At 40.6% G+C, this 144,179-nt stretch overlaps 3 protein-coding genes and 1 pseudogene across 3 annotated transcripts in view; 3 read left to right on the top strand and 1 right to left on the bottom strand.

Annotated features, from left to right (window-relative positions):
- The window catches only part of LOC122701842 (cytochrome P450 3A24-like), a 36,136-nt gene extending 889 nt beyond the window's left edge, over window positions 1–35,247 (top strand). The window contains exons 2-13 of the mRNA XM_043915226.1: window positions 3,129–3,222; window positions 5,069–5,121; window positions 7,442–7,541; window positions 11,056–11,169; window positions 11,419–11,507; window positions 14,528–14,676; window positions 18,421–18,548; window positions 21,420–21,486; window positions 25,043–25,203; window positions 27,586–27,812; window positions 32,125–32,287; window positions 35,034–35,247. Of these exons, the coding sequence (XP_043771161.1) occupies window positions 3,129–3,222; window positions 5,069–5,121; window positions 7,442–7,541; window positions 11,056–11,169; window positions 11,419–11,507; window positions 14,528–14,676; window positions 18,421–18,548; window positions 21,420–21,486; window positions 25,043–25,203; window positions 27,586–27,812; window positions 32,125–32,287; window positions 35,034–35,129 (1,441 nt within the window). The 3' untranslated portion in view covers window positions 35,130–35,247. The remainder of the gene's footprint in view (window positions 1–3,128; window positions 3,223–5,068; window positions 5,122–7,441; window positions 7,542–11,055; window positions 11,170–11,418; window positions 11,508–14,527; window positions 14,677–18,420; window positions 18,549–21,419; window positions 21,487–25,042; window positions 25,204–27,585; window positions 27,813–32,124; window positions 32,288–35,033) is intronic.
- A 14,247-nt stretch (window positions 35,248–49,494) lies between these two features.
- Window positions 49,495–98,259, top strand: LOC122701845 (cytochrome P450 3A24-like). Its single transcript, XM_043915230.1, has 13 exons — window positions 49,495–49,645; window positions 61,891–61,984; window positions 64,198–64,250; window positions 67,763–67,862; window positions 71,153–71,266; window positions 71,508–71,596; window positions 75,479–75,627; window positions 83,065–83,192; window positions 84,440–84,506; window positions 89,498–89,658; window positions 92,863–93,089; window positions 95,463–95,625; window positions 98,046–98,259. Exons 1-13 carry the CDS (start codon window positions 49,575–49,577, stop codon window positions 98,139–98,141), a joined length of 1,512 nt encoding a protein of 503 aa, XP_043771165.1. The 5' UTR covers window positions 49,495–49,574; the 3' UTR covers window positions 98,142–98,259.
- Window positions 98,260–109,453: 11,194 nt separating this feature from the next.
- LOC122701843 (cytochrome P450 3A28) lies at window positions 109,454–137,746 on the top strand. The gene is made up of 13 exons (XM_043915227.1): window positions 109,454–109,610; window positions 112,868–112,961; window positions 114,042–114,094; window positions 116,330–116,429; window positions 119,680–119,793; window positions 120,245–120,333; window positions 121,635–121,783; window positions 125,099–125,226; window positions 126,241–126,307; window positions 130,047–130,207; window positions 133,271–133,497; window positions 135,731–135,893; window positions 137,203–137,746. Exons 1-13 carry the CDS (start codon window positions 109,540–109,542, stop codon window positions 137,296–137,298), a joined length of 1,512 nt encoding a protein of 503 aa, XP_043771162.1. The 5' UTR covers window positions 109,454–109,539; the 3' UTR covers window positions 137,299–137,746.
- LOC122702349 lies at window positions 111,919–112,015 on the bottom strand (annotated as a pseudogene).
- Window positions 137,747–144,179: the final 6,433 nt, after the last annotated feature.

Raw genomic sequence — 144,179 nt, 5'->3', positions numbered from 1 at the left:
TTTGAGGAGACTTTGTAGAAATTTTGACATTATATTCATTTTTTTTCACCTTTTCTTTCAATCTCTGGATGGGTTAGAATCAGTGTACAAATTTATTTTCCCTGGGATTCGAAATCTGCTAAGCCTACAAGAGGCACAAGCCCAGAGTCCAATTTGGGTTTTAAGTGTTTTTTCTCTGTATGAGTGTGGCACAGGATGTTGAATCAAAACCAATTCCTGTCAATGTTGAGATTCTGTTATCATGCATTAGGTTGGGACAGGAGTTACTTCCAGTGAGGGATTAGAGATACCCCTACAAATCACATTTGGGTTCTGTCCATTTCATTTTCACTAAGTGTAGGAAATCATGATGACATGTACATGGGTAATATTAACCTCATTTAAATTACTTGAACAAAATACTAGGAATTTAAGGTATTGCAGCAACATATTTTCTGCCTGATATTATAAAATTAATTGGTACAATAATTAATTGCAATACCTTAATTTCATTCTATTTAGGACTAGATTTAAAAAACTGATACAAGTATTTCCAGCATGTGTTTTTTCCCTGAAGGATAAAAGAGGACTATTGTCCAGTACCTAGAAAGGTATGTAAATAAATTCACCCTCTAGAATAATGCCTGGAATATGAATCTAGTGTAGTAAAATATTCCTGTGATATATGTTTTTAAATATACATGTCCAGCAAGATGTTTTAATCTTCAGGGCAGATGAGTATACATGCCTTGGAGCCAGTGATGATATGAGAGGCATCCAGAAAGAGATCAGGATGGAGGGGAGACTATTCCTCATTCCTCAGAGCAGAACCTCCCCCCCACCCCGAGATTCTCCTTAGACCTGGTCCCACAGGAGGTCAACAGGGTTGGCATCTCATCTGCTTGAAGCCTGGGGACAAGACGCAATCTCAGTCACACTGTGTGTGGTCCGTCTGACAGTGGGGCTGGTACTAGCCAGTGTCCCCACCAGGCAAACATCCCTGTAGCCTGAGAAGGTACTGGTGCAGCCTGGAATCAGCCGCTGCAGGCATGGTCTCACTATGCTGACACGATGTAAAGACTTAAAAAATGATTGGCTTTATCTTTAGCCCCTTCCTTTTTACCGAAAAGAGCATTACTGCACCAACCAAAGTGAAGAGCTAGAAAGAAGTCAAATAATTCACTCAGTCCACCTGCTGCCTTGGTGGAACCTTAGACACTAGACCAGATCTTTCTGTGGGACCTGTGTTGCCAACATGGTCACTCAATTGCTTGGCCTCACTGTTGAGTTCATGTAGCACACTGAAGGTTCAGAAGCAGAAATTGACTTGCCCTGTTTGTGAAGAGAAAAAGGAAAGCAAGACAAACAAAAGGGGAAGCAACTGGGTGGGAATTGCCCCGGCCACCCCTTTGGTGGCAGTTGGTGCTCACACCTCCACCACTTGCTCTGGACGAAAGAGAGGTATCGCCAACTGCGCTTGGACAATGTACCTCTGTGTGTGCTTCCAGCATAGGTCCTTCCGTGACATTTTTTGGGTTTCTCTTATCACATATTGTGAGATTGCTGGATTTATACAGAAATTTGAACCTGTGCTACCTTAAAGGCTACCTTCCAAAGAAGGAGAGGCAAGATCTTCATTTAATATTCTGAAGTTTTTTATGGTCACTCATTTTTTGTGTGTCTTTTGTTCTACATGGGAAGCTAACTGAAGACTGGGAACCCCAATATCTCTTTGTTGAAAGTGCCTGTAGGGCATTTTGGACCATTTACACACAGCATGCTTTTCAACCATACCTTACTAATTTGACTCTACAGAGTTAGCCTTGAAGGCCTAGCAAGTTCACGTTTAAATCATTGATGGCAGTCTCTTCCTTCAGCCTCTCTTTTCCTGCACTCTGTCATCTCTCAGCAACACCAGAGTGAGCGGGCTTGCAAAGATCTAGAACCTGGAGTTGTGGGCTTGCACACATAATACATAAAGGATAACCTGCAGGCAGGCCTGCTATAGGGAGCACCAGGTTAACTGGTTTTTAAGATAGTTGAAGTGCAGAGGCTTTGTGATTGAGCATCTTTAGAAAAATTAGTGTATTTCAGGCACTGGGCTTAGCAGGTGGTTGGAGGACCAGATATCATGAGGTGGGGAATGGTCTGGAGATAGATCCTTTAGTCATTGATTCATTTATACAGTTTCAGGGAACAAAAGGTTCAATCACTACAACTTATGTGTCGTTCAAGTCAACCAAATTGCCTGACAACAGAGCCATGGGTGTAGCTGAAAGGTGCTCAATTTCTATGATGGCAGTGGAAGACTTGAACACAGTTTTCATTCTACAGATAAGAACACTGTGCTTGCTTTAAGGCCTGCTCTTGAAGACAGAGTTAAGAAGAATCAGATCTTAAAATGAGGTCAGATCATGGAGGGATCTCTGATGCATTGGCCACTTGATGGGAAGAACTTACACATTGGAAAAGAACCCGATGCTGGAAAAGATTGAGGGCAGGAGAAGAGGGCACAGAGGATGATATGGTTGGATAGCATCACTGACTCAATGGACATGAGTTTGAGCAAACTCTAGGAGATAGTGAAGGACAGGGAAGCCTGGCATGTTGCAGTCCATAGGGTCATAATGAGTCGGAAATGACTGGGTGACTAAACAACAAAACATCAGAGGAAAGGAAAAGGATGAGAACAATGCCAAGGTAGAGTCTAGTAACTCTGTCATTGGGTGGATGCAGTTATCCAAAATCTCATGTTTGATACAGAAAAAGAAAGTTTCTCCTTTGTATCTAGAATGAGAATCTCTAAACCATGGAAGAGTCAACTTACTAATGAATGAATTTGTATATGAATGAATTTTTTGGAGGAATTTTAGCCTAAACTTCTCAGGAGCTCTGAAATAGTAAACATTTATCAAGCATTCACTCTAGGATTGGGACCATCAGGATTTCAGCTGCTATTTATGGTCTCACTGTGGAGGAGGGAAAGAAGAAGATGAATGAAAGTAATTATTGCTTTTGGAATTGCTGGTATTATTTATCACCTACATGTTACTTCTCTAGGCTGATGGTTCCAGTTCTGAGTCAGTGAGTAGCCAGCTCCAGCACTTACTCCACAATCCCTGACCTGGATTTTCTCTTTCACTTTATAGATATGGAACTTATTCACATGGACTGTTTAAGAAGTTGGGGGTTCCTGGCCCAAGACCTCTGCCTCTTTTTGGAAACATTCTGTCCTACCGAAAGGTGCATATTGCTTGATGTCCCTTTTTTGCTTCTTATGGTTTCAAATCCCAGCTGAGTTCCATAGTAAAAATTCTCCTCCTCAGTAGGCAGTTGTCAGCTTTCATATTTCCCAGAAATGGCATCGTAGGCCCCCCCTACATATGCCCTCTTTATGCCAGGCCTCTATTGTCAGCTGTTAAGAGCCTCAGGTTTGCCTCCTCAGACAGTCAAGCTCTCTTGGCTGAGTCAGCACAGGACTTGAAGTTCCATCTTGTAAGCTTTGTGAAGAGGATCTCTATGCCAGGTGCAGATTCCCAGCAAGGCACAGCCCTGCTAATTGTCGGGAGAAAAGCATGAAGGGATGCCTTGTCGTGGCTCATTAAGCAGCACATAGTAGAGTCAGATGTGTCCTGTTGGTTGCATAAGCTCTGGGTACCCTTTTTTCTCTTTTCTCCTGAATTGCTTGGATGCTTCAGTTCTAATGTATCAGGTAATTTGCACATACTTGGATTCTCTCAAGAACTGCTAATGCCTACAGTTTTTTTCCATGTTCTACCTCACCTCTTGCTACGCATGACATCTTTTGGGATATAAAAAAATGGGCCAAAAGCTTTCTGTTTTTCTTCTGTGCCTTCAAAGCAGGCACCTCATGGGTGAGTTTGAGCAGGGAATGACTGTAACTGAGGCAAGTCTGTCTATTTACTTCAGATATTTTACCAGTAAATAAGTTGTGGAGTGTCTTTTTTTTTTTTTAATAAGGCAGAATCACATATACAAAAATCACTAGAAAGGATATGATTTGACAAAATTATTAGACGTTTAATTTAACTGAAAGGAATGTACCAGGTGGCAGATGGACTGTGAATTCTGATATTCATTCAGCTCTGGTGCCTCCCCCAGGGCCCTGCCCCTGAACTGAAGGTCGTGAGCTGCGTTCCGATGAGCAGGGGCAGAGCCCCGCGTGCAGGCTGCTGTCTGGCTCAGATTTCCTGTCCCGCAGACATGAGGCTTGTTTCTCAGATCCTGATTCTCCCAACTGAGGTCTTCACTGTCTCATTACTGCCTCAGAACTTCCTGAACTTTTTCCCATCTGAAGAAGCAGTAATTTCCTCTCCACCTTTCCCAGATGAACTCCTTAGTAGATGCACCCCAACCCACATTTCTGAGACCTTCATTTACTTATTAAAGCATTAAATATCATGATAGAAACTTAGGGACAGGCTTTTTTTTTTAAGTTATAAAAGTAAAAATTCAGGCCAGGTGTTTAAAACACACTGTTCTTTGTATATTTGTAGCATTGCCCCATCTTTTCTGTGTTGAGCTGGAAAGTTAGAAGGCATGTTCACTTTGTCATTCATTCAATCACTCATTCACTTTCTCATGGAACATACACCCCTTAGACTTCTTTAAATCTGTGAGATTAGAAGACATTACTGGTGCTTTAACTTCCTTATTCTGCTAAAATTCTAGAAAGAGCTCATGAGGTAAATGAAAAGGCTGCTAAACTAGGAGATGAAAGTGTGTGTAGGAAACCCTTACTTCCCTCATCTCCAGTTTTCTCACATGTCCACGGTGGATTAGAGATTAAGAGATTTTAGACAACCCATGCACAAGCAAAAAACCTTCAGGATGACAAGGAGCAATTAGTATTCACTGATGGGGTAAGTGTTTAGTATCTATAATATTCAAAGAAAATTCAAGAGTGATTTTAAATTTTCTGTTACAAATATCTCCTCTATTTTCTCTCCTTTCCCTTAAGACATTTGTGAATAAAAACTTCCCTCCAACTGCCAGTGAAAAATAGTTTTATGAATTAGAGCTAAGTTCATACAGTATATTAATAATGTAATTTTGTTTTTCCTTATAGGGTATTTGTGAATTTGATGAAGAATGTTTTAAAAAGTACGGGAAAATGTGGGGGTGAGTATTCTGAAAACTTCCATCGGACACACTTGTTACAATAGTCCTCCCCTCCCTCTGGTGGCGTGGAGGGCAGTCTCAGTCCAGAGCTTCTTGGAATGAAGTCATGTGTTGTAAAGCTTGCAGGCTTGCTCTACCAGAGATCCTAGAGGCCACAGGTATCCAGGTCCGCAGTCTGAATCAGGCCTGGAGAGTCACAGGTCGTCACTTTTCTCCAGACTTTGAGGCCCAGGGACTCCTAGCATTACTTTCTGTCCAGGATCTCACTCTTCCTTCCCTTTTCCATTTTTCTCTCCTTAGGTTACCTTTAATTGCATAAAATGCATTATCCAAGAACATTCTAATATGTGCTCATAAATGTATCTTATGACCCTTTCCCACATGAGTCTCTTTTAATTTAAACCCAATATCCTTTATTTAAATTCTGGATTTAATATGTCCTTTTGGAAAAAGAGATGAGGGTTATAGGTTAACATAATGGGAAATCATATATGCTCAGTTTTTACTTTCTCTGCATGTATGGAGTTTGTTTGTTTGTTTTTTAATTTTCAGGTAAGATTTTCCAACAGAATTGTACTCAATGATTGTTTTCTCTACCGGTTTTCTCTGACTTTGAGGAGATGTAGGATATATATATCTAGCCCAGAGTGTGTCGGGTGGACTTTAGGAGCTGTTGGAGGTTTGGTGAGCAGAGGAAGGGGTGTCTTGTGGGGCTTCTTTGCCAAAAGCAAGTGGCAGAGGCTCTACCTGTCCGGACCTCTTCATCTTCTCTCATCAGGCCCTCAGAAACCATGGGACCCTGTGAGTTGCCATGGCCCCAGACGTCAACCTGGTTGAGTGGAAAGAATCCATAGCACTGGGACACTCCTGGCCCAGCTCCAACTGCCCCTCCAACATTTAGTACTTGTGAGCTCTGGATGGAGTCCCTTTTTCATCGTGGATCCCAGTTCTCTTTTTAGAAAGTGGTTCTCATGCTTGGATGTATGAGGAGCACCTGGGAGAGCTTGTTATAAATACAGATTTTGACCCCACTCATCAGTGCACAGAATCACTCTGATCTGAGGTGGATTCAAAAATCTGATTGAACTGTTAGTGAGAGAAATTATTAAGCCTGGAGTGACATCATTAATATAAAGGGTCACCCCAAACCACTATCTCTTCTCCACCCAAGTGTTGTTGCAAAACCATGATGGGAAGAAGGGAATCGTCTGAGTAATAAGGTGGAGGAGCAGATTAAGTGCCTCCTCAATCCCTCCTGTCACTGCTTCAGCACTAAATGCTCTTGAAACCCTCTTACACCATCTGAGTTTTAGAACAGCTTTTGGAAATGGGCAGAAGTAAGTGCAGTGTTTCTCTGTGATTTTTATATGCAATCACAAAACGATCTGAAGTTCTTCTGTGGAGTTAAAGGAAGAATAGGGAACATGTAGAAAATCTTTCGTTCTAGCCATTGCAAGTGGTTGACAGGGAAACCAAAATGTCAGAAGACAGTAAATAACTCAGAGTAAATCTCATGTCAGTGGGCGAGTCCCATGAAGGGACATCCTGACAGTTAGGAGATCAGGTCAAACAGTGACGTCTCACATCTGAGGAGTCAGCCTTGTGTGATAGGTGGGTCAAACGTGGGCCTGCCATGCTGCTGACAGATGTTACCTACATGGAGCCTGAGGCCCACGGGACCCATGAAATGAAAAGAAAATATTTAAAAGCTGAATTATACATGCTTCTCTGATTTTTTTCATTCTCTTTTTCCTTTTGCTCAAATTATCCTGAACTTGATGCTACCAAGGATATCTCACTATTTAAAATTTTTCCTTAAAAAATATAAACTAATAAGCAAATTTTAGAAAATAGGAAAAAAGAGAAAATCTTTCATAATCCCACTGTCACTTGTGGAGCTTTCTAAATCTTCTTCCATTTGCAGATATATTGTTACATATTTATGATAGATGTGTCTACAGTTTTCATCTAATATTATATACATTTTCATGCTTTGGGTATATTTTCAAAAATGACTGAGTAGATGGTCTCCCCTTAATTATTTTTTAATTTTCAGATAATTTGCTTTCTTCATTTATTTTCTAACCTAACTTCCTTCTTGATAAATAAATATATTAAACCTATAAAAATTATGGAAAATGATATAAGAAATACCCATATACCTACCACCTAGAAGTAGTAGTGTTTTCATGGTATTTTTAATGATGACCTTAGAAGGATGGATTACATAATGTTAAGATAAACATCTGGACTTCCAGGTATGGCTCCAGCTGCAGAAAATGGCTCCTTAAGTTTAATCAGCTCTGTTTTCCCTACACAGGATTTTTGAAGGTAAACATCCTCTGTTGGTTATCACAGATCCAGACGTGATCAAAACAGTACTAGTGAAAGAATGTTATTCTGTCTTCACAAACCGGAGGGTAGGCATCCATTTTTTAAATTTGCAATTTGCTTATTAGATATGCATTTTGAAGTATGTTATAAATTCACAGGATGTTGTCAAAAGAGAAAAACGCAGAGAGGCTGGATGTCATGTACCTTTCGTCCTGATTCCTCCAACAGCAATACATTGATTAATTAGAATACAATTTCAAAGCAGAGAACTGACATTCATACTATCCACAGAGCTTATTGTGATTTCTTCAGTTTCATGCTCACTCGTTTTGTACGTTTTGCTCTATGAAAATGAGTCCTAGATGTAGATTTGTATAGCTACCACGGCAATCAATGGATAGAACTGTCCCATCCCTACAAGGCTCCTTCTTACTATTCTTTTATATTTGCAGCAAGTAGCTTGTTTTTTCCTCTTATCAGGATCTTCAGCATAGCAAATACTGCTCTTTAAACTTTGATGAGTGACTTAGCAGTTTTCCCTTTTATGGATTTTGCCTTTGTTGTCAAGTCCAAAATATCTTGACCTAGCCTTAGGCCTTGCAGATTTTCTCCTATTTTGTCCCTAAGCATTAAATCACTTTATGTTTTACCTTTAAGTCTATAACCCCTTTTGTGTTAGTTTCTGTGTAACATGTAAGGTTAAGTTTTTTTTTGTTTTTTTTTTTTTTTACATCTAAATGTCTGAATTGCTCCAGCACCATTTGTGGAAAGACTATCCATCTAAAATAATCTATTTATTTAGTATTTACTCACTTTACTTTTTGCTGCCCTGGGTCTTCATCGCTGTGCTCAGACCTGAGCCTGGCAGTGTGCAGGTGTGTGGCTGCAGAGGTTAGCTGTGGACGGGTGGGTCAGTGCAGTCGAGGGACAGTAGTCGGGACTGGCGTTCGGGTCTTATAGCATCAGCGGTGGCTCTAGCTGGGCAGCTCTAGTGGGGTTGGAGGCAGTAGGGTAGGACTCACACAACTGCCTTAACACCATGAATGTTGAATTAAAGGTGGCTGATTGATCAGTTGATTGGGAGAAAGCCTGCACACACTGGTCAGTTTCAGTGGCGTCAGAAGCCGCACATGGCTCTTCCTTTCCCTTTCCTGCTCCTTCCCTCACCTCACCCCTGCCTGCCATCTCTTCCTGATATTCCAGTCCTAAACCCGGAGGTGGGCCACGTGTGGGCAGCCTCACACATCAGGGTAGGGCCAGAGAAGGAGGACAGTGGCTCCGAATCAGAGACCAAGTAGGGAGGGGAGGGTGTCCACAGGGATGGTAGCCAGGCACTGGTAAAGTGAAAATGAAAGTCACTCAGTCGTGTCCGACTCTGCGAACCCATGGGCTATAGAATCCATAGAATTCTTCAGGCCAGAGTACTAGAGTGGGTAGCTTTTCCCTTCTACAGGAAATCTTCCCAACTCAGGGATTGAACCCAGGTCTCCTGCATTGCAGGCAGATTATTTACCAGCTGAGCCACAAGGGAAGCCCAAGAATCCTAGAGTGGGTAGCCTTTCCCTTCTCCAGGGGATCTTCCTGACCCAGAAATCGAACCAAGGTCTACTGCATTGCAGGCAGATTCTTTACCAACTGAGCTATCAGGGAAACCCCTTTCACTTTCACTGGTAAGAGAACCCAAAATACTCACTTGTAGCGGTAGCTCATAGGGTGAGAGGGCATCATGAGTGGAAGGGGATGGATTGTAGACTTGCTCCATAAAGGAGGATTGATCAAGTAATAATATAGAAAGGATGATGGAAGCCAGCATTCTCACCATTGGAGAAGAAGTCGCAGGTTCAGAGACTGAGAAACTAGACTAAACGCTGTGGAGTCATCGACTGAATTATTAGTCTAAATCCATGCTTTTGTATGTAGATAGATGATAACAGGCCGGATGACATAGACAGATGAGAGATAGATAGATGCAGATATAGACAGATAGGGGTGTGTGTGTGTGTGTGTGTGTGTGTGTGTGTGTGTAGCTACAAAAGCACATAATACCTACTGCTTTCTACTGATGTAGTATAGACACCTGAGCAGCTGCAGAGGTCTGGGATGGGGTTTTGCACATGCCCAGCCAAGGAGATCGGGGCTGGCAGCTGGTGTGGATCCTGGGTCTCAGGGCATCACTGGCTGGTGCAGCTCTATTGAGGGTGGAGGGGAAAGACAGGGCTCAGGCAATTGGAGTCTGCTAATGTAGAACCCTGGGGAGTGATCAGCACCAAAATTTTCAGAGGTTTTTCAATGACTATGCTGGCAGTTGGTTTCATCATAGCAAAGTTTCTGGGGTTTTCTGCTGAGCAGGATACAGAGACCCATAGTCACTCCTGCTGTGTGGTTGACACTGGTAGTCCCTGCCCTTCTTCTTTGCTCCTAGTTGTCTCTAGATGTCTCAGCTCTGCTCGTCTCTGGGTGGGGTAAAAGCAAAGCAGGTCATTTGTGCAATGTTCTGAAAGGCTGGAGAAACTGGTCACTGATCCTGTTGTCTCTTTTAGTCTTTTTTTTTTTTTCCAGCAAGGGAAAATGTCTCAGACTGGGGAATTTCCTCTTGATGCTGAGCAGTGCTGGCCTAGGGGAAGGGATGATGCAAACAAAATGTAGCTCTTCTCCTTACTCTTTCTGCAAGTTACTTTCAAGTGTGCTCTGTTATATTGCTGACACTTTTTTGACCTACTTTCATTTACTGTGAGCTGTCTAATTGTGAGACAACAAAGTCTGGAGTCTCCTACTCTGATGATGAGTCTATCTTGGAGATGTCACTTTGGTATTTCATCATTAAAGTGATATTAGCTGTAGGTCTTTTTGTAGATGTTCTTTATCAAGTTGAGGAAATTTTTTTTGTCTTCCTGTTTTGTGAGTTTTATCATGAATGAGTGTTGGAGCAATCTATTTTAAAATGAAATATAAATTTAAACGATTGAGGAAAATTTCAAACCGGCTGGCTTCATACACATGTCCCAAGCTGAAAAATAGAGTTGTCTTATTACCTCTTCTATTCCTGGGGGAAAATGTAGGGGAAAATGTTTTCCATGTCATTGCACATTTTTTTTTCAGAATATAAAGTAGATCCATAAACTTTTGCGTAGTTAGTACTACTTAAAAAGCCCCCACCATGTCAGCACATTCCTTTTTCCAGTTGATCAGGCTGTAAATATATGTAAAGACCAAAGTAATCTGAGGCAAAATGCAGTCTGCCAAGGCTATCTGGCTGACTGTCACCAATCCCTTCTCTCCATAGCCCGGGAAGATGAACTCGATCTTATTCCCTTCTATCCCCTGGAAGAACCCTTTCTGTACTACATGGTCATTTGCGTTTAAAAGGAGATTGGAATATGAAGGCTGGAAACACATCAAGTGGCTGGATGTCTCTTCCACATTCACAGGAACCTAGACATTCAGGATAAATGTTTATTGTGCATCTAGCATAGGGCCTGGTACTAAGTAGACAGTCACTAAATATTTGTTGAATACATTGTTCCCAAATTATTAACAAATTTTCCACAACTGTTGAGACTTCAAACACTTAGGTAGGGTAAAATTTGCTTTCAACTCTAGATTTTTGGTCCATTGGGAATTATGAAAAATGCTGTTTCTGTGGCTGAGGATGAACAATGGAAGAGAATACGGACATTGCTGTCTCCAACCTTCACCAGTGGGAAGCTCAAGGAGGTAAGAAAAGAAGAGGGTTTTCCATGAGCAACTTAAAGAATAAGGTAGAAAATAAATTCATATCCCTGTCCAAGGAGTGGTGTGCCAAATTTGAGTTTCCTAAAATAGTTTTTATCTTCACATCCTAGAAGAGACATCGTCAGATTCAGAGTAAAATGTCACTGATGGCTCCATGCCCCTGAAAACCAGGTCCTTCTAAAACTTGAGTCTCCACATTTAACTTCCCGCGCTGTTGTGTTTTGTGTCTAGATGTTCCCTATCATTAGGCAGTATGGAGATGTGTTGGTGAGGAACCTGAGGAAGGAAGCAGAGAAAGGCACGTCCGTCGACTTAAAAGAGTAAGTAGGGGTGAAGCTGCTGGTCCTTGGAGCTCCACTGAGCCCCTCTGTTGCCTGCCTTGGAGCCAAATTCCCACTGCTGAGTTACTCTAGTGACCGAATAGAAGTAGGTGTGTGGTTTACAACTCCGACTGGCCACCCAAGAATGAGTGGTGGCTCATGAAAATATCAGAAGGTATCTTCTGGGTACATGAGCCAGGGTTAACTTATCTGCTTAACTGTCACCTTGGATATTCTGGGAAATAAAAATACACAGTGTGGCCTTAAATCAGGGAGCATGATGACTCCATCTCCAGAAAAACATCTGTCCTGTTTTTCAAGATTGCTTTGGCTATTTATGGTCTTGTATGTTTCTATATAAATTTGAGGACTGTTTGTTCTAGTTCTGTGTAAAGTACCACAAGTCTTTCAATAGGAATCATGCTAGATCTATAGATTGCTTTGGGTAATATGGGCATTTAAGCAATATTAATTGTTCCTATCCATGTACATGGAATATCTTTCCATTTGTTTTTATCACCTTCAATTTCCTCCGTTGTTTTATAGTTTTCATAGTATAGGTCTTTCACCTCCCTGATTAAGTTTATTCCTCAGTGTCTTATTCTTTTTGATGTGATTTTAAACAGGATTGTTTTATTATTTTCTCTTTCTGATAGTTCTTTATTACTGTATAGAAAAGCAACAGATTTCTGCATATTAATCATGTACCTGCCACTTTACTGAATTCATTTATTCTAGATTTTTGGTGGAACTTCAGGGTTGCCTATATAAAGTATTATTTCATCTGCAAATAGTGATAGTTTTACATGTTTCCTTCCAATTAGGATGACCTTTATTTCTTTTTCTTGTCTGATTCCTGTGGCTAGGACGTCCCATAGTTTATTGAATAGAAGGAGCACGAGTGGGCATCCTTGTCTTATTCCTGATTTTAGGGAGCACTGGCACAAAAGAGACACATATCAATTGAATAAAATTGATAGCTCAAAAATAAACTCATATACTTAGAATCAATTAATATATGATAAAGAAAGCAAGAATATGCGATGTAGAAAAGACAGTCTCTTCAATAAGTGTACTGGGAAAACTGAATAACTACATGTAAAAGAATGAAAATAGAATATTTTCTCATACCCTATAGAAAAACAAACTCAAAATGGATTAAAGATCTAAATGTAAGTCTGGAGACCATAAAAACATACAAGAAACAATAGGCAGAATGCTCTTTGACATAAATCATAACAATATGTTTTTGGATTTAACTCAAGGCAAAGAAAACAAGAGCAAAAATAAGCAAATGACCTAATTTTTTACTTTTATCTAATTGAACTTAAAAGTCTTTTATGCAGTAAAGTAAAATATTGATATGATGAAAAGACAGCCTACTAAATGGATGGGAGAAATAAGTTTCAAATGATGTGATGATAAGAGGTTAGTGTCCAAAATATATAAATGTCTCATACAACTCAAAATCTAAATAACAAGCAACCCAACGAAAATCGGGCAGAGGATCTTAATAGACATTTTTTCAAGGGAAGATATACAGTTTAAAAGATGTTCAACATTGCAAATCATCAGAGAAATGCAAATCAAAATCCCAAAATCAGCCAACACCTGTAAGTTTGGGTGAGGATATGGAGAAAAGGAAACCCTGGTACAAGGTTGGTTGTAGCCACTGTGGGAAACCGTATGGAGGTTTCTCCACAATCTTAAAGGGAACTATTGTCTGTGTTCCATCATGTCCCACTCTCTGTGACCCCACAGACTGTAGCCCACCAGGCTCCTCTGTCCATGGGACTTCCCAGGCAAGAATACTAGAGTGGGTAGCCATTCCCTTCTGCAGGGGATCTTCCTGACTCAGGGATTGAACCCAAATCTCCTGCATTGCAGGCAGTTTCTTTACCACTGAGCCACCCAGGAAGCTAAGAACTGTCATATGATCTAGCAATTCCACCCTGGGTATACATCTCGTGAAAATGAATACACTAATTTGAAAAGGTACATGCACCCCAATGTTTATATCAGCTTTATTTACAATAGCCAAGATACAGAAGCAACATAAGTATCTGTCAGCAGCTGAATGCTTAAAGAAGATGTGGCACATGTGTGTATACACACCGCCCCCCCCCCAAGAAATATTACTGAGCCATAAAAAAGAATGAAACTGTGCCATTTACAACATTTATGGACCTAGAGGGTATTATGCTTAATGAAATAAGTTAGACAAAGAATGACAAATGTTGCATGTTATCATTTATATGTGGAATTTAAAAATGAAGTGAATAAATATCAATATAACAAAACAGAAACAGAGTCACAGATATAGAAAACAAACTGGTGGTTACCAGTGGAAAGTAGGAAGGGGAGTGCAAGATAGGGTAGACGATTAAAAGGTCCAAATTATAATGTATAACATAATTGTGCTACAGGGATAGATTGTACATAACAAGGAATGTATTCAGTATTTAATAATAACTTTAAATGAAGTATTTAAAATCACTCTTGTACACCTGAAACTAATGTGATATTGTATATCAACTCTGCTTTTGCACTAAAAAGGAATCATCTCTGAGCACAGGTTCTGTGGTGAGGTGAGACCCAGATCAATGTCCCCTTTCTTGACTCCCCAGGAAGAGTGAATTTGCTCCCTTTGCTGTGCTCAGACACAGTCCTTATACACCTTTTATTGCCCATACTCAAGCACACTACTGTGCTTTGTCAGATTATGGGTTCTATCCTTCTATGACTGAGCTCCTTGAGTTTGATTGGAGGGGGGGTGTCCTAACTTGCCTTAGTGTCCCCATCCCCCCAGCTCAGGGGCGGTTACATCATCCACACCTCATACACACCTCAGGAGTGAGTGAGAGCAGCAGACAGTCTTTCATGATCCAGCAGGTGGTTCTGAGAGAGTGTGGCTCTTGACCTGTCTTGCCTGGGCATCTGATTTTCTTTTTGACTGTGTTGGATATGGGTAGTCAACTGGTCCCGATTGTAATTGTCTGTGTTTATCTTTCTCTACTCAGGGTCTTTGGGGCCTACAGCATGGATGTGATTACTAGCACATCATTTGGAGTGAATATTGATTCCCTTGGCAACCCACAAGATCCCTTTGTGGAGAATGCCAAGAAGCTCTTAAGATTTGATATCCTTGATCCACTTCTTTTCTCAGTAGGTAAGTGTCCTACTACATTCCTTTTTCTGTATTTCTCCCTCCGTCCCTTCTTCCCTCTTGTTCTTTCTTCCTCCCTTCCTCCTTCCCTCCCTTCCTTCCTTCTTTTTCATAGGTTTATTGAGATATAATTCAATACCATCAATTCACCAATTTAAAATATACAATACAATGGTTTTTACAACCTAAGTGTCCATGGATGGATAAAGATAGAGGGAAAATATATATACACACACAACAGAATACTATTTAGCCATGAAAAGAAAGGAAATCCTGCCATTTGCAGCAATGTGTCTGGACCTCAATGGAGGGTATTATGCTTAGTGAGATAAGTCAGACAGAGAAAGACAAACACTTACATGCTGAATCAAAGGAAGAAATCCAAACTCATAGAAAAATGATGTCAGATTTTTGGTTACCAAAGATAGGGTTTGGGAGATGGAATTGGATGATGGTGGTCAAAAGGTACAAATTTCAGTTATTACTTAAATCAATAGTCCTGGTATAATTTGCTTGAGATGGTTGGATGGCATCACCGACTCAATGGACATGAGTTTCAGTAAACTCCGGGAGTTGGTGATGGACAGGGAGGCCTGGCGTGCTGCAGTTCATGGGGTTGCAAAGAGTCTGACACGGCTGAGCAACTGAACTGAATTGAACTGATCCTATTGTCTCAGCACCACTTATTGAAAAGACTGTTTTGTCTCTGTTGAATGGTCTTAGAAAGATTTTCAGTGTTCAGTTGACCATATGCATGTGGCCTTATTTCTGTATTCAAAACTCTATTCCATGAATCTGTATGTCCATCCTTAGGCCAGAACCACTTTGCCTTGACTAATGTAGCTTTATGGTAAATCTTAAAATCAGGAAATGTGAGTCTTTATAGCTTTATTATTTTTTTCAGGAATGTTTTGTCTCCTATGAGCCCCTTGCAATTTCATATGAGTTTAATCTAAGATAGTTTCTTCAAAGAGGTTAGCTAGAGTTCTGAAAGGAAATGCCTTATGTCAGTCAATTTGCCATCTTGACAATGTAAATGTTCTGATTCATGAACATGGCATGTTTTTCATTTACTTACATCTTCTTTAATTTAGTTCAACAAGGTTTTGTGGTTTTCAGGGTGTAAATTTTACATATTTTACTTCTACTTATTCTATTCTTTTTGATGTTATTATAAATGGAGTTGTTTTTTCAATGTGACTTTCAGATTATTTTTTGCAATGTACAGAAATACAATTGATTTTGTACTTTGATCTTGTATCTTGAAACCTGGCTGAACTTGTTTATTAATTCTAATAGGTTTTTAGTGACTTCCTTAGGATTCCCTGTGTACAAGATCATGTTATCTGAGAGAGTTTTATTCTTCATTTCCTATATGGATATACTTTCTTTAATTTTCTTGACTAATTCTTCTGGTTAGAACGTCAGGTACAGTTTTGAGTAGAAGTGATGAAGAAGGCTTGCTTGTCTTATTCTTTTTTTTTTTTTCATTTATTTTTATTAGTTGGAGGCTAATTACTTTACAATATTGTAGTGGTTTTTGTCTTATTCTTAATGTTAGAGAAAACCATCCAGTTTTTCACTATTAAGTATTAGTGTTAACTGTGGGTTTTTCATAGATTCCTTTTATGAGGTTGATGAAAGACCCTTCTTTTCCTGTTTGCTGAGAGTTTTTTTAATCACAAGTGTGTATTGGATTTTTGTCACATGCTTCTTATGCACGTATTAGATAATTGTGTGGTCCTAGTTTTTTACTCTGTTGAAATGGCATATTATACAACCTTGCATTCCTGGGATAAAGTGCACTTATATATGGTGTATACATCTTTGTATATATTCGTAGGTTCAGTTTGCTAGTATTTTCTTGAGGATTTGTGTATCCATTATCATAAGATACATTGGTCTGTTGTTTTCTTTTCCTCTACTATCTTACTCTCTTTCTCACACCAGGTTAATACTGATCCTGAAGAATGACTTTCAAAGTATTCTGTCATCTTCTATTTGTTGGATGAGTTAGTGAAAAGTTGATATTAATTTTTTAATTATTTGAGTAGTATTCAGCATTGAAACCATCTGCACCTGAGCTTTTCATTGTCAAATTGTGGGTAGTTTCTTGATTATCAGATCAAACTTTGTATTTCTTATAGATCTATTCACATTGTCTTTTTCTTTTTGAGTAGTTTCTGTTTAATATTTTTTCCAATTATTTAAATAATGTTAATTGGAGGATAATTACTTTACAGTATTGTGAGGTTTTTGTCATCCATCAACATGAATCGGCCACAGGTATACATGTGTCCACCCCATACTGACTCCCCCTCCCACATCTCTCTGCACCCTATCTTTTTGGGTTATCCCAGAGCACCAGCTTTGGGTGCCCTGCTTCATGCATCGACTTGCACTGGTCATCTATTTTACATATGATAATGTACATGTTTCAGTGCTATTCTCTCAAATCATCCCACCCCCATCTTCTCCCACTTAGTTTGAAACTCTCTCCTTTACATCTGTCTCCTTTGCAGCCCTGCATGTAGAATTGTCGGTACCTTCTTTCTAAATTCCATATATATGCATTAATATACAGTATTTTTCTTTATCTTTCTGACTTATTTCACTTTGTGTAATAGGCTCCAGGATCATCCACCTCATTATAACTGACTCAAATGCATTTCTTTTTATAGTTAGTAATATTCCATTGTGTATATGTACCATAATTTCCTTATCCATTCATCTGCTGACGGACATCTAGGTTGCTTCCATGTCCTAGCTATTGTAAATAGTACTGCCATGAACATTGGGGTACATGTGTCTCTTTCAGTTCTGGTTTGCTCGGGGTGTATGCCCAGCAGTGGGATTGCTGGGTGGTATGGCAATTCTATTTTCAGGTTTTTTAAAATTTATTTTTATTAGTTGGAGGCTAATTACTTTACAATATTGTAGTGGTTTTTGCCATACATTGACATGAATCAGCCATGGATTTACATGTGCTCCCCATCCCCATCCCCCCTCCCCCCTCCCTCCCCATCCCATCTTGTATGGAAATACAAAATCTTCATTACTTTCTTCTTTCGTCTAGATTTAGGTTGAGTTTGCTCTTCTTTTTTCAGTGAGTTAGGGTGGAAAGTTAGGTTCATGACTTTGAGATCTTTGTTCTTTTTAAAAGTAGACATTTATAGCCTTAAAGTTTTCCATGAGCAATGTTTTTCCTATGTTCCATTCATTTTAGTAAGTAATAGTTTCATTTTTCATTTCAAAGAAATTCCTGGTTTCATTTTTGATATAGTATACAGCTCCTTGGTTATTTAAGAGTATATTGTTTAATTTCCATTATTTGTGAATTTCCCAATTTCTGTTATTGATTTTTCATTTAATTCAATTATGGCTGAGAGGCACACACTGTTTTATTTCTATCTTGAATTGTTGTTTGAATGAAAAGGTTAATTAGAGTAGCAGACTATAGTGTGGTGTATCCGAAGAGACTCTAATCAAATAGATAAAAAGCCAACAAGTTAAGGAATATAATTCTGTTTCCTTGATCGTTCCAAAAGGCAGAGGGACCACTGGTTTCACGACTGTAGTGAAGGCCCCATAAGTGGACTTGGCCTTGCTCAGTCACTGGCTTGGAAGTCTGAGCAAAGGTCACAGCGGGAGTGATTCTGATATCTTTCTCTGACAGATAGTGCAAATTATACTTAATGCGTAAATTTTGATTTTTTACTCTGCTTTTCTTTTATGTTTTCTCTTCAGCACTCTTTCCATTCCTTATCCCAGTCTTTGAAGTATTAAATATCAGCATGTTTCCAAAAAGCGCTGTGAATTTTTTCACAACATCCGTAAAAAAGATAAAAGAAAGTCGCCTCAAAGATATTCAAAAGGTAAAATCTGGTGATGGTTACGCGAGGGGGTTCACTTTTTGAAAATTTATTTACCTCCACACATATGATTTGTGCACTTCTCTGCAGTTTTTAAAAGATAGGTAGAGAAGTATAGATTTTAGAACTGGGGAGTTATTAATATACCATTGTGGAGTGATGAGGAAGGTGGAGGTTGGGGAAAAAATAAGAAAATGAGCCAGAGAGTGCTGTTTAAATTTAATAGTAGGAATGCATATTAGTATGTCATTGCATATGTATTGTTGAGATAAATGCTTTACCACTTCCATTCAATAAACTGTTAAAGGATAAAAATTAGTTTAAAAATGATTTTACTGATATTATAATTTCCCCACATGTTATACTGGTAAAGAATCACTTTGTTTCCAAGACTCCTATTTTATAGGTTGTGCAATGGAAAGCCCCATCTGTCAGCTGGTGGAGTGTATTCTCTGTTAAATTTGAGCCCTCTGCTAGTCTGGCATGGGCAGGGATCTTCTCTGGGCCATGAGGCTGCAAGCTAGTTAACCCACCTTCACCTCCATGAGGCCTGAGACGCAAGCTTGTCTGCAGGTCAGGGGAACAGAGGGTTTTGTACCCAGGATGTCACTGAAAAGGGTCAAGGCCTTGAAGATGCTTCTGTAACAGCTGCCAATGTACTTTGCACATGTGAGAGGATTAATTTGTGTGGTAATTCATTAGGAATTAAAATTGGTACCTCACTGTGGTTTTGATTTGCATTTCTCTGATAATGAGTGATGTTGAGCATCTTTTCATGTGTTTGTTAGCCATCTGTATGTCTTCTTTGGAGAAGTGTCTGTTTACTTCTTTGGCCCATTTTTTGATTGGGTCATTTATTTTTTTGGAATTGAGCTTCAGGAGTTGCTTGTATATTTTTGAGATTAATCCTTTGTCTGTTGCTTCGTTTGCTATTATTTTCTCCCATTCTGAAGGCTGTCTTTTCACCTTGCTTATAGTTTCCTTTGTTGTGCAGAAGCTTTTAAGTTTAATTAGGTCCCATTGGTTTATTTTTGCTTTTATTTCCAATATCTGGGAGGTGGGTCATAGAGGATCCTGCTGTGATTTATGTCAGAGAGTGTTTTGCCTATGTTCTCCTCTAGGAGTTTTATAGTTTCTGGTCTTACATTTAGATCTTTAATCCATTTTGAGTTTATTTTTGTGTATGGTGTTAGAAAGTGTTCTAGTTTCATTCTTTTACAAGTGGTTGACCAGTTTTCCCAGCACCACTTGTTAAAGAGTTTGTCTTTTTTCCATTGTATATCCTTGCCTCCCTTGTCAAAGATACGGTGTCCATAGGTACGTGGACTTATCTCTGGGCTTTCTATTCTGTTCCATTGATCTATATTTCTGTCTTTGTGCCAGTACCACACTGTCTTGATGACTGTGGCTTTGTAGTAGAGGCTGAAGTCAGGCAGGTTGATTCCTCCAGTTCCATTCTTCTTTCTCAAGATTACTTTGGCTATTCGAGGTTTTTTGTATTTCCATACAAATTGTGAAATTATTTGTTCTAGTTCTCTGAAAAATACCATTGGTAGCTTGATAGGGATTGCATTAAATCTATAGATTGCTTTGGGTATTATAGTCATTTTGACAACATTGATTCTTCCAATCCATGAACACGGTATATTTCTCCATCTATTTGTGTCCTCTTTGATTTCTTTCATCAGTGTTTTTTAGTTTTCTATATATAGGTCTTTCATTTCTTTAGGTAGATATATTCCTAAGTATTTTATTCTTTTTGTTGCAATGGTGAATGGTATTGTTTCCTTAATTTATCTTTGTTTTCTCATTGTTAGTGTATAGGAATGCAAGGGATTTCTGTGTTAATTTTATATCCTGCAACATTACTGTATTCATTGATTAGCTCTAACAATTTCCTGGTAGAGTCTTTAGGGTTTTCTATGTAGAGGATCATGTTGTCTGCAAACAGTGAGAGTTTTACTTCTTCTTTTCCTATCTGGATTCCTTTCATTTCTTTTTCTGTTCTGATTGCTGTGGCCAACACTTCCAAAACTATGTTGAATAGTAGTGGTGAGAGTGGGCACCCTTGTCTTGTTCCCGACTTTAAGGGAAATGCTTTCAATTTTTCACCATTGAGGATAATGTTTGCTGTGGATTTGTCATATATAGCTTTTATTATGTTGAGGTATGTTCCTTCTATTCCTGCTTTCTGGAGGGTTTTTATCATAAATGGATGTTGAATTTTGTCAAAGGCTTTTTCTGCATCTACTGAAATAGTCATAGCATTGACTATCAAGGGTGAAACAGATCACCAGCCCAGGTGTGATGCATGAGACAAGTGCTCAGGGCTGGTGCACTGGGAAGACCCGGAGGGATGGGATGGGGAGGGAGGTGGGAGGGGGGGGATCGGGATGGGGAACACGTGTAGATCCATGGCTGATTCATGTCAGTGTATGGCAAAAACCACTACAATATTGTAAAGTGATTAGCCTCCAACTAATAAAAATAAATGGAAAAAAAAAAAAAGGGAATTAAAATTGGAAGGAAAAAAGGATCCAAGTCATGGACTTTCTCCAGAACAAACAGGTGTGACAGAAGAGACAGCTGGCAACTCTTGGGCAAGGAAGCTGTTTCAAACGCCAGAGAAACCAAAAATCAGAGAGAGTGAGGACCAAAAAAGTGTTGACATGATGGCGGTTTTCTCTCTGAGAAACATCATGTTCTCCAAGGTCTACAGGAGAATATTAGTTCACTGAGGAATCAGGCAATACTAGTCAGACTTCTGCTACTTAAGGGGCGATAGTCTCAGGAAAGAGGTTAAATACTGCACTCCTGATTTGTCTGTGACTTCACAAGTAACTTTCTTTCATAGAAATTTCTTTCTGCTTACAGCCACGAGTGGATTTTCTTCAGCTGATGATTAACTCCCAGAATTCCAAGGAAACAGACAATCATAAAGGTAACCAAGGAGAGCTGGGGAGACACAGAGGTAGGGGGAAGTTCTGAAAATGTGCAGGAATATTTCCAGGCAGATGGGAATTTAGGCCAAATTGAAGAAAGACACTTGTGCAGAAAGAAAGAGTAGACTGTGGTACTTTCTAGAAGTTTGCAGGCATAACTTTGTTCAGCGCTCGAAGGGCAAGTATAACAAGGATGTCATGCCCAGAAGTCAGTTATGATGTGGATCACTACAGCTGAACCTCTGGGGAGCTTGGTTCCAACATCAGTTCTCAGGCTCCTCCAGACCCACCAAGTCAGAACCTCTGCCTGGAAATTTGCATCAAGGCTTCATCCTTTCATTCTTCAGGGGGCACATTGCCCCAGTGTTGGTGACCTTAAGTTGGAACACTTTTAAACTTGTGTTCACCGGCTTATTCTACTGTAAAGTGTATTTGTTTTTCCCTTTGTTATTAATAGGTAATTTCTTGGAGAAGCCTTTGAGACTGTAAATATTCTGTTCCTCTTCAAATTGTCACCCACTGGTTTTATCATTCATGGATGGTTTTTGACCGAAACCATTGTTACTATGATGATTAAAACATGCCTTTCAAAACCCATCATTCTTCTATACTTATCAGCTGATGTTCTTTCACAGGGAGAGCTCTCCATTCTCCCCCATCATTTATTTATTTATGTCAGTATATCTCATGTACAGCTAACTTACTCTCTCACATCACTCTTCATTTTGATTTTCAAATTCTCTCAGGTTTCTCCCCTGGAGCCCTTTCAAGTAGGCTCCTATATACATATTACTTTTTCTCCTGAAAAATTTTTTCAATAGGCCATTTTTTAGCATAAATTAAAAAATCTTAATTGAGTGAAGAATACAGAGTTTCCCGATATACATTCTGCCCCCACCTACATATAGCCTTCCTCAATATCTGAAGTCCATACTGGAGTGATACACTTGTTATAATCAATGAACCTACACTGATACATTATTATCACCCAAAGACAATAGCTCACACCTGGGTCCAATCTTGGTATTGTATATTCTATGGGTTTCGATAAATGTATAATGATGTGTGTCTACCACTGTCATATACAGAGTATCCTGTATCCTTTTCATTTATCATTTTCTAAGAACTTCCTCACTTCCTAATGCAAGGCATTCCAGCTTTCTCTCCTATTTCCCCTGGAATAAGCCATTTCTCTAAGAAGTTCAGGTTCCATTTAGTGAGAAATGGTATTTAGAATCCAAAATTTGGGTTCTAGGAATATTCATTGCTACTAGGGTTTCTTTGCTTCTAGATCCTCAGTGGACAACTTTCAGAAGATCAACTACTTTTAACCCAGTTGTAAAAATAAAAAAGATTTCTATATCTACCTCAAATCACTGATATAAATATGCTCTCTCTCTCTCAAACAAAAAGACCCTGATTTGTTTTAATTCCATGACATGAATACTCCTAGATGATTAATCTGAAGCTACCAATGGATTGTTAACCTCTCAATATTTGTGATAATTTGTGATAACCTCACAAAATTATTAATTTTATAAAACTGGTTCTTTTTTTTCATTTATTTTTATTAGTTGGAGGCTAATTACTTCACAACATTGCAGTGGGTTTTGTCATACATTGACATGAATCAGCCATGGAGTTACATGTATTCCCCATCCCGATCCCCCCTCCCGCCTCCCTCTCCACCCGATTCCTCTGGGTCTTCCCAGTGCACCAGGCCCTAGCGCTTGTCTCATGCATCCCACCTGGGCTGGTGATCTGTATAAAACTGGTTCTTGAAAGCAGGGATAAATTGACTCCAGCCCATTCTCATTATGTCTATTCCTGTGTGTACACCTACTTATGTCTATCTATCTATTATTATCATTTATCATTTTTCCAAGTACATTATTCAATACAATGTTCCATGATGAAGGAAATATTCTATATCTGCTCTGTTCAATATAGTAATCACTAGACATAAGTTTCTGTTGAGGACTTGACATGAGACTGAGTCAGTGAGTATGAAGTTGCTCAGTCGTGTCTGAGTCTTTGTGACCCGTGGACTGTAGCCTACCAGTTTCTTCCATCCATTGGATTTTCCAGGCAAGAATACTAGATTGGGTTGCCATTTCCTTCTCCAGGAGATCCTCCTGACCCAGGGATTGAACCTGGGTCTCCTGTATTATAGGCAGACACTTTACCATCTGAGCCACCAGGGATGTCCTGTGACGTATGACTAGTGCTACTGAAACCTGAATGATAAGTTGTATTTAATTTTAATCAATTAAAATTTGAAGAGTCATATATTAGATAGCACAACTCTAAACTTTGAGTATTTTGTGGTTTATGCTAACTGGGAATGAATTTGATGGTTGAATTTATCCACGATAACATCACACATATCATCATTGGGGAACTAGAACTTTCTAGATCTTTATTACACTCATTTTATATTGCTTTTATTTTTAGTCAGTTGGTTGGGTCAGGTACCACGTTGAGTTGAGTGCTCTAAGTAACAAAGATCCTACTTCAGTCCCATCAAATAGCTGAGAGCCTGAGCATGCTTGGTCTCTTGGGAGAAAATAAAAATGGAGACCAGTGTATAATCACAGGGCTGTTTGGTAAGAATAAAGAAGAGCAGAAAGTGGGGGTGTAAACTGAGAGGATGACTTTCAGGCTGGAGTTGAATTAGCATTGCTAATTCTACTCCCTGGACCTAATTTTTCTGTATTTCACACTGGCCTATGTCCTTATATGCACACATTCTTTCTTCTGCTATTTTAATGCCAATGATTAGACTAGGATCATCACAACTCTTCAAGTTTTTTATTGATTTCTGTAGCTTCTATACATATCTCGATCATCCCCTTGAAGGCTTGTGCCCCAGGTCTTGTATCACCTGATGCCTCTCAAGGGCATAATCCATGCTTCTCAGGCTACATTGTGCACACACATCTCCACATCTCATGAAACTTCACATGTTGTTTCCATAGTTCTGAATTTGTATTAGGCTTCTAGATCCTGCTCATGCTGCTGGTCCATGGACCATTCTTTGAGTAACAAGAGTTTAGCTGTAGCCCAGTATTGTACTCTTGTGTTCCTGGAAATGTTTTGATAAAATATAATTCAATTTCCCCTATCATATAGCCTTAGTATCATAAATCTCTTAAATCAAGCTACACCTTAACTAGAATAATTTAAAATATTCTAGAAGAGAATGCTACTCCATTTTACTTGGAGCTAAAGTTCTTTTACAGTTCTCTAAGGGACAGGCTGATAACACTGGAAATGTTAGAAGTGCTACCCAGCTGTGTTGGTGGGGGCATGGAATTGCCAGGAACAGAGAGCCAAGAATAGTATACCCTGGGAAAAACTCAATTAAGACAGTTCTTGGCTTTTTCTGGGCTCTGTGAGGCAGACACAGAGTAGAAATCACTCTCAGTTTGAGTCTAAATTACTTTTACCTGATTTCCCCTAGGGGTTTGGGAGTTTCACTGGAATGTCTCATCATCTAAACTATGATTTTTACATTGCTATGCTTTACCTAAAATGTCTTGACTTTCTTTTCAGCTCTCTGTGACCAAGAACTCGTGGCCCAAAGTATTATCTTTATTTTTGGTGGCTATGAGACCACTAGCAGTACTCTTTCCTTCATTATATATGAATTGGCCACTCACCCTGATGTCCAGCAGAAGCTGCAGGAGGAAATTGATGCAACTTTCCCCAATAAGGTGAGTGATGATACCCGGAGAGAGAGGGGCAAGGTGAAAGCTTAGCATGATTGTCTTCTCTCCACTACTTAGGAGGTTTTTGCCCAAAGCATAAGCATCAAATCATTTACGTCCATTCCCAGGTGGTGCAGTAGAAAAGAATCCAAACTAACAGTAAACACTTATCTCTCTGGTGTCTGCGTTTGTTGTTGTTTTGTCGCTAAGTCATTTTGGACTCTTTGTGACTCCATGGAATATAGCACGCCGGGCCTCCCTGTTCCTCACTATCTCGCAGAGTTTGCCCAAGTTCATGGTGTCTGCATATTTATCTATTGATATTGTTTGGACTTGCTGTGGTCTGGGTGTTGGCTGATCTAGGCTGGCCTTAGATAAGCGGTTGGACTGACTCAACTCCACACGTTTTGCTCCTCACGTGTCTCACTCTCCACATGTCTGCTTCTCAAGGCAGTGGTAGATGTCATGAGCAAGAGGCCTAATCCAGTGTGTGACTTTCAAAACTCTGCTAGCATTACACTTAGCGAGTATTCCACAGGTTCAAAGTGAGCCACCTGACCAACCTGAGTCAGAATGGGAGGGCATCGCAGAGTTAATGGCAAAGGGAATGGACAGAGGAAATGGTGGAGAATTGGGACCATTAATTCAGTCTACTGCCCTGAGTAAACTATAGCCTAGGTGGAGCCTGGTGTACAAGAAAGGATATACAGTAGGAAACAGAGGACATGAGTATGAGACCTGACTGGTTTTGGACCAGTCTTATGACCTTTCAAATCCTAGGTCCTTCAAATACTTTGTAGGGCCTGCATAAATTAGAGATGATATTTCTTCTCTGATAAACCCCATATTGGGATTCTTTTGATTACAAGAAAATTGAAAGATCACTAACAGACCGAGGCTAGCTAAGGCATTGCATTCTCTCCTTTTCATAAGAATACTTATAATACTAGTACTATTGGCTGATATGTGCTTCTTACTTTGTATGTCTGGTCTAAATACTTTCTATTTATAAATGCATTTAATTTTGAAGAAATTCTTTATTAGTCAGGAGAGGCTAGCTTATACCTCAGTAACAGACAAGCCCTGGGATCTCAGGGGCTTTCATAGCAAAGTTTTCCATCACCCACGTGGACACGCTGAACATGGATTGTTAGTGGAGGATGGAGTGGACAGCTCTGCTTCATAGAGTCACCCAGGAAAACTGGCTCAGAGCCTTCACCGTCTTATAATTGCCTTATCTGAAACATGAGGCCTTCTTGTCATCTGTGAATAAGGAACTCAAGAGCTGCTTACTGGGTTTTCAACTGATTTGTCTCTGAACTGACATAATCGCCTAAGTTCACAGCCTGTTGGCAAGGGTGATTTGGCCATAACCTCAAGTGGGCTGGGAAACATGGGGCCTACATGGATGCTGGGTGAGCAGTGAGTGTCTCTGCCACACAACCCTCTGGAGGGTCAGCTCCCTCTGTCTCCATGTGACACGTGAGAAACCTGAGCGACAGGGAGATGGAACACTTCCAGACACTAGTTGTGTACGTGGTGGTGATCAAGTCAAGCTGTGATCCACGGTGTTGGCTCCTGAGCCACTCTTACCCTCCACAATGTTGCTCCTTAACTACAACCCCACGTGACAGCCATGTATCACCCCCCAGTGGTCTCAGATCTCAGCCAAAACTGGAGTTCTTTGTGGTGTGCGGAGACCTGGCCCCTGGGGCTGCAATGGCTTGTTTAGACCTTCAGACCTTAGGGTCACACCTGTAGGGATAATAAGAGACTCTTCTAGCAGCAGAGGTTGGGGTTCTGATCCTCTTGTAACTTCCCTGCATCTAAAATTGTGTTCCCAATCTTACTCTTCATTTGCATATTTGGTTTAGAAAGGAACTTGTTTCTCCCCAAATTATTTATAGAGTTTTCATATATTGTTTCCAGACTATACATGTATAATGAAGAGAATGAGCAGTCAGGAGTCTTCAACTAAGGATAGGGGATTTGCTCTTTTACACGTTCTTGCATTGGTACAGATGTGTAGCCTCACTTTTAAAAGGAAACATTGACTTTGGACTTTCACTTAAGAGTAAGGGTCCTAGTCTGTTGGTCATGTTTGTTCTCATGAGAGAGAAAATACACTCCCTGATAACCTGTGGTGTTTCACACTGTTTAGACGATTGTCCCAATTTTCTTCTGTTATCACGACTACTTGATCACCACCAGGTACATCTCAATGGGCATTGAGGTCAAAGGACATGATAGTAATGTCTATAAATGCTAAGGTCCTTTACCAATTTAAATTATTTCCTGGAGCTCCTAACATTCCAATAGGTCTACATAGATGGAGTTGAAGGTTGATCTGATATCTTAATTTATCAAAATCTCTTTCTTTCTTCCCAGGCGCCTCCGACCTACGAAGTCCTGGCACAGATGGAGTATCTTGACATGGTGGTGAATGAGACTCTCAGAATGTTCCCAATTGCTGTTAGGATTGATAGGTTCTGTAAGAAGGATGTGGAAATCCATGGGGTGTCCATTCCCAAAGGGACAACAATGACAGTGCCGATCTCCGTGCTTCACAGAGACCCAGAGTTCTGGCCAGAGCCTGAGGAGTTCTGTCCTGAAAGGTACAAGACCCCAGGGAAGGGGACCCTCTCTGATCCAGTTGCTCAGAGCGTATTCTGACAACCCTTATTATGGGTGACAAATATGTGACTGTACAATCATTTTATTTTACATCTTTTATTGTTAAATGTCTTTACTTTTTCCAAGAATGATATTATTTGATTAAAAATTTTACCAACCATAAACTAAAAAAAAAAAAAAAACAGAAAATTTTAGTTGTGTGCATTCCTAAAAACTTAAGCTTATTTGTTGTTTAGTCACTAAGTCGTTTCCAACTCTTTGTGACCTCATGAACTGTAGCCCACCAGTCTCCTCTGTCCGTGGGATTTTCCAGGCAAGAAGACTGGAGTGGGTTGCTATTTGCTTCTCCAGGGGATGTTCCTGACCCAGGGATCGAACCCATGTCTTCTGCGTTGGCAGGTGGATACTTTACCACTGAGCCATCAGGGAAGTCCAATACCTTAAGATAGGCCTCATTAATAGTGCAATGTAAGTCTTGTGGACATTTCTCTATGCATATACAGATTGTTAAAACTTAGAATGTCATTATATATAGTTTATTTTTCAATTACTTACTATATTTAACAGTAAAGTATAAATGGAATTCTGTGTTATATATATATATATAATTTGTATATATATAATATATATTTAATTGTTGCACCTGCTATAATTTACTTAACAGCTATATTATTTTAGGTGTATTGGTTTCTATTTCTTTTAAATCTTCCTGTCTGTTCTTTAGCTCTTTGAATTCATCACTAATGTTCCCACATTTCCATTTCTTTAAACATTGACTGCTGTTTCCTCTATTATTATTGTGGGGCTGTAGTCATCCCAAGTGGTTCCAGGAGCCTTGGTGAGGATGGAGGAGACATAGGTGGCCTCTTCCATCTGTGGCTGTAGACCTAGGCCAGCTCCCTTTTGCCTCCATGTTTTTTGACCTTCCAAAGAGAAGTCCTCTGCTGTCTAGTCATCTAGACACCTGCCTTGGAGAGGTTAAGCATTGTCTTCTGGGAATTCAGAGTCAGGGTCTGGTTTGGGCACATTGGACTCTGGAGAGAGTTGATGCTCTCCCATTTATTTTATGGTGAGCAAAGTTTGGATTGAACATTTTAGGCACTATCTCGGATCTAGCATTTTATGAGCCCCTGACTATAAGCTCTGTGATGGCAGGGACTGTGTCTTGTTCACCCTGGTGTCTCTAGCACTAGCATAACCTGTACCCATAGCATTGCTGAAAGAAGAGTCAGAGTCCACCAAGTCCTCTGTTCTGGACCAGGGAAACTCACTGTCTGCCTCAAGCTCAGCAACTTCCCCTCCTGCAGCGTCAGAAACCTAAAACCAGAGACCACTCACTCTACTTCCCTTTGATTCACTCAGCCGTCAAGCAGAGACCTAGTGCTCACATGTGTGTGTCAGGGTCTGGTCGAGGGAGTGAGAAATCCAAATGTTAAAGCAGATTATAAAGAGTTTTTGACACATGCACAGTATAGTTTATAAGCACAAGTTTTATGAATCATGTTTAATGTATTCTTCCAAAATATTCTTCCAGAATATTTTTTATAATACAGACTCTTTAAAATATATACAAATAGCTGTGAAAAGAAAGGAAGTGAAAATCAAAGGAGAAAAAGAAAGATATACCCATTTGAATGCAGAGCTCCAAGAATAGCAAGGAGCAAAGAAAGCCTTCCTCAGCAATTGATGCAAGGAAATAGAGGAAACAATAGAATGGGAAAGACTAGAGATTTCTTCAAGAAAATTAGAGATACCAAAGGAACATTTCATGCAAAGATGGGCCCAATAAAGGACAGAAATGGTAGGGACCTAACAGAAACAGAAGATATTAAGAAAGGGGGCAAGAATACACAGAAGAACTGTACAAAAATGATCTTCCCGACCCAGATAATCACAATGGTGTGATCACTCACCTAGAGCCAGACATCCTGGGATGTGAAGTCAAGTGGGCCTTAGGAAGCATCACTATGAAGAAAGCTAGTGGAGGTGATGGAATTCCAGTTGAACTATTTCAAATCCTGAAAGATGACGCTGTGAAAGTGCTGCACTCAGTATGCCAGCAAATTTGGAAAACTCAGCAGTGGCCACAGGACTGGAAAAGGTCAGTTTTCATTCCAATCTCAAAGAAAGGCAATGCCAAAGACTGCTCAAACTATCGCACAATTGCACTCATCTCACACGCTAGTAAAGTAATGCTCAAAATTCTCCAAGCCAGGCTTCAGCAATACGTGAACTGTGAACTTCCAGATGTTCAAGCTGGTTTTAGAAAAGGCAGAGGAACCAGAGTTCAAATTGCCAACATCCGCTGGATCATCGAAAAAGCAAGAGAGTTCCAGAAAAACATCTATTTCTGCTTTATTGACTATGCCAAAGCCTTTGATTGTGTGGATCACCGCAAACTGTGGAAAATTCTGAAAGAGATGGGCATACCAGACCACCTGACCTGCCTCTTGAGAAACCTGTATGCAGCTCAGGAAGCAACAGTTAGAACTGGACATGGACCAACAGACTGGTTCCAAATAGGAAAAGGAGTACATCAAGGCTGTATATTGTCACCCTGCTTATTTAACTTATATGCAGAGTACATCATGAGAAACACTGGGCTGGAGGAAGCACAAGCTGGAATCAAGATTGCCAGGAGAAATATCAATAACCTCAGATATGCAGATGACACCACCCTTATGGCAGAAAGTGAAGAGGAACTAAAGAGCCTCTTGATGAAAGTGAAAGAGGAGAGTGAAAAAGTTGGCTTAAAGCTCAACATTCAGAAAACTAAGATCATGGTATCTGGTCCCATCAGTTCATGGGAAATAGATGGGGAAACAGTGGAAACAGTGGCTGACTTTATTTTTCTGGGCTGCAAAATCACTGCAGATGGTGATTGCAGCCATGAAATTAGGTTGGATGCATGAGACAAGTGCTCGGGCCTGGTGCGCTGGGGAGACCCAGAGGGATTGGGTGGAGAGGGAGGTGGGAGGGGGGATCGGGATGGGAAACACATGTAAATCCATGGCTGATTCATGTCAATGTATGACAAAAACCACTACAATACTGTAAAGTAATTAGCCTCCAACTAATAAAAATAAATGGAAAAAAAAAAAAGAGAGATGCTTACTCCTTGGAAGGAAAGTTATGGCCAACCTAGATAGTATATTAAAAAGCAGAGACATTACTTTCCAACAAAGGTCCATCTAGTCAAGGCTATGGTTTTTCCAGTGGTCATGTATGGATGTGAAAGCTGGACTACAAAGAAAGCTGAGTGCTGAAGAATTGATGCTTTTGAACTGTGGTGTTGGAGAAGACTCTTGAGAGTCCCTTGGACTGCAAGGAGATCCAACCAGTCCATCCTAAAGGAGATCAGTCCTGGGTGTTCATTGGAAGGAAGATGCTGAAGCTGAAACTCCAATACTTTGGCCACCTGATGCCAAGAGCTGATTCATTGGAAAAGGCCCTGATGCTGGGAAAGATTGGGGGCAGGAGGAGAAGGGGACGACAGAGGATGAGATGGTTAGATGGCATCACTGACTTGGTGGACATGGGTTTCGGTGGACTCCAGGAGTTGGTGATGGAAAGGGAGGCCTGGCGTGCTGCGGTTCATGGGATTGCAAAGAGTCAGACATGACTGAGTGACTGAACTGAACTGAACTGAAAATATATACAACCACAATGCCATTATCACTTCTCCAAATCCAAATTTGAGGAGTCAAATTTGAATTAAGCAGAGGTCTAGCCATCAAGGACTTGATCAGTTTGTGGAACAGACAAGGAAATCAGTGATTGAACCAGATTGAGTTGAGTCATATGCCCTCATAAATCTACTGACCTCAGCATCCTCTGTGTGAGGGAGAGACATACCCACACAAGAGCAAGGAAGGGGAAAACAATAGAAAACTAACAATTTAAATATTCAGAGACGTTCCCTGCTTCCTAGTCTCTGAGCACATGACCAATATAAGCGTTCGTGGAGGCAGAAACTCACTCTTCCTGCAGTCAGTCTCATTTCCTAACATCTCACCACCCTGAATATTAATCTCATATTTAAAGATACATTTTCTTTAAACAGTCTTCATCTCATCAGCTCACCAGAACTGAAAGCTCCTGTGGTGTCCGGGGAATGGGAAGGCCCTGGGGCTTACCTTTCATACAGCAAAATCAACACAGCAGGATTCAGTCACCTGACCACAGGAGTCTCCCTTATGCTACTGGTTGAGGGTTTAAGTTAAAATCTCACACCTGGAGCTTCTGTGATTTTTCTGTTTCATTCACTTGTTTCATCTACTGTTGTGGATCCAGGTTCAGTAAGAAGAACAAGGACAGCATAAATCCTTATGTATACCTGCCTTTTGGAATTGGACCCCGAAATTGCATTGGCATGAGGTTTGCCATCATGAATATGAAACTTGCTGTTGTCAGAATCCTGCAGAATTTCTCCTTCAAACCTTGTAAAGAAACACAGGTTCGCAGTTCATTATTTGCATAAATAATGTTTTATTGAGAATTTTTTAACTGAGGTGTATCTCTCTGTGTCTATAAGGTTGTGATCTATTCAAATAATAATTTAATTTACTAGAAAGAGAATCTGTCTGAATCCACCTGTGAGCTTTAACTGTCTTTCATCCCTGGAGGGCTAAGTCTGTGGCTTCATAAAGACCCAACTGTAAAGGTCATCTAGAGTCAAGGCAGTTAACACAACACGACTGTACAAAGTCAGTGAATTTGAGCAACTTTTATTTATTTATTTATTTTAAGAATATTTATTTGTTAGGCTGCATCAGGTTTTAGCTGTGGCATGTGGGATTTTCTCTGAGTCATGGAGGATCTTTCTTTGCAGCACGTAAAAAGATGTGGCTCACAGGTTTAGTTGCTTCCCAGAATGTGGGATCTTAGTTACCCAACTGGGGATTGAACCCTCGTCCCCTGTGTTGCAAGACATTCTTAACCACTGGACCACCATGGAAGTCCCAGACATTCTGATACGTTAACTTCAAGTCTTTTAAAAATATATACAGTAAAAAACTACTACACATACAAAAGGCATCCCTTTTACATCCCCCTCAGTTCTTGTCCCCTTCTTCCTAGAGACAATATCACCTTGAATGTGATGGTATCTCCCATGCATTGCTTTATATTGCATATGTGTTCATAAACATGGAAAATAAAAGCTGAATTTGAGCAACTTTTAAAATTTGGTTTCATATCCACTGGAAGGAAGGAAAATGTTGTACAAAGTCGTGAGAGCAGTGATGACCATGTCATGACTTTTCAGTGATGCCCTTCTCCATGGGAACTTACAGAAGTTCTCCTGACAGTGATTCTCAGCCACTATTTGTACAAAGAAATTACTGGGGAGCAAAATCCCGATGCTGAGGTCATCTCAGACTCTCTAAAATAATTCCCCCAGAGTGTGGCGTTGAGAGCACCCCCACTGATCCTCCTGTGCAGCCACAGTGGTCCCTGAGTGAAAGCATTTCTACCGGATGGGAAGGCTTCCCACAGCCCCTCACCTGCCAGGGATCCTGCTGCCATCCAGCTGGGCCCCCTTTACATTCTAACAATGACTGTGTGTCCTTCCTGTCCACCCTCCAGTCCGTTCTCCCCCTTCGAGTTCCAGTTCAGTCCCGAGCCCCTCCATGCAGCCTGCCCGTCCAGGCCAGCGCCCACTCTCCCCTCTGCTGTGTTTACAAGCACCACAGGCTGGCCTCATGGGGCCTACCACCTAACAATACTTTGTCCCTGAACCAGCCAGTTTGGTTCCTTTGTTTCCTTTGCAACTAAGAAGGTCTTTAACTCTGTCCCCTCATTTTATTCCTTCCATAAATGCCCAGTGGTGCCTTGATGTCATCGGGCAAATGTTTAAGAAGTGACTTGCAGTTGATTAGAACTCTTGGACACAAATACAGGAGAGTTTGAACTTTAAAAATTTAACAGATGTCATTTATGTGCTTCCTTGTTTTATGTGTGTCTACCTGCAGGGAAAATGCATACCATTTGAAAGTTTAAAATAACAATTTGTTACAGTTAACAAATTGAAATCTCTCTCTGAGGAGCACACAGAACAGTTGGCATTGATTCATCTCAAGCATATCCCTAAAATAAGGCTTATTTCTAGGAGTCATACATTTAATAAGCCGCTGCTCCCTTTGAGTAGCTTTCTCAGGGAAGAGGAGGATAAAGATGTTTCCATTTTACTTGTGGGTGTCCTGTAAGTGTGTACACGCAGGGGACTCAGCCCTGAGAGAAAGGGGCCTCGGGCACCCCTGGGAAGGGCAGATGCCCCTGCAAGCTCCACCCAGTACCCCATGGGCTGGGGCTTCTCCCTCCACAACTCCTTGCTTGTCCTTCAGTCAACTGAGGTCAGGTCACTCTGTTGGTTCCCGCAACACAGAAGGAGTGACTGGGTGAGAAATGGGCTAAAAATCTCAGACAAAACACTGTAGGTCATCAAAAGTTCACCATTTTCACTGCACTTGGGAGCCAGGGCATGTTTAAAAAACAGGCATAATGCTTCATAGGCATAGTGCTCAATCGATATTTTGTGCAATGAATGATGAATGAATGCTTTCTCTATCCAGTCTTGACATAACTTACAAAGTACAGAGAATCAAAGATAAAGAGGGGAATTGGATGAAAATGATCAAAAGGTATAAATGTCTGGTTATAGATAATAAATACTAGCACTATCATGTAAAACATGATTATTACAGTTGACATTTTTATATAGTAGAAGACAGTAGATCCTAAAAGTGTTCATAAGAGGGAAACAATATTTTTTCCTTTTCTATCTCTTATGAGTTGATGGATGTTAACTAAACTTATTGTGGTAGTAATTTCACATATATGTAAGTCAAATGTTTTTGCCATTAATCATTTATATCTCAGTAAAAGAGGAATTAAAACAATTTAAAAAAGTGAATAGTGAGTACTAGAAATGACTTTATGCCCATATATTTTATAGTGTAAGTTAAATAGACCAATTTTCTGAAAGTCATAAATTGTTAAAGTTTAATCAAGGAAACATTGACAGCCTGTCCGTACCTATAGCTGTTAAACACATTGAATTGGTAGTTAAAAAAAATCAAAGATACACGATGCTAAAAGTAGTTTGTATATTGTTGCAAAGCATTATTGTCCGTAATGTATCTTGCCTATTTTGCTTCTGTTGTTGGCGGTGCTTCATTCATTGGTTCTCTTAACTATTGCAGATCCCCTTGAAAATAAACAGTCAAGGACTTTTAAGACCGGAAAAACCCATCGTTCTGAAGGTTGTGCTCAGAGATGAGACCATAAGTGGAGCTTGACTTCCCCTAAGAACCTGGGCTTTGTTCTTCAAGGAGCTGTGTCCCAGAATTTCAGAGGACGTGATTTACTTTGTGATAAAACTCAGAAATAAAGATGGGCTTCACCGATTGCACTTGCTGGATGACTAGGGTATCTGCACATTCGTTTAGCTTTCTCAGTGTCTGTGTGGTGTTATATGTTGTGTAACATGAACAAGGCAACTAATGAGGGCCAGATACGTACACTCAGCTTATCTGACTCTCAAAGGACCATCTCCACCCACCCCCAGTTAGTACCATCTACTCCTCCAGAGCACTGATCAAGAAAGAAAATGTCTCAACAGTTTTATCAGCAAATTATCAGAAACAAGAATTATCGTGGTGACTAAAGTTCTGACATTTTTAATATATCACAGGTTTTATTTTATATATTTCAAATCTAATATTCTATTGAGGAACTCTGTAAGCATCTCTTTACAAAAGTGTTAGGATACCATTCTGCACTTTAGGGGGAATGTGTACAACTGAGTCAGGGAGAGCCAGTGACTAAACACTTGGCTGTCGCAATCCCTGGTGGGTGGGGCCTTTTTCAAAACTGCTGTTTGTTATGTTACATAGGTAAGAATCATTCCACAGTGTTTTGTCCATTTCTTAGAATGTATGAAAGTGAAAGTTGCTTCGTCATGTCCAACTCTTTGTGACCCCATGGATTGTACAGTTCGTGGAATTCTCCAGGCCAGAATATTGGAGTGTGTAGCCTTTCCCTTCTCTAGGGGATCTTCCCAACGCAGGGATCAAATCCAGCTCTTCTGCACTGCAGGCAGATTCTTTACCAGCTGAGCCACAAGGGAAGCCCAAGAATACTGGAATGGGTAGTCTGTCCCTTCTTGAGAGGATCTTCCCAACCCAGTGATTGAACCAGGGTCTCCTTCATTGCAGGTGAATTCTTTACCAACTGAGCTATCTTTCATGGTTTAAATCTACTTTTTTTGAGCACATATTTTATATAACAACAGATGCACATAATTATGTTATTAGTTTTGATGAAAAGTTTTCATCTCATCTCCCCTGATATTTCTTGAAGGCAGGAAACAGGTTTTCTTGAAGTGTCTTTGTTTTCCACCCTCAATTGCCAACTGTCTTAACATAATGAATGTGGAATAAAAGATGGTTGATTGATCAGTTGACTGGGGAGAAAGGCTACAGTCACTGGCCAGTTTCAGTTGATATCAGAAGCTGCACACAGCCTTTCCTTTCCCTTTTCTGCTCCTTCCATCCATAGCCCCTTCCTTGCTAGTGTTTTCCTGGATAGTCCAGTTCTAAAGCCGATGGGGGAGCACAGAAGGTGGACAGCCTTACCCTTCAGGGTGTGGGCAGAGAAGGGGGACTCAGTGGCTCCAAGGTGGAGATTGAGGGGGGACGGTGTCCACAGGAACAGCAGTAGGCATGGGTGTGGGTGTCCAGGCAAGGAGCAAATAGTGTCTTCCCAGAAGAATGGCCTGGCCAGGGCATCCAGAGCCTAAAAAGGGTGTGGAGAACCATGGAGGGTGAGGAGGATATCAGGGGTGGAAAGAGGCTGAGTGGCAATAGCTACACAAACGGAGATTGATTAAGTAAACATATTATGGATAATGGAAGACAGGTTTACCCTGTTAGAGACGGCAGTCCCTGGTCCAGGAAAGGGGAAACCAGAAGAAACCCTGTGGAGTCAGAGATTGGAACTGCATGGATCAGTGAATATCCTTGCTTTTCTTTGTAGACAGATGATAGCTAGTTAGTTGGATGATGCACTATATCAGATAGCTGATATAGATAGATAGATAGATGACAGCTATACATAGGTAACATGCATCTGTGTGGTGGGTGGGGAAGGTAGGGTTGGAGGTCCTGCTCAGGGCCCTGAGCTCAGACAGCTGGGCAGACCCACCCCCCAGCCCCAATTAGAATCCAGGATGTAATGTCCTGAACATTTACAACTCAGTGGCTCCTCACACGGCAGGTGGAAAAGGAGGCATCTAAACATAGTTAAAAGGAAAAGGTAAAGATTCAGTCAGCAAACTCCCAGCCTTTTATTTATTTTTCAACTACAACTTGAACTCATGTCTCCTTTTGCTAACAAACAACACAGTTCATAACTTGTGCTTACTCTATAATGCTGGCCCCTTTTGGCTACTACTTAAACTCATATGAGCTCCTGTGAGTGAACATTTCTAAGGGTTTGCTGAGGATCAGGTGTGTGATGGGCAAGGTCACATGTTCTCTACCCCCAGTGACAACTGGGACCCTGACCTGCAGGTTCAGGCCCCAAGCCCCTCAGGTCACGGATCAGGGTCTGGTCTGACCTGGGCTCCTATAGGAAGGGAAAGACATAATTATTAACCCTCATTCTACAGATCAGGCAACTGAGGCTGAGCAGGTTTAAATAACCCACCTAGGGCCCGCACATCAGTCACATTCTATGGATGCCTTCTAGGCAGCTGTGTACACAGTAGAGAGAACAGGTGTCTTGGGAGCCCAGAGAAGCCTCCGGGACCTGGTGGACAAGGTTCCCAACCACACCCTTTGCTTGCCCTCTCTGCCTCTGGTTGAATTCTTACAGATTATTAACTAACATTGGTAGCACAAAGTCAAAATCCCAGAAATTTTACTACATCACAACCACTGGGATGGCTATTTTTTTTTTTTTTTTTAATATTTATTTATTTATTTATTTGACTGCATGAGGTCTTAGTTACAGAGACTTAGTTACAGCACATGGGATCTTGTTCCCTGACCAGGGTATGAACCCGGGCCCCCTGCATTGGAAGCAGAGAGTCTTAGCCACTGAACCACCAGGGAAGTCCCCTGGGATGGCTATTTTTTAAAAAGGGAAAACGAAAGTGTTGGTGAGGATGTAGAGGAAATGTGGAAACCTCAGCAGGTGCTGGTGAGGATGTAACAAAGCAGCCACTGTGTGGAACAGTTTGGCAGTTCCTCAGTCGTTGAGCATAGAATTACCAGCAATTGCACTCCTGGGTAGATGCCTAAGCGAACTGAACACAAATTCTCAAAGACATACACCTGCGTGTTCATAACACCACTCTCCACAATAGCTGAAGGGCAGACACAAGGCAGACCAGTGGATGAATGGATAAACAGATCGTGATGTAGCCATACAATAGTTGCTTCTTCAGTTATCACAGATGTGAAATACTAATACAAGGCATAAGAGAGATTAACTTTAAAATGCATAAATGAAAGAATTCGGACACAAGAGACCACACATTACCTGATTCCATTTACATGAAACATTTGGAAGAGGCAAAGCCGTGAAGACAGAATGTCCATGAGTGGTGGCCAGGGGCTGGGAGAGGAGAGAGTTGGGAGGAGCTGCCCATGGGCTCAGGAGTGCCCTCTGGTGGAAGGGGAGTGTGCTGCAACTAGAGGAGGTGGTGGCACCGCACTGTGAATGTGCTAAATGGCCCCGAATGGTTGATGTCATGGCGTGTCAGTGTGACCTCGGTAAATGTTTTTAATCTCAGGACTGTACCCTAACGAATTCAAGACAGGTCACTGTAATACCAGAAAGCCATGTGGCTTTTCCCAGACATCCTGCACATCCTTCAGGTCCCTGCTGAGCTATCCGGGGTGGAACCTTGGTCCTAGAATTACAGGATCCCTAACTTGGCCTGTGATCTGATCACTTCCTTATTAGCAGTAATAAAAATTGGTTGATTTAGACACTGCCTGCAACCGAGAAATGACAGACTCAGCAATGATAATTTTGATAAGATGAACCATTCTCACAGCCTGCATGCCCTCTCTCCTTAGGCAAATTCTGCTCTGTCCGTGGTACTGCATCCATGTCACCTCCTCTAGGAAGCCCACCCCTCCCTACAGAGGCTCTGGATCCCACCTAACTCTGCCTTTCCCAGCCTCCCGATGCCTTTGGAGGTGTCTGTGTGCATTGAGCACACTACCTAGGTGAGCGCCCTTTGTGACAGTCTTGTTCATACTTTGTCCCCATGTTGTGTCGTAGTACCAGGCACAGCAAAGACCAGCTCAGACTGATACACAGGGCATATGACCATGGAGGTAACTGTGTGACCAATCAGAACAGGGCATCTTGTGTTGAATTCAAGGTGTGGGCTGGAATTGGCTGGGCAGGGCCCCTGGAAAAAATCACTGGGCTTGGCAGGCATGTGCTGACATGTCTACTTAGAAAACTCTTGGAACTGCATTCACTAATGAGTAGCATTTGTTTATTTTCTGGGGAGGTGGTTTATTTTTTCTATCTGATTATCATAGGAGCCTATGTTCTAACTAAAGGTGAAGAACTCAGCTTTTGAACCTAGTTGATCTCAGTTGAATGAACCCACTGAATGAACCCATGTTGGTCAGTTCTCAAAGGGTAAAAAAATATTTAATTTATTCAGTGATTTTTTTCAGTTGTTCACCTGGGATCTACAAACTGGGTTTCTGAAAAAAAACCAAGTAATGACATTCTTTTTGTTTCCAGCATAAAATTAATTGATGGCATTTTAGATACTTAAAGAGTGTTACAAATTTTGAAAAGGCTGTATGTGCATGTGGTAAAATGGCATAGCCAGATAATGCTTTTATACTATGAAGAATGATGTTTTATTAGGTGGTTTTGGTAGATACTTTTATCACATTAAGGAAATAACTTGCTATTAGGAGTGCATTCTTGTATCATAAATGATATATTGAATATTAATAAATGTGTTTTCTGAAGCTATTGGGCTGATAAGACCTTTCTCTTTTAATCAATTAACCTGATAGCTAATACTAATATTTATTCTTTGTTAATCACCCAAGAGTTTCAGGGTAAAATCCAACTCAGTTCAGTTGCTCAGTCATGTCCAACTCTTTGCAACCCCATGGACTGCAGCACACCAGGCTTCCCTGTCCATTACCAACTCCTGGAGCTCACTCAAACTCATGTCCATCGCGTCAGTGATGCCATCCAACCATCTCGTCCTCTGTTGTCCTCTCCTCCTCCAGCCTTCAATCTTTCCCAGCATCAGGGTCTTTTTTTTCCCAATGAGTTGGTTCTTCACATCAGGTGGTCAAAGTATTAGAGTTTCAGCTTCAGCATCAGTCCTTCCAATGAATATTCAGGACTGATTCCCTTTAGGATTGACTGGTTGGATCTCCTTGCTGTCCAAGGGACTCTCAAGAGTCTTTTCCAACATCACAGTTCAAAAGTATCAATTCTTCAGTGCTCAGCTTTCTTTATAGTCCAGCTCTCACATCCATACATGACTACTGGAAAAAACATAGCTTTGAATTAATGGACCTTTTTTGGTAAAGTAATATCTCTGCTTTTTAATATGCTGTCTAGGTTGGTCATAGCTTTTTTTTCCAAGGAGCAAATGTTTTTTAATTTCATGGCTGCAGTCACCATATGCAGTGATTTTGGAGCCCAAAGTCTCTCACTGTTTCCATTGTTTCCCTATCTATTTGCCATGAAGTGATGGGACTGAATGTCATGATCTTAGTTTCTGAATGTTGAGTTTTAATCCAGCTTTTTCACTCTCCTCTTTCACTTTCATCAAGAGGCTCTTTAGTTCTTCACTTTCTGCCATAAGGGTGGTGTCATCTGCGTATCGGAGGTTATTGATATTTCTCCCAGCAATCTTGATGCCAGTTTGTGCTTCATCCAGCCCGGCATTTTGCATGATTACTCTGCAATATGTTAAATAAGCAGGGTGACAATATACAGCCTTGATGTACTCCTTTCCCAATTTGGAACCAGTCTGTAGTTCAATGTCCAGTTCTAACTGTTGCTTCTTGACTTGCATACACATTTCTCAGAAGGCAGGTCAGGTGGTCTGGTATTCCCATCCCTTGAAAATCCAACTTGGTCATGGTGTATCATTGTTGCTGGATTTGACTGGCTTTATTTTGCTCAGGATTTTTGTGTTGAAGCCCATGAGTGAGACTGAAATGCAGTCTTTCCTTCTTGTCCCATTTTTAACCTATTTGAGTCAAGTTCATACTGTCCTCATAGAGTGAGCTGGCCATGATTGCATTGATTTTATGTGACAACACAGAATCTTAGCTTCACCTCTGCTATGGAGTCCTCTCAGTTGGCTGCCAATGGCTCTGCCTCCTAGTACTTATGCCCCATTTAACCCCCTCCCACTGGTGAGGCTGGGATAGGTGACTCGCTTCTAATGAGTAGAATATTAATTGGGTGCCCCCTCACTCCCTCACTCTGGGGGAAGTGACTGCCATGTGGTGAGCTGCTCTGTGGAGAGACCCTGGTGGCAGAGATCTGAGGGGCTTCTGGGCCACAGCCAGTGAAGAACTGAATCCTCAAGCTTGTGAGGATCTGAACCCTGGCAGACCACCTGGAGGACCTGAAAGTGGGTCCTTCCCCAGGTGAGACTTTGGATGAGAGGCAGCCCAGCCTGACAGCAAGACTGTCACCTCATGAGAAAGCTTGAGCCAGAGGCTCCCAGGTAAGCCACACCTGGACTCCCAGCCCAAGGAGCTGTGACACAGTAAATGCTTGTTGTTTCAAGGGGTTATACTTGGGAATAATCTGCTCGACGGCATAGAGAACTAGTGTACCTGCCCTGGTCTCTGTTCCTGCCACAACTACACGGACCATCTTTGCTCAGATTCCAACTGAATTTGTGCAGGGAAGCCTGACTGTGCCTCTCAACCTAACAATTCTTCTGTAATACAGAAGTTTTAGAGAATTACTTCCCTGTGTGAAGAACATTTTCACAAAGGGAAAGGGAAACCAGTGAATACGCTCTTCCCTCTTCAATCCCTTGGATGGGCTACATCTTCTGAGTGGTCATATGACCTCTCAGAAGATGGTCAGTTGATCAAAGAGTTGGTTGCTTTTGATACCAAGTGTTGACCAGATTGGTAATGAATCTGATATAGATGCTTCTTCCATGCTATATTCCTATTTTCCTTCACTCTTTTTCCCCTGGATCAAATTCCCCAGAAGATAGTGGCACCAAAGCCTGTATTTCAAGCTCTCCTTTCTTGGGAAAGCAGGCTAAGACATATGTGTTTCTTGAAGATTACCATAAAACTCTCTGAATGTGATGTTTCCTTGCAAGAAGATTTGACTTTCACTTACTTTTTAAAGGAATTTTGAGACTGTTTAGCTTTCTATTTCTTCTTTGGCTAGTTTTGGTCAATTATGTTCCCTAGGATCTAGGCTATTGCTTTTAATATTTCAACTAATGTTTTTCACAATTCTTAGCAACAATTAAAGTAATAGACGCAATTTTCTTGTATTTGACTTTATCCCATGAATTTCAGATATTCAGGTGCACCCAGGCTTGTGTAGTTTTTAACATTCCCCCTGCCCGTGAATTACAATGGATATCATGGTCTGAGAGTTAGTATGTTTCCACGTGAGAACTGTGATCATGCAGAAGTGGGACCCTCCCCACTACCTACATGTTCAGGACAAGGGTCACTGGGGAAGATGGTGCCCTGGCTGACTCCCAGAGGAAGTCTAGGAATTCACGATGGGAAATGGATTGAACCCATTTCAGATGGAAGAACGGTTGTATAGACACAAGAAGACCAGTTGTGGGGGCGGGGGGGGAGCTTCGGAACAGCATATCATGCCATTTTCTTAAAACATCATGTTTGCACAGGAAGTGGACTAAGACAAGCCTGAAGAAGTCAGCAGTGGCCAGATGCACACAGGTCTTTTTTACACCATTTATTTATTAATTTATTTTTAAATTATTTTAAGAAATTGAGTTCTTATTAACATGCAATGTTACATTAGCTTCAGGCACGCAATAGAATGATTCTATATTTTAATACATTGCAATTTGATTATTTTAATAAGGCCAGCAAGCATCTGTCACTGTATAAATTCGTGACAATATTATTGACTATATTCTCTGTATGAGCATTATATCCCAGTGACTTATATATTTTCTGGAAGTTTGTACCTCTTCATTCCCTTCATCCATTTTGTTTGTCCCTCAACCCACTTCCCCTGTGGCAACCACCTGTTTGTTCTCTGTATCTGTGAGTCTTTTTCTGTATTTTTTTTTGTATTTTTGTAATACAGTCTTTTTCTGTATTCTACTTTGTTTTTTAGATTCCATATATAAGTGAAATCATACAGTATTTGTTTCTTTTTTTTTTTCCTTCTGACTTATTTCACTTAGTGTAATACCCCAGGTCAATACTAAAAAACCAAACAGCTTGATTAAAAAGTGGGCAGAAAACCTGAATAGACATTTTAAAGACGACATACAGATGGCAACAGGCACATGAAAATGAGCTCAGCATTACTCATCATCAGGAAATGCAAGTCAAACCCATAATGAGATACCACCTCATACCTGTCCAAATGACAAATTATAAAGAAGACAAGAAGCAACAAATGTGGGCAGTGATGTGGAGAAAAGGGAACTTTCCTGCACTGTTGCTGGGAATGTAACTTGGTGCAGTCACAGTAGAAGACAGCATGGAGATGCCTCAAAAAACCAAAAGAGAACTGCCATAAAATCCAGCAGTTCTACCTCTGGCCATTTATCTCAAGAAAGGGCTACTTTGAGGCCCTTTGCTCATTGCAGCACTGTTTGAAATAGTCAAGATATGAAAGTGACCTAAACATCCAACATGGGTCTTCAATAGCTGCCCCATGGCATTTGGGTTTAATTCAGTGGATGATGGAAGTGGTTGGAGAGATTTGAGTAATAGAGGAATGATGCATGACTCATGTTTTACCAGGCTCTGTCAGGTGGCAGAGTAGGGACTTTCCTGGGTGAGGCCAGTCTAGGGTCACATAAAACTCCTTAGGAGGTTACTGTGCTGATTAGGAGAGACGGCCAACCCTTTGCTCCTCTTTTGCAGCTAACCTGTGATGCTGATCTTTTCTTTCATTTTACACCTCCTGTGTCATTAATTCCCCTCCTTGTGGTCTTCTGAAACTTGCCTGCCTCCTCTAATTCCTCTTTCACTCCTTGGTTTCATTGATCTTTTACTTCCTGCTTTCTTGGAAACCCAGATGATTCTGACTGTGACACATCAGGACTATTTACAACATCCCTTATCTGCTGACACCATAAGTCATGAATACATTTAGTCATCTGCTCTCTCTTTTGTGGCCACAAACAGCTCTAGCATTTATAACAACAGCAGAAGCATGATGGAGATATTTATCCCATAAGAGGTTGACACAACCTGCCAAGTTATTTCCAGAGGCCTCTCAGAATCCAGGCAAGCATGTCACTTGGCACAATATAGAATTACGAGATCTAGCTCCACACCCTACATGTATTGTTTAATGCTTGGACAAGATTCTTCCCTACCCTGAGCTTCTGTTTTTACATCTGTAAAGTGGGAATCAAATAACCCCAGCACTGCGTATCTCACATAGTTTTCAGGGTAATCAATTGAGAGATGTGAAAGAACTTTCTAAGGTGTACAGTGTGGTAGAGATGTTAGTGATTCATTTATCAAGTAAGAGAAACTCAGGAATGGAGTAGAAAGTGAACAGCCATGATGAGGTCTTTCTCTTCTCTTTGCTGTGAAGTCCATGGAAGCGCTTCTGTTTAAGGGCACATGTGTGTGTGTGTTTCTTCATGGTGGGATGTCTGTGGGTCAGAAAGAACATCCCACTAAACTCACCCAGCCCCTACTGACTGGCTTGCTAGGGGCCCTCACCTTGTCTGTGTTGGGGCAGAGCTCTGGTTACAGACCCATGATCTGTGAAATTGGAATCTAGCACACACATCATTCCAGAGCATCAGGGCCTCCCCATACTTTGAGCAATTATCTCAGCCAGTGGAAGTCAGGACAGGCGTCCCAGAAGAGGAGTCACCTCTAAAAGGACAGGAATAGCAGACTGACGGGGCCTCTTGCATCACTGAGTCCCTGACACCCTGCTCACCTCTCCTGATATCTGAGCCTAATGCCCAATTCCATGAGTGTTCTTTGATTTCCATCTCTGGCTGATTGCTAAGGTCTGAAAAGATAAGCCATGTATCATTGATGAGGACAGTGTGTTTCTAAAACATGTATACTTAGTTTACCTTGGCAGTACTATAATTGTCTATTTCTACCTTCAACCTGAGTAATATCTGGATCTTAGTCACATCTGCACTTGGAATAGAGCTTTGACCATGCCGAGTAATATCTAAAACATGTATACTTAGTTTACCTTGGCAGTACTATAATTGTCTATTTCTACCTTCAACCTGAGTAATATCTGGATCTTAGTCACATCTGCACTTGGAATAGAGCTTTGACCATGCCGAGGCCGTCAGTACACAAATGACCAGAGGAGAGACTTGAGATGTGGGGTGCTCTTCAGGTACACGTCTTCCTTCACGGTCTTCGTATGTGAGACTTTTCAAGTCAGGTGTGTCTGCTGTGGAACGAAGGGAACTAAGATCATGCCTTCTGTTATTTCCCTTTGTAGAGCAAGGCCGTTAGCCTTTGCTAGGACATGGCTCTGGCTACATATTTTTCTCAGGATTTGACTAGACTATTGCCATTAGACAGATTCCAACCAGCTGGACCAGGCCCTGAGGTGAATTGAGAAGGTGATGGCATATAATAAGGCTTAGTGAGAAAACCATGATATTGGCATATGTGTTTTGGAGGAAACTGAAAGTATATAGTTTCCATAAGGAATTTGTTTCCAAGAAGAATAAGAAAGACTGTGGGTTTAGCTGAGTGAATTAAGTTGTCAGTAGTTATCAGATGACAAGGTAATCTCTTCCTGGGGGGATGTATTTTGTGTTCCTCTTAGCGGAGGAGTATAGATAGATGACAAGCACCTGTCATGACAAGCGCCTGTCCTTGTTTCTCCTGAGGTGAGATGAAGTCCTTGATTCTGGAGACCCATGGTGGGGAGCCCCTGGGCAGGGTTAGACATGGAGATAGGAACCGAACTTCTAACCAAATTGCTGCTTCAGCCTTGGGTCTCACTATTTCACAGTGACCCTCATCATGAAACTGCAAACTTTGAATATTGGCATTTCAGAGCAGAACACTTGCCATCTCTCTTCATATTAGTTATAACATGTTTTGATCAATAGCTGTTGGGAAGCCATTTGCAGTCACTGAATTTCACTTTCTATATATGGACATGGGGGATTTTAGCATGACCCTCCTTAAAGGTACCCCGTGTGTGTATGTGCTTAGTTGCTCAATCGTGCCCCACTCTTTGCAACACCATGGGCAGGAGTCCATCAGGCTCCTCTGGCCATGGGATTCTCCAGGCAGGAATACTGACGTGGGTAGCCATTCCCTTCTCTAGGGGATCTTCCTGACCCAGGGATCAAACCTGGGTCTCCTGCATTGCTGGCAGATTGTTTACAGTTGAACCACCAGGGAAGCCCCAAAGGTACCCAGAGAAGGCACCGAAAGGGGGCAGAGATGTATCAGAATCCCTCGGACTTTCTGTCTGACTTGCTTCCCTGATCGCTCAGTTGGTAAAGAATCTGCCTGCAATGCAGCAGATCCTGGTTTGATTACTGGGTCAGGAAGATACCCTGGAGAAGGGGTAGACTACCCACCCCACTATTCTTGGGCTTCCCTTCTGGCTCAGCTGGTAAAGAATTCACCTGCAATGCAGGAGACCAGGGTTCGATCCCTGGGTTGGGAAGATCCCCTGGAGAAGGGAAAGGCTACCCATCCCAGTATTCTGGCCTGGAGAATTCCAAGGACTGTGTATAAGTCCATGGGGTCGCAAAGATGACTGAGCGACTTTCACTTTCACTTCACTTTCCCTGGGGATGGGGATCATCTTCCAGCTTCCCAGGTCTGTCCTTTGTTGGTACTCAAGCTTCCATCCATTTCTCTCCTTTGCTGCCTCTCTCTAGGGCTCCATTTCCCCAAAGACTCCAAAGGTATGCCCCATACTGAGCTTGGTTGTATGTCTCACTTCCTCCACTGAGAGGCTGCCCCCAAGGGACAGAACTGTAGAGCTTCTAGCCTACAGCATAGTACTGGCACCTGACGATCACCCATTTGAATTGAAGCAATGGACAGATAAATAGATGTGTTCAAGCATTATAATTCTCAGTGGAAGCTGTGGATTTTAACAGGGGCCTCCTGGAGGAAGCCTGAAACCAAAGATGAAAAACTAGGATGACAGAAATTTCATGTTCCATGACAAGCTCCCAAGGAAGTAAAATAGGGCAGGAGGCATAGTTGGGACTTACTGCACTTTACTAATAAAACTTCCACCCACTCGGGCCAGTAGAGGACAGCCCTGGGGACTCTCAGGCCAGAGTGAGGGGAAAAGTTACCAAGAGATGAGTATCACTTTCTGCAGAAGGAGTGAAAGTGAGACAGGATAAAGGGAGAAGGAAGTGCACAAACACAGCTTACATACCTTGCGTTTCTATTAAGTTTCAAGAACCTTTGAAGTTTTGTTTTTCACATAATCCATGGTTACCTAGGCCAAGCAGATGCAGGACTTGGTTCAGAGTGCTGATAACGAGCCACTGTAATTTCTCGATGCTCAGCCCTCATACTGCTCCCATCAGGACTTCAGCAAGGTTACGTGGATGCCTGGGCTTCTCAGGTGGCCCTAGAGGTAAAGAACAAGCTTGTCAATGCAGGAGACATAAGAGACGCTGGTTTGATGCCTGGGTTGGGAAGAGCCCCTGGAGAAGGGCATGGCAACCCACTCCAGTATCCTTGCCTGGAGAATCCCATGGACAGAGGAGCCTGGCGGGCTACAGCCTGTGGGTCAGAGAGTCAGATATGATTGAAGCAACTTAAGTGCAGCAGAGGGAGGCCTCCAGCAGGTGATACCAACTGCTACTCTAGGCCTCTGTATCAGCTCCTTGTTACCCAATAAAATTTCCCTGTACTCTGCATGCTAAGTTTTTCAGTAGTGTCCAACTCTTTGTAACCCTGTGGACTGTAGCCCTCCAGGCTCCTCAGCCATGGGATTCTCCAGGAAAGAATACTGGAGTTGGTTGCCATTTCCTCCTCCAGGGGATCTTCCCATCCCAGGGATCAAATCTGTGTCTCTTAGGTCTCCTGCATTGGCAAGTGGGTTCTTTACCACTAGCAACACTTTGGAAGCCCCCAAATGCCCTACCTGTCCACAAGTGGGGACCCATGTGCTCTGACCCTCCACCCTCCACATTACCCAGAGATAACATGCCCTCATATGATCTTTTTGGAGTTCTGTTTCTGTATGTGCCACATCACTGTGGCTAATGATGTTGGGGTCCTCTTGGCCATTGGACTGCTTTTTGCTCTCACTCTCTTTACACCCTTTGATCTTGGATTGTGGCCTTTCCAGAGAGAGGGGACCATTCTTTGATCTAGAATCTAACTTGCAGGAGCTTTTGAGGTGGGTCCAGAATCAGCTGAATTGATACCATTGGTGCAGCCATCACCCTCTCCTCCATGTCCTGCCTCTCCTTCTGGGGCCCTCTTGCCAACAGGATCCTGGTGGATCCTCCTGAAAGTACAGAGACAGTGACCAAAGCCCAGCCAGGCCCTCTAGGTGTGTTAACAATTCAGAAAGATGGCGTGGTCACCAAAGAGCCACAGGGAGAGGGCACGTAGGTGCTTGGTGTCCTTACTTCTACCAACTCAATTCCATCTACATTTCTGAATGCCCACTCTGCAGGAAGCACTCTGCTAGGTACCTGGGACATGACCCTGGCTAGTACCCAGTATGTGCCCAAGTCTCCATCTACTAAAGGGACTAGGTATAGAAACCAAACATGGTGCAGGAGATAGAAATGTTTTCAGGGGACAGAAATCCCCAGAGGAGGAAAAGGTTATATATGCTCAAGGAGGTTGGTTAGGGAAGAGTCTAACACAGATGTTCTGCCTGAGCTTCGTTTTGAAGGATAATTAAGAGCCTAAAAGGGACACAGGGCATTTCCAGGCAGGAAAAACGTCATATGAGTAACAATCAGCACAGCTATCTTGTTTGACCCCATGGAGGAGGAGATGGCACCCAACTCCAATATTCTTGCCTGGGAATTCCCATGGACAGAGGAGCCTGGTGGACTGCAGTCCATGGGGTCCCAAAAGAGTTGGACACAACTTAGCAAATAAACCACCACCATCTTGTTTGAAGGGCTTCAAATATTTTGGACTACAGGCAGCCACAGAGACAGGGAGGTTTAGAGGAGAGTTAAATCCAGTGGCTTTGTCTGAGTTTCTGTAACCTTTGGGCTTACTGATAACACTGATTGAGTTCTTTATTGATTTCCTACAGAATATGAACTCAAGGGAGGTCAAACTGAAGTGCGTGTGATGCTCGGCCAACTACCAAGGCAGAGGGGGCTCCTGCAGGTGGAGCCCAGGTGGCCCTTCTATTGGTTGCAGCTCCAGCTCCACCTCCTTTCTCAGCACATAAATCTCCCAACCAGACTGAATCTCTGCCTAATGTGAACAGAAGCTCCGCGCTCAGAGGCAGGCAGAGGGCAGCACATACAGCTGAGAGGAAACTCAGAGGAAGGAATCGCCAAGAAAGTGGCCATGGAGCTAACCCCAAGCTTTTCCATGGAAACCTGGGTTCTCCTGGCTACCGGCCTGGTGCTCCTCTATGTGTGAGTAACTGTTAGGCTCATCTCCTCTGTAACCTGGGTTTTAGGGTGCTAAGCAGAAAAGGGGTTTCCCTTAGTTTGTTTGTTTTTTTTTTAATTGAAGTATAGTTGATTTGCAGTGGTGTTAGTTTCAGGTGTCTAGCACAGTAATTCAGTTTTATATACATATTGATATATTCTTTTTCAGATTCTTTTCCCTTATAGGTTATTATAAAATATTGAGTATAGTTTCCTGTGCTACTGTATAGTAACCTATAAGGGTTACTACTACTGTATAGCACAGGAATAGTTACCTATTTTATTTTATTGTTTTTTCTTATTTATTTATTTGTTTTACTTTACAACATTGTATCAGTTTTGCCATACATTGACTTGAATCCACCATGGGTGTACATGTGTTCCCCATCCTGAACCCCACTCCCAACTCCCTCCCCATCCCATCCCTCTGGGTCATCCTAGTGCACCAGCCCCAAGCATCCTGTATCATGCATCAAACCTGGACTGGTGATTACTTTCACATATGATAATTTACATGTCTCAATGCCATTCTCCCATATCATCCCACCCTTGCCCTCTCCCAGAGTCCAAAAGACTATTCAATACATCTGTGTCTCTCTTGCTGTCTCACATACAGGGTTATCATTACCACCTTTCTAAATTCCATATATATGTGTTAGTATACTATATTGGTGTTTTTCTTTCTGGCTTACTTCACTCTGTATAATAGGCTCCAGTTTCATCCACCTCATTAGAACTGATTCAAATATATTCTTTTTAATGGCTGAATAATATTCCATTGTGTATATGTACCACAGCTTCCTTATCCATTCATCTGCTGATAGACATCTATGTTGCTTCCATGTCCTGGCTATTATAAACAGTGCTGCGATGAACATTGGAGTACATGTTTTTCTTTCAATTCTGGTTTCCTCTGTGTGTATGCCCAGCAGTGGGATTGCTGGGTCATATGGCAGTTCTATTTCCAGTTTTTTAAGGAATCTCCACACTGTTCTCCATAGTGGCTGTACTAGTTTGCATTCCCACCAACAGTGTAAGAGGGTTCCCTTTTCTCCACACCCTCTCCAGCATTTATTGCTTGTAGACTTTTGGATAGCAGCCATCCTGACTGGAGTGTAATGGTACCTCATTGTGATTTTGATTTGCATTTCTCTGATAATGAGTGATGTTGAGCATCTTTTCATGTGTTTGTTAGCCATCTGTATGTCTTCTTTGGAGAAATGTCTGTTTAGTTCTTTGACTCACTTTTTGATTGGGTCTTTTATTTTTCTGGAATTGAGCTGCAGGAGTTGCTTGTATATTTTTGAGATTAATCCTTTGTCCTTGCTCCATTTGCTATTATTTTCTCCCATTCTGAAGGCTGTCTTTTCACCTCACTTATAGTTCCCTTTGTTGTGCAGAAGCTTTTAATTTTAATTAGGTCCCATTTGTTTATTTTTGCTTTCATTTCCAATATTCTGGGAGGTGGGTCATAGAGGCTCCTGCTGTGGTTTATGTCGGAGAGTGTTTTGCCTATGTTTTCCTCTAGGAGTTTTATAGTTTCTGGTCTTACATTTAGATCTTTAATCCATTTTGAGTTTAGTTTTGTGTATGGTATTAGAAAGTGTTCTAGTTTCATTCTTTTACAAGTGGTTGACCAGTTTTCCCAGAACCACTTGTTAAAGAGATTGTCTTTTCTCCATTGTATATTCTTGCCTCCTTTGTCAAAGATAAGGTGTCCATAGGTGCGTGGATTTATCTCTGGGCTTTCTATTTTGTTCCACTGATCTATATTTCTGTCTTTGTGCCAGTACCACACTGTCTTGATGACTGTGGCTTTGTAGTAGAGACTGAAGTCAGGCAGGTTGATTCCTCCAGTTCCATTCTTCTTTCTCGAGATTGCTTTGGCTATTCGAGGTTTTTTGTTTTTTGGGGTTTTTTTTTTTTTTTGTAATTTTATTTTTATTTATTTATTTATTTATTTGGTCATGCATTGATATGAAATCTATGGCGGATTCATATCAATGCGAGGTTTTTTGTATTTCCATACAAATTGTGAACTTATTTGTTCTAGTTCTCTGAAAAATACCGTTGGTAGCTTGATAGGAATTGTATCGGATATAGATTGCTTTGGGTAGTATACTCATTGTCACTATATTGATTCTTCCGACCCATGAGCACAGTATATTTTTCCATCTATTTGTGTCCTCTCTGATTTCTTTCATCAGTGTTTTATAGTTTTCTATATATAGGTCTTTTGTTTCTTTAGGTAGATATATTCCTAAGTATTTTATTCTTTTCATTGCAATGGTGAATGGAATTGTTTCCTTAATTTCTCTTTCTGTTTTCTCATTGTTAGTGTATAGGAATGCAGGGATTTCTGTGTTAATTTTATATTCTGCAACTTTACTATATTCATTGATTAGCTCTAGTAATTTTCTGGAAGAGTCTTTAGGGTTTTCTATGTACAGGATCATGTCATCTGCAAACAGTGAGAGTTTTACTTCTTCTTTTCCTATCTGGATTCCCTTTATTTCTTTTTCTGCTCTGATTGCTGAGCAACACTTCCAAAACTATGTTGAATAGTAGTGGTGAGAGTGGGCACACTTGTCTTGTTCCTGACTTTAGGGGAAATGCTTTCAATTTTTCACCATTGAGGATAATGTTTGCTGAGGGTTTGTCATATATAGCTCTTATTATGTTGAGGTATGGTCCTTCTATTCCTGCTTTCTGGAGGGTTTTTATCACAAATGGATGTTGAATTTTGTCAAAGGCTTTCTCTGCATCTATTGAGATAATCATATGGTTTTTATCTTTCAATTTGATAATGTGGTGTTTTACATTAGTTGATTTGTGGATATTGAAGAATCCTTGCATCCCTGGGATAAAGCCCACTTGGTCATGATGTATGATCTTTTAAATATGTTGTTGGATTCTATTTGCTAGAATTTTGTTAAGGATTTTTGCATCTATGTTCATCAGTGATATTGGCCTATAGTTTTCTTTTTTGTGGCATCTTTGTCAGGTTTTGGTATTAAGGTGATGGTGGCCTCATAGAATGAGTTTGGAAGTTTGCCTTCCTCTGCAATTTTCTGGAAGAGTTTGAATAGGATAGGTGTTAGTTCTTCTCTAAATTTTTGGTGGAATTCAGCTGTGACACTCTCTGGTCCTGGGCTTTTGTTTGTTGAAAGATTTCTGATTACAGTTTCAATTTCCTTGCTTGTGATGGGTCTGTTGAGATTTTCTATTTCTTCCTGGTTCAATTTTGGAAAGTTGTACTTTTCTAAGAATTTGTCCATTTCTTCAAAGTTGTCCATTTTATTTGCATATTGATGCTGATAATAGTCTCTTATGATCCTTTGTATTTCTGTGTTGTCTGTTGTGAACTCTCCATTTTCATTTTTAATTTTGTTGATTTGATTTTTCTCCCTTTGTTTCTTGATGAGTTTGGCTAATGGTTTGTCAATTTTATTTACCTTCTCAAAGAACGAGCTTTTGGTTTTGTTAATTTTTGCTATGGTCTCTTTTGCTTCTTTTGCATTTATTTCTGCCCTAATTTTTAAGATTTCTTCCTTTCTGTGTGAACCCTGGGGTTCATACTTTCTTCCTTTTCAAGTTGCTTTAGGTGTGGAGTTAGGTTATTTATTTGGCTTTTTTCTTGTTTCTGAGGTATGCCTGTATTGCCATGAACCTTCCCCTTAGCACTGCTTTTACAGTGTCCCATAGGTTTTGGGTTGTTGTGTTTTCATTTTCATTCATTCCTATGCATATTTTGATTTCTTTTTTGATTTCTTCTGTGATTTGTTGGTTGTTCATCAGCGTGTTGTTCAGCCTCTGTATGTTGGAATTTTTAATAGTTTTTCTCCTGTAATTGACATCTAATCTTACTGCATTGTGGTCAGAAAAGATGCTTGGAATGATTTCAATTTTTTTTTAATTTACCAAGGCTAGATTTATGGCCCAGGATGTGGTCTATCCTGGAGAAGGTTCCATGTGCACTTGAGAAAAAGGTGAAATTCATTGTTTTGGGGTGAAATGTCCTATAGATATCAATTAGGTCTAACTGGTCTATTGTATCATTTAAAGTTTGTGTTTCCTTGTTAATTTTCTGTTTAGTTTTTCTATCCATAGGTGTGAGTGGAGTATTAAAGTCTCCCACTATTATTGTGTCATTGTTAATTTCCCCTTTCATACTTGTTAGCATTTGTCTTACATATTGTGGTGCTCCTATGTTGGGTGCATGTATGTTTATGATTGTTATATCTTCTTCTTGGATTGATCCTTTGATCATTATGTAGTGTCCATCTTTATCTCTTTTCACAGCTTTTGTTTTAAAGTCTATTTTATTTGATATGAGTATTGCTACTCCTGCTTTCTTTTGGTCTCTATTTGCATGGAATATCTTTTTCCAGCCCTTCACTTTCAGTGTGTATGTGTCCCTTGTTTTGAGGTGGGTCTCTTGTAGACAGCATATACAGGGGTCTTGTTTTTGTATCCACTCAGACAGACTTTGTCTTTTGGTTGGGGCATTCAACCCATTTACATTTAAGGTAATTATTGATAAGTATGACCCTGTTGCCATTTACTTTGTTGTTTTGGGTTTGAGTTTATACATCCTTTCTGTGTTTCCTGTCTAGAGAAGATCCTTTAGCATTTCTTGGAGAGCTGGGTTGGTGGTGCTGAATTCTCTCGGCTTTTGCTTGTCTGTAAAGCTTTTTATTTCTCCTTCTTATTTGAATGAGATCCTTGCTGGGTACAGTAATCTGGGCTTTAGTTATTTTCTTTCATCACTTTAAGTATGTCCTGCCATTCCCTTCTGGCCTGAAGAGTTTCTATTGAAAGATCAGCTGTCATCCTTATGGGAATCCCCTTGTGTGATATTTGTTGTTTTTCCCTTGCTGCTTTTAATATTTGTTCTTTGTGTTTGACCTTTGTTAATTTGATTACTATGTGTCTTGGGGTGTTTTGCCTTGGATTTATCCTGTTTGGGACTCTCTGGGTTTCTTGGACTTGGGTGATTATTTCCTTCCCCATTTTAGGGAAGTTTTCAACTATTATCTCCTCAAGTATTTTCTCATGGCCTTTCTTTTTGTCTTCTTCTTCTGGGACTCCTATGATTCGAATTTTGGGGTGTTTAACATTGTCCCAGAGGTCTCTGAGGTTGTCCTCATGTCTTTTAATTCTTTTTTCTATTTTCCTCTCTGTTTCATTTATTTCTACCATTCTATCTTCTACCTCACTTATCTTGTCTTATGCCTCCTTTTTTCTGCTGTTAGTTCCCTGCGGAGTGTTTTTTTATCTCATTTATTGCATTATTCATTATATATTGACTCCTTTTTATTTCTTCAAGGTCTTTGTTAAACCTTTCTTGCATCTTCTTGATCCTTGTCTCCAGGCTATTTATCTGTAACTCCAATTTGCTTTCAAGATTTCGGATCATTTTTACTATCATTATTTGGAATTATTTATCAGGTAGATTCCCTATCTCTTCCTCTTTTGTTTGGTTTGGTGGGCATTTATCATGTTCCTTTACCTGCTGGGTATTTCTCTGCCTTTTCATCTTGTTATATTGCTGTGTTTGAGGTGGCCTTTCTGTATTCTTGCAGTTTGTGGTTCCTCTTTATTGTGGAGGTTCCTCACTGTGGGTGGGGTTGGACAGGTGGTTTGTCAAGGTTTTCTGGTTAGGGAAGCTTGTGTTGGTGTTCTGGTGGGTGGAGCTGGATTTCTTCTCTCTGAAGTGCAATGAAGTGTCCAGTAATAAGTTTTGAGAGGTCAGTGGGTTTGGTGTGGCTTTGGTCATCCTGTATATTGAGGCTCAGGGTTATGTTCCTGCATTGCTGGAGAATTTATGTAGTATGTCTTGCTCTGGAGTTGTTGGCCCTTGGGTGGTGCTAGGTTTCAGTGTAGGTATGGAGGTGTTTGATGAGCTCCTATTGTTTAATGTTCCCTGGATTTATGAGTTCTCTGATATTCTCAGGATTTGGACTTAAGCCTCCTGCCTCTGGTTTTCAGTCTTATTCTTACAGTAGCCTCAAGACTTCTCCATCTATACAGCACCGATGATAAAACATCTAGGTTAATAATGAAGTTTCTCCACAGTAAGGGACACCTGGAGAGGTACACAGAATTACATGGAGAAGAGAAGAGGGAAGAGGGAGTTAGGTGACCAGGAGGAGCAGAGGGGGTATCAAAAGGGGAGAGAGCAAGCTAGCCAATAATCACTTCCCTATGTGCTCGCCACAGTCTGGACCCCTCAGAGATGTTCACAGAGTTACACAGAGAAGAGAAGAGAAGAGGGAGGAAGGAGACAGAGGTGGCCAGGAGGATAAAAGGGGGAATCAAAAGGAGAGAGACAGATCCAGCCAGGAATCAGTTCCCTAAGTGTTCTCCACAGCCCGGAACGCACAAAGAGATTCAACGAGTTGGGTAGAGAAGAAAAGGGGGCGGGGGGAGACAGAGGCGACCTGGTGGAGAAAAAGGAGAGTCAAAAGAGGGAAAGGGCAATCAGGCCAGTGATCCTGCTCCCAAGTAAAAACGGGTACTGAAGATTGGGTTCTTAAAGGTACAAAGTTGATAACAAATACCAAAAAGCAAAGATTAAAAATCTTCAGTAGAGGTTAAAGTCCCAAAAATACAATATTAAAAAAAAAGAAAAAAAAAATCAAACCAACAAATAAACAAAACAACAACAACAGCAAAAAAAAAAAAAAAAAGTTACAGAAATTATAAAATATGTATATATGAAGTTTGTTTTAAAAATAGGGTCTTTTATTTGCAAGGTAATAGTAGGTTATAAAAATGAAAATTAAAGGAGTAATGGGGACTTAAAAAATAAAACAAAATAAAAAGTAAAAAAAATTCTTTTTTTAATTTAAAAAAATGATAATACTAAAAATATATCTGAGACTTTCTCTGGAGCTGTTGCAGACAGTGTGGGGTCAGTTCGTTTTCAGATAGTTCCTTGGTCCGGCTTGTAGTTCTCAAGGTCTGTAGGCCCCTTCCTATGTAGTCGGTGCTAACTCCAGGGTTTTAATCTATTGCACCTGTCACTTCCAAAGCCGTTCCCTCTGTTTATTTTAGCTTCTGTTTGCTGGTCTCTTCAGTGTCTAATTTCTGCCCTGCCACAAGGGGCACAGTGGTGTTAGCTTTTTTTTTTTCTTTTATTTTTTCTTTTCTTTTTTTTCTTTTGTTAGTTGGAGGCTAATTACTTCACAACATTTCAGTGGGTTTTGTCATACATTGATATGAATCAGCCATAGATTTACACGTATTCCCCATCCCGATCCCCGATCCCACCTCCCTCTCCACCCGATTCCTCTGGGTCTTCCCAGTGCACCAGGCCCAAGAACTTGTCTCATGCATCCAACCTGGACTGGTGATCTGTTTCACCGTAGATAATATACATGCCATTCTTTCAAAACATCCCACCCTCACCTTCTCCCACAGAGTCCAAAAGTCTGTTCTGTACTTCTGTGTCTCTTTTTCTGTTTTGCATATAGGGTTATCGTTACCATCTTTCTAAATTCCATATATATGTGTTAGTATGCTGTAATGTTCTTTATCTTTCTGGCTTACTTCACTCTGTATAATGGGCTCCAGTTTCATCCATCTCATTAGAACTGATTCAAATGAATTATTTTTAATGGCTGAGTAATATTCCATGGTGTATATGTACCACAGCTTCTTTATCCATTCATCTGCTGATGGGCATCTAGGTTGCTTCCATGTCCTGGCTATTATAAACAGTGCTTCGATGAACATTGGGGTGCACATGTCTCTTTCAGATCTGGTTTCCTCAGTGTGTATGCCCAGGAGTGGGATTGCTGGGTCATATGGCAGTTCTGCTTCCAGTTTTTTAAGAAATCTCCACACTGTTTTCCATAGTGGCTGTACTAGTTTGCATTCCCACCAACAGTGTAAGAGGGTTCCCTTTTCTCCACACCCTCTCCAGCATTTATTGCTTGTAGACTTTTGGATAGCAGCCATCCTGACTGGTGTGTAAAGGTACCTCATTGTGGTTTTGATTTGCATTTCTCTGATAATGAGTGATGTTGAGCATCTTTCATGTGTTTGTTAGCCATCTGTATGTCTTCTTTGGAGAAATGTCTGTTTAGTTCTTTGGCCCATTTTTTGAACAATACGCAATTTAAAACTTATAAATTATTTCTGGAATCTTCCACTTAATATTTTTACACCAATACGTTAACCACATAGACCATGGGTAACAAATCATAGACTGCAAAACTGTACCTGGTTGTGTGTGTGTGTCGGGTTACTGTATGGGTTTTTTTTTTCTTTTTTTCTTTTCTTTTTTATTTTTCATTTATTTTTATTAGTTGGAGGCTAATTACTTTACAATATTGTAGTGGTTCTTGTCATACATTGACTTGAATTAGCCATGGAGTTACATGTATTCCCCATCCCAATCCCCGCTCCCACCTCCCTCTCTACCCACTCCCTCTGGGTCTTCCCAGTGCACCAGGCCCGAGCACTTGTCTCATGCATCCAACCTGGGCTGGTGATCTGTTTCACCCTAGATAATATATATGTTTTGATGCTGTTCTCTTGAAACATCCCACCCTCGCCTTCTCCCACAGAGTCCAAAAGTCTGTTCTGTACTTCTGTGTCTCTTTTTCTGTTTTGCATATAGGGTTATCGTTACCATCTTCCTAAATTCCATATATATGCGTTAGTATGCTGTAATGGTCTTTATCTTTCTGGCTTACTTCACTCTGTATAATGGGCTCCAGTTTCATCCATCTCATTAGAACTGATTCAAATGAATTATTTTTAATGGCTGAGTAATATTCCATTGTGTATATGTACCACAGCTTCCTTATCCATTTGTCTGCTGATGGGCATCTAGGTTGCTTCCATGTCCTGTATATACTGTATAGTTTTTAAAGATGTCTCCATTGGGTGGAACTAGGTTAAGAGTAAATGAGATCTTTCTGTACTATTTCTTATAAATTCTTATGAATGTACTATGATCTCAAAATAAAAATTATTAAAGAAAGAATTCCCTGGTGGTACAAAGGTTAGGACTTTTCACTCTCACTGCCAAGAGCCCAAGTTTGATCCCTTGGTCTGGGACCAAAGATAATGCATGTCCTGCATACTGTTTAGCACAGTAAAAAAAAAAAAATGGTAGAGAGTAAATAAAAGCATCTGCACATGAGGCATGGTTATATGTTTTCTAAGAACACGTACAGAAAATAGACACTGAGTATATTAAGCTGATCACTTACTGATAGGAAAGATGATAAGAATGGGGTGAAAATGAGTATAAAGGATATATTTTGTTAACAGGTGGAAAAGCTTTAAATTTTAAAAAATGCTCTTAATTCAGTTGGTTCACACTTGGCTTGTACATCCTTGCTAAGTTGCTTTAGTCATGTCTGACTGTTGGCAACACTGTGGACTGTAGCCCACCAGGCCCCTCTGTCCGTGGGATTCTCCAGACAAGAGTGCTGGAGTGGGTTGCCATTTCCTCCTCCAGGGACCTTCCTATCCCAGGGATCAAACCAGTATCTCCCATGTCTTCTTCATTGGTAGGCAGATTCTTTGCAACTGAGCTGCCTGGGAAGCCCAGATATCCTCATAGGTATCATATAATTGACTCGGGTAGGTAGGAAAAATATAGTTCCATTTTTAGCTCCAGGTGTTAAGCATTTACACAACCACTGATGTAATTCCAGTCATTGTGTCACTATAGTAACCATTAAGTTTACATTTCCCATGTTTGGGGCAGTTATGCTAACTGGCTCATTTTAATTGTTTAGATAATTGATTTGTAAAGACCTATTGCCACCCTTATGACACCACCTTTATGGCAGAAAGCAAAGAAGAACTAAAGAGCCTCTTGATGAAAGTGAAAGAGGAGAGTGAAAAAGCTGGCTTAAAACTCACCATTCAGAATACAAAGATCATGGCATCTCGTCCCATCACTTCATGGCAAATAGATGGGGAAACAATGGAAACAGTGAGAGACTTTATTTCTTTGGCTCCAAAATCACTGCAGACGGTGACTGCAGCCTTGAAATTAAAAGACACTTGCTCCTTGGAAGAAAAGCTATGGCCAACCTAGACAGCATATTAAAAAGCAGAGACATTACTTTACCAACAAAGGTCCATCTAGTCAAAGCTATGGTTTTTCCAGTATAATGTATGGATGTGAGAGTTGTTCTATAAAGAAAGCTGAGCACCGAAGATTGATGCTTTTGTTTTTTTTTAATACAAATTTATTTATTTTAATTGGAGGCTAATTACTTTACAATATTGTAGTGGTTTTTGCCATACATTGACATGAATCTGCCACGGGTGTACATGTGTTCCCCATCCTGAACCCCCCTCCCAACTCCCTCCCCATCTCATCCCTCTGGGTCATCCCAGTGCACCAGCCCCGAGCACCCTGTATCATGCATCGAACCTGGACTGGTGATTTGTTTCACATATGATAATATACATGTTTCAATGCCATTCTCCCAAATCATCCCACCCTCACCCTCTCCCACGGAGTCCAAAAGACTGTTCTATACATCTGTGTCTCTTTTGCTGTCTCGCATACAGGGTTATCATTACCATCTTTCTAAATTCCATATATATGCGTTAGTATACTGTATTGGTGTTTTTCTTTCTGGCTTACTTCACTCTGTATAATAAGCTCCAGTTTCATCCACCTCATTAGAACTGATTCAAATATATTCTTTTTAATGGCTGAGTAATACTCCATTGTGTACATGTACCATAGCTTTCTTATCCATTCGTCTGCTGATGGACATCTAGGTTGCTTCCATGTCCTGGCTATTATAAACAATGCTGCGATGAACATTGGGGTACACATGTCTCTTTCAATTCTGGTTTCCTCTGTGTGTATGCCCAGCAGTGGGATTGCTGGGTCATATGGCAGTTCTATTCCCAGTTTTTTAAGGAATCTCCACACTGTTCTCCATAGTGGCTGTACTAGTTTGCATTCCCACCAACAGTGTAAGAGGGTTCCCTTTTCTCCATACTCTCTCTAGCATTTACTGCTGAATTGATGCTTTTGAACTGTGTTGTTGGAGAAGACTTTTGAGAGTCCCTTGGACTTCACAGAGATCCAACCAAATAATCCTAAAGGAAATCAGTCCTGAGTATTCATTGGAAGGACTGATGCTGAAGCTGAAACTCCAATACTTTGGCCACCTGATGCAAAGAACCAACTCATTGGAAATGACCCTGATACTGGGAAAGATTGAAGGCAAGAGAAGAAGGGGACAACAGAGGATGAGATGGTTGGATGACATTACTAACTCAATGCACATGAGTTTGAGTAAACTCCTGGAGTTGGTGATGGACAAGGAGGCCTGGTGTGCTGCAGTCCATGGGGTTGCAAAGAGTCAGACAGAACTGAGTGGCTGAACTGAACTGAATTGCCATTAAATAATAAAGCAAGTTACACTTAATAAACTAATATTATTTTAATTAAAATAAAAAGCTATGCTTGTTTTAATGCCTGCTTGTGAAGACAGAGTTAAGAAGAATCAGATCTTAAAATGAGGTCAGGCCTTGGTGGGAGCTCCAATGCAAGGAACTGACTCCTTGGAAAAGACCCTGATGCTGGGAAAGATTGAGGGCAGGAGGAGAAGGGGGTGACAGAGGATGAGATGGTTGGATGGCATCACTGACTCAATGGACATGAATTTGAGCAAATTCCAGGGAAGTCTGGCGTGCTGCAGTCCATGGGGTCACAAAGAGTCAGACATGACTGAGTGACTGAACAACAGCAGCATAAAGGGAAGGAAAAGAATAAGTATAAGAACAATGCCATGTTATGCTCTAGTAACTTTGTCATTGGGTGGATGCAGTTATCCAAAATCTCATGTTTGAGACAGAAAAAAAAATTTCCCCTTGTGTACTTAGAATGAGAATCTCTGAATCATGGAAGAGTCAACTTACTAAATACATATGAGTGAATTTTTTTGGAGGAATTAGAACCTAAACCTCCCAGGAGCTCTCAAATTGTAAATATTTACCAAGCATCCACTCTAGAACTGGGACCATCAAGACTTCAGCTGCTATTTGTGGTCTCACTATGGAGGAGGGAAAGGAGATGATGAGGGAAAGTAATTATTGCTTTTGGAATTGCTGTTATTATTTATCACCTACATATTACCTCTCTAGGCTTATGGTTCCAGTTTCGAGTTAGTGACTGGCCAGCTCCAGCACTTATTCCACAATCCCTGACCTGGATTTTCTCTCTCAATTCATAGATATGGAACTTATTCCTATGGGTTTTTTAAGAAGTTGGGAGTTCCTGGGCCAAGACCTCTACCTTATTTTGGAAACGTTCTGTCCTACCGAAAGGTGAGTGTTGCTTGATGTCCCTTTTTTGCTTCTTATGTTTGCAAATCCCAGCTGAGTTCCATAGTAAAAATTCTCCTCCTTAGGAGGCAGTTGAAAGTTTTCTTACTTCCCAGAAATGGCATCATAGACCCCACCGCACATGACCTCTTTATCCCAGGCCTCTATTGTCAGCTGTCAGGAGCCTCAGGTTTGCCTCCTCAGACAGTCGAGCTGTCTTGGCTGAGTCACCACAAGACTTGAAGTTCCATCTTGTAAGCTTTGTGAAGAGGATCTTCTTTCTGCCAGGTGCAGGCTCCCAGCAAGGGAAAGTCCTACTAGTTGTCAGGAGAAAAGCATGAAGGGATGCCTGGTCATGGCTCATTATGCTGTGTACACTAGTGTCAGATGTGCCTTGTTGGTAGCATAAGCTCTGGGTACCTTTTGTCCCTTTCCTCCTGAATTGGTTGGACACTTTAGTTTTTAACCTATCGGGTAATTTGCACATACTTGGATTCTCTCAACAACTGCTAATGCCTGCAGTTTTTCTTTTTCCATTTTCTGCTCTACCTCTTGCTACACATGACATCTTTTGGGATTTGAGAGATGGAACAAAAGCTTTCTGTTTTTCTTCTGTCCCTTCAAAGCAGGTACCTCATGGGTGAGTTTGAGCAGGGAATGAGTGTAACTGAGACAAGTTGGTGGTTGTCTATTTGCTTCAGATATTTACTGACCAAACAAGTTGTGGAGTTTTAAAAAATAAGGCAGAATCACATATGCAAATTCACTAGGAAGGATATGATTTGACAAAATTATTAAAAATTTAATTTACTGTTTAATTTAACTGGGGGGGGATGTACCAGATGGCAAATGGATTGTGAATTCTGGCTGAACCTTAATATTCATCACACTCTGATGATTCCTCCAGGGCCGGGTCCCTCAACTGAAGGTCGTGAGCTATGTCCAGATGTCCATGGGCAGAGCCCTGTGTGCCGGCTGCTCTCTGACTTAGATTTCCTTTCCGGCAGACATGAGGATTGTTTCTTAGATCCCAATTCTCCCAACTGAGATCATCATTATCTCATCGCTGCCTAATAACTTCCTGAACATTTTTCCATCTGAAGAAGCAGTAATTTCCTATCGACCTTTCCCAAATGAACTCCTTAGTAGATGCACCTAAAAAACCCACTTTTCTGAGATCTTCATGTGCTTTGTTGTTTGTTGTTCAGTTGCTCATTCATGTCCGACTCTTTGTGACCCCATGGACTGCAGCACACCAGGGTTCCCTGTCCTTCACCATCTCCTGGAGCTTGCTCAAACTGATGTATTGAGTTGGTGATGCCATCCAACCATCTCATCCTCTGTCTCCCACTTCACCAGTATCAGGGTCTTTTCCAATGAATCAGCTTGTTGCATCAGGTGGCCAAAGTATTGGAGCTTCAACTTCAGCATCAGTCCTTTCAATGAATATTCAGGGTTGATTTCCTTTAGGATTGACTGGTTTGACCTCCTTGCAGTCCAAGGGACACTCAAGAGTCCTCTCCAACACCACAGTTTGAATATCTCAGTAAAAACTTAGCAAAAGGCTTTTTTTTCTTTTTTTAAGTTATAGAAGTAAAAATTCAGGCCAGGCATTTAAACCGCATTGTCCTTTGTGTAGCTGTAGCATCTTCCCATTTTTTCTGTGTTGAGCTGGAAAACTAGAAGGCAAGTCCACTTTGTCATTCATTCACCCACTCATTCACTCACTTTCTCATTCAGCACACACTCCTTAGACTTATTTAAATATGTGAAATTAAAAGACATCTCTGGTGCTTTAACTTCCTTATTCTGCTAGAATTCTCATGAGATAAATGAAAAGGCTGCTTAACTAGGAAATGAAAGGGTGTGTAGCAAACTTTTACTTACCTCAGCTTCAGTTTTCTCACATGTCCATGGGGGATTAGAGATTAAAAGATTTTGGACAACACATTCACAAGGAAAAGCCTTCAGGAAGACAAGGAGTAATTAGTATTCACTGACAGGAGTAAGTGTTTAGTATCTATAATATTCAAAGAAAATTCAAGAGTGATTTTAAATTGTCAGTTTCAAATATCTCCTCTATTTTCTCTCCTTTCCCTTAAGACATTTTTTAATAAGAACTTCCCTCTAACTACCAGTGAAAAATGATAGTTTTGTGAATTAGAGGTAGGGTTCAATACAGTATATTAATAACGTAATTTTATTTTTCCTTGCAGGGTATTTGTGAGTTTGATGAAGAATGTTTTAAAAAGTATGGGAAAATTTGGGGGTGAGTATTCTGGAAACTTCCATTGGATACACTTATTATAACTAGCCACTCTCCCTCCCCACTTGGTATGGAGGGCCCTCAGTCCAGAGCTTCTTGGAATGAAGTCATTTGTTGTAAAGCTTTGGAGACTTATTTGACCAGAGATCCTAGAGGCCACCAGGTATGCAGGTCCATAGTCTGAATCAGGCCTGGAGAGTCACAGGTCATCACTTTTCTCCAGACTTTGACACCCAGGAACTCCTCGCATCACTTTCTGTCAGTGTCTCACTCTTTTCCCACTTTTCCATTTTATCTCTCCTTAGGTTGCCTTAAATTGTTGCATAAAATGCATTATTCCAAAACATTCTAATATGTGCCTATAAATGCATTTTATGACCCTTTCCCACATGATTCTCTCTCTTTTTTAAATATATATATTTTATTGAAGTAGAGTTGACTTACAATGTTTCAAGTGAACACACGGTAATTTGATTATACAGATACACATATACTATTTTTGAAATTATTTTCCATCGTAGGTTATTATAAGATATTGACTATAGTTCCCTATTCTATACCATAAACCTTTGTTGCTTGTTGCATATCTATTTTTTAATTAGAAATATAGCATTCTATTCATACTGTCAAACAGGTAGAATTGAAATGTCATACTTTTTTTTTTTTTAATTTTTTTATTAGTTGGAGGCTAATTACTTCACAACATTTCAGTGGGTTTTGTCATACACTGATATGAATCAGCCATAGATTTACACTTATTCCCCATCCCGATCCCCCCTCCCACCTCCCTCTCCACCCGATTCCTCTGGGTCTTCCCAGTGCACCAGGCCCGAGCACTTGTTAGTTAGGCAAAAATTCATAAGTTTTCTAAAATATATATTATACATATTTATATATAGTATACAAAAGCTTTTCTACTACACTTGATAAAGGTTCAAGAAAGAACATAAAAAAAAAAGGAAGAGATGGAGAAATTGGAGAACATAAAGTAAATGAAATGGGAGCACTGAATATGAAATAGAAAAAGTGAAATAAACTAGCTAAAAGTAAAAGATCATCATATCGTTGTTTTTAAACATGACTGCTTATTAGAAACATATGTGGAGCTCTGGAGGAAAAAAGGCAATACCTGAGCACTTGTATTTTTCAAAAAGTTTCAAGATAATTCTGAGATGTGTCTGGATTTTAACAAGTGATTACAGGTTTTTCTATTAGATCCTAGCTTTGGTGATATAGAGTTCTATTATTTTTCTGTTGACCAGTCATGATATAGTGTTATTAAGTGAGTAATAGTATCATAATCACAATAGTAAAAGGTGTTTATCAGTTTTCACAATCAATAGTCAGACAAAAATAAAAGATAATTACAATTGCAAGCCATAATGGGAACATGATTAACTTAACAATATAAAACAATTACATACAATTTGCAGGGGAGTCAAGCAGAGTAATGCAGTAAGTGGAAGTACATACATGCATATGTTTTCATCCACCTGGCCAGTCTATGTCTTTTGGTTGGTGCATTTAATCCATTTACATTTAAGGTAATCCATTACATTTAAGGTAATGATTGATATGAATGATTCTATTACCGTTTTTTTTAACTGTTTTGGGTTTATTTTCTGTAGGTCTTTTCCTTCTCTTGCGTTTCCTGCCTAGAGAAGTTCCTTTAGCATTTGTTGTGAAGCTGGTTTGGTGGTGCTGAATTCTCTTAACTTTTGCTTGACTGGAAAGCTTTTGATTTGTCCATCAAATCTGAAGGAGAGTCTTTCTGGGTAGAGTATTCTTGGTTGTAGTTTCTTCCCTTTCATCACTTTAAATATATCGTGCCATTCCCTTTGGCTTGTAGAGTTTCTGTTGAGAAATCTGCTGATAGTTTGATGAGAGCTTGTTTGTGTGTTAGTTGTCATTTTCCCCTTGTTCTTTTAATGTTTTATCTCTGTCTTTAATTTTTGTCAGTTTGATTCCTGTGTGTCTTGGTGTGTTCCTCCTTGGGTTTATCCTGCTCGGGACTCTCTGTGCTTCCTGGACTTGGTTGACTATTTCCTTTCTCATGTTAGGGAAGCTTTCAGCTGTTTTTTCTTCAAATATTTTCTCAGGCCCTTTCTTTCTCTCTTCTCTTTCTGAGCCCCCTATAATATGAATGTTGGTATGTTTAAAGTTGTCCCAGAGGTATCTTAGGCTGTCTTCATTTCTTTTCATTCTTTTTTCTATGTTCTGTTCTGCAGCAGAGATTTCCACCATTCTGTCCTCCAGGTCATTTATCTGTTCTTCTGCCTCAGTCATTCTGCTATTAATTCCTTCTAGTGTGTTATTCCAGTGTTCTTGCCTGGAGAATCTCAGGGACAGGGGAGCCTGGTGGGCTGCTGTCTATGGGGTCGCACAGAGTCGGACACGACTGAAGCGACTTAGCAGCAGCAGCAGCAGCAGTGTGTTATTCATCTCTGTTTGTTTGTTCTTCAGTTCTTCCAGATCTTTAATAAGCATTTCTTGCATCTTCGAAATCTTTGCCTCCATTCTTTTCCCAAGATCCTGGATCATTTTCAGTATCATTGTTCTGAATTCTTTTTCTAGAAGGTTGTCTATCTCCATTTAGTTGTTTTTCTGGGGTTTTATCTTGTCCCTTCATCTGGAACATAACTTTCTGCTCTTTCATCATGATTAACTTTCTTTCTTTCTTTCTTTTTGAAGAAAGGGAGAATCACTTTTTATTTTCTCCTGGTAGAGTCTCAGGGAACAATAATTGAAATAGACAAGCACAGACAACTGGCTATCTGTTGGGGCAGCACTAGTACAAGAATTCATGGCATCAGTCAGTCCAACAGCTTCAGCAGCTCAACACAGACCCGGACAGACATTGTGCACACAGCAGCTGTGAGCCTGCTCTCAGTCTTCATGACACGATGTTAGAGGCTCTGGCTCTGTCCTGAGTAGCAACACGGATGGACTTCTGCAGTTCCAGAGATTATTTAGCATTTTGGCTTCCCTTGTAGCATCCTTGGTGGTGGTTCCTTAGGCAAGTTCAGTAGCATAGATATCCTGGACTCCCAGTTAAATTGAAAAAAAAAATCTTTCATAATCCCACTGTCACTTGTGGAGCATTCCAAATCTCCCTCCATTTGCAGATATTTTGTTACCTATTTATAATCAATGTATCAATAGTTTTCATCTAATATTATATGCATTTTCATGCTTTGGGTATATCTTCGAAAATGACTGAGTAGATAGACTCTCCTTAATTATTTTTTAATTTTCAGATAATTTACTTCAACTATTTACTAAGATAACTTCCTTTTTGATAATGAAATATTTAAACCTATACATACTATGGAGAATGGTATAGGAAATACCCATGTCCCTACCACCCACAATTAATAATGTTTTCAGGGTAGTTTTAACTATGACCTTAAGAGGATAGATTAAGTAATGTTAGGATGGACATCTGGACTTCCAGGTGTGGTTTCACCTGCAGAAATGGCTCATTAAGTTTAATCAATTCTGTTTTCCCTACACAGGATTTTTGAAGGTAAACAGCCCGTGTTGGTTATCACAGATCCAGACGTGATCAAAACAGTACTAGTGAAAGAATGTTATTCTGTCTTCACAAACCGGAGGGTAGGCATCCATTTTCTTTAACTTGAAAATTTATTTGTTTATTAGATATGCATTTTGAAATATATTATAAATTTACAGGGTGTTGTCAAAAGAGAAAAATATGGAGAGGCTGCATGTCATGTACCTTTCATCCTGATTCCTCCAACGGCAATATATTGATTAATTAGAATACAATTTCAAAGCAGAAAATTGACATTTATACTATTCATGGAGCTTATTCTGATTTCATCAGTTTCATATTCACTCGTTTGTGTATGTTTTGTTCTATGAAAATGTGTCCTAGATGTAGATTTGTGTAGTTACCACTACAATCAATGGATAGAACTGTTCCATCCCTCCAAGGCTCCCTTTTACTATTCTTTTATAGTCATGGCTTGTAGCTTGCTTTTTCCTCTTATCAAGGTCTTTAGCAAACATTGTTCTTTAAATTTTGATGAATATTTATCAATTTTCTCTTTTATGGATTTTGCCTTTGTTGTCAAGTCCAAAATATCCTGACCTACCCCTAGGCCCTGAAGATTTTCTCCTATTTTTTCCTAAACATTAAATCATTTTATGTTTTACATTTAAGCCTATGATCCATTTTAGGTTGGGTTTTTTTTTGTTTTATTTTGTTTTATGTTAGGTTTTGTGTAATGTATGAGGTTGTCTCTCTCTCTCTCTTTTTTTTTTTTTTTTACATCTAAATGTCTGATTTGCTCCAGCACCTTTTATGGAAAGACTATCCATCTAAAATAATTTATTTATTTAGTATTTACTCACTTTACTTTTTGCTGCCCTGGGTCTTCATCACTGTGCTCAGACCTGAGCCTGGCAGTGTGCAGGTGTGCGGCTGCAGAGGTTAGCTGTGGACAGGTGGGTCAGTGCAGCCGAAGGACAGTAGTCAGGACTGGCTTTAGGCATCTGAGCATCTGCAGGGGCCTCTGATGGTGTTTTGCACATGTGCATCGAAAAAGATTGGCTGCTGGTGTGGATCCTGGGTCTTATAGCATCAGCGGTGGCTCTAGCTGGGCAGCTCTAGTGGGGTTGGAGGCAGTAGGGTAGGACTCACACAACTGCCTTAACACCATGAATGTTGAATTAAAGGTGGCTGATTGATCAGTTGATTGGGAGAAAGCCTGCACACACTGGTCAGTTTCAGTGGGGTCAGAAGCTGCACATGGCTCTTCCTTTCCCTTTCCTGCCCCTTCCCTCCCCTCTCCTTCCCCTGCCTGCCATCTCTTCCTGGACATTCCAGTCCTAAACCCAAAGGTGGGCCACAGAAAGTGGGCAGCCTCACACGTCAGGGTGGGGCCAGAGAAGGAGGATAGTGGCTCCAAGTCAGAGACTGAGTAGGGAGGGGAGGGTGTCCACAGGGATGGTAGCCAGGCATGGGTGAGGGAACCCAAAATACTCACTTGTGGGGGTAGCCTGTAGGGTGAGGGGGCATCATGAGTGGAAAGGGATGGATCATGGATTGGGTCTATAAAGGAGGATTGATCATGTAATACAGAAAGGATGATGGGAACCAGCATTCTCACTGTTGAAGAAGAAGTCATAGGTTCAGAGACTGAGAAACTAGACTAAACCCTGTGAAGTCACTGACTGAATTATCCACGTAAATTCATGCTTTTCTTTCTAGATAGATGACAGGCCAGATGACATAGACAGATGAGAGATAGATAGATGCAGATATAGACAGATAGGAGGGTGTGTGTGTGTGTGTGTGTGTGTGTGTAGCTACAAAAGCACATAATACCTACTGCTTTCTACTGATGTAGTATAGACACCTGAGCAGCTGCAGGGGTCTGGGATGGGGTTTTGCACATGCCCAGCCAAGAAGATCGGGGCTGGCAGCCGGTGTGGATCCTGGGTCTCAGGGCATCACTGGCTGGTGCAGCTCTATGGAGGGTGGAGGGGAAAGACAGGGCTCAGGCAATTGGAGTCTGCTAATGTAGAACCCTGGGGAGTGATCAGCACCAAAATTTTCAGAGGTTTTTCAATGACTATGCTGGCAGTTGGTTTCATCATAGCAAAGTTTCTGGGGTTTTCTGCTGAGCAGGATACAGAGACCCATAGTCACTCCTGCTGCGTGGTTGACACTGGTAGTCCCTGCCCTTCTTTGCTCCTAGTTGTCTCTAGATGTCTCAGCTCTGCTCGTCTCTGGGTGGGGTGAAAGCAAAGCAGGTCATTTGTGCAATGTTCTGAAAGGCTGGAGAAACAGGTCACTGATCCTGTTGTCTCTTTTAGTCTTTTTTTATTTTATTTTTTCCAGCAAGGGAAAATGTCTCAGGCTGGGGAATTTCCTCTTGATGCTGAGCAGTGCTGGCCTAGGGGAAGGGATGATGCAAACAAAATGTAGCTATTCTCCTTACTCTTTCTGCAAGTTACTTTCAAGTGTGCTCTGTTATATTGCTGACACTTTTTTGACCTACTTTCATTTACTGTGAGCTGTCTAATTGTGAGACAACAAAGGCTGGAGTTTCCTACTCTGCCATCTTGGTGACGTCACCTTAGTATTTCATCATTAAAGTGATGTTAGCTGTAGGTTTTTTTGTAGATGCTCTTTATCAAGCTAAAGAAATTTGTTTTTCTTGTTTGTGAGTTTTGTCATGAATGAGTGTAGGAAGTATCCATTTTAAAACATATAAATTTGAAAGATTGAGGAAATTTTAAAACCTGTTGGCTTCATAAGCCTGCCCCAAGCTGAGAAACAGAGTTATCTTCTTTACCCTTCTATTCTGGGGGTGGGGATGGGGCGGAAATGTAGGGGAAAATGTTTTCCGTATCACTGCATAATTTTTTCAGAATAGCAAGTAGATTCCTAATCTTTTGTGTAGATAGTACTAAAAAGGCCCCACCATGTCAGCACATTCCTTTTTCCAGTTGGTCAGTCTCTAAATATATATAAATACAGAAGTAATCTGAGGCAAAATGCAGTCTGCCAAGGCTATCTGGCTGGCTGTCACCAATCCATTTCTTCTCTGCATAGCCCAGGAAGATGAACTCGATCTTATTCCCTTCTATCCCCTGGAAGAACCCTTTCTGTACTACATGGTCATTTGCATTTAAAGGAGATTGGAATATGAAGGCTGGAAACACATCAAGTGGCCAAATGTCTACCACCTTCACAGGAACCTAGACACTCAGGATAAATGTTTATTGTGCATCTAGCATAGGGCCTGGTACTAAGTAGACAGTCACTAAATATTTGTTGAATACATTTTTCCCAAACTATTAACAAATTTTCCACAACTGTTGAGACTCCCAAAACTTAGGTAGGGTAAAACATGTTTTGCTTTCAACTCTAGATTTTTGGCCCACTGGGAATTATGAAAAATGCTGTTTCTGTGGCTGAGGATGAACAATGGAAGAGAATACGGACATTGCTGTCTCCAACCTTCACCAGTGGGAAGCTCAAGGAGGTAAGAAAAGAAGAGGGTTTTCCATGAGCAACTTAAAGAATAAGGTAGAAAATAAATTCATATCCCTGTCCAAGGAGTGGTGTGCCAAATTTGAGTTTCCTAAAGTGTTTTTTATCTTCACATCCTAGAAGAGACATCGTCAGATTCAGAGTAAAATGTTACTGATGGCTCCATGCCCCTGAAAACCAGGTCGTTTGAGTCTCCACATTTAACTTCCCGCACTGTTGTGTTTTGTGTCTAGATGTTCCCTATCATTAGACGATATGGAGATGTGTTGGTGAGGAACCTGAGTAAGGAAGCAGAGAAAGGCACGTCCGTCGACATAAAAAAGTAAGTAGGGGTGAAGCTGCTGGTCCTCTGAGCTCCACTGAGACCCTTGTGTTGCCTGCCTTGGAGCCAAATTCCTACTGCTGAGTTACTCTAGTGACCAAATAGAAGGAGGTGTATGGTGTTACAACTCCAACTGCCTGGCCACCCGAGAATGAGTGGTGGCTCATGAAACTATCAGAAGGTATCTTCTGTGTACATGTTCAGTTCAGTTCAGTTCAGTCACTCAGTCGTGTCCGACTCTTTGCGACCCCATGAATAGCAGCACGCCAGGCCTCCCTGTCCATCACCAACTCCCGGAGTTTACTCAGACCTATGTCCATCGAGTCGGTGATGCCATCCAACCATCTCATCCTCTGTCGTCATCTCATCCTCTGTCATCCCCTTCTCCTCCTGCCCCCAATCCCTCCCAGCATCAGGGTCTTCTCCAATGAGTCAACTCTTCGCATGAGGTGGCCAAAGTACTGGAGTTTCAGCTTCAGCATCAGTCCTTCCAATGAACACCCAGGACTGATCTCCTTTAGGATGGACTGGTTGGATCTCCTTGCAGTCCAAGGGACTTGCAAGAGTCTTTTCCAACACCACAGTTCAAAAGCAACAATTTTTCGGCACTCAGCTTTCTTCACAGCCCAACTCTCACATCCATACATGACCACTGGAAAAACCATAGCCTTGACTAGACGGACCTTTGTTGGCAAAGTAATGTCTCTGCTTTTTAATATGCTATCTAGGTTGGTCATAACTTTCCTTCCAAGGAGTAAGTGTCTTTTAATTTCATGGCTGCAATCTGTATACATGAGCCAGGGTTAACTTATCTGCTTAACTGTCACCTTGGATATTCTGGGAGACAAAAATACACAATTTGGTCTTAAGTCAGGGAGCATGATGCCTCCATCTTTGTTCCTTTTTTTCAAGATTGCTTTGGCTATTTATGATCTTGTATGGTTCCATATAAACTAGAACTTATTTGTTCTAGTTCTGTGAAAAGTAACACAGGTGTTTTGATAGGGATTGCATTAGATCTATAGATTGTTTGGGTAATATGGACATTTTAGCAACATTAATTATTCCTTTCCATGTATATGTGATATCTTTCCATTTCTTTGTATCATCTTCAATTTCCTTCATTGTTTTATAGTTTTCATAGTATAGGTCTTTCACTTCCCTGATTAAGTTTATTCCTAGGCATTTTACTATTTTTGATGTGATTTTAAACAGGATTGTTTTATTATTTTCTCTTTCTGATAGTCCTTTATTATTGTATAGAAAAGCAACAGATTTCTGCATATTAATCATGGGCCTACCACTTTACTGAATTCATTTATTTTAGTGTTTTGTAGAACTTTAGGGTTGCCCATGTAAAGTATTATTTCATCTGCAAATAGTGATAGTTTTACATGTTCCCTTCCAATTTGGATGCCTTTTATTTCTTTTTCTCGTCTGATTTGTGTGGCTAGGACTTCCAATACTACATTGAATAGAAGGGGTGAGAGTGGCATCCTTGTCTTATTCCTGATTTTAGAGAGTATGGGCACAAAAGGGCACAAAAAATATCAATTGAATAAAATTAAGAAACCCAAAATAAACCCATACACTTGTAGTCAATTAATCTATGATAAAGGAGACAAGAATAAACAATGGACTAAAGACAGTCTTTTCAATAAGTGTGTTGGGAAAACTGAACAGCTACATGCAAAAGAATGAAATTGGAACATTTTCTCACACCCTATTCAAAAACAAACTCAAAATTGGATTAAAGACCTGATTGTAAGACTGGAAACCATAAAAACATAGAAGAAACAATAGGCAGAATGCTCTTTGACATAAATCATAGCTGTATGTTTTTGGATTTGACTCTTAAGGCAAAGAAAACAAGAGCAAAAATAAACAAAAATAAATAAATAAATAAACAAATGGTGCCCAATTAAACTTAAAAATCTTTTGCACAGCAAAGTAAATTATTAATAAGATGAAAAGACAACCTGGTGAGTGGATGAGAGAAAATATTTGCAAATGATACAATGATAAGAGGTTAATATCATCTTGTATATTTTTGAATATATAAATGCCTCATATATATGTTTCAAGAATATATAAATACATATATAAATGTCTCATACAAAAATATATAAATGTCTCATACAAAAATATATCTATATATATTTATAATATATAATATATAAATGTCTCAAAGAAAATATATAAAAATATTTTCATATAAATGTCTAATAAAAATATATAAATGTCTCATACAACTCAAAATCTGAAAAACAAACAACCTAATGAAGAATGGGCATAAGATCCTAATAGACATTTCTTTCATGGAAGGTATACAGTTGAAAAGATGCTCAACACTGCAAATCATCAGAGAAATGCAAATCAAAATCACAAAATCACCCAACACCTGTAGCAATTATTATCATCAGAAAGTTCACAAATAGCAAATGTTGGTGAGGATGTGGAGAAAAGGGAACCCTGGTATAAGGTTGGTGGACATGTAAATTGATGTAGCCACTGTGGGAAACCATATGGAGGTTTCTCCAAAAACTAAAAAGAGAACTATTATGTGTGTGCTCAGTTGCTCAGTCCTGTCCAACTCTTTGCAACCCCATGAGCTGTAGCCCACCAGGCTCCTCTGTCCATGGGATTTCCCAGGCAATAATATTAGAGTGGGTAGCCATTCACTTCTCCAGGGGATCTTCCTGACCCAGGGATCACACCCAAATCTCCTGCATTGCAGGTAGATTCTTCACTACTGAGAGACCTTGGAAGCCCGAGCACTTTCATATGATACAGCAATTCCACCCTGGGTATATATCCAGTGAATATAAATATACTAATTTGAAAATATACATGTTTACATCAGCATTATTTACAATAGCTAAAATATGGAAGCAACCTAAGTATCCACCAACAGATGAATGGATGAAGATGTGGCATATGTGTGCATGTATACATGTGCACACATACACCCAAGAAATATTACTGAGCCATAAAAAAGAATGAAATTCTACTGTTTACAATACCATACATAGACCTAGAGGGTATTATGCTAAGTGAAGTAAGTTAGACAGAGAATGACAAGTATTCCATGTTATCATGTATATGGGGAATCTAAAAATAAAATGAGTAAATATCAATATACAAAACCAAAACAGACTCACAGATGTAGAAAACAAACTGATGGTCATCCGTGGGGAGTAGGAAGGGGAGTGCAAGATAGGATAGAGGATTAAAAGGTACAAATTGCAACGTATAACATAATTCTGCTACAAAGATAGATTGTACATAGCAGGAATGTATTCAATATTTAATAATAATTTTAAATGGGGTATAATCTATACAAATTTAAAATCGCTCTTCTACACCTGAAACTAATGTGATATTGTATATCAACTCTGGTTTTGCCCTAAAGGAGAATCAGCTCTGAGCACAGGTTCTGTGGTGAGGTGAGACCCAGATCAATGTCCCCGTTCTTGACTCCCCAGGAAGAGTGAATTTACTCCCTTTGCTGTGCTCAGACACAGTCTGTATACACCTTTTATTGCCCATAGTCAAAGCACACTACTGTACTTTGTCAGATTATGGGTTCTATCCTGTGACTGAGCTCCTTGAGTTTGGTGGTGGGGGTGTCTCGCTTGCTTTAGTGTCCCCATCCCCCCAGCGCAGGAGCAGTTGCATCATCCACACCTCATACACACCTCAGGAGTGAGTGAGAGCAGCAGACAGTCTTCCATGATCCAGCAGGTGGTTCTGAGAGAGTGTGGCTCTTGACCTGTCTTGCCTGGGCATCTGATTTTATATGATTTTCTTGTTGACTGTGTTGGATATGGATAGTCAGCTGGTCCCAATTTTAACTGTCTGTGTCTGTCTTTCTCTACTCAGCGTCTTCGGGGCCTACAGCATGGATGTGATTACTAGCACATCATTTGGAGTGAATATTGATTCCCTTGGCAACCCACAAGATCCCTTTGTGGAGAATGTCCAGAAGCTCTTAAGATTTAGTATCCTCAACCCATTTCTTCTCTCAATAGGTAAGTGTCCTACTACATTCCTTTTTCTGTATTCCTCCCTCCCTCTCTCCTTCCTTCCTCATTCTTTCTTTCTCTCTTCCTTCCTTCTTTTTCACAGGTTTATTGAGATATAATTCACATACCATCAATTTACCCACTTAAAATGTACAATTCAATGGTTTTTACAACTAAGTGTCCATCGATGAATAAATGGATAGGGAAAATGTGGTGTGTACACACACACACACACACCAGAATATGATTCGGCCATGAAAAGGAAGGAAATCCTGCCATTTGCAGCAATGTGGCTGGACCTCAATGGAGGGCATTATGCCCAGTGAGATAAGTCAGACAGAGAAAGGCAAATACTTACATGATGAATCAAAAGAAGAAATCCAAACTCATCAAAAAATGATGTCAGATTTTTGGTTTCCAGAGACAGAGTTTGGGAGACAGAAGAATTGGGTGTTGGTAGTCAAAAGGTATAAATTTCAGCTATTACTTAAATCAGTACTCCTGGTGTGATATGCTTATAGCTATCCAGTTGTCTCAGCACCACTTGTTGAAAAGCCTATTTTGTCCCCATTGAATGGTCTTGGAAACATTTTCAGTGTTCAGTTGACCACAGGCATGTGGGTTTATTTCTGGACTCAAACTTCTATTCCATGAATCTGTATGTTCATCCTTAGGCCAGTACCATATTGCCTTGATTAATGTAGATTTATGGTAAGTTTTAAAATCAAGAAAGGTGAGTCTTATAACTTTATTATTTTTTTCAGGAATGCTTTATCTTCTACGAGCCCCTTGCAATTTCATATGAATTTAAGCTAAGATAGTCAGTTTCTTCAAAGAGGCCAGCTAGGGTTCTGATAGAGAATGTCTTGTATCTGTTGATGTGCCATCTTGACAATGTAAACGTTCTGATTCATGAATTCACTTACTTACATCTTCTTTAATTTAGTTCAACTAGGTTTTGTGGTTTTCAGAGTATAAATTTTACATGTCTTTTATTTTATTCCTACTTATTCTATTCTTCTTGATGTTATTGTAAGTGGAATTGTTTTCTTAATGTCACTTTCATATTATTTATTGCAATGTATAGAAATACAATTGATTTTGTGTTTTGATCTTGTATCTTGAAACCCCGCTGAACTTCTTTATTTTTCTAATAGGCTTTTAGTGGCTTCCTTAGGATTCCCTGTATACAAGATCATGTTATCTGATGAGTTTTAGTCTTCATTTCCTAAATGGATATATTTTGTTTAATTTTCTTGACTAATTACTTCTTGTTAGATTGTCAGGTACAGTTTTGAGTAGAGATGGTGGAAAAATACTTCCTTGTCTTATTCTTAATCTTAGAGAAAAGCATCCAGTTTTTCACTATTAAATATTAGTGTTACCTATGTTTTTTTCATAGATTCCTTTCATCAGGCTGATGAAAGTCCCTTCTATTCCTGTTTGCTGAGAGCTTTTATCACAAGCGGGTATTGGATTTTGTCACATGCTTCTTATGCACCTATCAGATCATCATGTAGTCATTGTTTATTATTCTGTTGAAATGGCATATTATACAACTTGCATTCCTGGAATAAAGTGCACTTATATATGATGTATGCATCTTTTTATATGTTAGTAGATTCAGTGTGCTAGTATTTTGTTGAGGATTTGTGTATCCATGGTCATAAGATATATTGGTCTATAGTTTTCTTTTCCTGTTATATCTTAGTCTGTTTCTCACTCTGGGTTAATACTGGCCCTGCAGAATGACTTTCAAAGTGTTCTATCATTTTCTATTTGCTGGATGAGTTAGTGAAAATTTGGTATTAATTCTGCAATTATTTCAGTAGTATTCAGCATTAAAGCCATCAGAACCTAAGCTTTTCATTGTCAAATTGTGGGTTGTTTCTTGATTACCAAATCAAACTTTATATTTCTTATAGGTCTATTCACATTGTCTCTTTCTTTTTAAGTAGTTTCTTTTTAATAATTTTTCCAATTAATTAATTTATTTTTAACTGGAGGATAAATCCTTTACAATATTGTGATGATTTTTGCCATACATCAACATGAATCAGCCACAGTTATACATGTGTCCCCTCCATCCTGAACCCCCTCCCACCTCCCTCCCCCTCTGTCCCTCTGGGTTATTCCTGAGTACTGGCTTTGGGTTCCCTGCTTCATGCATTGAACTTGCACTGGTCATGTTTCAATGTACATGTTTCAATGCTATTCTCTCAAATCATCCCACCCTCACCTTTCCCCACTGAGTCCAAAAGTCTTCACTTTAGATCTGTGTCTCTTTGCTGTACTGCAGGTAGGATCATCGGCACCGTCTTTCTAAATTCAATGTATATGTGTTAATATACAGTATTTGTCTTTTCTTTCTGACTTACTTCACCTTGTATAATAGGCTCTAGGTTCATCCATCTCACTGGAACTGACTCAAATGCATTCCTTTTTTTTATAACTGAGTAATATTCCATTGTGTATATGTACTGCTACTTGCTTATCTGTTCATCTGCCAATGGACATCTAGGTTCCTTCCATGTCCTAGCTATTGTAAATAGTGCAGCAGTACATTGGGTACATGTGTCTCTTTCAATTCTGGGTTCCTTGGGGTGTATGCCCAGCAGTGGGATTGTTGGCTCATGCGGCAGTTTTATTCCCAGGTTTTTAAGGAATCTCCACACTTTTCTCCATAGTGGCTGTACCAGTTTGCATTTTCACCAACACTGTAAGAGGTTTCCCTTTTCTCCACACCCTCTTAAGCATTTATTGTTTGTAGACATTTTGATGATGGCCATTCTGACTAGTGTGAGATAATACACTAGTGTGAGCATGATTTTGATTTGCATTTCTCTAATAATGTGTGAAATTGAACATCTTTTCATGTGTTTATTAGCCATCTGTGTGTCTTCTTTGGTTAAAAGTCTGTTCAGGTCTATTGTGCACTTTTTGATTGGGTGTTTATTTTTCTGGTATTGAACTGCATGAGCTGCTTGTATATTTTGGAAATTAATTCTTTGTCAGTTGCTTTGTTTGCTATTATTTTCTCCCATTCTAAGGGCTGTCTTTTCACCATGCTTGTTTCCTTCATTGTGCAAAAGCTTTTAAGTTTAATTAGATCTCATTCATTTATTTTAGTTTTTATTTCCATTACTCTGGGAGGTGGATCATAGAGGATCTTGATGTGATTTATGTCAGAGTGTGTTCTGCCTGAGTTTTCTTCTAGGAGTTTTATAGTTTCTGGTATAGGCCTTTAATCCATCTTATTTTTGTGTATGGTGTTAGAAAGTGTTCTAGTTTCATCCTTTTACATGTAGTTTACCAGTTTTCCCAGGACCACATGTTGAAGAGACTGACTTTTCTCCATTGTATATTTTTGTCTCCTTTGTCAAAGATAATGTGTCTATAGGTGCATGGATTTATCTCTGGACATTCTATTTTCTTCAGTTCAGTTCAGTTGCTCAGTCGTGTCTCTTTGCGACCCCATGAATAGCAGCACTCCAGGCCTCCCTGTCCATCACCAACTCTCAGAGTTTACTCAAACTCATGTCCATTGAGTCGGTGATGCCATCCAACCATCTCATCCTCTGTTGTCCCCTTCTCCTCCTGTCCTCAATCTTTCCCAACATCAGGGTCTTTTCAAATGAGTCAACTCTTCTCATCAGGTGGCCAAAGTATTGGAGTTTCAGCTTCAACATTAGTCCTTCCAATGAACACCCAGGACTGATCTCCTTTAGGATGGACTGGTTGGATCTCCCTGCAGTCCAAGGGACTCTCAAGAGTCTTCTCCAACACCACAGTTTAAAAGCATCAATTCTTCTGCACTCAGCTTTCTTTACAGTCCAACTCTCGCATCCATACATGACCACTAGAAAAACCATAGCCTTGACTAGACGGACCTTTGTTGACAAAGTAATGTCTCTGCTTTTTAATATACTATCTAGGTTGGTCATAACTTTCCTTCCAAGGAGTAAGCGTCTTTTAATTTCATGGCTTCAATCACCATCTGCAGTGATTTTGGAGCCCAGAAAAATAAAGTCAGCCAGTGTTTCCACTGTTTCCCCATCTATTTCCCATGAAGTGATGGGACCAGATGCCATGATCTTAGTTTTCTGAATGTTGAGCTTTAAACCAACCTTTTCACTCTCCTCTTTCACTTTCATCAAGAGGCTCTTTAGTTCCTCTCCACTTTCTGCCATAAGGGTGGTGACATCTGCATATCTGAGGTTATTGATATTTCTCCCGGCAATCTTGATTCCAGCTTGTGCTTCCTCCAGCCCAGCGTTTCTCATGATGTACTCTGCATATAAGTTAAATAAGCAGGGTTACAATATACAGCCTTGATGTACTCCTTTTCCTATTTGGAACCAGTCTGTTGTTCCATGTCCAGTTGTGACTGTTGCTTCCTGACCTGCATACAGGTTTCTCAAGAGGCAGGTCAGGTGGTCTGGTATTCTGGTATTTTGTTCAGTTCATCTATATTTCTGTCTTTGTGCCAGTACCATACTGTCTTGATGACTGTAGCTTTGTAGTATAGTCTGAAGTCAGGAAGGTTGATTCCTCCAGTTCCATTCTTCTTTCTTAAGATTGATTTGAAAGCATTTCCTCTAAAATCAGGAACAAGACAAGGGTTCCCCCTCTAACTACTACTATTTAACATAATTTTGAAAGTGATAGCAACAGCAATCAGAGAAAAAGAGATAAAAGGAATCCAGACTGGAAAATAAAAAATACAGCTCTCACTGTTGGCAGATGACATGATCCTCTACATAGAAAACCCTAAAGATGCCATCAGAAAATTACTAGAGCTAATCAATGAATATAGTAAAGTTGCAGGATATAAAATTAATACACAAAAATCCCTTGTATTCCTATTACTCAGCTATTAAAAAGAATGTATTTGAATCAGTTCTAATGAGGTGGATGAAACTGGAGCCTATTATACAGAACGAAGTAAGTCAGAAATAAAAACACCAATACAGTATATTAATGCATATATATAGAATTTAGAAAGATGGTGACAATGACCCTATATGCAAGACAGCAAAATGGACACAGATGTAAAGAAGAGACTTTTGGACTCTGTGGGAGGAGGTGAGGGTAGGATGATTTGAGAGAATAGCATTGAAACATGTATATTATCATATGTGAAATAGATCGCCAGTCCAGCTTTGGTGCATGAGACAGGGTGCTCAGGGCTGGTCCACTGGGATGATCCTGAGGGATGGGGTAGGAGGGAGGGGTTCAGGATGGGGAACACATGTACACCCATGGCAGATTCATGTCAATGTATGGCAAAAACACTACAATATTGTAAAGTAATTAGCCTCTAATTAAAATAAATTAATTAATTTTTTTAAAGATATAACCACCTGGAATATTTTCACATTTCCACCTTTATTATAGCTAAACAATAATAAAATGTAAACACAGTGAAGTACTTTGTAAATGTTAATTTTCATAGTTTGCCATAGTTTGCCAAATAACAATGCTCTACCTTTAATGTTCCTACCATTTCATTTTACTTGTTCTAACAGTACAGAGAATGATGAATTTAACTAAGAATGATTTCAGATTAACTTCTCTGACATAAAGCACTCAACTTTTATAATATATGTAGAGCAAGTATAATAAACACTGAAATATGTAATTGCTTTTTTAGGAAATATTTGTTTCCAAGCTAGATTTCAGAGTAATGTGAAAGACTAAATTATATCATTTTTAATGGCTGTCAGGTAAAACTCTCAGGATCAGTAGTAGATTAAGAAATAGAAGCACAATTGTAGAAAAAAGAAAAATAAAAACTCTAAAAGCACTGTACCTTAGGCTCTACCATTATTCCATAAACTACAAGAAGACAATACCATTATTACTGAAGTAATATTATCAGTCATGCTTTATAATATTCCTGTATACAGCTAGTTGTACTCTGTTATAACATTTGTAAGTGTAGACTTTAATCCCAGGTATTTGTTTTTATAATCAACACATAAATGCATATATGTTCATGTTTGGAAAAAAAAGAAATCCCTTGCATTTCTATACACTAACAATGAAAGATCAGAAAGAGAAATTAAAGAAACAATTCAATTCACCATTTCAATGAAAGTAATAAAATACTTAGGAATAAATTTACCAGAAGAAACAAAAGAGGTATATACAGAAAACTATAAAACACTGATGAAAGAAATCAGAGATAACACGAATAGGTGGCAAAATATATCACGTTTTTTGTTTGGAAGAGTCAATATAATAAAAATGAGTATACTACCCAAAGCAATCTATAGATTCAACACAATCCCTATCAAAGTACCAACAGTATTTTTCACAGAACTAGAACAAATAATTTCACAATTTGTATGGAAACACAAAAGGCCCCAAATGGCCAAAGCAATCTTGAGAAAGAAGTGTGGAATTGGAGGAATCAACCTTCCTGTTTAATCATTTTTAATAGAGAAATTCAAATTGTCTGTTTCTTTTTTAGTTAGTTTCTTCACTTCATGTATTTTAAGGAATTTGTCCACTTCCTCTAAGTTATCTAATTTATTGGTGAACTTTGTTCCTTGTATTCCATTATGCTCTTTCTCACTTTAACGTGAATAGTAATCTCTCCTCTGTCATTGTGATGCTAGATATTTGAGCTTTTTTTCTCTCACTTTTTTATTTTTTGGTCAATCTAGCTTAAAATTTCTTTTCAAAGAATCAGCTTTTGGTTTCATCGAATATCTGTATTGTTTTTATTCCCTATTTCATTAGTTTCTGCTCTTGTCTTTATTACTTTCTTCTTTGTTCTAGCTTTAGCTTTAGTTTGTTCTTCTTCTTTTAGTGAGTTAGGGTGGAAAGTTAGGTTCATGACTTGAGATTTTTGTTCTTTTTAAAAGTAGACATTTATAGCCTTATAACTTTTCCATGAGCACTATTTTTCCTACATCCCATTCATTTTGGTAAGTAATGACTTCGTTTTTATTTATCTCAAAGTAATTTCTGGTTGTATTTTTTATATAGTATACAACTCATTGGTTATTTAGGAGTGTATTGTTTAATTTCCATGTATTGTTTAATTTCCATGTATTTGTGAGTTTCCCAATTTTTGTTATTGATTTTTAATTTAATTCCATTGTGGTTGAAAGACATAGACTGTTTTATTTATATCTTTAATTGTTTTTTGCACAAAATGCTTAATTAGAGTAGCAGATTATAGTGTGGTTTATCCAAAGAGACTCTAATCCAGTGATAAAAGACTATGAAGTTTAGGAATGTAATTCTGTTTCCTTGATCATTCCAAAAGTGGACTTGGCCTTGCTCAGTCATTGGCTTGGAAGTCTGAGCAAAGGTCATAGAAGGAGTGATTCTGGTATCTGACCCTGGTATCTTCCTGATTGATAGAGCAAATTATACTTGTTGTGTAATTTTTGAATTTTCACTGTGCTTTTCCTTCTCTTCTCTGTACAGTACTCTTTCCATTCCTTATCCCAATCCTTGAAGTATTAAATATCACCATATTTCCAAAAAGTATTGTGAATTTTTTCACAAAATCAATAAAAAGGATAAAAGAAAGTCGCCTCAAAGATAATCAAAAGGTAAAATCTGGTGGTGGTTACATGAGGGTGTTCACATTTTGAAAATTTGTTAACCTGTATATATATGATTTGTGTACTTCTCTGCATTTTTTAAAAGTTAGGTAGAGAAATATAGATTTTAGAACTGGGGAGTTATTAATATATCATTTTGGAGGGATGAGAAAGGTGGAAGTTGGGGAAGAAATAAAAAATGAGCCAGAGAGTGCTGTTTAAGTTTAATAGTAGGCATGCATATTAGTATGCATTGCATAAATATTATTGAGATAAAAGTGTTACCACTTCCATTCAATAAATTGTTAAAGGATAACAATTACTGTTTGAGAATGATTTTACCAATATTATAATTTCCCCACATGTTATACTGGTAAAGAATCACTCTGATTCCAAGACTCCTATTTTATAGATTGTGTTATGAATGGAAAGCCCCATCAAGCAGCTGGTGGAGTGAATTCTGTGTTAAATTGGAGCCCTCTCCTAGTCTGGCGTGGGCAGGCATCCTCTGGGCCATGAGGCTGCAAGCTCATTAACACAGGTTTGCCTCCATGAAGCCTGGAGGCCAGCACAAGGATGTCTGCAGGTCAGGGGGATGAGGGTTTTGTACCCAGGATGTCACTGAAGATTGTATAGAGTTTTTTTTTCCTTCTTTTTTTTTTTTTTAATTAGTTGGAGGCTAATTACTTCACAACATTTCAGTGGGTTTTGTCATACATTGATATGAATCAGCCATAGATTTACACGTATTCCCCATCCCGATCCCCCCTCCCACCTCCCTCTCCACCCGATTCCTCTGGGTCTTGAGAGGGCCAAGGCTTTGAAGATGCTTCCAAAAACACTGACAATGAACTTTGCAAATGTGAGGGGATTAATTTGTGTGATCATTCATTAAGAATTAAAATTGGAAGGAAAAAAAGGATCAAAATCATGGGCTTTTCCTGAGAAAACAGGTGTGACAGGAGAGACCAGAGGCAACTCTTTGGCAAAAATGCTATTTCAAAAGCCAGAGAAACCAAAGACCAGGGGGAGTGAGGACTAGAAAGCAGTTGGATTGATGGCTGGGTTTCTCTCTGGGAAATATCACACTCTCCAAGGTCTGTAGGTGAATGTTAGTTCATTATCTCAGGTAATACTAGCCAGAATTCTAATTTTTAAGGGGCCATATTCTCAGGAAAGAGGTTAAATACCACACTCTTGATTTGTCTATGACTTACAAGTAACTTTCTAACATAGAAATTTCTTTCTGCTTACAGCCACGTGTGGACTTTCTTCAGCTGATGATTAATTCCCAAAATTCCAAAGAAACAGACAATCATAAAGGTAACCAAGGAGAGCTTCAGAGGGGCCACAGTGGGGAGACACAGAGGTAGGGGGCAGTTCTGAAAATGTGCAGGAAGTTTTCTAGGCAGATGGGAATTTCTGCCAAATTGAAGAAAGACACTCTTGCAGAAAGAAAGAGTAGCTGTGGTACTTCCTAGAAGTTTGCAGGCACAACTTTGTTCAGAGCTTGAAGGGCAAGTGTAACAGGATGTCATGCCCAGAAGTCAGTTATGAAATGGATCACAACAGCTGAACTTCTGGGGAGCTTGGTTCCAATATCAATTCTCAGGCTCCTCCAGACCCACCAAGTCAGAACCTCTGTCTGAATATTTGCATCAAGGCTTCATCCCTGCATTCATCAGGGGGCACATTGCCCCAGTGTTGGTGACCTTAACTTGGAACACTTTTAAACTTGTGTTTACCAGCTTATTCTACTGTGAAGTGTAATTTTCCCCCTCTGTTATTAACACATAACTTCTGGGAGAAGCCTTTGAGACTGTAAATATTCTGTTCCTCTTCAAATTGTCACCCAATGGTTTTATCATTCATGGATGGTTTTTGACTGAAACCATTGTTACTATGATGGTTACAACATGATGTCTTTCTAAACCCTTCATTCTTCTGTATTTATGAGCTGATGTTCTTTCATAGGGAGAGCTCTCCATTCTCCCCCAGTCATTTATTTATTTATATCAGTATATCTCATGTATAACTAACTTACTCTCTCACATCACTCTTCAATTTAATTTTCAAATTCTCTCAGGTTTGTCCACTGGAACCCTTTCAAATATATGTATTACTTTTTTCTCCTGAAACATTTTTTCAATAGGCTATTTTTAGCAGAAATTAAAAAGCAAAATTGAATGGATAATAAAGAGTTTCCCAATATACATTCTGCCCCCCACCTACATATAGCCTTCCTCAATATCAGAAGCCCATACTGGAGTGATACACTTGTTATAATCAATGAGCCTAAACTGATATATTATTATCACCCAAAGACAATAGCTCACACCTGGGTCCAATCTTGGCATTGTACATTCTATGGCTTTTGATCAATGTTTAATGGTGTGTGTCCACCACTGTCATATACAGAGTATCCTGTATCCTTTTATCATTGTCCAAGAACTTCCTCACTTCCTAATGCAGGACATTTCAGCTTTCTCTTCTATTTTCCCTGGAATAAGCCATTTCTCTAAGAAGTTCAGGTTCTATTTAGTGAGAAATGGTATTTAGAATCCAAACTCTGGGTTCTAGGAATGCTCATTGCTACCAGGGTTTTTTTGTTTTGTTTTTTGTTTTTATGCTTCCAGATCCTCTCAGTCGACAACTTTCAGAACACCAACTATTTTTACACAGTGATGTAAAAATTAAAAAAAAAAAAAAAGATTTCTGTATCTACTCCAAAACACTGATGCAAACCAGCTCTCTCTCACACACAAAAAGACCCTGGTGTTTTAATTCCATTACATGCATACTCCTAAATGGTTAATTTGAACCCATCAAGGGATTGATAACCATCTCACAAAAGTCTGGAATTTTATAAAATTGGTTCTTGAAAGCAGGTATAAACCTACTTCAGCACACTCTAAGTATATCTATAACTGTGTGGACACCTACTTCTATCATTCTATCTATCTATTATCATCTATCATTTTTTAAGTACATGATTCAATACAACTGTCTGTGATGAAGGAAGTAATCTGTATCTGTTCAGTTCAATATAGTGATCACTAGAAGTAAGTGTCTACTGAGGACATGACATGTGGCCAGTGCCCCTAGAACCTGAATGCTAAATTGCATTTAATTTTAATCAACTAAAATTTGAATAGTCACATATCAGACAGCACAGCTCTAGACTTTGAGTATTATGGGGTTTATCTTAACTGGGGAAAGAATTTGATGGCTGAATTTATCCACAGTATCATCACAGATATCATCATTGGAGAATTACAACCTTGTAGACCTTTATTACATTCATTTTATATTACTTTTATTATTAATTTCTTGGTTGGAGCAGGTACCACATAGAGTTGAGTGCTCTAAGTAACAAATGTCCTACTACACCCATCAAATAGCTGAGAGCCTGAGCATACTTGGTCTCTTCAGAGAAAATGAAATTGGAGACCAGTGCATAATCACAGGGCTGTTTGGTAAGCATAAAGAAGAGCAGAGAGGGGGGTGTATACTTAGAGGATGACCGTCAGACTAGGATGAATCAGCATTGCTAATTCTACTCTCTGGATCTTATTTTTCTAATTTTCACATTGGGCTCTATCCTTCCATGGATGCATTCTTACTTTTGCTATTTTAATGCAAATAATTAGACTAGGATCATCACAACTCTTCAAGTTTTTTGTTGATTTCTGTAGCTTCTATACATATCTCAAACATCCCCTTGAAGACATGTGCCACAGGTCTTGTATTACCTGATGCCTCTCAAGGGCATAATCTATGATTCTCAGGCTACATTGTGCACATACATCTCCACATCTCATGAAAGTTCAGATGTTGTATCCATTCTAGGATGTATTCCAGTTCTAGAATGGGATTTGAGAATCTGAATTTGTATTAGGCTTCCAGATCCTGCTTATGCTGCTGGTCCATGGACTACACTTTGAGTTGCAAGAGTTTATCTGTAGTACATATTGTACTCTTATGTTCCTGTAAACAAGTTTTGATAAAATATAATTTAATTTCCCCTACCATATGGTCTGACTGGAAAAGGGAATGGCAAACCACTTCAGTATTCTTGCCTTGAGAACTCCATGAACAGTATGAAAGAGCAAAAAGATATGACACTAAAATAGAGGAAAACAATAGAATGGGAAAGGCTAGATTCTCTTCAAGAAAATTAGGGATACCAGGGAATATTTCATGCAAAGATGGGCACAAAAAAGAGCAGAAGTGGCATGGGCCTAAGAGCAAAAAAGAAGATAATAAGAAGATGTGGCAAGAATACACAGAACTATACAAAAAAATATTTTCTAGACCCAGATAGCCATGATGGTGAGATCACTCACCTAGAACCAGACATCCTGGTGTGTGATGTCACGTGGGCCTTAGGAAGCATCACTATGAACAAAGCTATTAGAACTGATGGAATTCCAGTTGAGCTATTTCAAATCCTCAAAGATTATGCTATTAAAGTGTTGCACTCAATGTGCCAGCAAATTTGGAAAACTCAGCAGTGGCACAGGACTGGAAAAAGTCAGTTTTCACTCCAATCCCAAAGAAAGGCAATGCCAAAGACTGCTCAAACTACTGCACAATTGCACCCATCTCATATGCTAGCAAAGTAATGCTCAAAATTCTCCAAGTGAGGCTTCAACCGTGCATGAACCATGAACTTCCAGATGTTCAAGCTGGATTTAGAAAAGGCAGAGGAACCAGATCAAATAGCTATCATCCATTGGATCATAGGAAAAGCTAGAGAGTTCTAGAAAAACATCTACTTCTGCTTTATTGACTACACCAAAGCCTTTGACTGTGTGGATCACAACAAACTGTGGAAAATTCTTAAAGAGATGGGAATACCAGACCACCTGACCTGTCTCCTGAGAAATCTGTCTGCAGGTCAAGAAGCAACAGTTAGAACTGGACATGGAACAACGGACTGGTTCCAAATTGGGAAAGGAACATGTCACGGCTGTATTTTGTCACCCTACTTATTTAACTTTTATGCAGAGTACATCATGTGAAGTGCTAGGCTGGATGAAGCATAAGCTGAAATCAGGATTGCTGGGAGGAATCTCAGTAACCTCAGATATGCAGATGACACTACCCTTATGGCAGAAAGTGAAGAGGAACTAAAGAACTTCTTGAAAAAAGTGAAAGAGGAGAGTGAAAAAGCTGGCTTAAAACTCAGCATTCAAAAAATGAAGATCATGGCATTTGGTCCCATCACTTCATGACAAATAGATGGTGAAACAATGGAAACAGTGAGAGACTATTTTCTTTGGCTCCAGAATTACTGCAGATGGTGACTGCAGCCATGAAATTAAAAGACGCTTGCACCTTGGAAGAAAAGCTATGACCAACCTAGACAGCATATTAAAAAGCAGAGACATTACTTTGCCAACAAAGGTCCATCTAGTCAAAGCTATGGTTTTTCCAGTAGTCATGTATGGATGTGAGAGTTGGACTATAAAGAAATCTGAGCACCAAAGAATTGATGCTTTTGAACTGTGGTGTTGGAGAAGACTCTTGAGAGACCCTTAGACTGCAGTGAGATCAAACCAGTCCATCCTAAAGGGAATCAGTCCTGAATATTCATTGGAAGGACTGATGCTGAAGCTGAAGTTCCAATACGTTTACCACCTGATGCAAAGAACTAACTCTTTAGAAAAGACCCTGATGAAGGCAGGAGGAGAAGGGGATGACAGAGGATGAGTGGTTGGATGGATCACTGACTCGATGGACATGAGTTTGAGCAAGCTCCTGGAGTCAGTGATGGACAGGGAGGCCTGGCATGCTGCAGTCCATGGGATTGCAAAGAGTCGGACATGATTGAGCGATTGAACTCAACTGACCATGTAGCTTTATTATTGTATCCTTAAAAAAAAATCAAGCTGTGCCTTAACTAAAATAATTTAAAATATTCTAGGAGGAAAAGCTACTCCATTTTACTTGGAGCTAAAGTTCTTTTACAGTTCTCTAAAGGACACAATGATAACACTGTAGATGTTAGACAGAAGAGCTGTCTCTTGAAATTACCCAGCTTTGTTGGTGGGGGGTGGCATTGTCAGGAACAGAGGGCCAAGAATAGTATAGACTTGGAAAAAACTGGATCAAGACAGTTCTTGGCTTTTTCTTGGCTCTCTGAGGAAGACACAGGGTGGAAATCACTCTCAATTTGATTCTGAATTACTTTTACATGATTTCCCCTAGGGGTTTGAGAGTTTCACTGAAATATCTCATCATTTAAACTATGGTTTTTACAATGCCATGCTTTACCTAAAATGTCTTTACTTTTTTTTTTTTTTTTTTAGCTCTCTCTGACCAAGAACTCTTGGCCCAAAGTATTATCTTTATTTTTGCTGGCTATGAGACCACTAGCAGTACTCTTTCCTTCCTTCTATATATTTTGGCCACTCACCCTGATGTCCAGCAGAAGCTGCAGGAGGAAATTGATGCAACTTTCCCCAATAAGGTGAGTGATGATACCCAGAGGGAGAGGGGGAAGGTGAAGCGTTAGCATGATGGTCTTCTCATCACTTCTTAGGAGATTTCTGCCAAAAGCATAAGCATTAAATCATTTGCCTCCTTTCCCAGGTGGTGCAGTGGGAAAAAATCCAATCCTTCTTCCAATGCAGGAGATGCAGGTTCGATACCTGGGTTGAGAAGATACCCTGGAGTCAGAAATGGCAACCCACTCCAGTATTCTTGCCTTGGAAATCCCATGGACAGAGGAGCCTGGTGGGCTACAGTTCATGGGATTGTAAAGAGTCAGAGAAGACTAAGTTATTGAGCACAGCACATTTAGGAAGGATCTAAAGGATACAAAGCAAAGGGAGAAAACATAAGTAGTTCATGCTACTCACAGCAATATAAGTACTTTGAAAAAAGTGCTGGTCCTGTGATGTCAGTTATCAGAATAATGCCAAGTAAAATTCACAGAACTTCAGTAGCATCTAGCAGTAACAATTTATTTCTCTGGTGTCTGCATTTGTTGTTCAGGCACTACATTTTGTTGGACTCTTTGCGACCCCATGGGAAGCAGCACGCCAGGCTTCCCTGTCCCTCACTATCTCCCGGAGTTTGCCCAAGTTCATGGTGTCTGCATAGTTATCTGTTGATATTGGCTGGACTTGCTGTGGTCTGGGCTGTGGTCTGTGGTGGATCTAGGCTGGCTTTCACTAAGTGGTTGTGTTGCAGGAAGGGGGACCCCTTCAAGGGCCTGAAACTGGGCTCTTGTCGAACACTCAGAAATGAATCGCCCGAGGAGACACATGTGCTAACAAAGCAAGAGATTTTGTTGGGAAAGGGCACCTGGGTGGAGAGCAGGAGGGTAAGGTAACCCAGGAGAACTGCTCTGTCTCATGGCTTGCAGTCTCGGGTTTTATGGTGATGGGATTAGTTCCCAGGTTGTCATTAGCCAATCTTCTGACTCAGAGTCCTTCCTGGTGGTACATTCCTTATTCAGCCAAGATGGATGCTAGAGAGAAGGATTCTGGGAGGTGGTTGGACATGTGGTGTCTCCTTTTGACCTTTCCTGAACTCTTCCGGTTGGTGGTGGCTGATTAGTTCCGTGTTCCTTACCAGGACCTTCTGTTGTAAAACAACTCATGCAAATGGTTACTATGGCACCTGGCCAGGGTGTGTGGTTTCAGTCATTGTGCTTCCCCTAACAGTTGGACTGACTCAGCTCCACACATGCTCCTCACATGTCTCAATCTCTACATGTTTGCTTCTCAGGGCAGCAGTAGATGTCATGAGCAAGAGGCCTAATCCCTAATCCCTTCAACCTTCAAAACTCTGCTAGCATCACGCATAGCCAATATTCCACTGGCTCAACGTGAGCCACCTGACCAACCTGAGTCAGAATGGGAGGGCATCGCAGAGTTAATGGCAAAGGGAATGAACAGAGGAAATGGTGGAGAATTGGGACCATTAATTCAATCTACTGCCCTGTGTAAACTTTAGACTAGGTGGAGCCTGGTGTACAAGAAAGGATATACGGTAGTAAACAGGACACGAGCATGAGACCTGACTGGTTTTGGACCAGTCTTACGACCTTTCAGAATCCTAGCTCCTTCGAATACTTTGTAGGGCCTGCATAAATTAGAGATGATGTTTCTTCTCTGGTAAACCCCATATTGGGATTCTTTTGATTACAAGAAGATCAAAAGGCCACTAACAGACCAAGGCTAGCTAAGGCATTGCATTCTCTCCTTTTTATAAGAATACTAATAATACTAGTACTATTGGCTGATATGTGCTTCTTACTTTATATGTCTGTTGTAAATACTTTCTATTTATAAATATGTTTAATTTTCAAGAAATTCTTTATTAGTCAGGAGAGGCTAGCTTATACCTCAGTAACAGACAAGCCCTGGGATCTCAGGGGCTTTCATAGCAAAGTTTTCCATCACCCACGTGGACATGCTGAACATGGATTGTTAGTGGAGGATGGAGTGGACAGCTCTGCTTCATAGAGTCACCCAGGAAAACTGACTCAGAGCCTTCACCATCTTATAATTGCCTTATCTGAAACATGAGGCCTTCTTGTCATCTGTGAATAAGGAACTCAAGAGCTGCTTACTGGGTTTTCAACTGATTTGTCTCTGAACTGACATAATCGCCTAAGTTCACAGCCTGTTGGCAAGGGTGATTTGGCCATAACCTCAAGTGGGCTGGGAAACATGGGGCCTACATGGATGCTGGGTGAGCAGTGAGTGTCTCTGCCACACAACCCTCTGGAGGGTCAGCTCCCTCTGTCTCCATGTGACACGTGAGAAACCTGAGCGACAGGGAGATGGAACACTTCCAGACACTAGTTGTGTACGTGGTGGTGATCAAGTCAAGCTGTGATCCACGGTGTTGGCTCCTGAGCCACTCTTACCCTCCACAATGTTGCTCCTTGACTACAACCCCACGTGACAGCCATGTATCACCCCCCAGTGGTCTCAGATCTCAGCCAAAACTGGAGTTCTTTGTGGTGTGCGGAGACCTGGCCCCTGGGGCTGCAACGGCTTGTTTAGACCTTCAGACCTTAGGGTCACACCTGTAGGAATAATAAGAGGCCCTTCTAGCAGCAGATGGTGGGGTTCTGATCCTTTTGTAACTTCCTTGTGTCTGAAATTGTGTTCTCATTCATACTCTTCATTTGCGGATTTGGTTCAGAAAGGAACTCGTTTCTCCCCAATTATTTATAGAGTTTTCATATATTGTTTCCAGACTGTATGTGTATAATGAAGAGAATGAGCAATCAGGAGTCTTCAACTAAGAACCTTCATGTTGAACAGGGGATTTGCTCTTTTATACATTCTTTCCTTGGTACAGATGTGTGGCCTCACTTTCAAAAAGAAACAGTGACTGTGGCCTATTTCACTTAAGAGCAAGGGTCCTAGTCTTGGTCATGTTTGTTCTCATGAGAGAGAAGATACACTCCATGATAACCTGTGGTGTTTCACAAACTAGAGAATTGTTCCAATGTTCTTCCATTGTCATGACTACTGCCCATCTCAATGGGTGTTGAGAGGTCAAATGACATGTAAAATGTCTATAAATGCTAATGTTCTTTACCAATTTAAATTATTCCCTGGAGTTCCTAACATTTCACTAGGCCTACATAGATGGAGATGAAGGTTAACCTGATATCTTAATTTATCAAAGTCTTTCTCTTTCTTCCCAGGCGCCTCCAACCTACGATGTCCTGGCACAGATGGAGTATCTTGACATGGTGGTGAATGAGATTCTCAGAATGTTCCCAATTGCTGTTAGAATTGATAGGTTCTGTAAGAAGGATGTGGAAATCCATGGGGTGTCCATTCCCAAAGGGACAACAGTGGCAGTGCCAATCTCTGTGCTTCACAGAGACCCACAGCTCTGGCCAGAGCCTGAGGAGTTCCATCCTGAAAGGTACAAGACTCCAGGGAAGGGGACCCCCTCTGATCCAGTTGCTCAGAGCGTATTCTGGCGACTCTCATTATGGGTAACAAATGTGTGACTATATAATCACTTTATTTTACACCTTTTTATTGTTAAATGTCTTTTCTTATTCTAAGAATATTATTTGATTAAGTAATAATTAAAATTAAAATAAATAATAATTAAAATTTAAAATTTTACCAACTGTGAACTAGAAAAAAAAATTTTGGCTCTGTACATTCTCAATACCTTAAGCTTTGCTGTTGTTTAAACACTAAGTTGTGTCCGACTCTTTGCAACCTCATGGACTGTGTCCCACCAGTCTCCTCTGTCTGTGGGATTTTCCAGGCAAGAATACTGGAGTGGGTTACCATTTCCTTCTCTAGGAGATATTCCTGACCCAGGGATTGAACCCATATCTTGTGCATTGGCAAATGGATTTTTTTTTACCTCTAAGCCATCATGGAAGCCCAGTAACTTAAGATGGGCCTCATTAATAGTGGAATGTAAATCCTGTGGACATTTTTCTATGCATATACCCATTGTCAGAATGGCATTATATATAGTCTGATTTTCAATTGCTTACTTTATTTAACAGTAAACTATAAACAACATTCTGTGTTTTTTAAATATATTTATATGTCTTGCATCTGCTATAATTCACTTAACAGCTATATTATTTTAGGTGTGTTGGTTTTTATTCCTTAAAGTCTGTTGGTCTGTTCTCCTTAGTTCTTTGAATTCATCACTAACATTCCCATATTTCCATTGTTTTAAACATTGGCTGCTGTTTCCTCTATTATTATTGTGGGACTGTAGGCTGAGGACCTAGAGGTCTCATACCTGATGGTTCCAGCAGCCTCAGTGAGGATGGAGACACAGGTGCCCTCGTTCAGCCTGTGGCTGCAGACCTGAGTCAGCTCCCTTCTGCCTCAGTGTTTGGTGACCTTTCAGAGAGAAGTTCTCTGGTCTCTAGATGTCTAGACTTCCTCCTTGGAGGGGTTAATATTGTCTTCTGGGAATTCAGAGTCAGGGTCTGGTTTGGGCACAGATTGGACTCTGGAGAGAGTTGATGCTCTCCCATTTATTTTACGATGAGCAAGATTTGGATTGAACATTTTAGTGCACTAGCTGGATCTAGCCCTTTATGAGCCCCTGACTATAAGCTCCCTGACAGCAGGGACTGTGTCTTGTTCACCCTGGTGTCCCTAGCCCTAGCATAACCTGTACATGTAACATTGTTGAAAGAAGAGTCAGAGTCCACCAAGTCCTCCGTCCTGGACCAGCGAACCTCAGTGTCTCTCTCAAGCTCAGGAGCTCCCCCTCCTGCAACCTCGGGAACCTGAAACCAGAGACCACGCACTGTACTTCCCTTTGATTCATTCAGCCGTCAAGCAGAGATGTAGTGCTCACCTGTGGGTGGCAGGGACTGGGCCAGGGAATGAGAAATCCAAATGTTAAAGCCCATTATTAAGAGTTTTGGACATATACACTGTATATTCTATAGGCACATGTCTATGAATCATGTTTAATGTATCTGTTTGTGCCCATTCCCTGATCAACAGCCATCAACCAGGTCTGCACCACTCACATGATGCCCTTCGACTAATTCTCCATGCATCTGAAATCACATTGTCTGTAAATATTCCAGAATAGTCTCCAAAATGGGACTCTAAAATACACAGAACCACAATGCCATTATTACTTACCCCAAATCCACATATTTTCTTAATATATTCAAGTATTGAGGAGTCAAATTTGAATTGAGCAGAGGTCTAACCATCAAGGACTTTATAGATTTGTGGAAATGATAGACATAGAAATCAGTGATTGAACCAGAGTAGAATTGAGTCATAAGCCCACATAAATCTATTGACTTCAACATCCTCCGTATGTGGGAGGAAGAGACACACATACACAAGAGAAGGGGAAGGGAAAACAATTGAAAACTAGCAATTAAAATATTCAGAGACATTTCTCCTGCTTCCTTCGTCTCTGAACACATGACCAATGTCAGTGTTTACAGAGGCAAGAACCCACTCTTCAGTCAGTCTCATTTCCTGTCTTTCAGAGCCTGAGCATGTCACCAACTTGAATGTAAATTTCATATTTAAAGATGCATTTTCTTTAATCATCCTTCATCTCATCTGCTCACCAGGACTGAAAGCTCCTGTGGGGTCTGGGGAATAGGAAGGCCCTGGGGCTTACCTTTCTGACAGCAAAATCACCACAGCAGGATTCAGTCATCTGCCCACAGGAGTCTCCCTTATGCTACTGGTTGAGGGTTTAAGTTGAAACCTCAGACCTGGAATTCCTGTGACTTTTCTGTTTCATTCACTTTTCCATCTACTGTTGTGGATCCAGGTTCAGTAAGAAGAACAAGGACAGCATAAATCCTTACATCTACCTGCCTTTTGGAGCTGGACCCCGAAATTGCATTGGCATGAGGTTTGCCATCATGAACATGAAACTTGCTGTCGTCAGAGTCCTGCAGAACTTCTCCTTCAAACCTTGTAAAGAAACACAGGTCAGCAGTTCGTTCTGCATAGTGTTTTACTGAGAATTTTTTTGAGTGAGATGTATCTCTCTGTGTCTATAAGATTGTGATCTTTTCAGATAACAATTTAGTTTACTAGACAGAGAATCTGTTTGAAGCCATCTGTGACCTTTAATTGTCAACCATCCCTGGAGGGATAAGTCTGTGGCTTCATAAAGACCCAACTGTAAAGGTCATCTACAGTCAGTGCAATTAGCATGACATGACTGTACAAAGTCAGTGAACTTGAGCAACTTTTAAAATTTGGTTTCATATCCACTGGAAGGAAGGAAAATGTTGTACAAAGTCTTGAGAGCAGTGATGACCTTGTCATGGCTTTTCAGTGATGCCCTTCTCCATGGGAACTTACAGAAGCTCTCCTGACAGTGATTCTCAGCCACTATTTGTACAAAGAAATTACTGGGGAGCAATATCCCGATGCCGAGGTCATCTCAGCCTCTCTAAAATAATTCCCCCAGAGTGTGGCATTGAGAGCACCCCCACTGATCCTCTGTGCAGCCACAGTGGTCCCTGAGTGAAAGCATTTCTGCCAGATGGGAAGGCTTCCCACAGCCCCTCAGCTTCCAGGGATCCTGCTGCCATCCAGCTGGGCCCCCTTTACATTCTAACAATGACTGTGTGTCCTTCCTGTCCACCCTCCAGTCCGTTCTCCCCCTTCGAGTTCCAGTTCAGTCCCGAGCCCCTCCATGCAGCCTGCCCGTCCAGGCCAGCGCCCACTCTCCCCTCTGCTGTGTTTACAAGCACCACAGGCTGGCCTCATGGGGCCTACCACCTAACAATACTTTGTCCCTGAACCAGCCAGTTTGGTTCTTTTGTTTCCTTTGTACCTAACAAGGTCTTTTACTCTGTCCCCTCATTTTATTCCATAAACGCCCAATGGTGCCTTGACATCATCAGGCAAATGTTTAAGGAGTGACTTGCAGTTGATTAGAGCTCTTGGACACAAATTTGGAACAGTTTCAACTTTAAAAATTTAACAAATATCATTTGTGTACTTGCTTGTTTTATGTGTCTCTGTGTGTGTCTATCTGTAGGAAAAATGCATACCATTTGAAAGTTTAAAATAACAATTTGTTGCAGTTATAGAAAGACCTGAAATCTCTCCACTGAGGAGCACACAGAACAGCTGCCATTGATTCTTGTCAAGCTCGGCCCTTTAATAAGTCTTATTTCTAGGAGCCACACATTTAATAAGCAGCAGCTCCCCTTGAGTAGCTTTCTTGGGGGAAGAGGAGGACAGAGATGTTTCCATCTTACTTTCAGGCATCTGTGTGGTCATCCTGTAAGGGCAAGCACACAGGGGACTCAGCTCTGAGAGAAAGGGGGCCTCGGGCACACCTGGGAAAGGCAGATGCCCCCTGTAAGCTCCACCCAGTCCCCCACAGACTGGAGCTTCTCCCTCCACAGATACTTACTTGTCCTTCAGTCAACTGAGGTTAGGTTCCCCCAACTCCCCACTCTGTTGGTTCCCCCAACACAGAGGGAGTGACTGGATGAGAAAGGGGCTAAAAATCTCAGACAAAACACTGTAGATCATCAGAAGTTCACCATTTGTACTACGCTTGGGAACCAAGGGACCTTTAAAAAAAAACAGGTATAATGCTTCATAGGCATAGTGCTCAGTCAATATTTTTGTGCAAAATGAATGATGGATGAATGCTTGCTTTCCCTATCCAGTCTTGACATAACTTACAGAGTAAGTACAGAGAATCAGAGATAAAGAGGGGAATCTGGATGCATGTGGTCAAAAGGTACAAACTTCTGGTTATGATAAATAAGTACAAGGATATCACATAAAATGTGATGGTTATAGATTTTAGACACTTTTAATATAATTAAAATAAAATTATAAAATTTTAGACCTAAATTTTAACATAAAATTATAGACATTTTTATGTAGTAGAAGAGAACAGATCCTAAAAGTGCTCATGAGAGGGAAACAGTATTTTTTATTTTTCTATCTCTATGAGTTCATGGATGTTAACTAAACTTATTGTGGCTGTAATTTCATGATATATGTAAGTCAAATATTTATACCATAAATCATTTATATCTCAATAAGTTGGAATTAAAAAAACATTAAGTGAATAATAAGGGAGTACTAGAAGTGACTTTGTACCCATATATTTTATAACATGTTAAACAGACCAATTTTCTGAAAGTCATAATCTATTAAAATTGAATCAAGGAAATATTGGCAGCCTGCCCCTCCCTATAGCTATTGAACACATTGAATTGGTAGGTTAAAAAAAAATCAAAAATACACAATGCTAAAAGTAGCTGGTATATTGTTGTAAAGCATTGTTGTCTGAAATGTATCTTGTCTACTTTGCTTCTCTTGTTGGCGGTGCTTCATTCATTGGTTCTCTTATGCTTGCTTAACTTTGCAGATCCCCTTGAAAATAACCAGTCAAGGACTTTTAAGACCAGAAAAACCTGTTGTTCTGAAGGTTGTGTCCAGAGATGGAACCATAAGTGGAGCTTGACTTTCCCTAAAGACCTGGGCTTTATTCTTCAAGGAGCTGTGTCCCAGAATTTCAGGGGGTTTGATTTACTTTGTAGTAAAACTCAGAAATAAAGATGGGCTTCATCTGTTGTACCTGCTGGATGACTAGGGTATCTGCACATTTGTTTAGCTTTCTCAGTGTCTGTGTTTTTATATATTGTGTAACATGAAAGAGGTGACTAATGAGGGCTGGATACGTACACTCAGCTTATCTGACTCTCAAAGGACCATCTCCACCCACCTGCAGTTAGTAACATCTACTCCAGAGCACTGATCAAGAAAGAAAATGTCTCAACAGTTTTATCAGCAAATTAATGAAAACAAGAATTATTGTGGTGGCTGAAGTTCTGACATTTATTTATATATCACAGGTTTTATTTTGTATATCCCAAATCAAATATTCTATTGAGCAGCTCTATAACAACTCTTTACAAAAGTGTTATATGATACTTTTAATACATCCTGCACTTTAGGGGGAATGTGTACAACTGAGTCAGGGAGAGTCACAATCCGTGGTTGAATGGGGACTTTTTCAAAACTGCTGTTTCTTATGTTACATGGGTAAGAATTAATCCACAGTGATTTTGCCCATTTCTTAGAGAGTATATTCACAGTTTAAATCTATGTTTTTTGAGCACATATTTTATATAACAACAGACACACATATACTATTAGCTTTGATTAAAAAATTTCATCCCATCTCCCCTGATATTTCTAGAAGGCAGGAAACAGGTTTTCTTGAAGCATCTTTGTATTCCACCCTCAACTCCCAACTGTCTTAACACAATGAACATGGAATAAAAGATGGTTGGTTGGTCAGTTGATTGGGGGAAAAGGCTACAAGCACTGGTCACTTTCAGTTGATACCAGAAGCTGCACACAGTCCTTCCTTTCCCATTTCTGCCCCTCCCATCCACAACCCATTCATTGCTAGTGTTTTCCTCAATAGTCCAGTCCTAAAGTCATTGAGGGAGCACAGACGATGGGCAGCCTTACATTCAGGGTGTGGGCAGAGAAGGGGGGCTTAGTGGCTCCAAGTTGTAGACTGCATAGAGAGGGGAAAGTATCCACAGAAACAGCAGCCTGGCATGAGTGTGGGAACATAGGCTAGGAGAAAGGAGTGTCCACCCTGAAGAGTGGTCTGGCCAGGGCAGCCAGAGCCTAAATAGGGTGTGGAGGTCTGAGGAGGACGAGGAGGGCACCATGAGTAGAAAGGGGTTTGAGTGGCAATAGCTACATAAAGGGGGATTGATCAAGTAAATAAATATATTATGGATAATGCTACTGTAGAAGAGCAGAGAAATAGCTCCAGAAGGAATGAAGAGGCTGAGCCAAAGCAGAAATAACACCCAGTTGGGTATCTGTTTGGTGGTGGAAGTAAAGTCCAATGCTGTAAAGAACAATATTGCATAGGAACTTGGAATGTTAGATCCATGAATCAAGGTAAATTGAAAGTGGTCAAACAGGAGATGGCAAGAGTGAACATCAACATTTTAGGAGTCAGTGAACTAAAATGGACAGGAATGGGTAAATTTAATTCAGATGACCATTGTATCTACTACTGTGGGCAAGAAGCCCTTAGAAGAAACAGAATAGCCCCCATAGTCAACAGAAGAGTCTGAAATGCAGTACTTTGGTAAAATCTCAAAAATGGTGGAATGATTTCAGTTCATTTCCAAGGCAAACCATTCAGTATCACAGTAATCCAAGTCTCTGACCCAACCACTAATGCCAAAGAATCTGAAGTTGAAGATTTCTATGAAGACCCAGAAGACCTTCTAGAACTAACTCCAAAACACCAGTTTCATCATAGGTGACTGGAATGCAAAATTAGAAGGTCAGGAGATACCTGGAGTAACAGGCAAGTTTGGCCTTGGAGTACAAAATGAAGCAGGACAAAGTTTAGCAAAGTTTTACCAAAAGAACCCGCTGGTCATAGCAAACACCCTCTTCCGACAACACGAGAGCTGACTCTACACATGGACATCACCAGATGGTCAATATTGAAATCAGATTGACTGTATTCTTTGCAGCCAACGATGGAGAAGCTCTATACAGTCAGCAAAAACAAGACTAGAAGCTGATTGTGGCTCAGATCGTGAACTCCTTATTGCCAAATTCAGACTTAAATTGAAGAATGTAGGGAAACCACTAGGCCATTCAGGTATGACCTAAATCAAATCCTTTTTGATTATACAATGGAAGTGACAAGTAGATTCAAGGGATTAGATCTGATAGAGTGCCTGAATAACTATGGACCAAGGTTTGTAACATTGTACAGGAGGCAGTGATCAAAACCATCCCAAGAAAAAGAAATGCAAAAAGACAAAATGGTTGTCTAAGGAGGCTTTACAAATAGCTAAGAAACAAAAGAAGCAAAAGGCAAAGGAGAAAAAGAAAGATACACCTAATACCCATCTGAATGCAGATTTCCAGAGAATAGCAAGGAGAGATAAGAAATTATTTTTAAGTGAACAATGTAAAGAAATAGGGGGTAAAAATAGAATGGGAAAGACGAGAGGTCTCTTCAGGAAAATTAGAGATACCAAGGGAACATTTCATGCAAAGAAAAGCAAAATAAAGGACAGAAACGGTATGGACCTAAAAGAAACAGAAGATATTAAGAAGAGGTGGGAAGGAAACACAGAAGAACTATACAAAAAAGATCTTCATGACCCAGATAACCATGATGGTGTGATCACTCACCTAAGCCAGACATCCTGGAGTGTGAAGTCGCAAGTGGGCCTTAGGAAACATCACTACAAACAAAGCTAGTGGAGGTGATGGAATTCCAGTTGAGCTATTTCAAATCCCAAAAGATGATGCTGTGAAAGTGCTGCACTCAATATGCCAGCAAATTTGGAAAACTCAGCGGTGGTCACAAGACTGGAAAATGTCAGTTTCATTCCAATCCAAAAGAAGGGCCATGCCAAAGAAAGTTCAAACTGCCACACAATTGCACTCATTTCACACGCTAGCAAAATAATGTCCAAAGTTCTTCAAGCTAGGCTTCAACAGTATGTGAACTGAGAACTTCCAGATACACAAGCTGGATTTAGAAAAGGCGAAGGAATCAGAGATCAAATTGCCAACATCCATTGGATCATAGAAAAAGCTTGAGAATCCCAGAAAAACATCTACTTCAGCTTCATTGACTACACTAAAGCCTTTGACTGTGTAGATCATAAGGAACTGTGGAAAATTCTTCAAGAGATGGAAATACCAGACCATCTTACCTGCTCCCTGAGAAATCTGTATGCAGGTCAAGAAGCAACAGTTAGAACCATACATGGAACAACGGGCTGGTTCAAAATTGGGAACGGAGTATGTCAGGGCTGTGTACTGTCATCCTGCTTATTTAACTTATATGCAGAGTACTTCATATGCAATGCCAGGCTGGAAGAAACACAAGCTGAAATCAAGATTGTGGGGAGAAATATCAATAACCTCAGATGACACCACCCTTATGGCAGAAAGCAAAGAGGAACTGAAGAGCCTCTTGATGAAGGTGAAAGAGGAGAGTGAAAAAGCTGGCTTCAAACTCAACATTCAAAAAGCCAAGATCATGACATCTGTCCCATCACTTCATGGCAAATAGATAGGGAAACAATGGAAAGGGTGAAAGACTTTATGTTCTTTTTTTTTTCTTTTTTCCATTTATTTTTATTAGTTGGAGGCTAATTACTTTACAATATTGTAGTGGTTTTTGTCATACATTGACATGAATCAGCCATGGATTTACATGTATTCCCCATCCCGATCCCTGCTCCCACCTCCCTCTCCACCCGATTCCTCTGGGTCTTCTCAGTGCACCAGGCCCTAGCACTTGTATCATGCATTTTCTTTGGCTCCAGAATCGCTGCACATAGTGACTGCAGCCATGAAATTAAAAGACGTTTTCTCCTTGGAAGAAAAGCTACAACAAACCTAGACAACATTTTAAAAAACAGAGGCATTGCTTTGCCAACAAAGGTCCATCTAGTCAAAGCTATGGTTTTCCCAGTAGTCGTGTATGGATGTGAGAGCCGAAGAATAAAAAAGACTGAGTGCCGAAGAATAAAAAAAACTGATGGCTTTGCACTGTGGTGCCAGAGAAGACTCTTGAGAGTCCCTTGCACAGCAAGAAGATCAAACAAGTCCATCCTAAAGGAAATCAACCCTGAATATTTAGTGGAAGGACTGATGCTGAAGTTGAAGCTCCAATACTTTGGCCACCTGATGCCAAGAGCCCATTCACTGGCAAAGACCTGATGCTGGGAAAGATTGAAGGCAAGAGGAGAAGAGGATGACAGAGGATGAGATGGTTGGATGGTATCACCAACTCAATGGACGTGAGTTTGAGCAAACTCCCAAAGATGGTAAAGGACATGGAAGTCTGGTATGCTGCAGTCCATGTGGTCACAAAGAGTCAGATACAACTGAGCTACTGAACAGCAGCAGTGGATAATGGAAGACAGATTTCTCCCTGTTAGAGAAGGGAGTCCCTGGTCCAGGAAAGGGGAACCAGCAGAAACCCCGTGGAGTCAGAGATTGGAACTGCATGTATCAGTGTACATCCTTGCTTTTCTTTGTAGACAAATGGTAGCTAGTTAGTTGGGTGATGCACTACAGATAGATAGGTGATATAGAGAGATGACAGATAGATATAGATAGATGACATGTGTCTGTGTGGTGGGTGGGGAATCTGCAGCTGGAGTCCTGTTCAGGGCCCTGAGCTCATACAACCGGACAGACCCCCCGCCCCCAACCCCAATTAGTATCCAGGAAATAATATCCCGAACACTTACGACTCAGTGCCTCTTCATGCAGCAGGGGGAAAGGAGACATTTAAACATAATAAGAATGAAAACGGTAAAGATTCAGAGTCAGCAAACTCCCAGCCTTTTTTAAAATTTATTTTTCACCTACAACTTGAACTCATGTTTCCTTTTGCTAACAAACAACACAGTTCATAACTTGTGCTTACTCTATAATGCTTGTCTTTTTTGGCTACTACTTGAAACTCGTATGAGCTCATGTGAGTGAACATTTCTAGAGGGTTTGCTAAGGATCAGGTGTGTGATGGGCAAGATCACATGTTCTAGTCCCCCAGTGACACCAGGACTCTGACCTACAGGTTCAAGCCTCAAGCCCCTCAGGTCACGGATCAAGGTCTGGTCTGATCTGGGCTCCTATAGAAAGCGAAAGACATAGTTATCAACCCTCATTCTACAGATCAGGCAACTGAGGCTGAGCAGATTTAAATAATTCACCTACGGCCTGCACATCAGTCACATTCTGTGGATGCCTTCTAGGCAGCTGTGTACACAGTAGAGAGAATAGGTGTCCCAGGAGCCCAGAGAAGCCTCTGGGACCTGGTGGACAAGGTTCCCAGCCACACTGTTCACTTGCCCTCTCTCCCTCTGGCAAATTCTCACAGATTATTAATTAACATTGTTACAAAAAGTCAAAATCCCAGAAATTTTACTATATCACAACCACTAAGATGCTCATCTTAAAAAGGGGAAAACGAAAGTGTTGGTGACAATGTAGAGGAAATGTGGAAACCTCATCTATTGTCGGTGGGGATGTAAAGGTGCAGCAAATCTGTGGAACAGTTTGGCAGCTCCTCGGGTATTTAAGCATAGAATTATGGACTGTGTTGTTTGTTAGTTGTATGACTGCAAAACTGCACTCCTGAGCAGATGCCTAAGAGAACTGAACACAATTTCTCAAACAAATACATACACCTGCATGTTCATAACACCACTCTCCACAATAGCTAAAGGGTAGAAACAAGGCAAACCAGTGGATGAATGGATAAACAGATCGTGATGTAGCCATACAATAGTTGCTTCTTCAGTTATCAAAGACATGAAATACTAATACATGGTACAAGAGAGATTAATTTTAAAAGCACACAAATGAAATAATTTGGACACAAGAGACCACACATTGCATGATTCCATTTATATGAAACATTTGGAAGGGGCACATCCATGAAGACAGAATGTCCATGAGTGGTGGCCAGGGGCTGGGAGAGGAGAGAGTGGGGAGGAGCTGCCCATGGGCTCAGGAGTGCCCTCTGGTGGAAGGGAAGTGTGCTGGAACTAGAGGAGGTGGAGGCACCGCACTGTGAATGTGCTAAACGGCCCCGAATGGTTGATGTCATGGCGTGTCAGTGTGACCTCGGTAAATGTTTTTAATCTCAGGACTTTATCCTAAGAAATACAACACAGGTCACTGTAATACCAGAAAGCCCTGTGGCTTTTCCCAGACATCCTGCACATCCTTCAGGTCCCTGCTGAGCTATCCGGGGTGGAACCTTGCCCCTAGAATTACAGGATCCCTAACTTGGCCTGTGATCTGATTAGCAGTAATACGAATTGGTTGATTTAGACATTGTGCTTTGCAACCAAGAAATGACAAACACACTCGGCAATGGTAGTGATGATAAGCTGGACCATTCTCACAGCCTGGATGTCCTCTCTGCTTCTCCTCTTAGGCAAGCTCTGCTCTGTCCCTGGGACGGCAAGCAGTGTCACCTCCTCTGGGAAGCCCACCCCTCCCTACAGTGGCTCCACATCCCACTCATCTCCGCCTTTCCCATCCTCCTGATGCCTTCGGAGGTGTCTGCGTGCATGGAGCACCCCACCTAGGTAAGCTCCCTTTGTAGTAGTTATACACCTGTTTAACCCCCTCTCACTGGTGAGGCTGGGACAGGTGACTTGCTTCTAATAAGTGGAATATGGCCAAAGAGACAGGATGCCACTCCTGGGATTAGGTTATAAAAAGACTGTGACTTCCATCTTGGGCACCCCCTCTCACTCCCTCACTCTGGAGAAAGTGGCTGCCATGTTTTGAGCTGCCCTGTGGAGAGACCCCAGTGGCAGAGATCTGAGGGGGCTGCTGGGCCACAGTCAGCGAGGAACTGAGTCCTTGAACTGAGGATCTGAATCCTGATAGACCACCTGGAGGACCTGAAAGTGGGGCCTTCCCTGGTTGAGACTGTGGATGAGACACATCCCAGGCTGACAGCAGGACTGTAACCTCATGAGAAAGCTTGAGCTAGAGGTTCCAAAGGTAGCTACACCTGGCCTCCCAACCCAAGGAGCTGTGACATAGTAAATGCTCACTGTCTCAAGGGGTTATATTTGGGGATAATCTGCTAGACAGCATAGACAGTTAGTGCACCTGCTCTGGTCTCTGTTCTTGCAACAACTGCAGGGACCATCTTTGCATGAATTCCAACTGAGTTTGTGCAGTGAAGCCTGACTGTGCCTCTCAACCTAGCAATTCATCTGTAATACAGAAGTTTTAGAGAATTACTTCCCTGTGGGAGGAATATTTCCCAAAGGGAAAGGGAAACCAGTAGATACCCTCTTCCCCCTTCCTTCCCTTGAATGGGCTACTCTGTAGGTAGTGGTCATATGGCCTGTCAGAAGATGGTCTGTTGATCAAAAAGTTGATTGTCTTTGATACCAAGTGTTGGCCAGGTTGGTTAATGAATTATATAGACTCTCCTTCCATGCTTTTTCTTATTTTCCTTCACCCTCCACCCCTGGATCAAATTTCTCATAAGATAGTAGCACAAAATTCTGTATCTCAGGCTCCCCTTTTATGGGAAAGCAAGTTAAAGCACATGTGTTCCTTGAAAGCTACTGTAAAACTCTCTGGATGTGAAGCTTCCTTGTGGGAAGATCTTGACTTCCACCTAATTTTATTTTATGATTTTTTTTTTTTTGGCTATTTAACTTTCTATTGTTCTCAGATAGATTTTGGTCAGTTATGTTTTCCTAGGAACTAGCCTGTTGCTTGTGATATTTGAACTAATGTTTTTCACAGTTCTTGAAATTGACAGAAAGTGAAAGTCGCTAAGTCGTGTCCATCTCTTTGCGACCCCATGGACTCTACAGTCCTTGAAATTATCCAGGCCAGAATACTGGAGATGGTAGCCATTCCCTTCTTCAGGGGATCTTCCCAACCCAGGACTGAACCGGGGTCTCCTGCATCTCAGGCAGATTTTTTTACCAGCTTAGCGGCCAGGGAAGCGCACAGTTCTCAGCAACAATTAAATTAATAGATATGAATAGATTACCATGGAGTGTGGCATGTTCTTCAGGCACATGTCTCTTCCATAACAATCTTAGTATATGAGAATTTTAAGTTAGGTGTTCCCTGCTGTGGAATGAAGGGGCACAAATGTGCCCTGTGTGATTTCCCCTTGCAGATCAAGGTCATTTGCATTGATTAGAACGTTGCTATTGTTGTTCAGTCGCTCAGTCATGCCTGACTCATGGACTGCAGCACGCCAGGCTTCCCTACCCCTCCCTGTCTTCCAAAGTCAGCTCAAACTCATGTCCATTGAGTCGATGATGCCATCCAACCATCTCATCCTCTGCCGCCTCCTTCTCCTTTTGCCTTCAATCTTTCCCAGCATCAGGATCTTTTCCAGTGAGTTGGCTCTTTGTATCAGATGGCCAAAGTATTGGTGCTTCAGCTTCAGCATCAGACCTTCCAATGAATATTCAGGGTTGATTTCCTTTGAGGTTAGCTGGTTTGATCTCCTTGCTGTCCAAGGAATTAGAACATGACACTGCCTAAATTTCAGTCCTCAACGATGACTAGCCTGTCACCACTGGGATAGACTCCAACTAGCTGGACCAGGCCCTGAGGTAAACAGAGCAGCATATGGTCCTATTTGGTTAGTGAGAAAAGTCATTGTAACTGAGAATGTGTTTTGGGGAAGATGAAGGCATATAGATTCCAGAATGATTTTGTTCCCAGAAGAATAAGAAAGGCTTTTAGTTTAATAGAGTCAATTAATTTGTCAATACTTACCAGATGATACCCCAATATGCCATGTTGAACGTATTTTGTGTACCTCTCAGCCGAGAACATGAAGAGGTTGATCCTCATAACCTGCACCTGTCCTGTCCATGCTGCAATGAGATGGAGTCCTTGGTTCTCAAGACCCATTAGGGAACACCTGGGCAGGGGTAGTCATGGAGGTAGGACCCAGAATTTTAACCAGTTTCTGTTGCAGCCTGGGGTCTCACTATTACACACAGTGACCCTCATCATGAAACAGCAAACCTTGAATATTGGCATTTTAGAGCAGCAGTAAACTTGCCAATCTTTCTCTACATTAGTTTCTTTACAACATAGTTTGATTGGAAGTTTTGTGGAAACCACTTGCAGTCACCGGGCCTCAGTTTTTACATGTGTAAACTGGAGATTATGTCTTGACCCTGTTTAGCAGGCCCAAAAAAGACACCAGAAGAAGGAAGTAATGTATCAGAATTCCTGGGACTTTTGATCCTGCTTTTCCTGGGGATCATCTTCCAGCTTCCCATGTCTATCCTTTGTTGGTACTAAGCTTGTATCCATTTCTCTCCTTTGCTACCTGTCTGTAGGGCTCCATTATCCCAGAGATTCCAAAGGTATGCCCCATACTGAGGTTGCTTGTATGTCTCACGTCCTCCTCTGAGGGGCTTCCCCCAAGGGAGGGGACTATAAAGGTTTCTCGCCCACAGCCCAGCACAATACCTGCATCTGACATTCACACACTTGGCCTTGCCTCAGTGAATGGATGAATAGATATATTCAGGTATTGTATTTCCATTAGTAGCTACGGATTTCAACAGGGGCCTCCGGGAAAAAGTATGAACCAAAAGCTGATAAGCTATGATGGTAGAAACACCATGCTACATGACAAGATCCCATGGAGATCCAAAGGGCAGGTGCCATAGTTGGGACTTACTGCAATTTACCAGTGAGACATCCACCCAATCAGGCCAGTGTTGGGCATCCCTGGGGACTTTCAGGTCAGAGGGATGTAAAGTACTGGTGACAGTTGAGTATCACTTTCTCCAAAAGGACTGAAAATGAGAAAAGATGAAGGGAGAAGGAAATGTACAAACACAGGTGAAATGTTCTTTGTCTCTATTGAGTTTTAAGAACGTTTTAAGTTTTGTTTTTCATATAATTCAGAGCTTCTCAGGCCAAAGGGATATAGGATTTGATCAGAGTGAAGACAATGGACCAGAGTATATTTTAGACCCCCAGTCCTATTGTTTCTCCCATTAGAATGGGTGGGGTCACAGATGCCACTGACATCAATTCTAGCCCTCCTCTTTACTAACTCTTTGCTTCCCATTAATAATTTTCAACCTAGTCAATGAAAGGTAAGCAACTGCTCTGACAGTTGCACTTTGCCCTGTAGAAAACCATCATGTCATCTTTATGGACTCCTGTGCATCTATATGCCACATCCCTGGTGGATAAGGAGGTTGGAGGTCCACTTGGTCATTGGCTGCTTTCTCCACTTCACTCTCCTCATACCCATTGATCTTGGACTTGTGGCCTTTCCAGAGAGAAGGGGTCATTCTTTGGTCAGGAATCTGTAACTGCTGTACACTGAAGACCCTGAATCGATGCCATTGGTACAGCCATCATCACATGGTCCATGTCCTGCCTCTCTTTCTGGGGTCCTCTTGTCAACAGCATCCTGATGGATCCACCTGAATGTTCAGGGATGGAGGCCATGGCCGGCCAGCTCCTCTTGTTGGGTTACTGATCCTGGGAGATGATGTGGTCACCAAATAGCCACAGGGAACGGATACACAGAGGCCCAGGGTCCTTACTACACCAACTCAAGTCCACCAATCTTTCTGACTCTCACTCTGCAGAAAGCACTCTGCCACCAACCAGGGACACAGGGTGACTTTTACTCAGGCTGTAACCAAGGTCTCAATACGTTAAGGGGAGTAGATGTGGAAATCAACAGTGGTTCTGGAGAATATTAGAACCGTAATAGAATTGTGTGCAGGGGATACAGTTGCCCAGAAGAGGAAGTGGTTATTCCTGTTTAAGGAGGTTGGTTAGCAGAGTCTCAAAACCATGTTCTTTCTGAGTTGGAATTTGAAGGATGACTCGGTGCCTCATAGGGAAACAAGGGTATCAAGGTTGAGGAAGGTGTTTGAGTAAAGACATGTAGACCTAGCTTGTTTGAATGATCTCAAGTATTAAAATTGAGGCAGTTACAGAGATAGAATTTAGAGGATATTTATTGCTAGTGGTTTTATTTGAACTTTATTTGAGTTTTCCTAACCTTTGAACTTACTGATAACGCTGATTGAGTTGTTATTGAATTCCCAGAGAACATGAACACAAGGGAGGTCAAGGGGTAATGTCCATGATGTTTTCCCAACTATCAAGGCTGCAGGCGGAGCCCAGGTATCCCTTCACTGGCTGCAGCTCCAGCTCCACCCACTCCCCAGCACATAAACATTTCATTGCTTCATTGGATCATCACAGAGCGTGAAAGGAAGCAAGTGAAGAGGAGCACATAGAGCTGAAAAGAAACTCAGAGGAGGGAATCCCAGAGGAGAGTGGCCATGGAGCTGATCCCAAGCTTTTCCATGGAAACCTGGGTTCTCCTGGCTACCAGCCTGGTGCTCCTCTATGTGTGAGTAACTGTAAAGTCTGATCTCTGTAACCTTGGACTTGCGTGGTCATGAGGTCCCACTTTCCCTTTATGTTTTGAGGATTCGTTTATGGAGCGCAAGTAACTTAAGCTATGGATGCTATAGACACCAATGGGGTTATTATGGATCTTAACTCAGTTCTGTTGAAGGAGCAAACAACCAACCCTCGCCCCCAGCCCTGGCAGTTACAGTTACAGTCTTTTCTGTAACTACAAAGACTCAGCCACAGCAGAGCAACTAAGCATTCACACAGAGAGTTTAGTGATTCTATTTGTTCCCAGGGATGATAGACTACTAATTTTCATGGACCCAGACTGATCAACCAGAATCTGCCAGGGGAAGATTTAAAGAAGCTAGTCCCTGTGCAGTGGGGTACTCTCCCCTTCTCTAGTTCTGGGGATCCTGGAGACACAAAGTAACTTGGGATTTGTCTCCTTATCTTCACCTTCTTGGTCCAGTATCTGCTATAAGAAGAGTGTTGAAAGAATGGCCCCTGTGTCACACAAGGGGTTCTTGCTCCCTTCCTTCCCTCCCCAGATGGCATTTCCACAAGGCACCTGGTCACCCAGAGCTGGAGACTGATCACCCTTCGGATCAGCTCTTCCCCTTTTTCTATGCCCTCCCCATGGCACTCCTGCCAAGACTCAATTCCCTCAACCTGTACTATGCAGAACTACCTACCCCTAAGTGAGAGATCTTTAGTGGAGAGGAGACTTGGCAGAAACCCTGAAATTATATTCATTTCTTTCAGCTATTCCTCCCCTCTCTGAGAGCTTTAACATCAGCATAAATTTGAGAGTTTATGTAACACATTGAAAGTGTGGAAGGAAAATTGATTTGCTCTTGTTGTGATGGCAAAGGAAGGAACTGGGGTGGAAATAATTCATCACCCCCATTTTGAGAGTAAGTGTCCATACCTCCACCACCTGCCCTGGAGGACGGATCCAAACATCCAGGTGGGCTTGTCCAAGGTGCATCTGCTGCATCTTCAAGCACAGTTTCCTTCAGGCAATTTTTGGATTTACTTATCACATTTATTTATTACCACATTATCCTATAAGATTTGGTGGATTTAAATAGAATATTTGGAACTTGTAAGACCTTAAATGGTAAACTCCATAGAAGAAATTAAACATTCTGGAACATTTTCCGTTTATTTATTCTGTGTTGCACAATACCTCTTTTTTCACTGCAGGAAAGTACCTGAAGTTTGGAAGGCCCACTTGTAGCTAAAAGTGCTTGGAGGGGAATGTTGGACCATTTATACACAGCACGCTTTTCAGTCATACCTTTCTAACTTGCCTCTACAGAGTTAGCCTGGGAGGCCTAGCAAACTTGAACATTAAAACCATTTTCAGCAACTTTTCCCCTCAACCGCCTCTTCTCCTCCACTCTGTCAGTTCTCAGAAACACCAGATTGAGGAGACCTGCAAGATTTCACAACCTTGGTTGTGAGATTCCACACAGGACATGTGAAGATGAGTTTCAGGTATACCAGTCATAGAAAGCAGCAGGCTTTATGGCTTTTTGAGAGCTGATGCACAGAGGAAGTAAACAAACTAATTTGTGATTGAGCATCTCAAAGCAAAACCCCCCCCCAGAAAAAGAGTGTGCCTTGCACTAAGTTTACAGGTGAATGTCACAGGTTGGAAAATCAGCTACCATCTGAGTAAGAATGGAAGGAAGAAATGCATCCTTTGCTCACTGTTTCATTTATCCAGTCTATTCAGGGACCGTAAAGTCTATCACCCTTGTCTGTAGGGCATGTCCACCAAACTGCCTGACAACAGAGACTTGAGTGTAGCTGAAAGTTGCTTATATTTCCATGATGCCAATGGAAATCTTGATAAATTTGTCCTTTTTCTTTTTAACAAGAGAGTAGGATTTATTGATGGGTATGAGTAAGGAGGGGACAGCACCAAGGCTCTGATGCGTGCAGGGCCTGTTGTTTATCCAGAGGGCCAGGATTAGGGATGTGTTTGACCTCACAGCCACCCTGGATGAACTGCTTTTCTGCCACAATATTTTCAGATTCATCTGTAGTAAACTTAGGAAAAAACCCACTTCTTGGAGATATGGATCTTCCGATGACCAGTGAACTTGAATTTGGCCCTGCAGAGGGCCTCAGTCACATGTTCCTTGTTCTGCAGCTTGGTGTGGGTGGACACCATGACTCAGCCAATGTGGACTTTGGCCACTGTGCCCTGGGTCTTTCCAAAGACACGATGCATACCTGTCTGGAGCTTAGACTGGGGCCAGCATGTCAGTCATGAAATGCCCACTGGAAAAGTCTGGCTCCAAGGTCCCTTAGGGCAACCAGGCTGGTACACTACCAAGGACGCTGCTGTTTACAGCCATTGCACAAGGCACAGTTTGTATTTTACAGAAATAAGAACACTGTTATTCTCTAAGACTTGATTATGAAGATAGATTTAAGAAGAATTAAATCCTAAAGTCTGGTCAGGACATAGAAGGAAAGAAAAGCACAAAAATCTCCATGCAGATTTTAAGAACGATGTCACAATGGGCTCGCAGTAAGTGTTATGTTGTGGATTAATTTAAGCAAAATCTCATTATTGAAATGCATAAATTTCCACTTTCTACCTAGAATGAGTATCTCCAAATCATCTAAAAGTCAACTTACTAAATAAATATGAGTGAATTGCAGAATTGCAGCCTGAACCCCTTAGGACCACTCAAATTAGAAACATTTATCAAGTATTCACTCTAGGATTAGAACCATGAAGACTTCAACTGCTTTTAGCTAATCACCATTACCATTTCCCACTCCAGTACTCTTGCCTGGAAAATCCCATGGATGGAGGAGCCTGGTAGGCTGCAGTCCACGGGGTCACTAAGAGTCAGACACGACTGAGCGACTTCACTTTCACTTCTCACTTTCATGCACTGGAGAAGGAAATGGCAACCCACTCCAGTGTTCTTGCCTGGAGAATCCCAGGGACGGGGGAGCCTGGTGGGCTGCCGTCTATGGGGTCGCAGAGTCGGACACGACTGAAGTGACTTAGCAGCAGCAGCAGCATTACCTCTTATGGGTTGCATAATTGTGGTGGGCAAGGATAAGATGAGTGAAGGTAACATCACTTTTGGAGTTGCTGATATTATTATCACGTACATGTTATCTCCCTAGTTTGACGATTCCAGTTCTCAGTCAGTGACTGACCAGCTCCAGGACTTATCCCACAGTTCCTGTGATCTGGCTTTCTACTTCACTTTATAGATATGGGACTTACTCATATGGACTTTTTAAGAAGCTGGGGATTCCTGGACCAAGACCTGTGCCCTATTTTGGAAGTACTCTGGACTACCACAAGGTACGTGTTGCTTAAATTCCCTCTTTTGATTCTCGTGGTTGCAAACCTCAGCTGAGTTCCATAGTAACACTGTCCCTCCTTAGAAGGAAGTTCTGAGGCTTTACACTTTCCCGAAGTGATATCATGTGCCCCACCTAGCACATGGCCAATTTTACCACACACCTCTCTTTTTAGCTGTTAGGATCCTCAGATTTTGTCTCAGTCAGATAGACAAATTCTTCAGCTGATTCAGCAGAGCTCTGTCGCACACTACTCTCTGCCTCAGATTTCCTTTCCTACAGACAAGAGGCTTGTTTCTCAGATACTGATTCTCTAAACAGAGGCCTTCATTGTCTCATTACTGCCTAAGAACTCTTGAACTTTTCTCCTTCTAAAAAAAGCAATGATTTATTTTCTATCTTTCCCAATGACTCCTTAGTAGATGTACTACATGCCCAGTGTTCATCACGGCAGAAACTTAATGACAGGAAGGTTGTTTTTTTGTTTTTGTTTTAGTCGCAGAAGGGAAAATTCAGGGCAGGTTGTTTAGGTGGTGTTGTCATCTTTGTAATTGTGACCTCTCCCCATCTTTTCTCTGTTAGCTGGAAAACTAGAAGGTGAGTCCACTTGTCATTTGTTCATTCACTCACTTATTTTCTCACTCAACACACATGCCTTAGAATTATTTAAATGTGCTGGACGAAAAAGGTTATTGGTGTCTTTAACTTGTAATTCTTCTAGAACTCTAGAGAGGGCTCATGAGATAAATGAAAAGTATGCTTAACTAGGAGATGCAAGTGTATACAGGCCGCTTTAACTTTCCCTCAGCTTCAGTTTTCTCAGCAAAGACAAGGAGGTACTTAGTATTCACAGGCAAGTTAAGCAATTAGTATCTATAGTAGTTAGAGAAGATGCAAGAGTTATTTTGATTTCTGTTTCCAATATCCACTCTATTTCCTCTGAAATGTCTCTGAATAAGAACTTCCCTCCAATTACCCATGAAAATAGTAAGCCTGATTAAATGTTTCAAACATTCTTATCCCCAAAGAGGTAGGTTTCAATACATTTAGATTAATAATCAAATTTTGTTTCTTTTTGCAGGGTATTCAAGAATTTGACAATCAGTGTTTTAAAAAGTATGGGAAAATGTGGGGGTGAGTTTTCTGGAAGCTTCCATTGAATAACCTTGTTATAATGAGGCACCCCCTGTGGTGTGGAGGACAGGCTCAGTCCAGAGCCTCTTGGGATGAAGTCATTTAGTTTAAAGCTTTTGGAGGTTTGTTCTACCAAGAATCCCAGATGTCACCAGGTCCATAGGCTGAATCAGGTCTGGAGAATCACAGGTCATCACTTTTCTCCAGACTTTGAGGCCCAGGGACTCCTAGCATCACTTTCTGTCTAGTATTTCACTCTTCTCCCCTTTTCAATTTTCCTTTCTAATGTTACCTTTAATTGCATAATATGCATTTTTCCAGAACATTCTAATATATGTCCATAAAGGCATTTTATAACCCTTTTCCATAGGATTCACTTTTAATTGACAGACAAAATCTTTTATTTAAATTTTGGATTTAAGATATTCTCTTGGCAAAAGAGCTGGAGGTCATAGGTAATAAGAATGGGAAACCGTTTCTGCTCATCTTTTTCCTTTCTGTATGAGTCTGGAGGATATTTTTGGTTTTGCTTTTAATTTTCAGCCAAGACTTTCCAATAGAATTGCATTCAGTAATTGTTTTATCTAGTATTTTTCTCTGACTTTGAAGAGATATGGGGTTTACCTAAGCCAGACTGTGTCACATGGGTGCTTTAGGATCTGTTGGAGGTTTGGTGGGAGCAATAGGAGAGGTGTCATTGGTGCTTCTTTGCCAAAAGCAAGTTGGAGGAGGCCCTCCCTCTCCGGACCTCTTCATCTTCTCTGATCGGGTCCTCAGAAACCATAGGGCCCTACTGAGTTGCCATGACCCCGAAAGGTAATGTGATTGAATGGGAAGAATACATAGCACTGGATCTCCACTGGCCCAGCTCCAACTGCCCCTCCCACATTTACTACTTGTGAACTCTGGGTGGAGTCACTTTTTCATAGTAGATCCCAGTTCTCTCTTTAGAAAATTGTTCTCATGCTTGGATTTAAACGAGGACCACCTGGGAGAGCTTGTTATACAGACTTTGACCCCCCTCATCAGTACACCAAATCAGTATGATGTGGGATGGGGCCCAGGAATCTGAACTGTAACTGGTAGTGAAAGAAATACTAAGGCTGGAGTGACGTCATGAATATAAAGGGTCACCCAAAACACTAGCCCTTCTCCACCCAGGTGTTGTTTAAAAAGCATGATGGGAAGAAGGGAATCATCCAAGGTCAGTCAGGTGGAAGAGCAGATTAAGTGCCTCCTCAATCCCTCCTGTCACTCCTTCAGCACTGAATGCTCTTGACACCCACTTAGACCCTCTGGGTTTTAGAATGGTTTTTGGAAATGGGCAGAAAAAAGTGCAGTGGTTCTCAGCAATTTTTACATGTGATCACAAAACCATTTGAAATTCATCTGTGAAGTCAAAGGAGGAATAGGAGACTTGCAGAAAATTTTCCAATTTGTTCTAGCCATTGCAAATGATTGATAGTGAGGGGGAAATGCCAGAAGATAGTGTAAATAACTCAGAGTAAATCTCATGCCAGTGGCCCATTCCCATGAACAGGCATCCTGACAGTCAGGAGATCAGGCCAAATTGGGATGTGTCGTATCTGAGGAGTCAGCTTTGTGTGGTAGGTGGGTCAAACGTGGGCCTGTCGAGCTGCTGGTGGATGTCACCTACATGGAGCCCGAGGCCCACGGGACCCATGCAGAAGAATAAATATAAGTAATGAAAAGAAATTTTTTTCTTTTTTTTTAATTAATTAAAAATTAATAATTTCCTTTAAACTATAACATAAGCAAATTTTAGAGAATAGAAAAATCTTTTACAATTCTATTATCATTTGTGGAGCATTCCAAATCTTTCTGTTTGCAGACAATTGTCACATATTTATGGTCAGTGTGTCTACAAGTTTCATGTGCCTTTTTCATGCTTTTGACATATCTTCAAAAATTAGTGGGTAGACTCTCCCTAATTAATTATTTTTTCATTCTTAGACAGTTTTCTTGGCTTATTTACTAAGCTAACTTCCTCACTGATACTGAAATATTTTAAACCTAGAAAAGTTATGAGAATAGTATAGGAAATACCCACGTACATAACACTTAGACCAAACAAATGTTCTAACGTTATTTCTAACCACAATTTCTAGGAGTAAGGATTACCTATATATCAGAATGATAGTCTGGACTTACAGTGTGGCTCCAGCTGGGGAATCCGTATCAGTAAATTTAATTAGATCTCCTTTCCTAACACAGGTTTTATGAAGGTCGACAACCTATGTTGGCTGTCACAGATCCAGATATAATCAAAACAGTACTAGTGAAAGAATGTTACTCTGTCTTCACAAACCGGAGGGTAAGCATCCGTTTCTTTGAGTTTAAATTATATTTGCTTATTAAATACTTATTCTGTAATAATTTTAAGTATACAAGATGCTGTCAAGGGAGAAAATACAGGAAGGTGCTATGTTCTATACCCTTCATCCTGTTTCCCTCAATGGTTAGTACTTGCATAATTATAGTACATCAGAGTAGGAAGTTGACACTGATACTATCCACAGTGCTTATGCAGATTTCATCAGTTTTATGTGAATTCATTTGATGTGAGCGAGGGTGTCTGTGTGTGTGTTGCTCTATGGAAATTTATCATAGAGGTAGATTTGTATAACCACCACCACAATAAATGTACAGAAACCTTCCATCCCCATAAGCTCCCTCTGTGTGTATGTGGGTGCTCAGTTCTGTCTGACTCTGTGACCCATGGGCTGTAGGCCATGGAATAGAATCTTCCTGGCAAAAGTACTAGAGTGAGTTGACATTTCCTCCTCCAGGGGTTCTTCCTGACCCAGCGATTGAACCCTTGTCTCATGTCTCCTGCATTGGCAGGCAGATTCTTTACCACTGTGCCACTTGAGAATCTCGAGTCTCCCTCTTTAACTATTCATTTATAGCCACAGTGAGTGGCTTGTCTTGTCCTCTTATCAGGGTTTTAGTAGGGTAAAAATTTTTACTTTCATGAGGTCAATTTATTCTTTTATTTATTTATTCTGTTTTTCTCTTTGTTTGAATGTGCTGTTGTAACTGTTGCATTTTTTAGTTCATTTATCATTATACTCTAAAGTTTCAAATTTTCTACATTTTAAATTTAATATCTCTTTGGTGAACATCTTATTTCATTTTTGTACTTGGAAAATTTGAGTATATTGTTATCCTTTGGGCTTCCCAGGTGGCGCTAGTGATAAAGAACCTACCTGCCAATACAGGAGACATAAGAGGCAGGGGTTCAATCCCTGGCTTGGGAAGACCCCCTGGAGGAGAGCCTGGAAACCCACTCCAGTATTCTTGCCTAGAGAATCCCATGGACAGAGGAGCCTGGTGGGCTATAGTCTATAGGGTCTCAAAGAGTCAGACACGACTGAAGTGACTTAGCACACGTAGCACACATGTTGTGTTTCCTATGGCTCTGAATTTCTTTAGAACAATTATTTTAAATTCCTTTTCAGGCAGTTTGTAGATGTTCATTTCTTTGGGATGACTTACTGGACAGTTATTATCTTTCTTTGGTCGTATCGTGTTTCCTTGATTCTTGGTGATCCCTTATATTTCACTGGTGTCTATGTCTTTGGAGAAGCAGTTACTCTTTCTAGGCTTAATCAACTAAGTTTGATAAGGAAGAACTTTACTTGTGATGGAACACACTGAAGCGTGCTGAAGCCATCAGTCTAGTGGCATTGGGTGCCAAGTGTCGGGGGTGGGGTGGGGTGGGTCCAATTCCAAGCGAAAATGATTGGCTCTGGCAGCTGGGTCCAGAACACCACCAACGACATGATGTTTGACACCAATAACTGTGGAGAGTCCGAGCTGGCTCTAGGGATGGTTGAGGTCTTCAGCAGGACACCCAAGTCCAGTGTTAAGGGACCAGGGCAAGCAGAGTGGTAGCCAGAATTGCGGGGCATGCTCATCTTGTGGGCTGATTACAAGCACGCGCCCAACATGAGGACTGCGGTCAGTGGCTGGGGCTGGGTCAAGTGGGGCACAGAAGCAGCTTTGAGTTCTGGGCTGTCAGTGTGCACTCGTGTGGCCGCAGGGACGAGCTACACACACGTGTGGGATTGCCGGCCAGTGACAGGAGTCAAGACTGGCTCCAGGCACCTGAGCAGCTACTCACTTGTTGGTGTGGGTCCTGGATCTCAGGACGTCACTGTCTGGAGCAGCTCTGTTGGGGGCAGAGGGACGAGACAGGACTCAGGCAATTGGAGTCTGCTAATGTAGAACCTCGGGGAGTGATCAGCAGCAGAATTTTCAGGGGTCTTCAGTGACTGTGCTGACAGTTGGTTTCCTCATAGTAAAGGTTCTGGGGGTGTTTTGCAGAGCAGGATACAGAGAACCCCAGTCACTCCTGCTGTGTGGTTGACATTGACAGCCTCTACCCTTCTTTCTTTGCTCCTAGTTGTCTCTGGATGTCTCAGCTTTGCTAGTCTCTGGGTGGGGTGAATCCAAAGCAGGTCATTTGTGCAGTGTTCTGAAAGGCTAGGGAAACTAATAACTCACCCTGCGGTCCTCCTTCCAGTAAGGAGAACTGTTTCAGGCTGGAGAGGCTCCTCTGGGCACTGAGCAGTCTGGCCCGGAGGACAGGATGACTCAGGCAAAATGAAGCTATTTTCTTTACCAGTTTGTGGGTTATCCTCAAGTTTTTTCACTGCTATGTTGCTGAAGCTTCGGGACTCCTGAGGTCTCTTAGACCTGTTTTCATTTATTTTGCACTAATTGTTATTTGTGGGGTGAGAGAAACTGGAGTCTCCTCTGCCATCTTGGTGATATCACTCCAGATTTCATCATTAATGTGCTTTTAGCTATAGGATTTTCTTTTTGTAGATGCTCTTTATCATGTTGTGTAAGTTTTCTTCTCTACCTAGTTTGTGACTTTCTATCATGAATGGGTGTAGGAGGTGTCAATTTTAAAACAGAATATTTGGAATATGGAAAAATGTCTCAAGCAATGTCCCAAGCTGAGAAACAGAATTATATCTTTCCTTTATCTTCTATTCCTGGGGGGAAAACAGAAGAAAAAAGTATTTTCATACAATTGTAACATTTCTTCAGAATAGCAAATAGATTTCTTATTTTTTATGTATTCCACTTTTATTTTTAAAAAGTCCTATATCAAGAAATGTTTTGAATCCACATGCTGTAGACATGTAAAGAAAGAGCTGGTCTGAGAAAACATACGTTTGTCAAAGCTATCAGCTCTCTGTCACTAGTTAGTTCCCTTGTACTCTGCACAGACAGGAGGATGAACTAGGTCTTATTCCTGCCTATTCCCTTGGGAAAACCCTTTCTATACTACATGGGTCATTTGCACTTAATAGGATACTGAAATATGAAATTTGGAAACCACATCAAGTGGCTGGATGTCTCTCCTCCACACTCACAGAAATCTAGATATTTTGGATAAATATTTACTAAGCATCTAGCATAGGGTCTGCTACTAAGTAGACAGTCACTAAATATTAGTTGAATAATTGGTCCTTATTTAAGAAATCTTCCACAACTGTTGAGACTTCTAAAACTTATACAGGGTAAATATGTTTTGCTTTTGACTCTAGGTTTTTGGTCCAATGGGAATTATGAAAAATGCCATCTCTCTGGCTTGGGATGAACAATGGAAGAGAATACGGACGTTGCTGTCTCCAGCCTTCACCAGCGGAAAGCTCAAGGAGGTAAGAAAAGAAGAGGACTTTCAACTAGAAACTTAGGTGGTGCACTGGGAAGACCCAGAGGGATGGGATGGAGAGGGAAGCGGGAGGGGGGATCGGGATGGGGAACACATGTAAATCCATGGCTAATTCATGTCAATGTATGGCAAAAACCACTACAATATTGTAAAGTAATTAGCCTCCAACTAAGAAAAATAAATGGAAAAAAAATTTAAAAAAGAAACTTATGGAACGACTCTAAGGACAAGTAGAAACCGAGATCATAGTCTCTTTTCAAAGAGGAGTCTGCTGAGTTTGAGTTTCCTAATGTTTGTCTTTTATCTTTACATCCTAGAGAGACATTTTTAAGATTTTTATAAAATGTCAGTTACTACTCCATGCTTAGGAAAGCCAGGTCCTTCTAGGACTTGAGTCTCCACATTTAACTTCATGAGATGATATATTTTATGTCTAGATGTTCCCCATCATTGGCCAGTATGGAGATGTGTTGGTGAGGAACCTGAGGAAGGAAGCAGAGAAAGGCAATCCGGTCAACATGAAAGAGTAAGTAGGGGTGAGGCTGCTGGTCCTCTGAGCTCCACTGAGAACTTCTTGCTGCCTACCATGGAGTCAAATTCCAGCTGCGTGTTGATCTAGTGAACAGACAGAAGTAGGTCGTGTTACAAACCTAACGGGCCGCTCCAGAATGAGCGGTGTTTCATCAAAGAAAATCGGGCAGCCAGGAGAGAAAGTGTCTTTTGTGTACATGAGCCATAAAGAGCTTATCTTCTTAACTTGACTTTATGGATATTCCAGAAGACTAAAATAAATAGTTTTGAAAAGAGAACATTATCGTGCCAAAGTATTGAGTGTAGAGGGTGTGGAACAGTGGCAGAGGAAAGCTCTTGGTATATATTGTCAGGTAGTGCATTGGGCAGTAAATTTACAATATTGAACTTGAAACAACTTAAATCTCTTCACACTTTTCCAACAGAAAATACTAAATATTAATTCTTAATCACTATTTGTTCTTCTTTCATCCTCAAACGAGAGAAGGCCCTGTACAGGCTATGGGTGGAGTAACCATAGTTTTTGTTGTCTAAATTGAGATTTTTTTAAAAACTATGCTATAATAACAGATATAAAGGAAGACTGTCCCAGGGAAGCTGAGGACATACAATCAGTTAGCCATGGGATTCCCTAAGTCAATCTGAAAGGACTTTTGTTAAACTCAGAACATTTTTAGCTCTTATAGTTCACAGAAATGACTCTTCCCTCAGGGCAACCACAGACCACTGGAGTTGAGGAAGACAGGTTTTTCAGGAGCCTTAACAGGAGTGTAAGACAAGGAGGGATGATGTTCCTGGCAACTCAGAACAGGGCACTGCTGTTATGTAATGTGCTAAAGGGGAATCAGCTCTGAGTACCGGTTTTACGGTGAAGCAAGACCCAGGTCAATGTCCCCTCTCTTGACTCCCCAGGAAACGTTGATTATTCCACAATTTGTCTTACTCAAACACAGTCCTTACACACTCATTATTGTCCATAGTCAAAACAGATTACTGTATTTACTGTCTGATTGTGTCTTTCTCTCTATGACAAGATCCCTGAATTCAGGGGGTAGGGGCCTTAGTGTCCCCATCTCCCTAACATAGGGCCAGCTGCATCACTCATATGTTATATACACCTCAGGAGTGAGTGATAGTAGCAGAGACTCTTCTATGATCCAGCAGGTGGTTCAGAGAGAGTGTGGCTCTTTTCCTGTCTGCCTGGGCATCAGATTTCACATGCATTTCCTGTTGCACATGTTGGACAAGGATAAAGAGATGTTGATTTTAACTGAACATGTTTTTCTCTCTACTAAGCATGTTTGGAGCCTACAGCATGGATGTGATTACTGGCACAGCATTTGGAGTGAACATTGATTCCCTCAACAACCCACACGATCCCTTTGTGGAATATAGCAAGAACCTCTTAAAATTTAGACCCTTCGATCCGCTCATTCTTTCAATAAGTATGTGAACTACTTTATTTCTTAATCTTTATTCCTTCTTTAGTCCCTCCTTTCCTGCCTCCCTCCCTTCCTGCCTCCCTCCCTTCCTTCTTTCAATCCTTCCTTCATCTTTCTTTTTTTAAATAATAGGTGTAATAAGATGCAATTCACATACCACATAATACACCAGTGTGAAATGTATAATTCATTCATTTTTACATCCTACTTATCCATCAACAAATGAAATGGACATGGAAGTTATATAGAACATTCAGCATACACAATTGAATATTATATCTGTGTGTGTGTGTGTGTGTGTGTGTGTGTGTGTGTGTGTGTATTCACAGAATTGAATATTATTCAACCAGGAGAGGAAGAAAATCCTGCCATTTGCAACAAGGTGGAAGGACCTTGAGGGTATTATGGTATGTGAAATAAGTCAAACAGAGAAAGGTGAATACTTATATAGAATTAAATAAAAAAAAAAAAAAACAGAAACCTGGGTCTTCCCTGGTAGTCCAGTGGTGAAGGATCTGCTTCAAGTGCAGGTAACGAGTTCAATCGCTGGTCGGGGAACTAAGGTCCCACATGCCAGAGAGAAAACTGAGCCCACGGCTGCAGCAGAAGCCCAGTCAGCCAACATTTGTTAAATAAATTAATTTTAAAAATCCAAAACTAAAAAACAAGAAGAAGAAAGCCAAACTCATATAAAAGCAAGATCAGATGTTTTTGTTGGGAGAGGAGTGGCTTGGATTGGTGGGAAATCGGATAAAGGTATTCAAAAGATGCAATTTTTCAGCAACAACATAAAAGTACTGGCAGTATAATGTACAATGTGAGTATACTTAACACTACTGTGATTTACTATATTTGGGATTTACTAAGAAAGTAGATCCTAAAGGTTCTCATCACAAGGGGGAAAAAAATTGTAACTATATCAGGTGAGGAATGTTAACTAAATTTATGGGGTTAATTTTAAAATACATGTTTGTTAAGTCATTAGTCATTATGCTGTGCCCAAATTAATACAGTGCTGTATCTCAACTATAACACGACACAGTTAAAAGAAAGGTTTTCAGTCCTCTCAGAGATATATGTACAACCATCACTACTGTCCATTTTTGTCAACTCTCAAGCCCTGTACCTATCACCTTCCACTCCCCTTTAGCTTCAAGCAATCCCTTGGGCTTCCCTGATGGCTCAGCTGGTGAAGAATCTGCCTGCAATGCGGGAGACCTGTTCAATCCCTGGGTTGGGAAGATCCTCTGGAGAAGGGAACAGCTACCTACTCCAGTAATCTGGCCTGGACAATTCCATGGACAATCCATGGGGCTGCAAAGGGTCGGACACAACTGAGCGACTTTCACTTTCTCAATCTATGTTCTGTCACTTCAAATTTGCTTATTTTAGACACTAGAGATGATGGAATCATATAATATGTGGTCTTTTGTGGCTGACTTCTTTCATTTATCATGAGTAATCTAAATTGTAGCACCTATCAGTACTTCATTTCTTTGCATGCTAAATAGTATTTCATTATATGGACATTCTGCATTTTGTTTACCCATTCATCAGCTGATGAACATTTGGGTCATTCACTGTTAAGTATGGTGTTTGCTTAGTTTTTCGTAGACGACTCTCAACAAGTTGAGGAAATTCCCTTCTGTTCCAGTTTGTTGAGTATTTTTATCACAAGGGGGTGTTTGGTTTTGTCACATACTTTTTATGCGTCTGTTAGATGATCGCATTGTTTTTTTAATTCCTTTTATGGTTTATTATGCAACTTGGCATTCCTGGGATAAACCCCACTTGGTCATGGTGTGTATCACTTTTTATGTGTTGCTAGATTCAGTTTCCTAGTATTTTGTTGAAGATTTGTGCATCCATGGGATAAAGTATGTTGGTCTGTACCTCCTTGTGCTATTTTTGTCTGGTTTTAGTATCAAACTCATACACTTTGAAAGTGCTCCAATGTCTTCTATTTTTCGGAAGAGTTTGTTTAAAAATGGGGCTAATCCTCTAAATATTTGGTAGTATTCACCAATGAAACCACCTCTACCTGAACTTTTCTTCGCCAAGCTGTGGGCTGTTTCTTGATAACTAACTCAAACTTTGTACATTTTAATAGGTATATCAGACTGTCTGTTTCTTTTTGGATCACTTTCTGCAGTTTGTGTCTTTCTGAGAATCTGTCCATTTTATCTAAATGATCTAATTTATTGTCATACTGTTGTTCCTAGATTACTTTTTTATTGAAGTAAAGTTGATTTACAATGTTGCATTAGTTTCAAATGTACAGCCAAGTAATTCAGCTATGTACATACAAACACATATTCTTTTCCAAGTTCTTCTCCAATATAGGCTATTATACAATACTGAGTACACAAAGATTTCTTTATAGTCCCTGTACTTTTTAAAATGTCATTTGTAATCTCTCTTCTTTTATTTTCAGTGCTAGCCATTTGAGTATTTTCTCTTTTTTCTTGGCCAATGTAGCTAAAAAAATCTTTCAAAGCATCAACTTTTGGTTTCACTGATTTTATCCACTGTTTTTTAATCTTCTATTCATTATAGTTTCTTCACTTCTCTTTACCATTTTCTGCCTTCTACTTACTTTAAGTTTTGTTTGTGCTTCTCCTTTCAGAGTGTGAAGGTGGAAATTTAGGTTCTTGATTTAGGATCTTTGTTCTTTTAATATCTAAACATACAGCTACAAATATCTCCCTGAACACTGCTTTTGCTACATCCCATTAGATTTGATATAGTGTGTCTTCATTTGTAGTCATTTAAAAGTAATTTTTGATTGCTCTTTTTATGTCTTCTACAATCCATTGGTTATTTAGGAGTGTGTTATTTAATTTCCATGTATTTGTATATCTCTTAATTGTCTTTCTATTATTGATTTCTAATTCTATTCCATTGTGGTAGAAAGACACACACTGTATTATTTTGATCATGACTATTTTTTTTAAACTGCACAATTCACTGAAGTAACAGATTTTGGTCTGGTTTATCCAAAGAGATGCTAGTCCAAGAATTAGAGGCCATGAGGTGCCAGAATGTAATCCTGTCCTTTGGTCAGTCCAGAGATGCAGAGGGAACCACTGATCTCACTGCTATAGTGATGGTCCCTAGATGTGGACTTGGCCTTGATCAGTCCTTGACTTGGAAGTCTGAGCAAAGGTCTAGAGGCAATGAGTCATGATTGAGTATCCTGGTGGTTTTACTCTTTTGACTGGTAGAGCAAATTATATTTGCTAAAGGTAAACTATATTTGCTAAATGCAAAGTAAAATTTGCATTTTCACCAAGCTTCCTTTTATCTTTTTCCCTGCAGTATTATTTCCATTCCTCAACCCAGTTTTTGAAATATTAAACATTACTCTGTTTCCGAAAAGTACTGTGGACTTTTTCACAAAATCTGTAAAGAAGATTAAAGAAAGTCGCCTCACAGATAAACAAACGGTAAAGTCCAGTGGCAGTGACGAGCGGGTGTTCACTTTTTGATAATTTATTGAGCTGTATACATATGATTTGTATACATCTTTGCATTTTTGAAAGATAGGTAGAAAAACTATAGAGTATAGAATAGGATGGTTCTAAAATGTGGGGGGGCAATGGAAGAGGAAAAGGATGGGGAAGAAAATAAGATTATGAGCCAGGAGAGCAGTTTAAATACAGTGAAAAGCATGCTAATTAGTATATGAGGGATAAAGGTTACTGATTAAAGATAATTTTACTGATATTTCACCACATATTAGCTTGGTAAAGAGTTACTTCAATGCCAAGTCTCATATTTTATAGGTTGTCTGATGAGAGACTCTATCAGATGCCTGATGCATTGTAGTCTTTTAAAAAGTTGAGCCCTGTCATAGTCTGAAGTGAGCAGAAGTCTTCTCTGGCCAATGAAGCCACAAGTGCATTAACCCCGTTTGGCCTTCATGAGGCCATGAGGCCAGTGCAAGGTTGTCCACAGATTAGGAGAGATGGGCTGGTTACCCAGGATGTCGCTGAAGAATGTGTAGAGTCCTGCGAGGGTCAAGACTTTGTAGATGCTTCTGCAAAATCTGCTAGTGACCTATGCAATGTGAGGGAGTTAATCTGTGTGTCCATTCATTAAGAGTTAAAGTTGAAGGGGATAAAAGGATTGAAGTCATGGACCTATTCCTGAGCAAACAGGTGTGACAGGAGAGAGCAGATCTGGTTAAGAAACTGTTTCAAAAGTCAAAGAAACCAAAGATCAGAGAGAGTGAAGACAAAAAAGCAGTTGGAAGTGATGGCTGGGTTTCTCTCAGGGAAGCATCATGGTCTCTAAGATTTGTAGGTGGGTGGTTTTGTTCACTGAGGACTCAGGCAATATTAGTTAGACTCTTGCTCTTTAAGGGGCCATATTCTCAGGAAAGAAGTTAAATATACACTCCTGATTTATTTCTATCTTCACAAGTAATTTCTAAAATTGATTTCTCTTTCTCTTTCCAGAATCGAGTGGATTTACTTCAGCTAATGATTAACTCTCAGAATTCCAAAGAAATTGACACCCATAAAGGTAACTGCGAAGAGCTTCACAGGGGCCACTGTGGGAAGACGCATGGGTAGCGTGCGGTTCTCAAAATGTGCGGGAAGTTCTCCAGGCATGTGAGAATTTCTGCCAAATTGAAGAAAGACACTTGTGCAGAAAGAGTAGGCTGTGGTACTTCCTGGAAGTTTTCAGGCACAACTTTGTTCAGAGCTCAAAAGGGCCAAGTATAACAAGGATGTCATGCCCAGAAGTGAATCATGGTCAGTGGATCACCTACACCTGAACCTCTGGGGAGCTTTGTTCTAATATAAATTCTCAGGCTCCTCCAGATCCACATTGCCCCACTGTTGGTGACCTTAACTTGGAACTCTTGGTTAAGGTTGTGTTTACGAGTTTACTCTACTCTAGAGATTATTTTTTCCCTTCTTTGTGACAGAAGCCTTTGAGACTGGGAATACACTGTTTCTCTTCAAATTGTCACCTACTTATTTTATCATTCATGGATGGTTTCTGACTAAAACCATCATTACCATGATGGTTATAACATGATGACTTTCTGATCCCATCATTCTTCTGTATTTACGATGTTCCACGTAAATGTACAACATTTACGATGTTGACGTTCTTTTGTTGGGAAGCTCTCCATTCTCTCTTGTTGGCTTACTTGTTCATTTATATTTATATAGCATGATCTCATGTACTCTCTTACATCACTTTTCATTTTGATTCTCAAATTTTTTCTGGTTTGTCCACTGGAGCTTTTTCAAGTAGATCTTATATTCTTTTTTCTTTTCTCCTTTCTTCACTTTAAATCTTTTTTTTTAATGGACTATTTTTAGAATAGTTATTTTATAAGAAAAATGAGTGCTAAGTATAGAGATTTCCAATATACATCCTGGCCCAACTACACACAATCTTCCCCCTACTATCAAAAGACCACACCAGAGTGGTGCATTTGTTACAATCAATGAACCTACGTTAATACATCATTATCATCCAAAGTGTATAGTTGACCTTAGGGTTCATTCTTAGTGTTATACATTCCATGGGTTTTGACAAATGTGTAAGGATGCACCATTAGCACATACAGAGTTTCCACTGTCCTTTAAACTATCTTTTTCTAAGAACTTCCTCACTTTCTGGTGTAAGACAATCCAGATTTCTCTTACCCCTGGGTAGCCCTGGAATCAGCTGTTTTTTTTAAAGGCGCTCAGGTTCCCTTTATTAAGAAATGGTATTTAGAAATCCCAATCTAGGATCTTAGGAATGCTCATTGCCTCTAGGGTTTCTTTGCTTCTAGATCTTTCCAGTGGACAAAGCTAAGAACATAAAATATATTTATACAAGACAGTAAATGTAAGTATTTCCATATCTACCCATAATAAGTGGTGTACACAAATTCTCTCTTTCCAACAAGAAAGCCCTGATGACTAGTTTATTCCATGACAAGGTTACTCCCACGTGTTTAATTTTAAGCTACCAATCGTCTGACAACCATGTCACAAAATTCTTGAATTTTAAAAAATTTGTTCTGGAGCAAGAATGATCTGACACCAGCACACCACTACAAATATGTCTAAAACTGTGTTTAAATCTACTTCAATCTATAATATCTATCTAGATATGTAAGTACATGGTCCAATACATCTTTCTGAGATGAAGGAGTATTCTGTGTCCACATTGTTCAATATAGTAACCACCTGACATATGTGGCTAATAAGCAGTTAACATGTAGTTAGTGCCATTTAAGTATAGTATTTAATTTTGATTAAAATTTAAATAGCCACATATTAGTACAGCTTTAAGCTTTTTTGAGTATCATGGGGTTTATGCTCACTGGGGGAAAGAATTTGATAGTTGAATTTACCCACAGTAGAATCACAGAAATCATCATGGGGAAATCAGAATCTTGTAGATCTCTCTTCCACTCATTCTGTATTGTTTTTATTGTGAATCGCTTGGCTGGGGCAGGTACCACGTTGACTTGAGTGCTCTAAGTAACAAAGGTCCTACTTCAGTCCCATCAAATAGCTGAGAGACTGGCCATGCTCAGTCTCTCAGGAGAAATTGAAGAGACCTGTTTAAAATTACAAGGGTTTTTTTTTTTTTGCTGAGCATAAAGGAGAGTAAACAGTGGGCATATGCTGAGGAAGATGACCTTCAGGCCAGGACTGAATCAGCATTGGTAATTCCACTCCCTGGAACTCATTTTTCTATGGTGCTACTGAACAATGTCCTTCCACAGACACATCCTTCCTTCTGGTATTTTAATGCCATTGATTAGACTAGGCTCGCTCACAACTCTAGCTTTTAGTCAGTCTCTGTGCCTATCTGAGATCATCCAGAGAAGACATGTGCCTCAGGTCTTCTGTTGCCTGATGCCTGTCAATTGCATAATCCCTGCTTCTTAGCCCAAGTATTACACATGAATCACCACATCTTATGAAAGGTCAGACTCTGATTCCATTGTTCTAGCTTGGAATTGAGTCTCTGATATTCTAATAAGTTCCCAGATGTTGGTGATGCTGCTGATCCACGAGCACACTTTGAGTAGGAAGAGCCTTCTATTGTTCTCTTACGTTCCTACAAGCATGGTTAGATAAAAGATCATTTAATTTCTCCCGTAATGTGGCCTTACCCTTGTACAATCTATCAAAGAATCAAGTTATACTTTAACTAGAGTAATTTAAATTATTCTGAAAGAGAATATGGCCCCGTATTACTTAGACTTAAAATGCTTTAAGCTTTCTCCAAGGGACATACTGATTACACCATGTTTGTTAGACAAAAATGCTGTCTCTTAAAATTATCGAACTGTTTTGCTGGGGAGGCAGCACAGTCAAGATCAGGGAGCCAAGAATAGTATTAGTCCAGTGCAGTCGCTCAGTCGTGTCCGACTCTTTGCAACCCCATCAACTGCAGCGTGCCAGGCTTCCCTGTCCATCACCAACTTCCAGAGTTTTCTCAAACTCATGTCCACTGAGTCAGTGATGCCATCCACCCATTTCATCCTCTGCCGTCCCCTTCTCCTCCTGGCTTCAATCTTTCCCAGGATCAGGGTCTTTTCCAGTAAGTCAGTTCTTTGCATTAGGTGGCCAAAGTATTGGAGCTTCAGCATCAGCATCAGTCCTTCCAATGAATATTCAGCACTGATTTCATTTAGGATTGACTGATTTGATCTCCTTGCAGTCCAAGGGACTCTCAAGAGTCTTCTCCAACACCACAGTTCAAAAGCATCAATTCTTTGGCATTTAGCTTTCTTTACAGTCACATCCAACTCTCACATCCACACATGACTACTGGAAAAACCAAGCTTTGACTATATGGACCTTTGTCGACAAAGTGATATCTCTGTTGTTAATATGCTGTCTAAGTTTGTCATAGGTTTTCTGCCAAGGAACAAGTGTCTTTTAATTTCATGGCTCCAGTTACCATCTGCAGAAATTATGGACAGTGATAAAACTGGATTAAAACAATTTCTGCTTTTTTCTTGTTTTTTTATGTATTTACTTATTTTTAATTAGAGAATAATTGCTTTACAATATTGTTGGGTTCTGCCATACAACAGCATGAATCAGCCATAGGTATACGTATTTCCCCTCCCTTGGAAGACTGAGAATACAAAACACTCTCAGTTTGACTCTAATTGCTTTTATATTTTCCCCACAGGGATTTGGCGGTTTCATTTGATTTCTCATCATCTAAACTGTGATGTTTTATATTGATGTGTTTTATATAATATAAAATGTCTCTTGTCTCCTTTTAGCTCTGTCTGACATAGAACTCGTGGCCCAAAGTATTATCTTTATTTTTGGTGGCTATGAGACCACTAGCAGTACTCTTTCCTTCATTATATATGAATTGACCACTCACCCTGATGTCCAGCAGAAACTGCAGGAGGAAATTGATGCAACTTTCCCCAATAAGGTGAGTGATGATACCCGGAGAGAGAGGAGGAAGGTGAAGCCTTAGCAAGAATGCCTTCTTGCTGCTTCTTGAACATATTTGCAGAAAGCATAATCCTCAAATCTTTTACCTGTGCTATTTAAGAAGGATCTAGGTGTACAAAACAAAGGGGAAACATAGATAATGCACTGCACACACGGGAATGTAGGTACTGTGGAAAAAATGATGGTGTTGGCATATCACATATTGCTGTATGCCATGTGAAAAATCACAGAATCTTGGTGGAATCTAACAGTAAACGTCTGCTGCTGTAGTGTCTGCATGAATGCGTGCTTCGGGCTAAGTCGCTTCAGTCATGTCCGACTCTTTGCCACCCTGTGGACTGTGGGCCACCAGGCTCCTCTCTCCATGGGATTCTCCAGGCAAGAATACTGGAGTAGGTTGCCATGCCCTCCTCCAGATCTTCCTGACTCAGGGATTGATCCTGTGTCTCCTGTGGCTCCTGCATGGCAGGCAGATTCTTTACCATGATGGCTGGACTTGCTGTGGTCTGAGTGTTGCCTGATCTAGGCTGGCCACGGCTGACTAGCTGGGCTGACTCAGCTCCACACATATTCTACACATGTCTCATGTTCCACATGTCGGCAGCTCAGGGCAATGGTAGGTGTCAAGAAGCCCAATCTTATGGGTGACTTTCACATAGGCTGCTAACACCGCACTAGCCAGCTTTCCACTGATTCAAGGTGAGCCACCTACGCAACCTGAATGAGAACGGGAGGGTATCACAGAGTTAGATGCAAGATAAGGATAGATCGTAGCACCTACCTAAATTACAGGTGATGTGTTTTCTCTGGTAAATCTTATTTTGGGATTATTTTGGTGCAATAAGATGAAAAAGTCACTAAGAGACAGAGAGTAGTTAAAGCACTGTGTTCTCCTCTTTTTATAATAATACTTTTAATAACAACACCACTATTGGCTAATATTTACTTCTCACTATCTATGTCTATCTAAGCACTTTCCACTGATGAATGAATCTAACCTTCATAAAATTCAGTCTCAGTCAGGAGAGTCTAGGTTATGCCTCAGTAACAGATTAGCCTAAAAACCTCAGGGGCTCTCATAGCAAAGGTTTACTTCTAACCCACATCTACACATCCAACATGGGTTGTTAGTGGAAGAATGAGTACAAGATTCTGCTCCACAGAGTCCCGTGCGGATTCAGGCTGAGGCTCCACTTTCTTATAACTGCCTTATCTGAAACATTCTTTTTATCTGGGGAATGAGAACCTGAGAGTTACTCACTGACTTTTCAAATATTTTGTCTCTAAACTGACATAACCAGCTCAGTTCACAGCCCATTGGCAAAGCTGGTTTCCCATAACTTCAGATGGGCTGGGAAATATGGGGCCTACATGGATGTTGGGTGAGCAGTGAGTGTCTCTGCCACACAAACCTCTGCAGGGTCAGCTCCCTCTGTCCCCATGTATCATATGAGAAACCTGAGCTACAGGGAGATGAAATACTTCCAGACACTAGTCGTGTACCTGGTGGTGATCAAGTCAAGCTGTGATCCAGGGTGTTGGCTCCTGAGCCACTCTTATCCTCCACAATGTTGCCCCTTAAATATAACCCCATGTGACAGCCACATACCACCCTCACTAGTCTTAGTTCAGTTCAGCCACTCAATCGTGTCCAACTCTTTGTGACCCCATGAACTGCAGCACGCCAGGCCTCCCTGTCCATCACCAACTCCCAGAGTTTACTCAAACTCATGTCCATTGAGTCAGTGATGCCATCCAACCATCTCATCCTCTGTTGTCCCCTTCTCCTCCCACCCTCAATCTTTCCCAGCATCAGGGTCTTTTCAAATAAGTCAGCTCTTCGCATCAGGTAGCCAAAGTATTGGAGTTTCAGCTTCAACATCAGTCCTTCCAATGAACACCCAGGACTGATCTCCTTTAGTATGGACTGGTTGGATCTCCTTGCAGTCCAAGGGACTCTCAAGAGCTTCCCCAACACCACAGTTCAAAAGCATCAAGTCTTCGGCACTCAGCTTTCTTTATAGTCCAACTCTCACATCTATGCATGACTACTGGAAAAACCATAGCCTTGGCTAGACGGACCTTTGTTGACAAAGTAATGTCTCTGCTTTTTAATATGCTGTCTAGGTTGGTCATAACTTTCCTTCCAATGAGTCAACATCTTTTAATTTCATGGCTTCAATCACTATCTGCCCAAAAACATAAAGTCAGCCACTGTTTCCCCATCTATTTGCCATGAAGTGATGGGACCGGATGCCATGATCTTAGGTTTCTGCAGATATCTGAAAAAACTGGAGTTCTTTGTGGTATGAGGAGAGCTGGCCCCTGGAGCTGGAGTGGCTTGTTTAGACCTTCAAACCTTCTGGTCACACCTGAAGGGACAGTAGAGGACTCTTCCAGCAACAGAGGGTGGAATTGAGGGTTCTGATTCTCTTGTAACTTCCTCTAGAACTGAAACTGTGTTGCTGGTAACACTCTGTCCTACTCTTCATTTGTGGGTTTGGTTTAGAAAGGAATTCATTTCTCCCCAAATTATTTACAGAGTTTTCATTTAATGTAGTATTTCCAAACTGTATACCTATAATGAAAAGAATGAGCAATCAGGAGCCTTCAACTGAGAGCCTTCATGTTGAATAGGGGATTTGCTCTTTTATACATTCTCTTCACTTGGTACTTACGTGTGGCCTCACTTTCAAAAAGAAACAGTGATTTTGGCCTATTTCACTTAAGAATAAGGGTTTTAGTCTATTGCTCACATTTGTTCTCCTGAGAAAGAAATACACTGCATGATAATGTGCAGGATTTCAAGCCCTGGTTAGGGCACTGTCCCAGTATCTCCCAAGTCATCACTATTCTACATCTCAATGGGCCCTTGAGAGCTCAAAGGACATGATAGATACTAAAATGTCCATAAATGCTAGGGTCCTTGACCGATTCAAATTATTCCCTGGAGCACCTAACATTTCAATAGGACTACATTGATGGAGTTGAAGGTTGATTCAAAATCTTAATTTATCAAAATCTGTTTTTCTTTTCCGAGGCCCCTCCCACCTACGATGCCCTGGTACAGATGGAATATCTTGACATGGTGGTGAATGAAACTCTGAGAATGTTTCCAATTGCTGGGAGACTGGAGAGGGTCTGTAAGAAGGATGTGGAAATCCATGGGGTGTCCATTCCCAAAGGGACAACAGTGCTGGTGCCGCTCTTCGTTCTTCACAACAACCCAGAACTCTGGCCAGAGCCTGAGGAGTTCCGTCCTGAAAGGTACAAGACCCTGGAGAAGAGACACCCACCCTCATCCCTTTTGGTGCTTGCGTGTTCTGACAACTCTTCTTGTAGGTGTCGAATGGGTGACCATGCAATCATTTACTTGTATATCTTTTTATTGTTTAAAAGATTTTTCTCTTTAACTGTGTTCATTGTTTGAGTTGAATTATTCAAACTAGATTAGAAAAAAGAAAATTATTAGCTGTCTTTATTCCTAATACACTAAGATAGGCCTCATTAATAATGTGTGTCCTTGTGGACAGTTTTCTATGCATATATAGATTTTTGAAACTTTGGGTGGTATTCTTATATATTATTTAGTTCTAAACTGATTAATTTATTTAACAATAAACTATAAACAATATTCTATGTACATATGTTTGTATGCATATTCCATAAGTTACCTTACTACTGTCTTACTTCAGGTGTATAGGCTTTTTATTTCCTTTAAGCCTTTCTCTCTATTCTCTGCTAGCTCTTCGAATTCACACATGTTCCCACGTTCCTTGTTTTTAAACACTGGCTGCTGTTTCCTCTTATTATTGTGGGAGTGCAGGCTGGGGACCAGAGGTCTCATCCCCGTGGTTCAAGCAGCCTCACTGAGGATGGAGGAGCACCCAGGGGCCCTGGCTCTGTCTGTGGCTGCAGACCTGGGCCAGCTCCCTTCTGTCTCAGTTTTCGGTGACTTTCCAAAGAGAAGTCCTCTGTTCTCTAGACGTCTAGACTTCCTCCTTGGAGAACAGTTGAGTACCCTTTTCAGGAATTAGGAGCAAAGGTCTGGTTTGGGCACAGCTTGAACTCCGGATAGAGTTGATGCTCTCCAATTTAGTGTGAGGGATCGAGGTTTGGAATGAACTTTTCGGGCACTGGCTGGGATCTGGACTTTCATTTCACCCTGACTGTGGGTTGTCATTTCATTTCATCCTGATGACCGAAGGCTGTCTTGTTTGCCCTGATGTCCAAGTTCTACCATAGTGGTGGTTGACACACAGTACTTGTTGACAGAAGAGTCAGAGTCCACCAAGTCCTCTGTTCTGGACCAGGGAAACTGTTTCTCCCTCAAACTCAGCAGCTCCCCCTCCTGCAGCATCAGGAACCTAAAACCAGAGACCACTCACTGTACTTCCCTTTCATTCATTTAGCCATCAAGCAGAGATTTAGTGCTTACCTGCTTATGTCGGGGACAGGCCACGGAGTGAGAAACCAAATATTTACAAAGGCCTGTTATGGAGAATTTTTAAAACATACACAAGTATGGATATATACTGACACATATACAAGTATATTCTGTAGACTCAAGCCTATGAAATACATTTTTATTGCAGTATATTGCTAGTTGTGTTAGTTTCTGTTGTACAATGTATATCTGCATGTGTCTATTCCCTGCTTAAGAAGCATCAACGCATGTCTGCATCATTCACGTGACACTACTGCCCTTCTATCTCCATATTTTTTTTTATTTTTTTTTTATTTATTTTTTTTCCATATTTTTTTATCACATTGTTGGTAAATATTACATAATGTTTTGCAAAATAAGGACTCTTTTAAATACATGTAACCACAATGCTATTATCACTTTCCCCAAATATACATTTTTCCTTGACATATTCAAATATTGAGGAGTCAAATTTGTATAAAACTGAGATCTAACCATCAAGGAACTTATAGGCTAGTGGAACAGATAGACAAAGAAATCAGTGATTATCTAGAGTAGCCTGGCATCACATGCTGACATAATTCTACTGACCTAAGCATTTTGTGTGTGGCAGAGAGAGGTAGAGAGTTAATGACACATGGCGACTGGAAGGGAAAAGAGGGAAAGCAATTGAAATATAACAATTTAAATACTCAGAGATGTTTCTCCTGCTTCCTTCCCCCATGAGCACATGAGTGACGTAAGTGTGCTTGGAGATGGGAACCCATGTTTCCTTCAATCAGATTCATTTCCTAACTGCCTTTCAGAGAGTGAGCATGTCACCAGTCTGAACGTAAATTTAGAGTTTAAGGATACATTTTCTTTAAATAACCATTACCTCAACTCAGCAAGAGTGAAAGCTTCTGTAGGGTCCAGGGAGTGGAACTTATCTTTCTCACCACAGCAGTAATCAGTCACCAGCCCACAGAAATCTCCTTATGCTACTGGTCCAAGAGTTAAGTTAGAACCTCAGACCTGCAGCTCTTCTGGTTTTTCTGTTTCATTCACTTGTTTCATCTACTGTTGTGGATCCAGGTTCAGTAAGAAGAACAAGGACAGCATAAATCCTTACGTCTACCTGCCTTTTGGAACTGGACCCAGAAACTGCATTGGCATGAGGTTTGCTTTCATGAACATAAAACTCGCTCTCGTCAGAATGCTTCAGAACTTCTCCTTCAAACCTTGTAAAGAAACACAGGTCAGCAGTTCACTTTCTGCATTAATAATGTTTTATTGGGAGTTGTTTTTTAACTGATGGATCTCTATATACCTAGGCAAGTTATCAATTCAAAGGATAACTTATTCTATCAGCCAGAGAATCTGTTCGGAGTCACCTGAAACCTTTAACTGTCAATCACCCCTGAAGGGCTAAATCAGCTGCTTCATAAAGACCCAACTATAAATGTCGTCTGGAGTCAATGCAGTTAGTATGGCAGGACTGCACACCATGCACTGAATGGAAGAAAGATTTTAAATTTGGCTTCAAATTCACTGGAAGGAAGTGTGTGCACAGTCACGAGAGCAGCAACTTTTCATCATGACTTTTCAGTGATGCTCTTCCCCACCAGAACTTAGGCTCTTCTGACAGCGGGTCTCAGCCACTGCTTGTATAGTAAAACTGATGGAGAAATTTTGCCATAATGCCTAAGAATCTGGTACATTTTAAATACTCGGTATTTTTTACTTAAAATTTAAATCAATAAAGAACACAGGCCAACTTGACTTTGTATCAAGCCTGGTACAGAATAGGTGCTCAAATAGGTATTTTGTGGAATGAATGAGGGATGAATGTTATCACTATCCCTCTTGACACAGCTCAGAATAAATATAAAGAATCAAAGATAAGCAGGCAAGATTGGACAAAGGTGGTCAAAAGGTGCAAACTTTCAGTTATAAATGAGTACTGGGGCTGTCATGCAAAGCACGGTGACTGCTGTTACCACTTCTGTGTGATGTGAGTGAGTGCATCCTAAGACTTCTCTCACAGGGGAAACAGCATTTATTTCTTTTTCTTTTCTTTCTGTATGAGATGATGAGTGTTAACAAAACCTACCGTGGTAATAATTTTATGACCTATATAAATAAGTCATTATGCTGTATACCTTAAATATATGCACTGCTATAAATCAATTATATCTCAATAAAAGTGGAAGCTAAAGTCTGATAGGACATGATAAGGGAGTACTGTGAGCAACTTTCTTCCCACATGTTTTATAAATATGTTAAATAAACCAACTCTCTCAAAGACGTAAACTATTAAAATTCATTGAAGGAAATATAGACAGCCTGGCTGTCCCCTTATCTGCCCTTGTATCTACTAAACATATTGAACTGGTAGTTTAAAAAAATCCAATATATATCATGCTAAAAGAAGCTTTGTTGTTGTTGTTTTTGTCATTAAGTCATGTCTGACATTTATAAAGCAGTATCTTGTCTACTTTGCTTTTTTTGTTGTTGTTAGCAGGGCTTCATTAATCGGTTCTCATGTGCTTGTTTAACTGTTGCAGATCCCCCTGAAATTATACACTCAAGGACTTACGCAGCCAGAACAACCTGTTATTCTAAAGGTTGTGCCTAGAGATGGGACCACAAGTGGAGCCTGACTTTCTCTAAGGATTTTCACTCTGATTTTGAAGGAAGCTGCATCTCACAACACCAGAGACATGATCTACTTTGATAAAACCAATAAATGAAGATGGCCTTCACCTACTGTACTTGATGGTGAGTAGGGATTCTGCATAATCATTTAGCTTTCTCACTGCCTACCTGGATTATTATATATTACGTGTCATACAAAGGAGGTAACTAGTAAGTGCCAGATACTCAGCTTCACAGGTTCTCATAGGACACTCTCCATCCACCCCAGTTAGTACTATCTACTCCTCCTGAGCACTGATCAGAATGAAGATTTCTCAACAATCTTATTGACAGACTTTAATGAAAACAAGAATTAAAATGGTGACTAAAATGATATTTATCTCACAAATTATATTTTGAATATGCTAAATAAAACATTATATTGGGCAAGACAATAAACATCTGTTTACAAGAGTATCGCCTAATGCCTTTGTGCACATTAGGGTGGAAGAGTACAACTCAGTCTAGGGATGCAGTGACCAAATACTTTTTGACTATCACAATTGCTGGTGGGTGGGGCCATTTTCAAAACTCCATCTTAACATATTAAATAGGTAAGAGTTAACTGACTATGACTTTGCCCAGTGTTTAGAATTCTACCTTTTAAATCTACCCTTTTAGTTTAAATCTACCTTTTTTTTGGAGCACATATTTTCCATACCTCTTTGTATTCCACCCTCAACTCCCAGCCGTCTTAACACAGTAAACATGGAATAAAAGATGATTGATTGGGGAGAAAGGCTACAAGCACTGGTCATTTTCAGTTGGTGTCAAAAGCTGCACACAGCCCCTCCTTTCCCTTTCCTTCCCCTTCCCTCCCCTCGCCTTCCCCTGCCTGCCGTCTCTTCCTGGACAATACAGTCCTAAACCAGTAGGTGGGCCACAGAGTGTGGGAGCCTTACACGTCAGGGTGGGGCCAGAGGAGGCGGCACAGCGGCTCCAAGTCAGAGACCAAGAAAGGAGGGAAGGGTGTCCACAGGGATGGCAGCCAGGCACGGGTGAGGAAACCCAAAATACTCACTTGTGGGGGTGGCCCATAGGGTGAGGGGGCGTTGTGAGTGGAAAGGGATGGATCGTGGACTGGGGTCATAAAGGAGGACTGATCAAGTAATAAATATGAAAGATGATGGAGGCCAGCATTCTCACTGTCGGAGAAGGAGTCACTGATTCAGAGATGGAGAAACTAGAAGAAACCCTGTTGGTCAGTGATTGAAACTGAATTATCAGGGTAAATCATGCATTTCTATATAGATAGATGACAGATATATACAGATATAGACAAATAGGTATGTGTTTATGTTTGTGTAGCTACAAAACACATTATACCTACTCCTTTTCCCTAATGCGTGTTAGAGACACCTTCTTAGCAATAAGCACACCTTATACCCAGACCTTGGATTGTAAATATCATTTGCCACTGAAATGAACCAGGGCTCCTTAGAGAAATGGCTGATTCCAGGGTTGGGAAAGTATGTGATGACAATGGACCATCTTGGGCTAGAAAGCAGGGAAATGTAAACATTGAGGGGGACGTGTTGCGAGCCAAGTTGAGGGGACTGTGTATGTACATATGTATATGTATGTATGTATTTTATATATATATATAAATGCATTATATATGTGTATTTTATATATATATACATATATATATATAAATTGCAACTTGATAAGGAAACTCAAAGCTTCAAAGTACTGCTGCTCCAAATGCCCACTAATTATAGAGGGAAAGGGGAGCCTCAGAGCAGAGAAATCTGTCAGACACCCTTTTCATCAAGGGATCAGAGAGCAGCATCAGGAATGGGATAAATTGATGGCGCTTCGCCTGATGGGAGACAGTGAGAAGAACTTACTTCACCCGTGTGATAATCCTGCCAAGGAGGCAGGAAATCTGAAGAGTCAGACACATCCAAGCAGGGGAGCATTCTCCTCCTGGTTTGTAACTGGTTTGGAATCTTTGAAAGAGGCAACATCATGAAAACCAGAGGTGGACTGAACTTGTTGCAGATGAAGGAGACTACAAAGAGGTGACATCCTCAAATAACTCAAGAGCTGGGTCCTTCTGCTACAAGGACGTGGTTGGGCAGGTGGGGATCTGGGGGCTCTGAGGTTAGATGGTAGTGATGAATTAACCTCCTGACTTGTAGTTCGTATTGTGGTCACATAGGAGAAGTTGTTGTTTCTGGGTGATACAGGGGTGTGAATTATCAGTTGGCCATTTACTCTGAGATGAATAAGAAAAACAGATCTTTCAACAGTCTCTTCCGTAAGTTTGTGGTTGTTGAGGCTGATGGTCACAAGGGCACCTTTTGGCTCATATAGCCCTCACCATCTCACCGTAGTCTTCTTTATCTTACTTTATTTTAAGGAGGCAGCACCACTCTGACTGAGAGATGAGTGCCTCTGAAGCTGGAGCTCCTGAGTTTAAAATCCCAGCACCGTCCAAGACTGAGTCTAGACTCATCAGTGGCTTTGGGCAAATGAGGACAAGTGGCTTTGGGTAAATGTGGTCTTTGCATTGCTTAGAGCACAGAGTTGGGGCTGAATTTCAACGCCGCTATGACCCTCAGCTGAATGGCACTGTACACTCATTAGCTCAGACTCAGTCACTGTCTTAGGTTGGCTTCCTTAAAAGCAGAACCTGATACAGGGTTCTGGCACAAATACTGAGAGAGTGGTCTCAAGGGAAGGGATGTGGGGACCTGAATGGGGCAGAAAGGAAAGCTGAATTGAAGATGTGGTTTCTGTGGAGCCCAATCCCACAGGGAGCCTGAGACATATTTGTAATCCAAAGTGGATCCCAGTTGGAGGCAAAACCAGCCTTCTACACCCCATCATAGACTGGCCCTCCCATCTCCCAGGATGTACAAACTCCCAGGTGAATAAGCTTTAGTTTGGCCCAGGGAGATTATCCAGAGATTGGGTGGCCTGTAACAAGTAGCATCCAATACTCCTAGTGATTCAGGGTGAGAATGAGTGACTCAGCCCAGGAAAAAGGATCTGGTAACTGCCTGGAAGTCCTGACTGAATCTTATAAATACGCTGTGTCCGTAAGAAGGGAATGTGCTCTTCTTACTCCTGTTTGTTCCTTTGGGATTTTATCTTTTCCTTGCCAACAGTGGACTCAAGTTTGGGAACTTTCTAGAAACAATTGTTCCCCCAAGCCAGGAGGAGGAGAGTGGAGGGTGGGGGATGGATTCCAACCCAGGGAGCCTTGGCATCCTACAGGGTTGGGGAAAGTGGGGCTGGAGGTCTCACTCAGGGCCCTGAACTCACACAGGAGGACAGACACCCCTAACCCCAATTAGAATCCAGGAAGTAATGTCCTAAACATTTGTAACTCAGTATGGAGTGTGGAGACACACAGCAGGTGGTAAAACGAGCTGTTTAGACACAACCAATAAAGAGGGACAAAATGAAGAGTTCACACTGAGCGAACTCCTAACAATTTTAATTATTTTTCACTGTAATTTCCTGACAAAAGATACATTCCATAGTTTGTGTTTACTCTAGAAGTCTTGATACTAGTTAACTGTTTATGAACTCACATGAGTGCACATTTCTAGAGGGTCTGCTAAGGGTCAGGTATCTGATGGGCGAGGTCACATGTTCTCTTTAGTCAAAGCCACCAGGAGGCCAACTTGCAGATCCAGGACCCAAGCCCTTCAGGTCATGGATCAGGGGCTTGTTTGGTCTGGTATGCACTCCTTTAGGAGGAAAAGACATAGCTGTTAACTCTCATTTTATAGTTTAGGCAACTGAGGCTGAGGAGGTTTAAATAACTCACCCAGGGCCTTTATATCAGTCATGTTTTGTGGATCCCTACTAGCCAACTGTCTATATAGCAGAGAGCATAGTTGTCCCTGGAGCCCACAGAAGGCTCAGGGGCCTCCTGAAGCAGGTTCCCTCCACACTGTTTCCTCTCCTTTCTCTCCCTCTATCTCTGGCAATCAAACCAGTCGATCCTCAATGAAATCAACCCTGAATATTCATTGGAAGGACTGATGCTGAAGCTAAGGCTCCACTATTTTGGCCACTTGATGCAAAGAGCCAACTCATTGGAAAAGGCTCTGATGCTGGGAAAGATTGAAGGCAGGAGGAAAATGGGATGACAGAGGATGAGATGGTTGGATGGCATCACCGACTGAACAGACATGAGTTTGAGCAAACTCTAGGAAATGGTGAGGGACAGGGGACCCTGGTGTGCTACAGTCCATGGGGTCGCAGAGAATTAGACATGACTGAGCAACTGAACAACAACATCTCTGGCAAATTCTTACAGATTCTTAACCATTTGGATTTTTTATTTTAGTTACAGAAAATCAAAGGTTCAGAAATCTTATTGCATCACAACCACTATGATGGTTATAAATAAAAAAGGTAAAAAGCAAGTGTTGGTGAGAATGTGTACAAATTGGATGGCTCATTCATGCTGGTGGGATTGTAAAGTGGTACAACCATCATGGAAAATGTTTGGCAGCTCCTCTGCAAGGTTGGCATAGAATTACCACCTGACTCAAGAATTGCACTCTTGGATAGATGTCTAAGAGAACTGATAACAGTTTCTCAAATACATGTATCTTCATATCCATTGCAGTGCTATTCCCCAAAGCAAAAGGGTGGAAACAAAATCAATGGATGAATGGATAAACAAATTGTTGTGTATCCATACATGATGATACAAACTTATTTTTAAGGCAAAACAAAAAAATTTTTCTTTCTTTTAAAATTGAAGTATAATTGCTTTACAATGTTGTGTTAGTTTCTGCTGTAGAGTGAAGTGAATTAGCTATATGCCTACATATATCCCCCCTTCTTGGGCCTCCCTCCACCCCCCCAATCCCATCCATCTAGGTCACCACAGAACACCAAGCTGAGCTCCCTATGCTAAACATAATATTATAAAGCAACTATATCCCGATTTTAAAAAAGAAAAGGGTTGAACAAAAAAGGTTGACAACAACAAAAAAAAGAAAAAAGAAAATTCCTTCTCTACATTTGGGCCACGCTCTCCCTTTAGGGTACCTTGTGCAAATGCATTAACCAGCCCTCTTAGAAGACATAAGAATGCCTGCTTCATGTCAAGAGCAGTTTTCTCTGGTGCCAGCAAGAGGACTCCTTAGAGACAACGATCCCTTTAATCTTATAAGGGTGCAAATCTGAGTTGTGTAAACTGTCAATATGTCATTTGATATATAACCTTTTCACTCAAAAACTTACCTAACTTTGCTTTGACCTCAAATGTTAGGAACAGTCCTCAGAGCTTTCTGAAATATTGTCTCTTGGGTTATAATCCTCAGACTGGCTGAAAGAAAATTTTCTGTTTCTTTCTTAGATGGACTATTAATTTTTTAATCCACAAATAGAATAGTATTCAGCCATTGAAAGAGTGAAGTACTGAATGCATGGTGTAAGAGGAATGAACCTTGAAAACCTAAATGAAAGAATCCAGGCACAAAAGGCCACATATTACATGAATCCATTTATATCAAACATCAGAAATAGACAAATCTACGAAGAGATATTGAGCACATTTTCATATTCCTGTTTGGCCATTTGTGTGTCTTCTTTGCAAAAAGTCTTTTCAATTCTTCAGCCTATTTTTTAATCTGATTTGTGTGTGTGTGTTTTGGCTATTGAGTTGTGTGGGTTTCTGATATATTTTGGATATTAAACCCATATCAGGTAAATGATTTGTAAATATTTCCCCCATTCTCTAGGTTGACTTTACATTTTTTTATGGTTTCCCTTTCTGTGAAAGGCTTCCCTGATAGCTCAGTTGGTAAAGAATCTTCCTGCAATGTAGGAGACCCCAGTTCAATTCCTGGGTTGGAAAGATCTGCTGGAGAAGGGATAGGCTATCCACTCCTACATTCTTGGACTTCCCTTGTAGCTCAGCTGGCAAAGAATCCACCTGCAATGTGGGAGACCTGGGTTTGACCCCTGTGTTGGGAAGATCCCCTGGAGAAGGGAAAGGCTACCCACTCTAGTATGGCCTGGAGAATTCCATGGACTATGGGGTCTCAAAGAGTTGGACACGACTGAGCGACTTTCACTTCACTTCACTTGCTGTGAAAATCTTTTGCCTTTTAGTTTAACAGGGTCCCACTTGTTTCTTTTTGCTCTCATTCTTTTTGCTTTTGGTGCCATATCTAAAAAATATTGTCAAGACTGATGTCAAGGAGCTCGTCCCTTATGTTTTCTTCCAGGAGTTTTGTGGTTTCAGGTCTTACTTTCAAGTCATTAATCCTGTTTGAGATGATTTTCATAAATTATACACCAAATGATTTGTGAGGTTGAGCATCCTTTCATGTGCTTGTTGACCATTTGTATAACTTGTTTGGAAAAATGTCTTTTCAAGTCCTTTGCCCATATTTATGTTATTTTACTGTGATTATCTTTGAATTGTAGTCATTTTTGTATATTCTGGATGCTAACCTCTTATCATGAAGCTTTTCCCTTGTGTTTTCTTCTAAGAAGAAAATAATAGTTTAATAGTTTTAGTTCTGACATTTAGATATTTGATACATTTTCACTTAATTCTTTGTATAGTGTAAGGTAAGGGTCTAGCTTTATGCTTTTGCATGTGGATATCCAGTTTTCACAGCACAGTTATTGAAAAGATTGTCCTTTTCCCATCGAATGATCTTAGTATCCTTGATGATAATAATCTCATTGTATATATGAGGGTCTTTTTCTGAGGTGTCTATTCCATTCCATTGGTCTGTACATCCCTATATATGGTAGTATCACACTTTTTTGATTACTATAAATTTGTAGTATGTTTTTAAATCAGAAAGTTTTCAGTGAGTTTTCTAGTTTTAGTCTTTTCCAGGATTGTATTGGCTAT

Source organism: Cervus elaphus, chromosome 10, assembly GCF_910594005.1.
Source record: "Cervus elaphus chromosome 10, mCerEla1.1, whole genome shotgun sequence".
Classification (NCBI taxonomy): domain Eukaryota; kingdom Metazoa; phylum Chordata; class Mammalia; order Artiodactyla; family Cervidae; genus Cervus; species Cervus elaphus.
The sequence above is the reverse complement of the archived record's forward strand: the minus strand, read 5'-3'. Positions and strand labels throughout refer to the sequence as shown.

Coding starts and splice junctions, on each gene's coding strand:
- LOC122701845 (XM_043915230.1), top strand. CDS start 49,575: ATGGAGCTAACCCCAAGCTTTTCCATGGAAACCTGGGTTCTCCTGGCT. Junction 49,646..61,890: donor GGCCTGGTGCTCCTCTATGT/GTGAGTAACTGT, acceptor CTCAATTCATAG/ATATGGAACTTATTCCTATG. Junction 93,090..95,462: donor GAGGAGTTCCATCCTGAAAG/GTACAAGACTCC, acceptor TTGTGGATCCAG/GTTCAGTAAGAAGAACAAGG.
- LOC122701843 (XM_043915227.1), top strand. CDS start 109,540: ATGGAGCTGATCCCAAGCTTTTCCATGGAAACCTGGGTTCTCCTGGCT. Junction 125,227..126,240: donor GCCTCACAGATAAACAAACG/GTAAAGTCCAGT, acceptor TTCTCTTTCCAG/AATCGAGTGGATTTACTTCA. Junction 130,208..133,270: donor ATGCAACTTTCCCCAATAAG/GTGAGTGATGAT, acceptor TTCTTTTCCGAG/GCCCCTCCCACCTACGATGC.